This window comes from Nelumbo lutea, chromosome 1 (genome assembly GCF_056320005.1).
Source record: "Nelumbo lutea isolate HS-2025 chromosome 1, American lotus-T2T, whole genome shotgun sequence".
Classification (NCBI taxonomy): Eukaryota; Viridiplantae; Streptophyta; class Magnoliopsida; order Proteales; family Nelumbonaceae; genus Nelumbo; species Nelumbo lutea.
Window position 1 is genome coordinate 80,949,246 of NC_142684.1, and position 144,179 is coordinate 81,093,424.

Here is a 144,179-nt window from a genome sequence, read left to right on the forward strand (position 1 = left end):
GGCTTTATCAATGGGTCTGCTACATTTTCCACTAACGCTACCTTCTGAATCAGGACGTCCCCTCTACCAACAATCTCCCTCAGTACATGGTACTTTCTCTCGATGTGGTTCGACTTCGAGTGGGCTCGTGGCTCCTTAGCCTGAGAAATAGCTCCATTGTTGTCACACAACAATGGGATGGGTGATGTGCTGGATCAAACTACTCCCAACTCGTGAATGAACTTCTTCATCTACATGGCTTCCTTGGCAGCCTCACTTTCGGCAATGTACTCGGCCTCGGTCGTGGAGTTTGCAGTGGACCCCTGTTTGCTGCTTTTCCAGCAAACAGCACACGATCCTATCGTGAAAACATATCCAGACGTAGACTTTCTGTCATCTGGATCCGACTAGAAATCGTCATCTGTATACCCTTGGATCTGTAGTGAGCTACCATCGAATACTAGACAAAACTCTTTTGTCCTTCGAAGGTACTTAAGTATGTTTTTCACAGCAGTCCAACGCTCCTGCCCTAGATTGGCCTGAAATCTGCTTACTACACTCACTGCCTGAGCAATGTCAGGGCGAGTGCACGGCATGGCATACATGATGCTCCCTACGGCAGAGGCATAGGGAACGTCCTTCATGCCATCAATCTCCTCAGAAGTCTTGGGAAACATCTTCTTGGAGAGAGTGATTCCGTGCCTGAAAGGAACATTTCCTTTCTTGGAGTTTTCCATGCTATACCTTTTGACTATTTTGTCAATGTAGGCAGATTGGGATAATCCTATTATCCGCTTCGATTTATCTCTATAGAGTCGAAGACCCAGTATATATGAGGCCTCTCCAAGATCTTTCATGGAGAATTGATGTGAAAGCCATACTTTCACCGTAGTCAACATTCCTAAATCATTCCCAATGAGTAGATTGTCATCTACATACAGAACCAAGAAGGTAACCTTATCTCCACTGTACTTCCTGTAAACACAGGGTTCATCCGGATTCTGCTCGAAGTCAAACGATTTGACGGCAGAGTCAAAACAGATGTTCCAACTTCTAGAAGCTTGCTTAAGTCCATAAATAGATCTATTAAGTTTACATTCCATGTTTTCCTGACCTGCAGCTATGAAGCCTTGCGGTTGCTGCATATAGATATCTTCAGTAAGATCTCCATTCAGGAATGCAGTTTTGACATCCATTTGCCAAATCTCATAATCATGGTATGCTACTATAGCTAGCAGGATCCTAATAGATTTAAGCATGGCCACAGGTGAAAAGGTTTCCTCATAATCGATGCCCTCTTTCTGAGTGAACCCTTTCGCCACCAGACGAGCTTTGAAGGTCTCAACCTTACCATCGGGGCCCTTCTTCCTCTTGTAAATCCATTTGCAACCGATTGCTTTTACCCCGGAGGGCGGATCTACTAGAGTCCAGACTCCATTGGTCTCCAATGAGTCCATCTATGCTCTCATGGCCTCCACCCACTTCTCGAAATCTATGTCCAACATAACTTCCGCGTAAGTCACGGGATCCGTGAACTTGTGGGACATCTCTCATTGCTCCTGAGCTCTCCTCATCAAGAACAATTTCCTGACAATGGGTGTCCAGGATATAATCAGTCTCCAAGAAATGGGCGTTTCGACTACAGAACACTTTCTGCTCACTTGGGTCATAAAAAATGTAACCTACAGAGCCTTTTGGGTAGCCTACAAATAGGCAACGGCTGGTCTTGGATTCTAACTTGTATGCACTCGTTCTTTTAACGTGTGCTGTACAACCCCAAATCTTCAAGTGTCTGACACTTGGTTTCTTTCCGGTCCAAAGTTCATATGGAGTGTTCAGAACCGATTTTGTTGGAACCCGATTCAGCACGTAAATCGCAGTCTATAATGCATAACCCCAAAAGAATGTGGGTAACTCTGAGGGTATGAGAAGTGACCGGACCATATCCAATAAGGTCCTATTCCTCCTCTCTGAAACACCGTTAAGTTGTGGTGTAGCAGGAGGAGCTAATTGTGATACAATCTCATTATCCTTTAAGTAGTCCCTGAACTCGTCAGAGAGATACTCGCCACCTCGATCAGATCGAAGGGCTTTAATTTCTCTCCCCAACTGTTTCTCGACCTCTTGTCTAAACTCTTGTAACTTTTCAAAAGATTCAGACTTGTGTCTCATTGGGTACATGTAACCATATCGTGAGAAATCATCTGTGAAGGTGATGAAATACACGTGTTGATTCCGTGTCCTAACACTCAGGGGACCACATACATCAGTATGTATTAGGTCAAGTGTGCCTGTACATCATTCTGTCTTACCGTTAAATGGTTGTTTCGTCATCTTGCCTTGCAGGCAAGGCTCACAGGTGGGAAGATCTTCTACAGTTAGAAAATCCAAAGGACCATCCTTTACCAACCTTGTGATTCGGTCAACACCGATGTGGCCAAGTCGGTAATGCCACAGACACGTGGGATTAACTGCATCACGGGCTCTCTTCTTGGGGATTTCAGCTGACGTACTTTCGGTTATGTTAGTTTCTAGAGAATGATGTAGAATATAGAGACTATTCTCCAGTTCCCCGTATGCGATTAATCTGTTATTTCTTTTAATAGTAATCGTATTACTAAAGAAGGCAGAATAACCATCTGCACATAGTTTTGAAACAAAAATCAAATTTCTTCTTAAGTTTTGTACATAAAGACAATCTTTTAGTACAACTTTTCCTTCTCTAAAAAATAACTCCACGGTTCCTATTGTCGCAGTTGCAACAGTTGCAGTAGTACCCAAGTAGAGAGTGACTTCTCCTTCACTCAGCCTTTTGCTTACTTTGAACCCCTACAGTGAGTTACATGCATGAGTTGAAGCCCCGGAGTCAATACACCAGGACGCAGAAGCTACCAATAAGTTGGTTTTTATAACAAAAGTCTCGAAATTACCTTTCTTGGATTCCAGGTAGGCAGGACAATTCCGTTTCCAGTGGTCGGTCTTCTTGCAGAAGTGATAGGCATCCGATGCTTTGTCTTTCTTTTGCCTTTTTCCCTTTGTGGCTTTCTTTTGAGGCTTCTTTGCCTTCCTCTTTTTCTTGCCCGTTTTGCTAAATTCAACAAGCATAGCTACAGGCTCATCCTTTTTAATCAGTTCTTCAGCTCTTTGCAACATATTGTTGAGCTCTTGTAAGCTGACATTCAGCTTGTTCATGTTATAGTTCAGGATGAACGGATTAAAGGAAGGAGGCAAAGAATTAAGGATAGCCTCTATTGGGGTTGCAAGGTCCAGCCCGGATCCAAGAGCCTCCAGTTCGTTGATGTAACCCATTATCCGAAGACAATGGTCGTGAACTTGTTGGCCCTTGGACATTTGAGTGGTCATGAACGGCTTCAAGACCTTTTGCCGAGTAGAATGATTCTGCTCTTCATACATCATCCTCAGGCTGTCCAATATGTCCTTGGCAAGTTCGATCTGATCAAACTGCCTCTGTATTGGGTTGTCCAAGGAGGCGATGATGTAACACCGGGCTAGGGAGTTTTTCTCCACCCATTCCTTATAGTCTCTCCTTCGGGCCTCAGAAGCCCTGTCTCCTGGACGCTCCGGGGCAGGATTCTTTGCCACTTTGTCCAGCTTTTCTGAAGCTAGGACCAGCATAAGGTTTCTGTACCAATCAGCGTAGTTTGGGACCTTAAGCTTGTTGTCATCAAGAAGCTTTGCAAAAGATCCGTTTGCCATTTTCTGATAAAAGAGCAAACATCAGTCCACAACCTAATTTGATTCATGTTCATTTCATAGATATGGATTTTAATCTATGATCCATTTCCATTTATTCATCTCTGAGATTTCCCTCCTTTCTCAGTGATGGAGACTACGGGTTGTCTCTGGAAATGTGGAAAATCACATAGGGTGCATGGAGCCAACTGTTTCAGCTGCATAACCCCACCACCTTTCTGTGAAGGATCATATCCACTCATCATATGAGTTTTCCCTTTGGCCTCCGCCAGACAAGGTTCAGAGCCATTTTCAAGTAAACCTTTCTGTCTAGTGAGTGCTTTCCCATCATATTCGTGAACGCCAAAGTACCGTGAGAGAGTTCCCATTTTCTGGTGAAGCCCCATCCAATCGGTCTATGACGCCCCTATCATCTTATGAAACACTCAGACAAGCCCAACAGCAAATGGATAACCCATTTTCTGGTGCGTCTCCTCATTACTGAAGGACCCATCCTCATGCTAATGATGGAACACCTTTAGAGAGTTCCTTATATGAATCTCCCTATCACATGCACTCATATTAGCTGGAGGGAACAAATAATTACGCCCTAGTTTGATTTAGGTCAAACCAAAGTGTCTTCCACTGACTTTCATAAAGCCAGATTTCGGTGGGCCTTAAATCGGCTAGGGTTCCGCACGTCACCTCTTGATGAGGTGTGGGGCCCACCACTAAGGGAGGTCATCCAATGACCAAACGGAACACCATGGCAATGATGTGCATTCAGCCATGGTGTGCGCAAGAGCCACTGTCGAATAAGCATGGGCCAAGCACTTATGGCCCATGTACGTAGCACATCACACATCCATACATCTTATGCAGGGATAAATTGATCCAATCAATTAATTATCTGTAACGCCCATTGGAAGCCCGCTAAAATTTCCTAATATTAACCATTAATATTATCTAGGTATACGGGCTGAATTAGGGTTACCCAGTTCGGCCCATATAGCTTTATCCTTTAAAATGGGCTTTTGCAGTTTTAACTATTTAAAACTGGGCCTTCACAGGCTGGGCCGAATTAACCATTTAATTAAATATCAATCCTTAGGCCCATTAGTGGGAAAATTAGGGTTGACTTTCAGTCTTGATTAAACCCTATAATTGGTCCAAACAGTTTGAACCAATCTTGGTTCGAAAGGGTTTAGGGTTTGATTTTTAATTAAATCCTTAATTCAAGAAAATAATATGAAATTAAATAACTGATAAAAAAATTAGTTAACCAGGGCTATTCGCACACTCCATCCTACAAAACAAAGGTTAGATCACAGATTGCAGTTTCTCAAACTGCAAATCGCAAATAGCGAATCGCCCATCTGCGAAATCTCCTTCTCTGTGCCACCATCTTCGATCCAGAATTAAAAAAAAATAGAAGTCCTATTTCTATTAATTATTACATCAGATCGAATGCCTACACATTGAGTCTAAAAAAGAAAAAATTATTTACAGACCAAATGCAATAAATAAATTCAATAGACTGCAAATCTTGCAGTTCTCCCAGCACAAACCAAGATTTCGATCTCCTCTTGTACGAACAGCCCATAAATCAAGAAATTTATAAAGAACTATTCTAAATAATAATCAGATTTATTTAAAATTAATTTTAGATTATTTGCCCATCTGTTTTGGGAACAAATTTCCCAAAACCCATATCTGCGCAAATTGGGTAGAACACCTTCTCCCTATTTGGGCAAGTTCAGATCTAAAACAGAATGGTTCAAGATTTGAACCATGGCTCTGATACCACTAAAGGGATAGGAAATCCATCATATGGATGCCCAAGATTGCGGAATAAAGGGGGCGAATTTAAAAAAATTTTCTTTCCCTTCAACTGGGAATCAAATTCCCTATTTAAAAAATCTTATTTTCAATGATCATTCTTGAACCACAAACTTAACCAGATCTGAACCAAAAGGAGGAGAGAGAGATAATACCTGATACAGAAAAATAGTATCTCTCAATGCAGAAGGTGTTCACACCCAAGGTAGAAACCAAAATCTGCTCTCACTGAAGATGGCGCAGTGCAAGGTGGAGAAGAATCAACAGTGTCCTTCCTAAGAACTTGATTCTTCCCAAAAATCAACTGGACGGCTTGTGAATACAACTCCTACCAATCTTTTCTCCAAAAGATTGGAATCAAGATCCGATCTAGATTTCTCCCAAACAATGGAAATCGAACTACTATAGGCGGCGGCTGCAGGAAGGAGGCGGCAAGAAAGTATTTGCAGGATGCAGAATTCTCTCTTCTGTGATCTCAGCTCTGAAGACAAGACTTGAGTTTGTTGGATGTTGTGTCTAAAGGCTGCCGCCCCCTCTTCCTTTTATAAACTTAAAGGGATCAGCTCCTAATCCCATTAGGAGTTGCTAACCCAAATCATATCTGGATTAGAAGTCCCTTTAAGATAAGGGATAATCCTTATCTTATATGTAGATTAGATCAGCCAGCTCCTAATCTAATTAGGAAGTTTCCAAATCTAAATCTCATTTAGATCTTGGACTCTCTTAGTGGATAGGGTGTCGGCCCAATCCTATCAGCTGATCTTATCTCAGAATTCGCCCCTTAAAGACTAATCAAATTAGCTCAGCTTGAAATGGGTTTAAGTTCCATTTAGGGTTATGTATTCATCAAGCCTTCCAAACTACTGCCCAGTTGGGCTTCCTTGTATGGCGGTGGACCCAAACATTGATCTACACATCAGCCACATGGGTTCAGCCCAGCCTTTGTTACAAGGCCTGGCCGAATACACTGTTATGGATAGTGCACCCCGTGAAAACCCATCAGATGGGCTCTATGGGCCCAACACTTACCCTAAGTGGTCCCTGGGCCAAGCCACCTTATAACACCCAGGGACTGTGGGCAGGTAAAAGATTAGCCCATCAGGTATTATCCTCAATGGCCTTACACTTAACCTGTCAGCCCATCATGATACACTGCCCGACAAGAGAGGACCTCTCCCTCGGCTGCAAGGAACAGTGTTGCACTCTCCACTTATATATACTTTTATATCTCATATAAAATATACTTTGCAAAACAAATCTCAACGGTTGAAATCGGCTGCCGGCAGTCTTGGTTTCCAACAGTGAGAGTGCATCCCCGATCATTACCTTTGTCCGACAAAGGGGCTGATCCGGTCACTATGAGCACCCACTCAGATGAATTCTCAGACTGTCCCAACATACCCAGGTTTTGACCCCCGCTAAGGATCTCACTGATTGGTACATCAAAGACAGCCCAATCCGACACCTAGTGCAGTATCATAATCGAGTCTAAGGGTCGGGTGTAACTTTCCAATTTTGCCCATCAATCTCCAAGGTCCAGGGCAATACTGGAAATCTGGTCCAGTTCAAAGATTCAATAATCCCACACTGTGTGTGCCTAGGGTCACACCTTAGTAGCTGAGACAAGCCACCCCAACCGACTTGGTGGCACCACAGTGTCAGCCTTGTCAGGATAGGTCTCCCCAGAATGACCCACTGGCTGTGAACATTCTAAACTAACACAAGTCTCATTAAGTGTCCTGTTTAAGCGTATCACACAGAAACATACTAAGGGAACATGAATCAAATATGCACTTTTATTCATTTACAATAAACTCATAAAGTACATCATTTTGATTGAAGCTAAGGGCATACAAAATTGTCTAACACGTCTGTGTCCTCCGCCATCCACTTGTCTGCTAGTTCCTGGGCTCGCCTGGCCAATCTGGGTCTTGCCTATGCTAGTGTCCATTTATGGGGACGGAACCATTTCACCATGCTGGCCTGCCTGGACTTCAACCCTTGTGTTTAGGTTACTCAAACCACATGATGGCTATGCCGTTGAATTGTGTGAAAGAAGGGCCCTCGAAGAAATTGGATGTGTGTGCTTCGCGGAGGTCCGCCCCATGTATCATCTTTACCTCAAGGCTCGACCATCTTCTTGGTAGCTTTTCAATGGTGCTACCAAACATGATGTGATTGGTCTACTCCTGCTATTGGCAATGTGTGCTAGGTGTACCCTTTCACCATGCTGGCCTACAGACTTCACCTCACCGTGTGCGGGTTACTCAAACCTAGCCATGGATGCTCTTGTGACCCTTGAAATTACCCTTTGTGTGCTTGGAGGCTAGGAGTTGCCTGATGAGATTGCTCCACCAAGGTTAGTAGCACTGAATCATGACCTCAAGTCGCATGGTCGGGGCACTTAGCTGGCTCTGGCCGGTCCATGGGAGGCGCCTCTTTCGTGCTAAAAGGGGAAGGCCATGAAGTGAGGCGACTATGCGCCGAAGAAAGGTGACTGGGCACCGATGTGATGGGTCTCCTGTATGTTGATGATGATGGGCACCTGTGTGCCATGTTGATAGGCAACCACTGGGTCGAAACACACCCGTGTGCTTGGGGCAACGAGATAGGTCATTCAGCTTCGGCAAGGGGCTGGCGTGGTGAAGGGTCATGCTTGAACCAGGCCCGCATGCCAAGCCTCCCTTGAATGTCGGTAGCGCAGTGCTAGTCCATGTACTGTCCCCATGAGCTTGTGTGTGCCCTTGAGGAACCCTAGTAGCCATGCTAGTCATAACTAGGGCCACCCCGTAAGGGATGATGGTCTAGGAGTGCCAAGGTTAGGCACCCAAGGAGGTTGACCACCCCTCCTCAAAGAGTACGTTAAGCTTTTAGAGGTCTGCCTGAAGATGACATCAATTCTCCCAAAAATCTTACAAGCGAAAATGATGGTGATGTCCCTTAACATAAGCCTGCCAAGCGTAGGCAAGGCTAAGCCTATGTCAGACCGTAATGGGCTCCCCCACTCAATCCATTGTCGTTCTCGATAATGGCTCTTCTTGTGAATGGGTTTCTGTGTCTTGCACCATCCACTTGTCTGCCAGTTCCTGGGCTCGCCTGACCAACCCGAGTCTTGCCTATGCTAGTGTCCATTTATGGGGATGGAACCATTTCACCATGCTGGCCTGCTTGGACTTCACCCCCTGTGTTTAGGTTACTCAAACCGCGTGATGGCTATGCCGTTGAATTGTGTGAAAGAAGATCCCTCGAAGAAATTGGATGTGTGTGCTTCGCGGAGGTCCGACCCATGTATCATCTTTACCTTAAGGCTCGACCATCTTCTTGGTAGCTTTTTGATGGTGCTACCGAACACGATGTGATTGGTCTACTCCTACTATTGGCGATGTGTGCTGGGTGTACCCATTCACCATGCTGGCCTGCAGACTTCACCTCGCCGTGTGCAAGTTACTCAAACCTAGCCATGGCTTATGCTTTGTTGGCCCTTGAAACTACACTTCACCTCGCTGGTTCGGTGTACATCTTTGCTTCAAGGGGGCCCCAATGTGCTATAGCCTCAAGGTGATCTAACCGCAATGAACGCGAGTGTGGCAACTTTTACCCATGACGTTGCCGAACATGCACTCACCTTGTGATGATCTGTTGCTGCTGCAAGTGTTCCACCTTATTTTGATGTTGAGCATGTCCTCCTGATACATTGCTGATGCAAGGCTGCCATGCTCCAACAGCCAATGTACCCACATTCCTAACATTCCAATATTGTGGCTTCAACCGAGGACCTGTGATGCAGAACTGAGACCCTAGTGATATTCCTTAACCAATCGTCGACACCAACCAATTTCAAAATGTTGTCCCCGTCTTAGTAGTGCCTCAAACAAAACTACGAAACAATGGCTCATCTATCATGAAACCAAGATGTAGGCGCACTGCCCACACCTCACTAAAATGAACAGCAACTGATGTCCATGAGGAAGCATGGCACTCCCCCACTCAAACCACCACAATATGCCTTCCATAAAAGGCTCATGCGTCAGCCCCCGCATGAGCCTAGCAACCAATGTGTCTACCCCCGCAAGGGCGTTGTTTTGGGATCATTGGAATGGGGACACGTACAATGGCCTCTTGCCAAGCCTGATGTGAATGTTGCTTGCTTGAACCCAGGTGGAAGTGCCAAGGGAGCGCACCCCATTATGTGCTGCTTGTCGAGATGACCGCTTCAACTGGCTCAGGGCTAATCTGTTGTGATACCAACTGCGATAGCAATTGGCTAGTTTACTCTGATACCAACTGTCACGGGGGTAGTTCTACAACGGAAGAAACTCGTGCTGCGTACAGGCCAAGGTAGGCCAGGACAAGCCTTTGTGTGCTTGGAGGCTAGGAGTTGCTTGATGAGATGGCTCCACCAAGGTTAGTAGTACTTGATCATGACCTCAAGTCGCATGGTCGGGGCACTCAGCTGTCTTTGGTCGGTCCATGGGAGGTGCCTCTTACGGGCTAAAGGGGGAAGGCCATGAAGTGAGGCGACTGTGCACCGAAAAGCGGTGACTGGGCACCGATGTGATGGGTCTCATGTATGCCGATGATGATGGGCACTTGTGTGCCATGTTGATAAGCAACCGCTGGGCCGGAACACACCCGTGCGGTAGGGACAACGGGATAGGTCATTTAGCTTGGGCAAGGGGTTGGCGTGGTGAAAGGTCATGCTTGAGGCAGGCCCACATTCCAAGCCTCCCTAGAGTGTCGGTAGCGCAATGTCGGTCCATGCACTGTCCCCATGAGCATGTGTGCGCCCATGAGGAACACTGGTAGCCATGCTAGCCATTAACCAGGGCCGCCTCGTAAGGGATGATGGTCTAAGAGTGCTAAGGTTAGGCACCCAAGGAGGTCGACCACCCCCCCTCAAAGAGTACGTTAAGCTTTTAAAGGTATGCCTAAAGATGACATCAATTCTCCCAAAAATCTTACAGGCGAAAATGGCGGTGATGTCCCTTAACGTAAGCCTGCCAAGCGTAAACAAGGCTAAGCCTGTGTCGGACCATAACAACTTGCTTTTGTTTTGCCAAACAAAATCATATAATTGATGAACACCCCTAAAATTATCATTTCATAGGGAATATATAACATGAGAAGAATGTAGAAAGATGTGTCAAATTATCAAACTATAGATTTGTAGTTCAACTGCAAATGGTATATATCTATTTATCTGAATTCTAATTCAAATTCGACCCTATAGATGAGTATGATCTGAATTCGATCAGTTTATAATTGGATCAAACATAGATTTACCTCTTTCTGATCTAATATAATTAATCTGATTCTATTCGATTTAGGTGTATACAACAATTTATTTAAAACGATCAGACCCCTTTGTCTTCACCAGGTCCATGGATGCATATATCAGCTTCGAGTAGAAAATTCGCCAACTTTGAATTGAGTGATGAAAAAAGGAGAATGACCGATACCCCCGGAGTCAAAATTCGTAGGCTTAAAGTACATTTGAGGTAGGTAATAACTCGAAATTGATGCTAATTTACGGGCAAATATGAATGCATAGGATGTAGTTTTTGAACAGCATTGCAGTGAGAATGACCGGTACTTGTTTAATTGGGTTTGAGATCAGTGTTGGGTTAGAATAGCTGAAGTCTGTAGACGGGGACCAAACCCCATCATCAGGAATACGAGTTTCTAGGACAACAAAATATAAAGATTATTCAGATTATAATAAAGCCTTCTCATGTACAAGAGGTCGTCTTAACCTTGCATTCACCACACACCAGGCATGTAATCAAACAGGTTGAACGGGTAACTTTGCTATTGGAAATTTAGATTTATCATTTATGGGACATCGATCTTTGTCAGGACAGAACTAATATAATGGCAGTAAAACAGAGTTGGGCTTGGATCATGGCAAAGCCCACTCCAACAGTCTTTACAGTCTTGCATTGAAAATATCTTTATACATATGTGCTTTATTTCATGGGAAAATATTCTTAATGCAAGATTGTAAAAGGTGGTTGGAACGGTGTAGACACGGGTTTGCCCTGATGGAAGCCGATCTCACTAAAACAGGCAAGGAACGTGAATGATATGATTTCATATCTACACATAAATTCTCATTCTCATCGTTGATACAAACCACGCAGACCATTTTTTTCTTATCAAGTCAATGGTCGCAGTGCTGAATACAGAAAAGATAAGTAATTCATTTCCAACGACTTTCCTATCATTTCCTAGTTCAAGAAAATTATATGTACACACATGACATGGAGGTCCCCGGTGGGAGAAACCTTACATGAAAGCAGATATATGACCACATTAATTAATACTCCAGTTTGAGGGAGAACCACTTTGATCCACTTTAAAGCAGACAGAATAACCTTGGAAGCAGATATAAGACTCCATATAAGACTCCATTTGAATGAAGAAAATCTTCATTGGATCATCATGGTGGATCTTCTTCATCCTGTATGCCTCCATATCCTCAGCAGTAGCCTAAGATAATTAAACATCAATGAGAAACAAAACCACCACATTGTATTTCCGCTTTCTTTCATCTTTTTCTTCCTTCCTTCTTTCATCCTCCTGTCCAAGTCACGAATTTGAGCAGAAAATTATATCTCCAACGCGCTTCAATTCAACTAACAACGACTACCAGGTCAACTCTTGGCATAATGTCTTAGTCCCTACGAAAATATAAAATTACATCTGGAATTAATCTTTCCTAAAAATAGAATGATTAGCTAAACTCCGCCAACAATGCAAAACCCATACTACAAAAGAGCAAAAACCAATTAAGGTGGTTAGACCCCAGTGCAGCTCATGTCCATGAGTCCATCTACGTCTTTCCTTGCAAGTGAACCCACCAGTTAGTTTCCTCATCTATAGACTCATTTGAACAAGGAGTTCAAGTTAGGGGCCAAAGATCTTGCCTACCAAGTAAGACGTTTCAACTAACTTCCAAGTCCCTAGCTATATTAGGTTGTAGATTTAAACTTCTTACAATATAAAAAACAAGTCAAATTTTTCATGATATAAGCACAATAATAAAAGGAAAAATATGCTATAGGTGCCTCAGCAAGTTGTAGTTTCTGGTCAAGGTCCTCAAGGACCAAGTCATCTGCTACATCGGTTCCCCATGTAGCCATGTAGCAAGGTTTTTATCCTCCATTGGTGCTGCTTTCTCCGTGTATATGTTGGTAATGTAAATATTAGACTTGTTTGAGAAAGGGAAGAAAGGTGCATATGTAGCAGGGATTTTCAAACACGAAGCAGAAATATCGATCACAGTAAGGCTTGCACATACATCAAACTTCTAAATGCAGAAATCACAAATCTGCAAATATCAAGAGACCGATCAAAAATTTTCAATGAATTTGAATGGTTAGAGAATTATATATTTAATTTAAAAGGACAAGTAGTGCTTTTAAATGATTGCCAAGAAACTATATATAATAAAACATTTAGGCGTGAATTGCAGAAGAGTTACTATATACCCTACCCTAGTGCCAGCATGAGAAATTTAACCTCTGTTAAGGTCAATAATAATGCTTCAGAGAAGAGGTAAAATCAAGCCTACCTTCAGTGACCTCTTTACGAACAATATTAGCTTTCATGAGATCTGTTGCAGCTTCAGCGGCCTCAGTTCCAGCTGCACCTGTACTTACAGTAACTGTTCTTCATTTTTATGTTTGCAGCACTTGTAGCCCCATTGGTGATCCTTCCACCAGGAACCCCAAACACTTGTGTGATTACTAATGTACACATCTTCTTCATATTTGCTTCTTGGTAAAGACGTCTCCTGCAAAAAATACCATATATATTAGGATTTCTTTTTGATAGACAACCGTATATATTAAGATTGACTACCCTGAAAGCATTGATTGATTGGACAATATTGAACAAAGAAATTGTAGCTATATGACCATCCAATTGTTATGGTTGCAAATAAGAAAAAAATAACTTATACCCATTACCTAACTAGAATAAATAAATACCATGCAATATTCTACATATTACTGAATATTGATGAATTTGGGGGAAATTTCTAAAAAATCCATGGCAGTATTTTAGGCCTTCCATAATGTCAAAGAAGATGTTGAGGAATAGCACCTACCAGATTTAAGCAAGCAGAGAAACACAATTTTGAGGACTGTCCCCAGCTGTTGTGGATGGGCCTTGGGGAAGAGGAAAAACTACAGGATTTTTAACAACAAATCTTTCGTTTATCAATATTTTTAACAACAAATGTTCCTAGGAGGACTAAGTTATAAGTAGAGCAGTTGCACTAGGTTTAAAATGTCCCTAAATTTGCTAATATTTTCACAACATATTTCCATTTCCATAGGTTGTGATACAAAATTTATTAGAATCGACATATTCCCCAATGAATACTATCAGCACTGTGTGGAATAAGGGAGATAATTTCCACAACAGCGTATTTCCATTTCCAGTTCCATTGGCAGAGACATGAAACTTTACTAGTGATGTGGGGTGACCCCACCTAGCCCATTTGAGGCTCGGAGGCCCAACCCAGGAGCACTAGATTTAGGAACGAGATCCGCTACAGCAAGGGTTACTCTGTTCCCCCAATATGGAGCCAATCGTGGGGCACCCACGCGTCCCCGTAGAACTTTCTGACTGCCCTCGTACGGCACCCGTCTCAGGCATTCATCTCCACCTACCTCCAGGCAATTCAAATATAAATAGGGGTGCCCCTCTCCAGGTAAGAGAGGAATTGAATACAATCTACAGTCCGAATTTGGAATTGGGCTCACAAACCATATACCGGTTTCCCTCTTCATACCCCATACTAACTTGACCATCGGAGATTATGCCTCAGGTTCTCGAAGCCTCCTTCGCCTCGGTCTACATACCTCGGCCTCAGTAGAAACCTCTTTGAACCCTCGAAGCCTTCGATCAGCCTCAAGAGCCTAGGGACAAAATTACTTTGTTGTCCTCAGCAAATCCGAGCATCAACAATTGGCACCGTCTGTGGGAAGCGTTGCTAAGATGTTCCCTAAAAAGAACTTTGACAAGCTATCAGGCCCTTGAGCACCAACCAACCAACATGGTATGAAGAACAAGAAATACACAAAATCTTGTCACCAATGAACAGTTCTAGGTCGTGCTCGACCGCCTAGAGTACTTGACATAGCGAGTCAAGCAAAACTACCCCTACGCAGGAGGTCGCCCCCAGGGTGACCGCCACGTCGGGGAGTCCACACAGTCGGGCCGGCGTGGATCCACCAGCCAATTGGCCCCCAACCTCGGCCACACGCAACAGATCGAGCCCTCCAGGTCTGGTAGCAGTCGTCCAGCTGACCCGCTCTCCCGTACCTTCAGACCTCCCAGTCGAATGGAGGACAACTCCAGACCTCCTAACTGAAGGGAGGAAGAACCAGAATGATCGAAGGATAGCCACCAGCCCTCCGAGTAGCATCACCAATGCCGAAGGGCCAAGCCGAGGGACGAAGGTGGACATCACGATCACCCCAACACCCACTCCAAGGCCGAGGGCCGGCGTCGAGCCTCTTCCCCTCATATCTCAGACCTTTGAGACATCTTGAATGACTGCCGCATTAAGCACGAAGCATGAGGTCTCAACTCCAAGCATTCCAGAGTCCGCGTCGATCACCATCATGCCCATGAAGACCGGGATGGCGCACGGGCCATGCCCAACCCCATGTTCTCCGAACTTCGAGCCAAGCTTGGCACTGTCAAAGCCAAGCTCTGGCAAGTTATGGAGCGTCGAACTAACACCTTGGTCGGATAGAGCAATTCCCTTGAGAGAATGGATGCCTTCTGCCTTCTCCCCTGATACCATCGTCGAGCCTCTACCCCCAAATTTCAAGGCTTGAACCTTGGAGATGTACAATGGGAACACAGACCCAAACGACCACCTGGAGAGCTTCAGGGCACTCATGATCCTATATGGATACTCTGACTCCTTGACATGATGGACATTCTAGGCAACCTTCAAGGGAGCTGCTCGGCAGTGGTTTTCCAGCCTCCCACCTCGATCCATCACCACATGGGAGCAGTTTTCCAGTATGTTCCTCACTTCATCAATAGTTGGCACCCCTAGAAAAGTGTTGTCATGTTGATGACTATCAAGCAGAAGGGAGGAGAGAGTTTGCGGTCATACATCGACCACTTCAAAAGAGAACTCAAGGTCTGTGACCTCAACCCCGTGGTCTCTATGCACGTCGCTATTAGCGGGATCCTCTTCGGCTCGGCTTTCAAATGCTCCGTTGCCAAAAGCTAGCCGAAGATGAAGCTGGAGTTCCTAGAAAGGGCCTAGAAATACATTGCCGTCGAAGAGGCTTTGGCTGCGAACGCCTATGAGAGAGGCATAGAGCACCGGGACGGAGCCCCCGAGAAGAAGAGGAAGAACAGAGACCAGAGCCGCAGCAACAACAACCATAGTAGGAAGCCATCGGCCTAGGCCTTGGCTTACAATCAGTACACGCCACTCAACTCTACCCGCACACAGATTTTGATGCAAATCCGGTAGGAGAAATTTATGAAGTGGCCTAAAAAGTTGAAGAAGAACCCCCGCTGGGGGAACCCCAAAAAATACTACAAGTTCCATCGAGGTATCGGCCATGACACCGAGGACTATTATGATCTAAAAAATGAGATAGAGTCCCTCATTCGTCAGGGCCACCTCAAGCAGTACATCGGAGGCGAGGCCAGTGCCTCATCCTCTTAGCAGCACCACCACCACCACCACCAACAAGCAGTAGGCGCCATCGACGTCATAGTGGAAGGCACAACCTCGGGTGGAGCCTTGGCCTCGACTTGCAAAACCTACGCTAGGTAGCTGAACATCCATGGGCTAGCCCCCAAGAAGCAGAAGCAAGACCCCCTCTCTTTCACGGACGAGGACCTAAAGGGGGTAGTAGTCCCCCATGACGATGCATTGGTGGTCTCAGCCGTCATTACAAACTTCGCAATCAAAAGGATCCTTGTTGACAATGGCTCCTTAGCCGACATCGGTTTCTACGAAATTTTCAAAAAGATGAAGATAGCTCTAGAGCGCCTCCAATCAGTAGATGCCCCACTAGTCGTCTTCTCCGGCAGCATCTTCAAACCAGAGGGCAAGATCTCCCTACTAGTCATAGTAGGGATGGAGCCCCAATGGTGACAAGGATGACAGAGTTCCTGGTCGTGAAGATCAGCTCACCCTACAATGCCATCATGAGGAGACCAACTCTTCATGCACTTCGGGCAGCCATCTCCTCCTACCACCTCGCCTTGATGTTCCCCACCGAGCACGATGCCGAAGTTGTTCGTGGGGACCAGCATGCCACCCGTCAATGCTATGTGGCAGCGCTAAAGGGCAAGAATAAAGAAGCTCTATCACTAGAGGGTCTCAACCTTAGGGAGGAGCCAGCGAGCCGAGGCCAGCCGGCCGAGGACCTCGTCTCGGTCCCCCTAGACGAGGACGATCCTGACAAGACAGTCCACGTCAGGTCCAACCTTCCCCTCGAGAGACTATTCGAACTGGTAAGTTTCCTCAGACTCAATGCCGACATCTTTTCTTGGCCCGCTACTGACATGGCCATAATTGACCCCTCGATCATTACACACTAGCTAAGTGTGGACCCAAGCTCTAGGCCAGTTCGGCAGAAGAAGAGGAACTTTGCATTGGAGTGTTGGAAGGCCATAGAGGAGGAAGTTGAAAAGTTACTCGATGTCGGCTTCATCCGAGTGGTACACTACCCTAACTGGTTGTCAAATGTGGTTATGATAAAGAAAGCTAATGGGAAATGACAAATCTCTATTGATTTCATAGACCTCATCCGAGCTGCCCAATGATAGTTTTCCTTTGCCGATGATAGACCACCTCGTTGATGCCACTGCAAGGTACAAGCTGCTTAGCTTCATGGATGCCTTCTCCAAATACAATCAGATAAAGATGCACCCAAGTGATGAAGAGAATACCTCGTTCATCACTGAACATGGCACATACTGCTACCGCGTGATGCCCTTCAGCCTCATGAATGCTGGGGCCACCTACTAGTGCCTTATCAATAAGGTGTTCAAAGAGCAGATGGGGAGGAACGTCAAAGCCTATGTGGATGACTTGGTAGTGAAGAGCCTGAAGGTCGGAACCCACATCTCAGACCTAGCCAAGGCCTTCAACACCTTATGAAAGTACAAATGAAGCTCAACCCCAGCAAGTGTGCCTTTGGTGTCACATCAGGCAAGTTCTTAGGTTTCGTCGTCACTCAGAAAGGCATTGAGGCTAATCCTAAGAAGATATAGGCCATACTAGACATGACACCCCCGTGGATGGTGAAGGAGATCCAAAATCTCACCGACCAAATAGCAGCCCTGCTTCATGTCAAAGTTAGCCGATCGTTGCCTACCCTTCTTCCGCACCATCAAGAAGCTGAAAGAGTTTCAATGGACGAAGGAGTGCCAGTGTGCCTTTGACGAGCTCAAGGCGTACCTTACTTTGCCTCCCTTCTTCACCTGGCTGGCCAAAGGGGAAACCCTGTACCTATACCTCTCGGCCAGGGATGAAGCAGCTAGTTCAGTCCTCATCAAGGAAAATGACGTGCAGAAGCCAATGTACTATGCCAGCAAGGTCCTCTGCAACATTAAGACCAGGTACCCCGACATAGAAAAGTTGGCTTTCGCCCTCGTGATTTCGGCAAGGAAACTCTGACCATATTTTCAGGTCCACATTGTAGTGGTCCTAACGAACCAGTGCCTCAAGGTTGTCCTTGCCAAACCTGAGATCTTGGGACGCTTGACGAAGTGGGCCATCAAGTTGTCTGAGTTTGATATCCAGTACTAGCCGAGGCCCACGATCAAAGCATAAGCTCTAGCAGATTTCATAGTAGAATGCACCCTCAACCGAGCCCTTCGCCAGCCCCCAAAAAAAGCTAAGGGGGACCATGTGAACGACGAGGCTCAACCCTGATGGAAGCTTTTTGTTGATGGCTCCTCCAATGCTAAAGGAAGCGGAGCGAGCCTCATCCTCCTCAGCCCAGATGATGTTGTCCTAAAGTACGCGCTAAGATTCAACTTCTTAGCATCAAACAACAAAGCCTAGTACGAGGCCCTCCTTGCTGGTCTCCATCTTACTAGGGACCTTGGCTCCTCACACGTCGAAGCCTTTAGTAACTCTCAGCTAGTGGTGAATCAAGTGAATGGCGAGTACGAGACCATAGAACAAAGCATGTCCAAGTTGTTAGACAGTTTTGTAAGCCCTTAGCTTCAATCAAAATGATGTACTTTATGAGTTTATTGTAAATGAATAAAAGTGCATATTTGATTCATGTTCCCTTGGTATGTTTCTGTGTAATACCCTTAAACTGGACACTTATTGAGACTCGTGTTAGTTTAGAATGTTCACAACCAGTGGGTCGGTCTGGGGAGACCTATCCTGACAAAGCTGACACTGTGGTGCCACCAAGTCAGTTGGGGTGGCTTGTCTCAGCTACCGGGGTGAGATCCTAAGCACATACAGTGTGGGATTAATTGAATCTTTGAACTGGACCAGATTTCCAGTATTGTCCTGGACCTTGGAGATTGATGGGCAAAACTGGAAAGTTACACCCGACCCCTAGACTCGATTATGATACTGCACTAGGTATCGGATTGGGCTATCTTTGATATACCAATCAGTGAGATCCTTAGCGGGGGTCAAAACCTGGGCATGTTGGGACAATCCAAGAATTCATCTGAGTGGGTGATCATAGTGACAGGATCAGCCCCTTTGTCGGACAAAGGTAATGATCGGGGATGCACTCTCACTGATGGAAACCAAGACTGCCGACAGCCGATTTCAACCGTTGAGATTTGTTTTGCAAAGTATATTTTATATGAGATATAAAAGTATATATATTGTGGTTTCTAAAATGTTTGCAAAAAGGTTTTAATTCTCGGGATCCATATAAGTGGAGAGTGCAACACTGTTCCTTGCAGCCGAGGGAGAGGTCCTCTCTTGTCGGGCAGTGTATGATCATTAAGGGCTGAGAGGTTAAGTGTAAGACCATTGAGGATAATACCTGATGGGCTAATCTTGCATCTGCCCACAGTCCCTGGGTATTACAAGGTGGCTTGGCCCAGGGACCACTTAGGGTAAGTGTTGGGCCCATAGAGCCCATTTGATGGGTTTCAGGGGGTGCACTGTCTTTAATAGTGTATTCGACCAGGCCTTGTAACAAAGGCTGGGCCGAACCCATGTGGCTGATGTGTAGATCAATGCTTGGGTCCCACGCCATACAAGGAAGCCCAACTGGGCAGCAGTTAGGAAGGTTAAGTGAGCACATAAGCTTAATGGGCCTAAAGCCCATTTCGAACTAGGCTATTTATTTACTTAATTAAAGGGGCAAATTTTGAGATGGATTAGCAGATAGGATAGGATTTTAATCCTATCCACTCAGAGAGTCCAGATCTGAATGTGATTCAGATCTAAAAAACCCCTAATGGGATTAGGAGAAAGCTAATCTAATCTGTAGATAAGATAAGGGTTTATCCTTATCACTAGAAGAGAAGGCTGATCCAAATATGATTTGGATAAGCACCTCCTAATGGGATTAGGAGCTGATCTTTTAAGTTAACAAAAAGAAAGTGGGGGCGGCAGCCTTTAGGATACACACATCAGATCCTCTTTAGTGCTGAAATCAAGAAGAGAGTTTTCTGCACCCTGCGAATACTCTCTTGCCGCCTCCCTGTTCTTGCCACCCTGTTTGCCAGTTCGATCTCCAGTTGTGGGAGAAGTCAATATTGGATCTTGACATCAGTTCTTTGAGAAATGATTGAAAGGAAGTTGTGCTCACGTACCATTCTACTGATTCTTGCGAAGGACAGAGTTCTTGGGAAGAACACTATTGATTCTGCTCCATCCTGCACTGCGCCATCTTCAGTGGGAGCAGTCTTTGGATCCTTCCTTGGGCGTGAACACCTTCGTTGGGGGATGTTACTTCTCCGTATCATGTATAATTCTCTCCTATTCCTTTTGGTTCAGATCTGGTTCAGTTTAAGATTCAAGAATGATCCTTGAAAATATAATTTTCTAAATAGGTAATGTGATTCCCAGTTGAAGGGAGAGAAAAATTTTTGAAATTCGCCCCCTTATTCTGCAATCTTTGGGCGTCCATGGGATGGATCTCTCATCCCTTCACAAGTACCTCGCCAAAGTCCAAGATTTAGCCTGTCACTTCCAACGCTTCTCCTTACAACAGGACCCGTTAGTCGAGGTCACCAACAGGACAATACTAGATGGGCTGAAGACCATATTGGACCGAGCTAAAGGCCTACGGGCTAAAGAACTGAACAGTGTACTTTGGGCTTACCGAACTACGCCTTAGACATCCATGGGAGAAACTCCCTTTGGCTTAACCTACAGCACAGAAGCAGTAATCCCAGTAGATATCGACTAGCTGACACTTCGAGTTAGGCATATAATGAAGCTGAGAATGATGAAGCCCTCAGAACAAACTTAGATCTGCTATAAGAAGCCCGAGAGCAAGCACAGATAAGGGTAGCCGCTTACCAGCAATGAGTGGCCCTCTACTATAACTCTAGGGTAAAAAAAAAGGCATTATCAAAAAGGAGACCTTGTCCTCTGAAAAGTCATGGCCCCCGAACTGGAGTAGGCAAGCTGGGCCCTAATTGGGAAGGTCCCTACAGAATCAAGCAATTCGTCGACCCTAACACTTTTCACCTAGAACACCTAGATGGAAGACCTGCACCTTGGACATGGAACTCGGAGAATCTCTGAATGTACTACAAACGATTGTAATATCTTTTTGAAACTATTGGATGAATGAAGCAAAGTTCCTCTTCGGCTCAATGCTCAGTACGGATACCTACTAAGTTCCTCTTCGGCCTCGCGATTGACAGGGGCGCACAGCCTCCTTCAAGGACTATACCCCCTTGCTAGACCAACACCAAGGCTTAGCGAATAAGTAGTGAAAACCCTAGTTGTGACTTAATGCGTCAGAATACACCAGGACGGCTGAGGGCCTAATGTGCCTCAATGTCCCACCTCGACGGCAGTTAGCCTCCTGAACTTTCACACTCAACGCTACTAGCAAAGGAAGCTAGCCTCCTCGGAGCATTGCGCTCGACCTCATCGAAACAAGTACGTGGGGATATGGGAGTCAGGTGAGCTTCAGCTCTACCTAGGCCCCATGAAGCCAAACGAGCCTCAACTCTGTCTCGGACACCCCCCAATAGGGCTGGCCTCCTCGGCCTCACCGAAGCTAATGCGCAGGGATACGAGAGCTAGGCGATTCTCGACTCTACTTAGGCCCCACAGAGCCAGACGGGTCTCAGCTCTGTCTCGACCACCCCTCAATACGGCATGCCACTTCGGCCTCGCTGAAACCAATACTTAGAAGATTGGGAGATAGGCGAGCCTCAGCTTCGCTTCCCCCTCCCCCCATCACAGGCCTCTTCGGCCTTGCCTAAGTGAACGCTTAAGAAGGATGGTAGGCCAGGCAAGCCCTGGCCCAGCCATAGAGGCTTCGCCTTGGCTACCCCTCCGCCATGCTCCTGATGCACAAAGTAAAGTAAATTGAAGAGAACTATACTTGTCTCACGCTATGATTTTTCTCTTGGAGGGGCAAGGACCATTCGACAACAAGAGCATAAGTGCAAAAATAGTGCAAAAAATACAAGGAAAAACAACACAGCAAAGAACAAGTACAACATTTGAGACAGATAAAAAATGCCACCAATTTTCATTGTATACAAAATTTTTGGCTTTACAAAATTGTCTCATGGCCCCTCAGGCCAGACATATGTACAATGTAAAAAAAAAAAGAAGAGAGAGAAAGAAAAAAGAGAAAAGGCCTGTCCTATGCCTCACCACCAGCCAAAGGAGGAAGTGCAGAATCAATAGCCTCTTCAGGAGAGTCAGGGATCATCTTCAAAGATTCGGCATCAAAATTCGGAAGCACCGCCATAACTATCTTCTTGGTGTCCTCAATCTCGTCTTAGTAAGCCCTGGAAGTGAGATCGGCCAACTCATCGGCTCATTTCCCCACCTCCTATGCCCTCTTCTTAGCATCGGCTGCTTTTTGTTCGGCCTCGATAGCCCTCTTAACTGCCTCTTCGGCCCTCTTCTCTGCCTCAACCGCCTGCTTATTCGCCTTGGAAATGTCTACATCGACCTACTGGAGATGCCGTTCAGCCTCAGAAATGAGGCTCTTTACACGATCCCTCTCCATCTGCTCTTGGGAGAGGAGATCCTGTGTCTTCTTTAGCTTTTCTTTGGCCTCCATGTGAAGCTTTTGTTCGTTGCCGAAGTATCGCTGGAACTCACGGTGCTTCTCCACAACAGTGGTGGCGGCTTGCTAAAGCTTTGTCTTTCTCAGCCTCCAGCTTGTCTATGTTGGCTAGAGTCAATTTCAGCCTATCCTCTAGCCCAACAAAGTGAAGACAAACTTGCAATGAGAAAACAGTTAGCACCCAGTAGATAAACGAAGAAAAGAAGAAAAGGAAAGAGGAGCAAGCATTTACCTCGTCCAGGCTCTGCAGCCCCTGCTCGTACAACCTATTCGGGGCCATCCCCAACATCAAGAAGTAGTCCTGTGCCAAGAGAGCCCCACTCACCAACACCAATCCAACTCCCGCGTTGTGGATAGAGTCCCCCTTGTGGATCTCCCACTCAGGGCAGAAGATTTGGTCAGATTACTGGACGAGCTCCTCTAACAATCTGGGAGCAGAAAACGGTCAATTCGCTCCTTATAGGGCCTCCTCGGGGTGTCATCAGTAGAACTCCCAGTGCGGGCCACCTTCTGCTGCGGTTGACACCCTACAGCCCCCTCAGCCGACCTCTTCTTTCCTATCTCGACCTCGTCACCAAGTCCCCTTGGCACCTTGGTCGGCTGTTGTGGCGCTTGCTCCTCGCACCCTGGCTAGCCCTCCTCAACGGGCCCCTTCCTCTTTGAGGGGATCTATGGAGTGGCTCCCTTTGGGGGAGCAATTGAAGAAGTCCCTTTGGCAGGGACCTATGCACTCGTCCCCTTGGCAGTGACCTGACGAGAAGACCCCCCCTTCGTAGGGGCCGATGCCTTCTCCTTCTGGGTTGGCACTTAGCATGCCCCCGGTGGGCCTCTGAAGCATCTATCCGCCAGCCTTCGCCCGCTCCTTCTGTATCACGCAAGCACGGTTGAGTATGGCCTTCCGAGCATCCATCGGTACCTCCGTAAGCAAAATAGCAGTTAGTACCATTAAACAAAGACGAAGATGAGGAAAACGTGGAAAGGAGTTGCGTGGCCTATCCTACCGAGGAGGGCAGGGCTGAGCCTTGCGAGGTTGAGCTCGGACTCTCCCGAAGTTGAGCAGCCACGCAAGATCGTCACTTTCCTCACTCATAAGCAAGGGGACACTTTTCTTCGCAAATAAGCTGGCCTCTCCCCACCCCGGCTTGAAGGACCAGCCCTCGGGATAAGACAAAAAGAAATATTTACTCTTCCAGTTGTGCACAGAAGAAGAGTTATCTACAGGCTTAGACTTGTGGGGTTGGAAGTAGAAGACACCCGCTTCGGAAGAGTGCTTCCTCAACATGAAGACCGCTCGAAAGAGCTTCGACGTTAGCTCCACCCCTAGAGCCAAGTCGCCACCTGCATTGCCACAATAGTTCCTATCGCATTGGGTGCCAGTTGGCTAAGGGTAATCCCATATATATATATATATATATATATATATATATATATATATATATATATATATATTGCACGTGAGAATTTTTTCTTCATATTAATTACTTGAATTTTAGATACATTAAGATAGAAATTGAAAATTAACAAAAGTAACAATATGATTAAAACTAAACTTAAATGTTTGTTGTAAATGTGCATGTGCATTGCACTTGGCAATTTTGGGAGAAGTTTTTATGTTTTACCTTTATTTTTATGTCTACCAAAAATTAAAAAAAAAAACAAAGACATGTTCTTGAACTATATTTGGTTATGAAAAGAAAAACAAGTTGGTATTAGTAAAAAAATAATTCATATTTTTAAGACAAAATTTGGGTACAAATATTGTTTGATTAATGAAAGAGGTTGAATTCTGTGGGTGTATCATCCATAGTCCTTGATCTCATCTTCCAATAGGCATACCAATTTATTTCTCTGTATAGTCCACTGCTTAATCAAACACGGATAGGCTAAGACTAAAAAGTTTAAGATTTGAATGATTGAATCACTTTATTGGATCAATAATGTGACCAAGGGCATCAGATTGTTTCCAAATATTTTTGACAAAATTCTGCACTTTTTCATTTTTTGTGTTCTATCTTTTTTAAATATTTATTATGCAATTATGACATCATGAGTTTGTTGGAAAAGTTGGACCATTGACCCACCATCTAAATAAGAAAATAGCTTTACTCTTGGATTAGTTTTAAGTTATATATTCCATCTACATTATATAAATAATTTCTACTTATCATACTTATTTTTTTTTGGCATAATTAATATATAATTTTTTATATATTCTTTTGATTACTTATACTTTTTATTTTTAAAGATTTACTATTTAGCTATCATATCATCGATTAATCCATTTGACCCAAACCACTAACACACCACTCAAAAAGAAAAATTGTTTGATTTTCATGTTGACATTATATTTTATATTACATTTCCATCATTGATAAAATTATTTCTTATGTACCCAATATTTTATTTTTTATAAATATATAACATTAGATATGTGCCCAAATGTTTCTTTATTATTTTTTGATTCTTTATGTTTTTTATTTTTAAAAATTTTATTATTTGACTATGGCATCACTTCATTTATAAGTTTATTAATTTTAAATTTGGCATTCCTTTTTCAACATTAATAAGAATACTTATTGCATTTCATACTTATTTTTGTTTAGTATAATGAATATACAATATCAGAGATATGCCCAATTCTTTTTACTTTATTTGTATTATATATTTAATTTATTTTATTATTAAATTATGACATTATTTATTAATCCATTTGACCCTATATGGTAGAATTGCTTATCCACCACCAGGAGGGAAGAAATTGGTTTTGTTTCTAAATTCCTTTTTAAGATATTTATTTTTATACTATTAAAATTAATGTTATGGAATTGATAAGTAGAATTTAATGATGAGAAAAGTATATCTTAAATATAGGATTTAATTAGAGAATATACCTTAGATATGAGATTTAATTAGACATGTTCACGGGTTGGGCCGAGCTTTTCCTCTACATCAACAGAATATGTTCAGGCCCAAGCCCGAGCTCAGCCCGACCATTGGGACTAGGTCTTAAGCCTGAGCCCGACCCTCGCATAAAGCTCGAAGCACGAACCCGAACCCGAAACCGGTTAGTAATTTGGAAAAGAAAAGATTTTTTCCTTTATAATTCAATTAAAAGATTTTTTTATTTATACTAAAAGACCTCAAAACCTAAAAAAAATAATGAAAAGTCTTATTATTTCTTAAAAAAAGAGAAGTAAAATATTATATATATATATATATATATATATATATATATATATATATATATACTTTTTTATTATATGAAATGTATTTTTATTAATATAATACATCATCAAGTTGGGCTTGGGCTCGGGCCGGGATTTTTTGAGAAAGCCCGAGCCTAGCCTAAAAAAAACTTGGGCCCGATATGAGTTTATTGTAAATAGGAAAATAGGAAAATAGTCTTATTTTTAATTAGTTTTTAATTTTACATTCCATTTCCATCATTAATGAAATAATTTTTTATTTATCATTCTTATTCTTGTTTATATGCCGAATATATGATTTTAAAATGGTCCCATTTTTTCATTTCTATATTTTTTTGCATTTTATCTATTTTTAAATTTTATTATTTAATTTAGACAACATGGATTGTTCATTTGACCAAAATGATTTAATTTTTTACCACCACTTAGATGAAAATATTTTTTCAAGGTATATTTTAAAAGTATAAGTTTTTGTGTTATTGAAATTATTAATTTATTATATATGGATTTAATTAATAGAATTTAATGTTGAGAAGAAACAAAAATTCCCTAATTATATGATTTAATGAAGTTGAATGTAATTTAATACCTTAAATGTTGGATTTAATGAGAGGGAATTGAATGCATTGAATATCTTAAAATGACCTCTTTTCAAGTCATTTAATATCAATAACCAATTACCCTATTTGTCCTTGTTTATCAATAAATTTAAATATGGAGGGGTAAATTTTGTCCTAAAAAAATTCTAGAAATATTATTGAGGCAATTCGTACTTTTTAAAGTAGTGTGTGTGTGTGCGCGCGCGCGTGTTTGTATATATATATATATATATATAAGTAGTTTGCCTATAACCTTAATTTCTTAGCTTTGTTTAGTGATTTATAACAAGATAATAATTAAAAGGTGTGCCTATGCTTCTTTTATATCATTTCATAAAATACCATTCTGTGTTTTGCATATATTATAAATTTATAATGCTTCCACCATGCCTATAATTTTTAAAATATTCCATACAATGTTTCTGACATTTCTGACATGTTTCTTATATTTGCACAACTAACATTTCTGACATGTTTCTGCTATAGGAATATTTCATTCAATTCCTTTATGTCTTCTATCAAGCTGATAGACTACTGGAGGAATTTGTAACTTCATCCTCCCATTGTTGCTTCAAAACCCCATGTTCATTGTAACAATTTAACCAAATCTGGATCTGGTGTTGACCTGATTTCTTTTTTCTAAGATCAACAATAGTCCCATTTGTCCTGATACGGCTAGATGAATTTGAGAACAAGTGAAGAAAATGTATTATGGGCTCAATTATAGTCCATTGATTACCTTTTCAATGTTCTCACTATCCTTCGTCTCCCACTCATAGAAAAGACAGAACTCAAATCATCAACTAAAAAGATCTAAATTAGCATCTATATCTATCTGGATTCAGGGAGGCCCCATATAACTTTGTACAAAAGTTCATGAAAGTAACCAAAACAAATAAGTTTGAGAACTCAGTAAGCCTGATCTCTAAACATCTCTACATTGTCATTAGGTATGAAGGGAGCTAAAATCCCTCAATTGCAAAGGTTGTTCCCGGTAATGTTTACTTGGTTAAAACCAGATTCCAAAAAGCTGGTTTTCCAATTTACATGATATCCAACACAACAAAAAATAGTGTTGTGGACTTAAAAAGGAAAAAATTGAACATTAAAAAGGAAGGCAAAAATTTATACTTACCAACTGGTGCAAAAATAGAAAAGTTAATGAAGGATAACAAATTAAATGAGAACTCTTTTTACCACTGGGAAGCACTTTTTTGGCAAACATTGGAAAGCTTCATGTACATAGAAGTAGTAGTATTCCTTTTATGACATATATCTATTGCTTAACCAACAAGAACAGAATAATAAAATATATATGTACAAAAATAAAACAAAATAAACAATATACACACAGCATCGATACATATCTTACCTAACCTGACACAAGATGGAAACCATGGTTGATCTTGATATATATCGTGAAAGCTACACATTGATAAGAAAAGACCTAGAATCCACTAGGTTGAAACTCTAGTTATGCACAAAAAAATAAGAAAAACTCTTTGAAGAAATTGTATTTGAAATCTACTGCCTGTAAACAAAGGCTTAGGGTCCCTTTTATAGGCCTTGAATTACAGACTTATTCAAACTTGGAAACAAATTCCTAAGCAAACAAATAGGAAAGGAGACAACTCCTACCACGAACACAAGCGCACAATCTCCTTCCTATAATGGACTTAGGCACTCCATGCAGGCGCACAATCTCCTAGAAGAATAGTTCTACCACATGCATTACATCAATAGTCTTGCGGAAAAGAATGAAATGCACCATCTTTGAAAATCAATCAACTACCTGTTAGACAGTTATGCCCTTTAGCTCCAATCAGATTGATGTACCTTTTTGACATTTATTGTAAACGAATAAAGTACATAATTGATTCATGTCATTGTGGCGTGTTTCTATGTAATACCCTTAAATTGGGCACTTAATGAGACTCATGTTAGTTTAGAATCTTCACAGTCGTTGGATAGATCTAGGGATATTTATCCTCCCAAGGCTGACACTAATGTGCTGCCAAGTTGGTTGGGGTGGCTTGTCTCAGTTGCCAGGGTGAGGCCTGAGATACATACAGTGTGGGTTTTTTTGAAACCCTGAACTGGACCAAAATTCCAGTATTGCCCTGGACCTTTGAGATAAATGGGCAAAACTAGAATATTATACCTAACCCCTAGACTCGATTATGATATTGCACTAGGTGTCGGATTGGGTTGTCTTTGATATGCCAATCAATGAGATCCTTAGAGAGGGTCAAAACCTTGGTATGTTGGGACAGTCCGAGAATTCATCTGAGTGGGTGATCATAGTGACAGGATCAGCCCCTTTGTCGGACAAAGTGAATGATCGGGGATGCACTCTCTATGATGGAAACCTAAACTGTCGACAGTTGATTTCAACCGTTGAAATTTTTTTTGCAAAATATATTTATATAAAGACATACATACATACATACATACACACATACATATATATATTATGGTTTCAAAATGTTTGCAAAAGGTTTTAATTTCCGTGATCCGTGTGAGTAGAGAGTGTGGCACTGCACTTTGCAACCGAAGGAGAGGTCATCTCTTGTCGGGCAATGTTTGATCATTATGGGTTGAGAGTTTAAGTGTAAGACCATTGAGGGTAATACCTGATGGGCTAATTTTGCATCTTCCCACAGTCCTTGGGTTTTCATAAGGTGGCTGGACCCGATGACCATTTAGTGTAAATGTTGGGCCCGTTAAGAGCCCATGGTGATGGATTCAGGGGTTCACTATCTCCTACAGTGAATTCGACCAGGCCTTGTAACAAAAACTGCGCTGAGCCCATGTGGTTGATGTGTAGATCAATGTTTGGGTCCCACGCCATACAAGAATACCCAACTGGGCAGCAGGTTAATGGGCCTAAAGCCCATTCGAAGTGGCTTAATAAGATTAATTAAATAAGGGGTGGTTCTGGGATTTGGATCAACTAATAGGATAAGGGATTATCCCTATCCACTTAAAGAATCCAGATCCAAATAAAGATTTGGATCAGGAAACTCCTAATTTGATTAGAAAGGCTAATCTTTATCTATAGATAAGATAAAGGATTATCCTTATCTCTTAAAGAGAGTTCAGGTCCAAATATAAGATTTGGATTGGGAAACTCCTAATAAGATTAGGAGAACCTCTCTTTAAGGCTATAAATAGGAGAGCAGGGAGGACCTCCAAGCACACTCACAGTCTGCTAAATTAAGAGAGAAGACAACACACAGTTTGACTGCTTCTGTCTTCTGCTCTTTTCTTCCTATTCTTGCCGCCCCTACCCAGTTCAATCTCCACTAGTGGGAGTGATCAAGAATCATTTTTTATATTACTTCTTGCTAGAAGAGGCAATCTGAAGTTTTACTCACTAGCCCTTTACTACATTCTTGCTGAAGAATTTGGTTCTTGCTAAAGAACCGTTTTGCTAATTCTGCTTCACATCACATTGTGTCATCTTCAGTAGGAGCAGATTTTGGTTTTCTCCTTGGACGTGAACACCTTCATTGTGAGTTACTGTTACTCTGTATCAGGTATATCCCTCTCCTCCCTTTTGGTTTCAAATCTGGTCTGGTTTGTTTCAAGATTGATCCTTGAAAATGCAGTTTTCTAAAATAGAGAATGAGATTCCCATATGGGAGAGAGAAAAAATTTTGAAATTTTGCCCAACCTTCCTGTAAGGTTCAGCCATCTATATGATGGATCTCTCATCCCTTCACTACCACAAACACAGAATGTACTCCTCTTTGAGTTCTAGGGGAGTCCTAACACAATGTCCATAGATAAATTCCCCCAAGGTTCTGGCGGCACTAGCTGATGCATGTAAAGACCTGTGTTTTGAGATTGCCCCTTTGCGACTTGATAGATAGGGCACTTTCTCGCATAATTTCCTACATCCTTATTCAATTGAGACTGATAATACCTTTATTCCACACTATAGATTGTTTTGTCTCTGCCAAGATGGCCACCCAAACCTCCAGCTTGTAATTCATGAATCACCTTGTCCTATAAGGATGTTCTAGGGAGACACAACTTGTTTCCCTTGAACAAAAAACCATCTTGTACAAGAAAATCACCGATAGGCTGTCTGGTGGTATGCTTCTCCCATATGTTGCCAAAGTCTTCATTAGTTTCATAAAATTCCTTAAAGCACTTGAATCCAACAACTTCATTACTTACAGTGATGAGCAAAGTGGAATGTATGCTCAATGCATCAGCTATTGCCGATTTCTGAAATACTTCAGTGATTGGTGGTACGAATAAATCACAAACTCCTGCTAAATCAGATAATGCTCCCAAATCTTAAGAGCTCAAATAATTGCATAAAGCTCACGTTCATATGTTGACCACTTTTGTTGTGCCTTGTTTAATTTCTCACTAAAGTAGGCTAGTGGTTTACCTGCCTGAGATAGAACACCACCAATTCCAAGTTTGGTAAAGCTAGTACCAGTGTAAAAGATAACCTCTCCTTGATTTCAACAAAGCTTCTTTAGCCTCTTCTGTCCACTTGAACTTCCCTTTCTTCCAATAGTTGGTGATGGGGGCTATAGTGTTGTTGGAAATTAGGATGAATCTCTTGTAAAAAGTGGCCAAACCATGAAAGTTGTGTACCTTCGTTACAGTCTTTGGAGATAGCCAATCCCAAATAGCCTAGATCTTTTGATCATCCACATGTATTCCATTAGCACCAAATATATAACCAAGGAACATCAATCTATTGATCATGAAGTAGCACTTTTTTAGATTGACATAGAGCTCATTCTCCTGTAGTACCGTCAGTACTTCCCATAGATGTTGTATATGCTCTCTCTCATATTTGCTATGGATTAGAATATCATCAAAATAAACAACTACAAACTTTCCAATAAAGGGTCTGAGTACCTTATTCATCAGTCACATGAATATGCTAGGAGCATTAGACAATCCGAAGGGCATCACCAACCACTTGTATAAGCCCTCCATAGTTTTGAACGCCATTTTCCATTCATCGCCTGGCTTAATGCGGAACAGATGGTATCCACTCTTCAGGTCAATTTTGGAGAACATTTTGGATCCTCCCAACTAGTCCAACATATCATCTAGCCAAGGGATGGAAAATCTATATCGGATGGTGATCTTGTTGATGGCACAATTGTCAACACACATCCTCCAGCTTTCATCCTTCTTTGGTGTCAGCAATGCAGATGCTGCACATGGGCTGATGCTCTCTCGAATATGCCCTTTTTGTAGCAGCTCCTCCACTTTCTTTCTTAGGATTTTTCTTTCCTTTGGTATCATCCGGTAATACAAAAAAATTTGGTAGGGTGGTACCATGAATTAAATCAATCTAATGTTGAATGTCACACATAGAGGGTAGATGGTTTGGTTTCATACTTAGGGCCTTGAACTCATCCAACAGGGGTTGCAACTGCTCTAGAACTTCATGGTCGGGCTATACCTCACCCTTGATAACCAAAGAAAGTGTCTCCTTGCCCTCCTTGGTATCTACAAAAAACTCAAGTTTCGACGAAGATATTGAAAGGAAAGGCTACCCCTCCACTTTAGAAGCTTTTGGTGAGTCTCCCTTTGGCACGAGCAATCCCCTTGTTCTCCTATCTAAAAACACGCATATTCTATCTACCCCTATGTGTAGAATCAACATCATATTGCCATGGATGCCCCAAAAACACATGATATGCATCCATATCTACTACATCACACATGACAGTATCATAAAATTTACCCAAGGAGAGAGGAACCTTATAGATTTATGTCACCTAAATGGCAGGACACTTCTTGATCCAACCAATTTGATAAGGGGGCGGAAGTGGTTCTGTTGTTAGCTGCATGTGATCAAACAACTCATTGGACACATAATTCTTGTAGTTACAGTTGTCTATAATCAAGTCACAAACCATTTGGTTAACCGAGCACTTGGATTAGAAGATCTTCCATCACTATGAGATCTCCTCCTTGTGTAGAGGATTCACTACACCACATAAGTAACTGGTTTACCATCCTCTCCATCGACCATATCATCGACGTCACCTTCATCCAGGTCTATGTCATGATCATGGTTGTCTTCATCACGATCATGCTCATTTACCATGTGAGCAACACCCTTATGTAAAGGGCAATTGATAACTTTGCATTTTGATGCCTAAAGGACATCAATTCAAGGGTATTGGCGGCCTTAGAATAGTCAAAGTATGCATTTTTCCCAGTTAAATTCAATGTTGTGACATATGAGGGTCTTTGTGCAAATTATGGGGAAAACTGAAGAGTTTTCATGGCTAAAATGTAAATTTTGGGAAGCTTGTGCGAAGTTCAGCTGAGAGAGGGGGTGTTTTTGTGAAAAACTAAAAGCAGGAGGGCGCCTCCTAACTGCTAAACCCAGTTTGGCGCCCCTCCTACTTTATTAGTATGCTCTCCATGCCTTAGCAAACCCTAGGGCGCCTTTTAACCCATTCTTTTCACTCTTAACAAACCCTAGCCACCCTTAACTTCTAAATCCTCACCTTCCATCCCTTCTAATCTCCACCATCCATTCTAGGGCACTCTCTTTTTAGCATTCTAACCCTGGGAGCCACCTAACTTCTAATCTTCACCATTCAGACTTTAGTCATTAAATTTCAGCCTTACATAATATTGGGTGCCCTCTCCTTCTCTTCTCAGCTTTAGAATCAATCCAAAACCATCTGAACCCTTCATTAGAAACCCTAGGGCACCCATATCTTTGCTAAAACCCAGTTTCCGCTCCCCTCTTTCTCTCTAATCCCAATTGTATCCACCCTTCTCTATAAAAATGACCTAAAGGCTCCTGAGAAAGGGTTGGGTTCTGCCCCCAGGTAAGACAGAAGGTTGATCTTGAGAAGTTCAAGGGTAGAGGAAGAGGAGGACACCCAGGCAAGAGGAGAGGTTCCTACTTGCAGTTCTCCAACACCACTACTGCCATCTTTGGAATTGGGTCCCAACCACTTTTACTTTATTTTAGTTTCAATTTCTGTTCTTTCAATTCTAGTTTCGTTATTTCCTTTCTGCAATTTATTTTCATGCCATTTGATCTTTGCTTTCTTTTCTACAGATCTGGCCGAGAAGTTCGAGGGTCAAAGGAGAGATCTGGAGACTGCTACCTATGTCCGATTACAGATTTTTATTTCATTTCTTTCATTTATTTATTTCTGTATTTATTTATGTTTCTGCACTTTCAACTTTCAGTACTATTCAAATTCTATATTATTCCAATTTAATTAATTAATTTTTATATTTTTGCAAATCCCTCTTGTGTTCTTTTATCTGGATTTGAGTACATATTAATTTTTCCCTCGCTTCCCTGTGGATATGACCCGTTCTCATTACTTTATTGCATTAGTAGTTGTTTGAGAAACGATAAAAATTATAAATGTTTAAACTGGTGTTCCGGAGTGTTTAACAACGTGCTTCTAGACACACCAGCAATCACTGGATCTGCAGCCATACTCACTGCACTTGTAGCAAGGACCATTAGGCACTAGCTTGGCATAAGGGCTATTGTGGGTCTTGCTAGTAGAATCTCCAACCTAGGGTTTCAAGCCATCCCCTACTTGAGTCTTTCTAGGTTCTGCTCCAGATGGTCGGGTCTGATTAACAACCTAGGGCTGCTTATCCTTTGACGGTAGAAGACTTCTGGGGCTCTGCTTGTGTGCAGTCATAATTCTCTATTATGCTTGTTGATTGACGCGCTAGCAATCTCTCCACTCTGAGTGCCAAATTGTGGGCTTCATCAATAGACCATAGAGTTTGCATCCCTAATTTATCTTGTATGGTGTACCTCAGGTTGTTGATGTATCTGATAGTCTATTGATCTTCAATCTCTCTAAGATTGCAACGGGTCTACATCCTCATAAACTGGTTTGTGTATTCTACCACCATTCACTTGCCCTATACACAGTTCTAAAATTGTTGGAATAGAATCTATTCTTGATCTGCATGCAAAAAATTTTCTCTCAACAGTTGCTTCATTACATGCCACTCTCGTACGGGACGCTTCCCTTGTAGCGCCATGTTCTCTTGATGATGCTACCATCAAGCTCTTGCCCCTCCTATTAATCTATAAGCAACAAGAGGAACTTTTCAATCACCTTCTATGGCCATGATGTCAAAGAATTTCTCTACCTCATACAACCAATCAAGGAAACCTTCAATGTCTAGACTTGTGTTGAAAGTAGGAATCTTGGCTTTGATTTTGTATTCCTCAACTCTTTGTGGCCTAACCACTTCATAGGTCTCTTCAAACTTTCCTTCATCATTAGAATCAACCACCCGGACTCATTGTTGCCTACGAACAGGAGCACTCTCTCTGCAGGTTGATTTCTCTTACGAGCATTACCTCTGCCTTTGCGTCCTCTGTTGTCAGGGCTGAGATCTGTAAGTGTAGTACGTATCTCTTCTAGCAATTCGATTGTGTGATCCAACCTTTCGTTCATTCGACGTTCTTGAGCCTCCAATGCATCCCATAGAGCTTTTACTCCATGTTCATCGTTAGAGTGAGCGTCTTCTCTTCGATCAGCCATTAGGATACTAAAGAGCTCTAATGAAATAGGCAGGATAACCTGCTCTAATACCAACTAATGCAAGATGGAAATTATGGTTGAGCTTGATATCATGCACGCTACACACTGAAAAGAAAATACCTAGAATCCACTAGGTTGAAACTCTGGTAATGCACCAAAAAATAAGAAAAACCCTCTCTAAAGAAATTGTATTTGAAATTCACTACCTGTAACAAAGGCTTAGGGTCCCTTTTATAGGCCTTGAATTACAAACTTACTCAAACTAGGAAACCAATTCCTAAGGAAACAAATAGGAATGGAGACAACTCCTACACCTTTCCTAACTAATCTAAAAGAAAACAAACAAATAAGAATTCTACTAAGACATGGAAACTCAAAAAAGAAACATATAAGAAAATTGAATGTTTCCATAGGACTATGCGATTTCATCCTTTCGTTCCTTTTTGAACAGTTTCTTCCTATCCAATTGCTCTATATATTTATTTGCAAGCTGCTTCACATCATGGCCCTTAATGATCCTACATGCACGGTCATACTCAACATGTCTCTCAGTTTGCCCCATGGAAAGCTCTTTGTCCGAAGTTGCGTTGCCATACTTCTCCATAATTGTTTCCTTCATTCCAGACTTCAACTTCTCCTTAATAATCTTATAATTTCTGAATAGAAGTTCAGCTTGAGAGGGGGCAGCCTGCATATGGATGTCCTGGCCTTTCTCAAAGGCGTCCCACGCATGAATATTAATCTGCTTGAACTCCAATGCATGCCCACTCACTCTATATTGATTATCACTCTATGGTTTCTCAAAATTTTCACTCCATGGAACTTCTCATTCGGGTCCATATCTGGAAGAGGATCATCACGCATAAATCGGGTTTTAGGATCATAATGTGCAGAATTCACATCAAGATTCAAAATATACTTTGCTGTGTCCTCCCGAATACGCAAATTCCTAGAATTAAATGCTTTAGTAATAGTTATATACAGCACCAAATGAACAGATACAAAAGAAATTCCTTCACCGAATTCAATGAAGTGCAAGGACAACCAAAAACAGATTGCACCTTGGGAAGGCCATATGAATAAACAGTTAAACTCAGACTGAAAAGACTCATTCATCTGACTGTTCCTGTGCTCCTACCACCTGTCGTGCGCACACGCTTCTCAATCTTAGCAAAGTCCATCTGTTTGCTCTCATCCACCTTAGCTTCATCTACCTTCAGGGCATCTTCATCATCATCCTCATCACTAATTTCACCCTCACTATTCTGGTTATTGTTCTTCTCTTCTAATTTTTCAGCTGCTGTTCTTTTAGATATTTTCTTCTCGCCTCATCTCTTGCTTCATATCTCTCAATAACACGGGCATATGTTGCTGGATCGGTCGCGTTTGCCATCATAGTCCAACTCAAAAGTCGCTATCTTCTCATCAGGTGCAATGTGTTTGTTTGTCCATTTTGCTCCCATCTTTTTAGGCCTTTCCATGCATGCCTTCTTATCATGTGTCATTGCTCCACAGCTGTAACAAGCAAATAAAGAAATTATTTCAAGCTACAAAACAAGATTATATTATTGTTATTGTATTTTTCCGCTTTTGTTTTTCTTGTTTTTTGCTCAAAAACAAAGAATTTTATTATTATAAAAAGGAAAAAAAAAAACAGTAGCAGTGCAACAAAGTTTAATTCATCCGTACCAAAATGAGAAAGAAATAGCTATTTACCACAAGAAAACAGAAAAACCACCTACACCAAAGAAACAATACGATTACACATCAAAATAGAAAGACTAATAAAGAACCCGTAGCTAGAAGCAACCCAAGTAATGTAGAACAAACCCAACAGATTCAATCAAAATTTATTGAGGAATGTTGGTATAAGTGGTTCCATGCCCTCATTTCAGACACATTGCTTACATAGGAAGCCAGTCAGCTACCAGTACTATTTTGAAGATCAAAATTGTCCAGAATAGACCGTATGGCTAAAGACATCTAGGTTTTGAAGGTCATCTTTTAGTGTAACTTTCTCTTTTTAAGTCCACTTACCGAATCATGTTGGAGATGAAGCATACCCTCTTTTTTTGTTTTTGATAAATCTTGGAGTTGAAGAATATTAACTTTTACAGGGATTCATTAGAGCCCTTATTGAAATGTATAAGTTATTATTGTGTTACACAACCAGAGGTATTTTGGTCAACTTGTACTGCCATATCCATATAAATAGTGTTAGAGGGCATTATTAATACTTGAATCACCTATTTTGTAGAGGATTTTTCAGATTATATTCAAGAAATTTTTGGGGCCTAGGAAGGTCTCCTACTCTCCTACAGTGTTCATCTCAAAAATCAATGATTAAGTTTCCCAATTGGTTAGAGATATTAGGGATTCAATCAAGAAAGTTATAGGTTCTAGTGCCCCAATGCACAAGGTGAGGCACTTGCCCTAACAAAGAAAAGCACAAACAGAAAAAATGGAACAGGTTGTATCATGAACAGGTTAGTGAGTACAACTCGGGGGGGGGGGGGGGGGGGGGGGGGGGGGGGGGGGGGATCTTCTGCAGTACAACTCTGCAAACATGTTTGTGAGCCAGGTGTCTAATTGTTCTAAACTGATAGATGGCTTTGGTTTCATCTATCTTTTCACATGCACCCCTTTTCTATATTTACCGGCCTGATAAATTTTTGCACCCCCTATCATACCAGGCTTTGGTGTAATTTGGGTTTGACATCCATTTCCTTTGATGATTTAAACTCTGAGTACACAAAGCCATAAACTGCAGTTTGTAGACAACAGGAAAGCAAACAGACTATTTACCGGTCTCTCTAAATTGAGATACCAAGGTGCAGATGACATGTACTGAGGAATATAAGGGTTAATTTCTTTTCCATCTTCATCGACTTCAGCTGGTGCAAGCCCAGCTTTACGTGCTTCTTCTAATTCTAGTTGCTTTCTGTTATCCTCCCTGGATTTAAATGCCACTGCATATCCCACCAAATTTGTAAGATTCGTTCATTGCAATTTGCAAACCAACAATAATAATAAAAAAACAGGAAAAGTGAAGAATCCAACAATTTTTTTTCCTAGCTTCTTAAGATGGATTGCATTTTCTATTGAGTGAAGAAGCTAATTTCAACAAAGTAGCAATAAGGCCTGATCAGACCAAGTGAAACAAATGAAACCAGCAATAAACTACGTAGTCACAATTGTTAACCTTCTCCAACAAATATCTTTGAAGTAACTTTAACAAAGAGTTTCCAATTTTGTAGTAAAGGACATATAGAGTCACTGTATGGAGCTAGAGTCACAATTGTTAACCTTCAACAAATGTCTTTGAAGTAATTCTAACAAAGAGTTTCCAATTTTGTAGTAAAGAACATATAGAGTCCCTGTATGGAACATTGGAACTTAAAGAAGTAATCAATCTAAGAAGCAACTTAGCATAATAACAGACACAAACATTGACGGTTAAAAACTCATTCAGATTTATAATTGAATTGATGCTATACATTTTATAGCCACCTGGATAAATCAACTATGAAACACACACAAAAAAAAAAAAAACAAGTTATATGCTTCAGGTCTCAATTTGCATCTTATTACTAGAAGGTGTATGTTAGAGGTTCTGACACCTTTGAGCCATACGCCTCAAGTGCTAGAGGCATACACCTCATATGCTTTTTTTCATGAGGCGTGCTAGAGGCGTACATCTCAAGCACACCTCATGTAAAAAGAAAGAAAAAGGAAAAAAAAAAAAAGATAAAAGGAAAGAAAAGAAAAGGAAAGGGAAGGGAAGGGAAGGGAAGAAAAGACCCCCCCCTTCAACTAGTGTCATGCATCTTCATTTTCTTCTTAACATACAAATTTTTTATTAAAAATAAAGAAAAAATGAGATCTCCCTTCCTCTTATTCCTCCTCATCCCCCTCCTCTTAAGAAGGCTTACACATCCTTATGCTTGGGAGGCTTATGCCTCTTATGTTCTGAACTACGCCTCACGCCTCTATATAGCAGAACGCCTCACATCACACCTCCATGTTTTAAAACGTTGGCCACAGATGTGCTGGCATGTCAAATAAGGATTTGGATACGTATTGACATGGGTTTGATTTGCATGTCAGACCTTGAGAAGGCTTATGATAGAGTTGACTGGAACTGTTTGTGAAATATCATGAGACCGAAAGGGATTGGAGAAACATGGATCAGGTGGACGAAAAGATGCTCTCAATCAGCTTTGTTTTCCATTCTTATTAACTTATTCCCCCCCACCCCCCGTCTTCTTTAAAGCCTCGAGAGGATTCCACCATGGTTGTACTCATTCCTCTTGAAAAATAAGGTAAATCTTTGTTCTTGTTTTTTCTAAAAAAATAAGGTAAATTTTATTAACCACAATAAAGATGAGAAATTATACAAAAAAGAAAAAAAAAACATTTGGGGCAATTCCAAAACAGGAGCAGTTATCTCCAAAGCCAAGACAACTCAGACAGGCCACAAGTTCATAGGGGTGGCCACGAGCCAAGCTTCTCACGAGCATTCAAGCTCGACTCATGAAAAACTCGTCTCAGCTCAGTTTAAACCAAGCTTCAAGCCGAGCTCAAGCCTGATACATAGGCTCGTTTGCTAATCAAGTCAAACTCGAGCCTAGTGAAGCTCGGCTTGTGAGGCTCACAAGCCTAGTATAATAAATAAATATTTTTTTATTATATACATATACATATAACAGTTAAGCTATCTCTTATGTTGTAAAGGAAATGCTCTAAATGGGTGATTTGCATGTTAGACCTTGAGAAGGCTTATGATAGAGTTGACTGGAACTGTTTGTGAAATATCATGAGGCTGAAAGGGATTGGAGAAACATGGATCAGGTGGACGAAAAGATGCTCTCAATCAGCTTTGTTTTCCATTCTTATTAACTTATCACCCCCCCCCCCGTCTTCTTTAAAGCCTCTAGAGCATGGTTGTACTCATTCCTCTTGAAAAATAAGGTAAATCTTTGTTCTTGCTTTTTCTAAAAAAATAAGGTAAATTTTATTAACCACAATAAAGATGGGAAATTATACAAAAAAGAAAATAAAAACATTTGGGACAACTCCAAAACAGGAGCAATTATCTCCAAAGCCAAGACAACTCAGACAGGCCACAAGTTCTTAGGGGTGGCCACGAGCCAAGCTTCTCATGAGCATTCAAGCTCGGCTCATGAAAAGCCTGGCTCTGCTCAATTTAAACCAAGCTTCAAGCCAAGCTCAAGCCTGATGCATAGGCTAGTTTGATAATCAAGTCAAGCTCGAGCCTAGTGAAGCTCGGCCTAGTATAATAAATAAATAATTTTTTATTATATACATACATACATACATACATATACATATACATATAAATAAATATATATATATATAATAAATAATTTTTATTATATATAATAATATTTTTATTTTTATGTATAATAGTAAATAATTTTTATAATTCTTATTTTTTGTATGTAAAATAAAAATAAATTTTATAATAATAATAATAATAAATAATTTTTTATAATTCTTATTTTGTTGTATGTAAAATAAAAATATATATATTTTTATATGTATAATTTTTATTTTTTAGATAAAATTTTGGCTTGTAGTCAATTCGAGCCAAGCTAAGCTCAAACTTGCAAGCTTTGAACTGAGCCAAGCTCGAGCTCAAGTCTCTAGCTTGAACCTAAGACTATTTCAGCAAGCCAAGCTCGAATAGCCAAGTATTTAGCTTAACTCTGCTCGAATCCACCCCTAGCCTATTAGTGATAGCTGTGGAGAGATACTAAGGGACATTTACCAGATCCCTGATGAACGTGTCCATGTGATTCTCAATAGGGATGGCAATTTTCCCTATCCCTGACGGGGACCCGACTTCGCTGACCCCATCGAGTCAGGGATGGGGATTGTTTTGGTGGGGTAGGGACAGGGATGGGGATTAATAGGAATCCCCAATCGGGGTCAGGGTTTATATATATATATATAATGTTATTTATATTAAATATATATATAATGTTATTTATATTAAATATATATATTATATTATTTCTATATATCAAAACATATTTAAAACATTATTTATAACTTAATTGTTTATTTATACTATGTAAATTTGTTTTTCAAAAAAAATACTATTATCTAAAAAAATTCGGGGACTTGGGTCCCTGCGGGAAACCCATCCCCACCGGGGATCGGGGATGGAGGACAAATTTTAACCCTGACGAGGATCAGGGTTAATTTCAGAGTCAGAGTCGGAGACGAGGAAGATGATTCCCGCCCATTGCCATTCCTAATTCTCAATGGTGTGGATGAAGAGGAATTTGGCTTGGATGTGAGTTTAGGGAATGAATTCAGGACTAAGGTTGGTGTGCCCCAGAACACCAGTTTGGTACTTGGGGTCACCAAAAGAATGGTGAAAGACAAGGTCATCCTTTGCTTTATGAAGCCTTTTCTAAACTAATAGAGAAGGCCATGGTCTCACTTTGGTGTAACCTGTCGTAGAACCAAACTTGCTTTGAAATAAACCCCAAAATACTTTTGGGAATGTGAAGATTTGAACCCAATCATTCATGGTCACAAAGGCCATGGTCTTACTTAACCATTGACTTAATTAATTTATATGATCATTTGTTTTCATTTTAATATTGGAATGTGTACAATAAGTAATGTAAAAGGTAATATTTTAAAATTTACACTTAAATTATAAGTTTTAAACCATATAATGATAAACAATATACTAAGTTACTTATTAATCGATAAAAAATAATATAAATTTTAAATTATATATTATATTTATTGAAAATCAAACTTTTAAAGGACATGCTTCTTTTTCTTTTTATTTTGAAGGCAGAGTAAAGAAAGAAAAGGTTCCATAGGTAAACCCTGGAACCAACTCCAAAACCACCAAGCTCATAACCGACCCTGGAACTAACCTTCACAGGGTAGGTTCCAATTCCAAAAACATAGATCGACCCTTATAGGGTAGGTTCAAGGTTCTGCCATAGAATCGAACCGAACTGACCCATGCTCACCCCAGCTAAACAATGGCCCCAAAAGAATTGAGAAAAATCTATAATATATCTAAATATGTAAAATATTGGCCAAATAGGCATTCACAATTAATATAAGCTCATGTTTGAGGTCAAACACTTGGTTATTTTATATGCAAATATACTCTAAGGCCCCATTCACTTTTTAGTAAATGCACTTATCCAGGTAAGTATTTTCCAAGAAACACTTACTTGGGTAAGTACATTTACCCATGTTCTTTAATTTCCTAGATAAATAAGACAATAACCATTTTAGCTATAAAAACATTATTCAAAAGGGTAAATTTGTCCCATCAAATGTTGGCAACTTCCCCCAAAATGGAAAAGTTATTCAATGGGAAGAAAATTGGTTTCTTGGTTAATGGGAACCAAAGTCACATTGACCAACTTTCCCCGTATCAAAATCCAAAAAAATAAACAGACCCTAAGTATTTAATATACACTAGTATAAGGGTATGTGCTATGCATATGTGCAAGAAAAAGATATATATGTGCATACATATATACATACATACTTACATACATACTTACACACACACACACACACACACACACACACACACACATATGTATATATATACTTGACTTCTCCGATAGAGCATATGAACTCTTCATTCTCCAACAAATTCTGTGGGTTCTAATTCTGAAGATTTTTCAAATTGTTTCGACCAGAATTTCTCATCTTCTAGTTAATCAACCCTATTTTTTAGGGTTTTTATTTCCCTTTTGAGCTCATTGACCTCGTGCCTGAGATCATTCAGGGTAGGAGGTTGAGAAGTTCCTACTTGAGCTTTTTTCATAATCTCACTATATGAAATTATATTCTTGACTTGAAATGGCATTTTAGCCTTTTCCTTACTTTCTTTTCTTTATTTTGGAGGGCCAACGGTAGATGCTTTTTTCTTAATTCATCATCAGGAATTTCCTCCAGAATTTCTAAGAGGTGTTCTTCATCTAGGGTCAATACAATAATTTCCCCTGAATCCTCTTCTTCTATTGTCTCATTTTTGCAAGTGCATATTCCATTCGCGCAACACTCTTTTGAAGAGGTTGAGGACTCTCTTTCCAATTGTTCTTCCTCCTCTGATCCTCCTAATTCATTCACCTTTTTTGTATTTTTGAAACACTTATTAGTGTAATGTCCCTTTTTTCTGCACTTAAAACAAGTGAGCCTTTTGTTTTCTTTGCTTTTAGAAAAGCTTGATTTCCTATTTCTTTTCTCTTCTTTCTTTTTTGTAAAATTTCAATTTCTTTTTTCTGTGAACTGGTTTTGAACGAGACGGCTTAGGATCCATTTCAAACTGGTAATAGAAATCTCCTAACTCTCTTTTAGAGTCAGCCTTTTCTTTCTTAATTTGCTTCTTTAGACGTAGATCATTACATAGTTCTAATCCAACTTGTTTAATTATTTGGACTAAGTACCCGAATGTATAATGTGGGTATAGCATTCTACCACCTCCTATATTTCTAAGGTGATTTCTTACCTTTTCCGCAAATACTAGAAGAAGACCAGAGATAAACTATTCTTTCCAATAATTCTACTTGGAGTCGAGGAGTTTGTGTACTTTAGACAGAAAAATGTCTTTATACCATCTAAAATCAGGTAGTGTTTTACATCTTAGATTTATTAATTGTTCACTTAACCTTTCATTCATATTTTATGATTCACCTATAAAATGACTAAGAATGTTGAGAATCAGTATTGTGACGGCATCCTGAATAGGTTGGCCTTAGCTTAAGACCCTTTTGCCATCAGTGTCTCTTTTGAAAGAATTTAGGATGAATTCTTTTTCTATTTCGGTCAAGTAGTTATACCACCAACCCTTTAATTGTCCTGTAAAGGACTCAGTGATTACTGTGGCGATAACCTATTCATCATTCCTTGCTAATTTACTGGCGCTAGCATACATCGTCATGTGATATTCAGATTTTTCATCTAAATTTCGTTCAAGGGTATTCCAATTATAGCCAACTTGGGGCTTAACTGGTTCTTCAAATAATAAACCAATCGGTGTATGCCTAGGGTAATAAGGCTTCTTGCTTTGATAAGAGATCTTATTTATCTCTGCTAAATATTCTTCTAAATCTTTAATTGATTCTACATTTTCACAGCCCTCTTCCTCACTTAGTAAATTTACCGAGTGAGAGTCTGAGGCCTTTTCTACCTTCTTTATTTTGAGAAAGTTGGCATTTTCTCCCTTTTCCCATTTTAAGGGAGAAATTAATCTGATTGTTAACCAAGATTTTGTTCCCTTCTCAACTTTAGAAGGTCTAGATATCTCTCCTTTTTCCCATTTTGAAGAGGAGATTAACTTTGTAGATATCTCCTTGTAGCTTACCTTTGATAAATCTAAAGGAGTTTGTATCTTCATATTAGTTGGGAAACTTGGCATTACTGCCATAGGTTTTTCCCTTTTGCTCATGGTTCTAGAAACCTCTAAAGAACTTAATAGGTTTTCTATTCTATTAGTTTGTTTGCATAGAACATTAAGGCATATATTTGTATAATTATTTTTTTCTATAATTTGAGAGCAGTGTTCAGGAATGACCTTTTCGAATTCTTTTATTGTTGTTGAATTTTTTTATTGGGTTTGCAATTAGTTCATCTTTCCCTACCTTGATTGCTTCTAAAGGTGGACGAATAGATTCTATTATTTTCTCAGAATCAGTCTTCCATGCTCTAGAAAGTTTTTCTATTACACATAATTCTAATTCTTCCATAGGGGGTCTCATGGTTCTAAATTAATTATGTGTTGAGAACCATTCCCAAAAAGGAATATTTTCCTTTACTATCTTCATATCCTCGTACCACTCTTCTCTAATACAATCTCTCTTTTCTTTAGAGAATTTTTTAAAAACCCATTTTCTCTTTATTGGTTGAGAATTAAAATATAATCTTATTAGATCTTTGTCTATCTGAAATTCTAGGGTATTGATTTTGAAATCTGCCTATGTGGGCTCATAAGATTTCACTAACAAATTACATTTTGAAGTTGTATGATAATCCGAAGGTGGAGTGTCTGCTATCGGTGTTTCATATGTGGCATATATTACACCAGGAAGAGGACATAATGGTTCTGACAGATCAACAGATCTTCTGGGATAAGAAGACCTTACCTCCATAGGTTCAGAATATGAGATCCTTGATGAAGTCGAGGTTCTTCTAAACCTTAGCTCTATAGATTCATCATGTTAGCTGAATACATAAGCTAATTCAGTTGACTCCATGGGTCTGGGAGGTTCAATTCTATCTATTGACCAACTATCTGGCAATTTCACATCCTTCCATGTGATTTGCCTAGGAATGGTAACATTATTCCTAGTGTTGGTCTGAAATAAGGTAGTCATTTTCCTTGTTTCTATGATCCTTGTATTATGGCAAATAGTATCCATGGTCTTAAAGTAGACCCTGTAGACTAACGCTACGTTTTTTATTCTGTTTTCATGTTGAAACCTTGGGTCTACAACCTAAGGGTTAAGGCTTCATATATCCCTAGGTCCATTAGTAACACCGAAAAATTAGGGAAGGCATTGAAATAGATAGGACCTTGGTGAAGACTTCCTTCTATGACTCCTAATAAGGAATCGTTGAAATTATTGCGTCTTGAGTCTATCAAACAAACTAAAGTTGTTGTTTGGAGACATGATCTTGTTAATGGTTTTATGGCTACTTGGATTAAGCCAAAGCACATAAAATGACAATCAAGCTTCTTTATATAGTTTTATTACTCATCTATTTATAAGGGGAATGGTTTCTGATTCGTTTCTTATAGCTACAGTTCTTTTCAAGGATGCAACCTTGGGTATGGTCCAATTATGTAAGGATTTTTCTATATTACTATAGTTTATTTCTTTTGTGTTTTTTATCGGCATCGACTTTGTCAGGGACAAACTAGTACTACTCTCATCAGGGTTTTCTTTTACACTAGAGGTTGTCCTAAATAGTTTCTTCATCTTATCCTTTCACTTCACCAATTCGAATTGTTTTACATGGTCAAATTCTAAGTAACTTTTCCCTTTCCCAAAAGCTCTATATTTGTCAATTAACTCTTGGTGGGAAAAGATGTTGTCTGAGGCTCCCCATGTGGTCCATCACACATGCCCAATCAGAATAGGGACCCTGGAATTCTTCTAAAAATCTGATGAACCATGAATGTCTGAAACGGAGTTTTGTAACAAGAAAACCTTGTACCAAACATCTTGATAATCCCAATAATTGAACATCCTAGGTCTTCTGTCAATGGGCTTGGTGATGAATCTGGATTTACTGGAATCTCCCCAGGCTGCCTTTGTCATAAATTTTACTAGTACAAGCTTGGAATATGCTAATTCTGTCTTGTTTGGGTCTCCGTAATAGTGCTAGATTCTCGTAGAGCTCGTGTGTAGATAGATTTCTTCATAATATTGTTTATCTTTGTTTAGACCACATATTGTAAAATCAGTGGAGTAGGTGAGAGCCAAATGCTAGAGTGCCCCTTCTGGATTAGCATGAGAAGAAATAGAAGAGGCTTCCTCTCAAGAAACAGTTACCACAAAATCGGTGGAGTAGGTGATGTATTGGCTTGAATTAGCCCCGTCGAATGCTAGAGAATGATCCCTTATCAAGGGAGAAATAGAGGGGGACAGATTAGTCCTAGAACTTGATCTAATCTGATAAGATCTTGGATTGGACTCATTGGTCCGTCTGGATTTCCTCGAATTAGGACTTATTAGAAGACTTGGTCTTCTGCTGGCCATCTTTGATTAGATTGCCTTGAAGGAATTCCCTAGTTAGAAAATCATGCATAGCATTACCAAAACCTTTAATATATTTAATATCAAAATCAAAAACTGATAAAATCGCTTGCCGTCGGGTGAAAGTTTGTTTTGAAACCAGGTTTTTAACATGTTTTTCCAAAATTTCTTTTGTCAATTTACAATCAATTTTCAAAGTAAAATGTTGGTTTATCAAATCACTTTGAAATTTAGTGATGCATAGGACAATACCAAGCATTTTTTTCTTTATGGTGGAATATTTCTACTAGGTGTCATTCTAGGTTCCAAAGGTAAATCGAATAATTTCATCCTTCCCGTCTTTATTTTGCTTCAAAATCCCTCTATACCCTAGTTCGATGGCATCTGTTTCTACTATCTTTGAGACTTTAGGGTGAGGAATATTAAGGCAAGGAAGGGTTTTTACCCTTTGTTTTATTCTTTTCACTATTTGAGTGAATTGTTCATTCCATTCTAGAGGACTTTTTCTAAGTCTTTTTTGTAGTAATTGGCGATCTCTGGCCAAATCTTTATAGTAGTCTGCCACATAATTTAGACTACCTAAGAATCTCTAGGGTTGAGTTTTTTCCTTGATTTCATCAGGAAATTTATCAGCAAACTCTATATTATCCTTTGAATAGGTGTTATCTTTCCCTTTGAGATTTGATATCCTAAAAATCTAATTTTAGTTTGAAAAAGTTTCATTTTTCTGGTGGGTGTTGCCAATCCATTTTCTTTCATTACCTTTAAAAAGATATTCAAGTGTTTCCGATGAGATTTTAGTGATGGGGAATAAATCAACACATCATCTATGTACACTATTATAAATTGAGTGTACAGGGTAAAAATTTCATTCATAATTCTTTGGAATTTTGAATGGGCATTTTTTATGCCAAAGGGCATAACATTCCATTCATAATGCCCAAAAGGAACTGTAAAGGCAATTTTATATCTATCCTTTTCATTTACTAAAATTTGCCAATATCTTGACTTTAGGTCAAATTTAGAGAATATTTCTGCATCATATAATCTATTTATTAAATTCTGCTTATTGGGAATTAGGTATCTAATTCATCTTAAGGCTTTGTTTAATGGTTTATAATTTATCACAAGCCTAGGGACTGCTCTCTCGATTTTTGTGACATTTTCGACATTCTAACTCATGTAGACTTACTTGGCCTAATTAGACCTTTATCTAATAATTCTTAAATTTCTTTCTTATAGATTTCCAATAATCTGCTTTTCATTTGAATTGGTTTGGCCTCCGTTGGGATTTTAGCTTCATTAAATCCTCCTTCATATGGAAGATCTACCATATGTTCTTTTTCTATGCCAGAATGCACTAGGGGTTTCAATGCATATTTCTTTTCCTATTTTTGTCTATAAATTTTTAATTATCAATTGGGTTTCTGGGTCATTTAGCACCTTAATTAGCTGCTTTTCTTTCATCTCTGTTTGTAGTTCAAAGATAAACTTGACTTTACCCTTCAGGTTTTCTTTTAAGATGTTTATTGTAGTGATTTTTGGTTTTTGACAAAATTTATCGGTGACTATTATTTCTCCTATGGTAGTAGTGATCCCTGTAGAATCTATTTGGTAGGGAATGATCGATAGCAAGAAAGGTGTTCCCAAAATTACTTCTTGCTTTAAGTCTTTAATCATAAGGAAGGTAGATTTTAAGCAGGTACCCTGATTACGGATATGGGCTGTAGGGATTTTATATTTTATTCATAGTTTTCTTCCATTAGCGGCATTCACCTGTTGAGATGTTTTCTCAAAATATTTGGAGGAGACAATCCCTTCTCTAATGCAATTTATATCTAAGCCCAAATCTATTAATGCGATAACCGAGAAATTAAAATCTTTTATCCGAATGGTGACTTTTGAATACCATTTTTTATACTTGACCTAAAGCAAGAACATTGGTTTCTTGGTTAATGGGAACCAAAGTCCCATTGACCAACTTTCCTCTATCAAAATCCAAAAAAAATAAACAGACCCTAAGTGTTTAATATACACTAGTATAAGGGTATGTGCTATGCATATGTGCAAGAAAAAAGTATGTACATACATACATACATACATACATACATACGTACATACATACATATATAATACATATATATACATATATGTATACATATACATATACATATATATATTGTACATATAATATATTAACATTATATAGGAACAAGATTAAGGGGCTAAAAGCTATCAAAAGTCAATAAACATGGATGGGGGCCAAAATACAAGTGGAATATAAATAAGGATTATAGGGATTTTTAAGGAGAGGGCATAGTTCCCCTTCGCCTCTGACTATAGAATCAAATATACATACATGCATACATATAATTATATTTCCAAATTTAAAAATATATAAAACTATAACTTCTCAAATTTGTATTCCATATTTTAAAAACTTTATTTATTTTCATGTATACTAGAAATCTTGGTATGCTTCTTTATAAATAACTTTCATATTACACCAATACAAACAAGCCCAACCCTGGGCAAATTATGCCTGCCACCCTTGCGTAGGATTGCAAGTTGCAACTAGGACTATGGATCTAGTAACACTTAAACTACATACATTTAATAATGATTAATGCGATCATTTATCTGGGTTTTAATTCAAACTTGATCCTATTTAGGATGATCTGAATTTCTATTAAGGATGAGAAGAATGCAAAAGATATTACATGTTTAGGCCATGTTTGGCTTAATTCTCATTCTTTCTCATTCTTACTTAAGATGAAATTCTAAAATGGACAAGAATGGGTAAAAATAGGCTGAATGAGAAAATATTACTATGAACCAAACACTTTTTTTCCTAAAAATTAATTCTTTTAAGATTGGCATGTGTCTTATGTTGCTCATTTTCATCCTTCAAAAAAAATCGTTTTGGTATTACAAACTACCAGCCTAGGTCTCCAACAGTCAATGAAAGTGCTTTTATATGCTTTTATAAAAGTACTTTCATAAAAGTATTTTTATAAGAGTACTTTCACAAAAGTGCTTTTGTAAAAGTACTTCCATAAAAGTACTTTCTTGAAGTATTTTCATAAAAATGCTTTTATAAAAGTACTTTCGTAAAAGTGTTTTTATAAAAGTGTTTTCATAAAAGTACCTTCGTAAAAATGCTTTAGTGAAGTACTTTTGTAAAAGTGCTTTCATGTAAAAGTACATTTATAAGTGTTCCTATAAAAGTACTTTTGTAGAAGTACTTTCACAAAAGCAAATATCTATGGCAACAATTTTATAGGCAGAGTTTCCTCATAATGAAAATGAGCAAGGTTGGGCATGATTATTTTTCATAGTGCATGCTGCTTAATTTTTATGCTATGAGGCTGATTTTTCATTCTAAAAAGAATGTGACCATGACAAGAATTTTATAATCAAACACTAATGTAATTCATTCTTGCCTAGAATGAACAAGAATTGAAACTCTATCCCATTAAGATGAACCGAACTTGGCCTTATTGTCAAATTACCAAACTATAGATTTGTAATTCAGCTAGAAATGGTATCCATGTTTATCTGAGTTCTAATTCAAACTCTATCCCATTAAGGATGATCTGAATTCTGGGTCAAACCAAAGTTCAAAATATCGACACGTATCAGCACGTATCAATCAATACATATCGTTCTAAGACCCCTCCGTTACGCCCCTATAGTGGGTTTATCGGGAGTCTGACCAGTTCAGGGGGTGGAGGAGCCCTAAACCGGCCCCCCTGAACCAGTTCCAGAAAAAAAAATAAGTAAAAAAAAACAATATCGATTCGCAATGTATCAGTATTTTCAACCTTGAATCAAACGTGCATTTACCTCTTTCCAATCTAATAAAATCTAACTCGATTCGATTTAGATGTATATGCTTATAAATACTTAAAAAATCATATAACAAGACCCATTTTGTCTTCAGCAGATCCATGGATACATATATCAGCTTCGAGTAAAAAATTCGCCAACTTTGAATTAAGTGATGGATTGGAAGTTGGGTTGGAATTAAATATAGACGGGGACCAAACCCCATCATCAGGAATACGAGCTACTGGGACAACAAAATAAAAAGATACAGATATAATAAAGCCTACTCATGTACAAGCGGTCGTCTTAAAACCTTGCATTCACCACACCCGTCATGTAATCAATCAGGTTGAACGGGAGAAATTTAGATTTCACATCTACACATCAATTCTCATTATAACAGTTGATACTTAATACAAACCACAAAGACCATTTTTTCTTATAAAGGTCGCACTATTGAATACAGAAAAGAGGAATTCATTTCCAACGGTACTCCTGACATTCCTAGTTTCAAGAAAAATATACACATAAAATGGAAGTCCCCCGTGGGAGAAACCTTACACAAGCAGATATACGACTTCATTACTTCGAGCAAGGTTTGGCTGAACGCGATGGCTATTCGGCTGGCTGTGGAACCAATGATAAAGTTCTACATGGGGTCCACACCAATCATAGTGGGGCCTGGCGTGGAACCTTGCGTTCATCTCATTCGAATTCCATTACTTCTCTAGGTTGAGGGAGAACCACTTCGATCCACTTTAAAGCAAACAATAACCTTGAAAACAGATATATGACTCCATTTAAATATGCTTGAGATGGAAGAAAGTACATAGTCCAAATTCAGTGAAAGAAGTCCTTCATTGGATCATCATGGTGGATCTTCTTCATCCTGTATGCCTCCATATCCTCAGCAGTAACCTAAGAAAATTAAACATCAGTGAGAAACAAAACCACCACAAACTAAGCACATGCATCTCACATTAAAACATTAGGTTGCGTTTGTTTTAGGTGTAAATTCAGTTTTACACCGATGAAAAATGTGACCCCGGTTTAGTGATCGATGCAAATGGAACCAGGGTGTTTTGGAATTTTTCTCTCATGTTATTTGATTGTTACGGTGCAAAAGTGAAAGGTTTTCTGCTCGTTCAGCCTCTCCTTGGTCCGTCTGGGCTCTGACGCCTGAACCCACTATAGCATGGGCAGTGGAAGGCAGATGAAATCGGAAAGCATAGCTGGAGGGCTAGGAGTGCAGCAGTGGTTGGTCTAGAAAACGGGAAATCTGCAGATGGTCTACATTGAGGAAGGGGTAGTGAGGGTGGTGCCAGGAGGGAGAGAGGTTCATGCAGGTCGTCAATGCAGACCTGGTTCGGTACCCTAAATGGTTCAAGGCTGATCACCGGCCAAGCCGACAGAATGTCTGCTTCGGCTTTGGCTACAATGTCCTCAAGGGTCAGCATTGGGATGCCTTCCGTGAGAGCCTGAAGGGCGCAAATGGGGTCTATCTCAGTAATGATTACACAGGCACCGACTTGCTTAATGGTGATGGCACAATCCTTGTCGACATCTCTGTACCCACAGATAACTGCTACCTTGCCGACAATCATCACGGAACAGAGCAGTTAGATAGGGGAAGAACCAAAGTTAACTGGAACAATTAACCACCAATTTGGATTATCACAAGCAATCTTTTATAGTTATTATGATTTGATATTAAAACTAGAAACTCAGATCTGGCAGATTTTGGAATGGCCAAATCTTGTACTCAGGTCACCTAGTTAAACAGACAGATCTTGAAGATCTATAAGATTCTTTAATCGAAACGAAGCTTTATCTTATAGAGAGGATCGCTGCAAGACAGAGAGGAGATGTTGCAGGACAGAAAGAAGACGTTGCAGGATAGAGAGGAGTGAAGCTTGTTCTATTGGCTGTTGGACGGAGAAGACGTTGCAGGACAGAGATTTAAGAAGCTTGCTCTTCTGGCTGTTGGACGGAAGAGACATTGCAGGACAGAGAGGAGAGAAGCTTGTTCTTGCAAAGAGGAGACCAATGGACGAAGAAGGGAAAGTTTACATCGATTTTAGCGGCATAAACTTTCCACTGATTTTCGATGGAAATACTGATAAGAATGAAATTTTACATCAATTTACAAGGTTTATATTAATACCTTTACCAAACACATGCAAAATTGGACCAGGGGTATAAAGTTTACCCCGGTTCTCATTTACACCTCAAACAAACACAGCGTTAAAGAAAAGCATACCTCATCATTCCATCTCACATTGTATTTCCGCTTCTTTTCATCTTTTTCTTCCTTCTTTCTTTCATCCTCCTGTCCAAGTCACAGAATTTGAGAAGAAAATTATATCTCCAATACCCAAGCACACCCTTTTGGGGCTTAAAAACTACAATCTGTAAACCCCCCCCCCACCGCCCTTTCTTCACAGTATTCAAGGAAAACAGGCCAATGCTTCAATTCAACTAACAAGGACTAACAGGTCAACAGAAAATGATAAAAACAGCATATGAAAACATAAAACATCTGGAATCTCGCCTAAAAATAGAATGATAGCTAAAACTCCCCCAACAATGCAAAACCCACCGTACAAAAGAGAAAAATCTTTAACCAAGGTGGTTAGAACCTAGTGTAGCTTATGCCCATCTACATCTTTCCTTGCAATTGAATCCACCAGTTAGTTATAGACTCATTTGAACAAGCAATTCAAGTTAGGGGCCAAGGATCTCTGGCCTACAAAATAAGACGTTTTAACTTCCAAGTCCCCATATTAGGTTGTAACCTCGATTTCTTCTATGCTCAATCAAATTTAAAGTAGCTCCCTCCACTAATAGTAGGTTTAAAGTTCTTTAAAAATAAAAAACAAGTCAATTTTTTTATGATAAGCACAATAAAAGGAAAAATATGCTATAGGTGCCATACCCTCTTAAGTGCCTCAACAAGTCGTTTCTTGTCAAGGACCAAGTCATCCGGTACATCAGTTCCCCATGTAGCAAGATTTTTGTCCTCCGTTGATGCTGGTTTCTCTGTGTATATGTTGGTAATGTAAAAGTTAGACTTGTTTGAGAAAGGGAAGATAGGTGCATATGTAGCAGGGATTTTCAAACATAAAGCAGAAATATCACAAATAAGGCTTGCACATACATCAAACTTCTAAATGCAGAAATCACAAATTTAAAAATATCAAGAGATCAAAATTTTTCAATGAAGCTGAATAGTTAAAGAGCTATATATTTTAAACTAAAAAGGCAAGCAGTAGTTTTAAATGACAAGAAACTATAAAACATTTAGGCGTGAATTGCAGGAAAGTTACTGCCCTTGTGCCAGCATGAGAAATTTAACCTCTGTTGAGGTCAGTAATAATGCTTCATAGAAAAGGTAAAATCAAGCCTGCACACTAACCTTCAGTGTCCTCTTTACGAGCAATATTAGCTTTCATGAGATCAGTTGCAGCTTCAGCAGCTTCAATTCCAGCTGCACCTGTACAGTAACTGTTCTTTATCATTTGTTTGCAGCACTTGTAGCCCCATTGGTGATCCTTCCACCAGGAACCCCAAACACTTGTGTGGTTATTAATGTACACATCTTCTTCATATTTGCTTCTTGGTAAGGACGTCTCCTGTAAAAGAAACCATATATATTAAGATTTCTTTTTTATAGACAACCATATTTATTAAGATTAGCTACCCTGAAAGCATTGATTGATTAGACAATACTGAACAAAGTAATTGTAGCTATATGACCATCCAATTGTTATGTTTCCAAATAACAAATAGAACTTTTATATATATTTGATAAAATAACAAATAGAACTTATACCCAACCAGAATAAATAAATACTATGCAATATTCCACATATTACTGAATATTGATGAATTTGGGGAATTTTCTAAAATCCATGGTAGTATTTAGGTCTTCCATAAATCTGTCAAAGAAGATATTGAGGAATGGCACCCACCGGATTTAAGCAAGCAGAGCAATGCAATTTTGAGGACTGCCCCCAGTTGTTGCGATTTGGGCCTTGGGGAAGAGGAAAAACTCCAGGATTTTTAACAACAAATCTTCCTAGGAGGACTAAGTTATAAGTAGAGCAGTTACACTAGTCTACTCCTGGTTGTCAAGTTGTTATTGATATAGGCATGGTTTAAAATGCCCCTAAATATTCTCATGACATATTTCCATTCCCATGGGTAGTGACACAAAATTTTACCAAAATCAACATATTCCCCAATGTCAGCACTACGTGGAACACAGGAGATAGTTTCCACAACATATTTCCATTTCCCCTTCCAAGGGTAGCGACAAGAAATTTTACTGGAACCAACATAGTCCCCAAAAAACACTACTAGCAATATGTGGAGTACAAGAGATAGTATTATAATATAAGCTGGTGACAATATTGTAGATACGTGGAGTAACAACATTATTGCCCGCCTAACTTACATGATTACACTTTGAGCTAGTTCAATATTCATTTCAAAAATGAAGTAAAATAATAGTTTTTGTTTGTGTAATAGATTATTTGGCTTTATTTATTACAACCAATTACATTTTCTGAGTTTAAATTTTGCTTTAATTCATTGTATCATGAAGCTCTGAATCTTAAGGTCTACAAGGCAGAATGTAGTCTTTTGTCTATAACCTTATTTTCTTAGCTTTGTTTAGTGATTTGGAATCCTTAGATGGATTCCAAGGGAATTGAACTTAATTGCAGATCTTTTGGCTAAATCTAGAGGGGATACGAATTTTTTGTTTAGTGCAAACACTTTGCCCCTTTAAGTGGGGAGATATTTTAGTTGTGAGGATTTGATGATTTTTTTCATACATCCTCTCATGTACATCCCCCCTGCCCCTTTTGAATATAATAGTTACCTTCTCTCAAAAAAATAATTTAAAAAGGTGTGCCTATGCTTCTTTTATATCATTTCATAAAATACCATTCTATATTTTGCATAATTTATAATGTTTCCACCATGTCTATAACTTTTGCCAGTGTTTTAAAAGGGCAAGGCGAGGTGCACGCCTTTTTAGCAAGGCACAAAATTAGAAAAAAATCTAAAAAATAAAAAAAAAGCTAAAAAATAAAAAAAAGTCAGAAAATTCAAAAAAAATGCAAAAAAAAAAATCAAAAGAAATATTAAACATAACGTTAATAAAAAATATAAACTTTTATTTTAAAATAAATGTTTTAAAAAACCATTATCTAAAATTAAAATACATAAGCATAACATGTAAAGCGTATTCAAATGAAAATTTAAAAATAAAAGCAAACATATAAAGCATTTCCAAGTATGATAGACCACTGGAGGAACTTGTAACTTCATTCCTCCATTGTTACTTCCACACCCCATGTTCATATGTAACAATTTAACTAGATCTAGATCTGGTGTTGACCTGGTTTCTATTTTCTAAGATCAGCAGTAGTCTCATTTGTCCTGATACGGCTAGATAAATTTGAGAACAAGTGAAGAAAATGTATTATGGACCCAATTATAGTCTATTGATTGCCTTTTAAGTGTTCTCACTATCCTTGGCTTCTCATTCATCGAAAAGACAGAATTCACACTACCAGCTAAAAAGATCTAAATTTTTTGGAAAAAAGTAAAGTAATTTTATTCAATGAGAAAGCCAAACTCAACAAGACTCAGGCCAACTAGGCCTTCCTGAGCCCAAAACATATTACAAGAACAACCATGATTTAGTACAAAGAAGGAGAGAAGCATTCTGACTTTTAAACTCCTCATTCACCGACACCCAGGAGCAAATCTTCCCCACCACTTTCTGCACAATCTCATCTGGACTTTTAGATTGATTACAGAAAACTCTATTGTTTCTTTCCATCCAAATGGACCAAAGAACAGCCTACGGAATAGTATTCCAAACAAGCCTGCCTTTCATGCTAAGACCCTCCAATCTCCAACTCATAAACAGCTCCTTCACAGACTTAGGCATAGCCCAACACACCTCTAGTTTCTTGAAGAAATGTCCCCAGATTGAAGAGATCAGACAGTGAATGCACAAATGATCTATAGATTCAGCACCCATGCCGCATAAGACACAGGAGGGATCAGGAATCTGCATACCCCTTCTCTCCAAGTTGACCCTAGTTAGACATTTATTCAAAACCATTGTCCAAACCAGGAATTTAACCTTGGAGGGTCAGGTGGGGTTCCAAATCTGCCCATCCGGGAAGTTCTCCTGACCTGAGCTGCACATCTTAAGGGATTTAACTGTGAATCTACCATCTGCATTCCACTTCCAAGTTCATTCATCTTTCATACTCATCAATTCTCTGATTTTGAATCTGCCCCAACAGACCTACATACTCCTCCACTTCCCAGTCTAGCAAATTCCTCCTACATAGGGGAGTCCAAGAGAATGAGCCCCCAGCGGTACTAATGTTATCAGCAACTGAAGAATCTTGATTCACTGCAACTTGGAACAGCCGGGGAAAAACATCAGCCAAGGGGCCTTCCTCACACCAGGAATCCTTCCAAAACTTGATTCTATCCCCTTTTCCAACTTTAAACTTGACCCCGTTCATGAAGAGTACTGATCTTAGAAATACCAGCCAAGAGAGAACTACCCCCAAATGAAAGGGGATCGAGAGTTTTCCACTTTCCCCAATCCACACCATACTTAGCCGCAATGAAGCACCTCCACCAAGCATTTCTCTCATAAGCAAATCTCCATATGCATTTGCTAAGAAGAGCAGCATTGAAATCTTACTTTCCTAACTCCCAAGCCACCCTTCTCCTTAGGCTTACACACTTTCTCCCACTTAACAATGTGAATTTTCTTCTCATCCTCCCATCCCCTCCATAAGAAGTTCCTTTGAAGCTGTTCCAACCTCTTTGCAATTTTATTTGGAATTGGAAAGAGAGAAAGAAAGTGTGTTGGGAGATTGGAAAGGGAGCTCTTAATCAATGTAACCCTACCACCAAAAGATAAATATTTAGCCTTCCAAAGAGCCAACCTCTTCTACATTCTCTCAATGATTGGACTCCAGATTGAAGAAGAGGAACATTTTGTCCCAAGAGGCAACCCCAAATACTTAACCGGAAGGAGCTCCATATGGCAGGCCATTACCTGTGCACAATCTTCCAAATTTACAACTTGACCCCCTAGGATTATCTTACTTTTGTTCAGATTGACTTCGAGACCCGTAACCACTTCAAACCAACTCAGAATTCCAAGAACTGTTTCCAACTGAGGCAGAGATGTGTCCACAAAGCAGAGGGTATCATCAGCAAACTGAAGAATATTAACTTTCTCTTTACCTGGAGAGATAGGCCTTCTCAATGTCAAGCTTACAAACAACCCCGGAATACCCTGTCTTCTCCTTGAGTCAATTAACTCATTAGCAACTAAAATTGAGTCTACCATTTGTTTGCCTGGAATAAATGCACTCTGATTATTTGAAATAACATTACCTATCACCCCTTACATTCTTTCTGCCAAGACTTTCACCAATATTTTATAGAAACTGTGAAGTAAGCTAACACGCCTAAACTCCTTAACATTCACAGCCCCCTCAATTTTTGGAATAAGGGAGATAAAAGTGGCACTTAGAGAAACTTTGTAGGGACGCATTTGCATGAACTCCTAGAACACCTTCATCACATCTTCTTTCCCAAAGTTCCAGCACTTTAGATAGAATAGATTGGTAAAACCATCCGGCCCAGGTGATTTATCACCTTCAAGCTTCTTAATTGCTGCACTGACTTCCTCTTCTATAAAAGGCCTTTCAAGCCAACTTTTCTAGGTCTCACGCAGTTGCCTAAATTGAAGGGAAATGGTCTCAGCTTCCACTTTTCCTTGTAAAGTTCTTTATAGAAAGAGGTTGCAACTGCTTTAATCTCTGAATCAGATTCACCACATCTCTCATTCCATGTCAACTTCTTAATAGCTGAAACTCTAGCTCTAGCATTAGCCACTTTGTGAAAGAAATGTGTATTTTTGTCACCTACCTTTAGCCACTTAACTTTAGCCCGTTGTCTCCATTTCAATTCCTCTTTCACCACCAATTTTTCCATGCTGTTTTTTGCTTGAAGTCTTTTCAGCCTTAACTCTTCAGAAATGGGACCCATTTCTTCTGCTTTATCAATCTCTTCAATAATACCCAATAAGGCTTTTCTTTCAGTCCCCAACCTTAACTTATTCTCCAAGTTCCAGATTTTAATTCTTTTTTTTTATAGCCGTCATTTATTTTGCCAGAACAAAGGAACTAGATCCCTCCACTTGAAGTTCTTCCCACACTTTCTTCATCAATGGTCTAAGGGTTTCCTCCTCATACCAAGAGTTTTCAAATTTAAAAGGAATTTTGACCTTCTCCCTCTCCCCACAAATAAGCTGAATAGGACCGTGGTCTGAGATAGGTCTGGGTAGAGATATCTGCCTAAAGTCCAGAAAGATGTCCTCCCAATTTGAGGAAACAAGAAATCTATCCAATCTAACCAAGGTAGGGGTATCCTGGTTATTTGTCCAAGTGAACCTGTTACCTTGAATGGGAATGTCCATTAGATCCATATTATTAATCAAATCTGCAAACTGCCTCATCGATACAGTTCTGCCACTTCTTGTATTCTTCTCTTCCACCGACAAGGTGACATTAAAATCTCCCCCAATAACCCAAGGATGAGTCAAAGTCCCCCTCATATCAGACAGTTCCTCCTATAAACTCCTAAGATTAGAAACTATTGGACCATACACATTTGTGACTTGAACTATATTACCATCCTAACAAGAGAGATTGAGAAATTCCAACTTCTACAAGAAATCAAACTACAAACTAGGGGGTCCCAAAGACATAGCAAGCCTCCCACACTCCCATTGGCTGCCTTTTCCATCCATCTTACCTGACCATCTTACCTGACCATCTATTTTCTCCAATTTGGTTTCTTGAATCAATACAATTCCCGAATTTGAAGCCTTTAAGGAATCACAAACCACCATTCTTCTTCTCCCAGACCCCAGCCCTCAAACATTCCAAGAAAGAATTTTAATATTCAATGATATAACAAAAGAGCCAACACCTCCCACTCCTAGAACTCACTCCCCCCACCCTCTCAGTTTTTCTTCGACCCCCTTACCGCCCCAACACTGCTCCCAACCTTCTCATTCAAACCCCAAGAGAGACGCATCATTTCTCTACTCACCTTGGAGTTTGTCCCCCCCCCCCATTTTAGCCCCCATCTTACCCCTTTCCAACAGAATTATTTGTTCTATCTCTTCCAAGAACTTCACTGTCTCCACTTCCATTCCCTCCATCGAGACCCCCAAAAAGCTCCCCAACCCTAGAAGTTTAGAAGTGACCCAGGAAGAGGACTTAGAAGTGCTGCTACTAGACTTACCTGCTTCAACAGTCCCAAGATTTGAATTCCCCACACTCACTATTTGGCCACTTTCTTCTCTCCTCTCTGCCACAACGTGACTTAGCTCATTTTCCTCCGCCACTCTATGTTGATTCTGAGTATCGCTCCTAATTGCAAACTGATCTTCAACTTCCACTACTGCCAGCGGCGTCACCTCCATCAACTGCTCGTTCAAAGGAACCATGGAAAGGGGAGGTTGGTTCAGTCTTCTGCATTCAGCTTTCGCCTTCTTCACCATTTCAGAAGGACAAGATTGGGGGGCCAAGTGCTCCGGGCTATCATCACCAGGCTCTACTTTAGGGGAAGGAGAGGTCTGAATCTTCAAAGTGGCAAGCCCAGTCCTCCCTTCCTGTACACAAGGTCGGGTGATCCATGTCGGTTCAAACCGGTCCAGAGAAAAGGCTGGATCCAGGCTAGTCGAGCTGAACTGTCTTGGTCTACTTCCGGCCCATCTTGGTTCACTTGCAGCTCTAAGGTTCTTTTTTCTACTAGGCTTCTGATTAGGTCGAGTAAATGGATTTAGCTGACCCGAATCTGAATCCTAGACCCTCTTTGAAATTCCCACATCTACACCATCCCCAACTTTAGAGAGAAGTCTTGCCTCATTAATTGCCGCCAGCGAGCATTCTTCCATATGCACCACTTTTAGGTCTCTTAGGCACTCTTTTATTAAATTTTTAATATTATCGACCAACTCACCATCTCCAAGAAGACCCATTTTCAAAACAGAGGCACTTCCCTCAAGGCCCACCCTGACTTTTGAATCTTAGCCCTCCGTTAGTATTGGGATTGAACGGTTACTATCAGAACCATAGGATCGATCTTCTTCTTCTTCCTTCTCCGGCGATCTTACCCGCTCCAGTCCTCCCCCTAAATTAACTGGATGAGCATGCAGTGGGGAGCATTCACTGACATCCTCTAAGACTATTGTCTTCGAGCCCATCGAGTCCTCCCTGACCTTTTGAGTTCCCTCTTCTGTGAACCTCTCCGTCTTCCACCTCCGAACAGACGAAAGGACTTCTGGCCAGATGGAAACTGAGAAGAGAACTTCCCCAGCAACAATCTCCACCTTCTCCGAAATCAAGCCACCCTTCTTCACCTTCATTCGAATCCATTCGCAAGTAGCCAGCTCAAAGGGAGAATCATCTGTTTCAAGAAAACCACCGCACGCATCCCCGATTAATCTGATGACACTCGGACACCATAGAAGCAGAGGTAGGCCGAACACCCTAATCCAGATATCCTCCGACCGGTCAAAGTCCTTTTCCGACTCCGAATAAAAACAACTCGTGCTAGCTCCTAACCATTAAAGAGGAAGAGGGTTCCTCCCCATTGACCATGGACCTTTTTCAAAGATCCATCGCGCCTCTGCTCTAGAAGGAAGATGAACAAGAAGAGCTCATCCGCCAACTTCTTCACCTTCACTCCCCCCACCTCCTTCCAAATTTGATTAGCCCAGATCTCCTCTTCCTTTAACCCCACCTTCCACCCAAATCTACCAACTAAACAATCCCTTAAAAACTTCTTGCTTCCACCCCATTCATCTCTGTAAATATCATAAGCTTACCTTCAACAGTTTTTAGATCAAAACGTCCCAAGTCCGGTCAAACTCCTGCTTTCACCGCTTTTCTGTAGGAGAAATTTGGTCTTGAGCATGCCCCCATGCCTTCTCTCTTGTACCAGTTCTGAGCTTCCCATCTCTTTCCTCCCCTTTGGACACTCCTAGGAAAACTTTTTTGGAACATTTTCATCGACCACCTTCTGCAACTTTCAGCCACGACTCCCAATCCTGGTTTCTTTTCTTGCTTCCATATCTTAGTCTGATTCGATCTGGCTATTGTGTATCCTCTAGCCTGGGAATGAAACAGAATAGAAGATTAAGGAGGTGAGCTAGAGGAGCTGAGTCAAAATGGGGAGGGATATCTTGATGCTAAAGCTGGTTCCGCTCGAACAGGGAGAGAAGAGAACCGAATAGCTCTGGTTCGCCGCTGCTGGTTCCATTCAAACAAGGAGAGAAGAGAATGAACAGTCTGGGTTCGCCGCCGCTGGTTTCGTTCGAACAGGGAGAGAAGAGAATGAACAGTTTCGCCGCCGCTGGTTCCACTCAAACAAGGAGAGAAGAGGAACAGTCTTCGTCACCACTCTTTCCTCATCCTGTCTTCTTCCTGTTCGAGCAGAACAGGATACATGTAGCTGACCCCATATAGTTGGCACAAGGCTAAAAAGATCTAAATTAGCGTCTACATCCATCTGGATTCAGGGAGGCTGCATAATAATGATCGCGCACATCATATAACTATGTGCAAAAAAGTTCATTAAGTTGAAAACTCAGTAAGCCTGATCTCTGAACATTTTTGCATTGTCATCTAGGTATGAAGGGAGCTAAAATCCCTCAATTGCAAAAGGCTGTTCCTGGTTATGAATACTTAGTTAAAACCAGATTCCAAAAAACAGGTTTCCTAGTTTACATGATATCCAATACAACTGAAAATAGTGTTTTGGACTTAAAAAGGGAAAATTTTTTTAATCAGTAAAAAGGAAAGAAAAAATTTATACTTAGCAACTGATACAGAAATGAAAACCTTAATGAAGGATAACAAGAGTCATTGGTTAAACAATTAAATCTGAATTCTATTTTCCACTGGGAAGCTTCATGTACATAGAAGTAGCAGATTTCCCTTTATGAAATATAATCTATTGCTTAACCAACAACAACAGAATAATAAAATAGATATATACAAAAACAAAACAAAATATACAACAAACATGAAGCATCAATACATTCTTACCTGACCCTTAATTATCCTACCAGCACGATCATACTCAACCTGTCTCTCAGTTTGCCCCATGAGAAGCTCTCTTGGAAGCTCTTCTTCAGAAGCTGCATTGCCATACTTCTCCATAATGGTTTCCTTAATTCCAGACTTCAACTTCTCCTTAATAATCTTATAATTTTTGAAAAGAAGTTCAGCTTGAGAGGGAGCAGCCTGCATATGGATGTCCTGGCCTTTATCAAAGGCTTCCCATGCATGAATATTAAGCTGCTTGAACTCCAATGCCTGCCCACTAACTCTATATTGATTGTCTCCCTGAAGAATGGAACAATCATAAAGTCAGATACACAAACACTATATCATGAGTTTTACCAATGAAGCACACAAATCAATCTAATAGAATGCATGGTTTCTCAAAATACTCACTTCATAGAACTTCTCATTCGGGTCCATATCTGGAAGAGGATCCTCACGCATAGATCGGGTTTTAGGATCATAATGTGCAGAATTCACATCAAGATTCAAAAGATACTTTGCCGTGTCCTCCCGAATACGCAAATTCCTATAATTAAATGCTTCAGCAGAAGTAATATACAGCACCAAATGAACAGATACAAAGAAAATCCTTCACCAAATTTGATGAAGTACAAGGACACAACCAAAAATAGGTTGCATCTTGGGAAGGCCATATGAATTAACAGTTAAACTCGCAGACTGAAAAGACTCATTTACCTGACTGTTCCTGTGCTCCCACCACCCGTTGTGCGCACACGCTTCTCAACCTTAGCAAAGTCCATCTGTTTGCTCTCATCCACCTTAGCTTCATCTACCTTCAGGGCATCTTCATCATCATCCTCATCACTAACTTCACCCTCACCATTCTGGTTATTGTTCTTCTCTTCTAATTTTTTCAGCTGCTGTTCTTTCAGATATTTTCTTCTCGCCTCATCTCTAGCTTCATATCTCTCAATAACACGAGCATATGTTGCTGGATCATACCCATTCCATCGGTCACGTTTGCCATCATAGTCCAACTCAAAGGTCTCTATCTTCTCATCAGGTGCAATATGCTTGTTTGTCCATTTTGATCCCACCTTTCGAGGCCTTTCCATGCATGACTTCTTATCATGTGTCATTGCTCCACAGCTGTAACAAGCAAATAAAGAAATATTTTGAAGTTATAAAACAAGATTATATTATTGTTATTGTATTTTTTGCAATTGTTTTTCTTGTTGTTTGCTCAGAAACAAAGAATTGTATTATTAGAAAAAGAGAAAAAACAGAAGTAGCACTGCAGCAAAGTTTAGTTCATTCACACCAAAATGAGAAAGTAAACACAAGAAAACAGAAAACCAGCCAACCAAAGAAACAATAGGATTACATCAAAATAAAAAGACCAATTAAGTACCTGTAGCAAGTAGCAAACCAAGCAATGTAGAATAAACCCAACAGATTCAATCATATTTTATTGAGGAATGTTGGTACAAGTATGGCATACCTTATCTTTAAGAAATAGGAGTAATATGCGGTACCATGCCCTCATTTCAGACACAGTGCATGCATAGGAAGCCAATCAGCTACCAGTACTATTTTGGAGGTCATCTTTTAGTGTAACTTTCTCTTTATTGAATCATGTTGGAGATAAAGCATACTCTCTCTCTGTCGTTAATTAATCTTAGAGATGAAGAATATTCACTTTTACAGGGATTCAGTAGGGCCCTATTGAAATGTATGTTATTATTGTGTTACACAGCCAGAGGTATTTTGGTAAACTTGTATTGTCACAACTATATAAATAGTGGAAGAGCCAAAGAGGGCACTATTAATACTTGAATCGCCTATTTTAGAGGTTTTTTCTAGATTCTTTAAGAAATTTCTGGGGCCTAGGAAGGTATCCTACTCTCCTACAGTGTTAAAATCAAGATTAAGTTTCAAAATTGGTTAGAGATATTAGGGATTCAATTAAGAGAGCTATAGGTTCTAGTGCCCCAACGCAAAAGGTGAGGCACTTGCCCAAACAAAGAAAGCACAAATTTTTAAAAAGATTAAAAAATATGGGGAAAAGAGCACATAATATGTCAATTAAATATCAAACACAGAAAAATGAAACAGGTTGTATCATGAACAGGTAATCCTAAAAGAACAGAAAAAGGGGGATAAGATCTGCAGGTACAACTCTGCAAAACACATTAGTGAGTCAGGTGCCTTACATTAACCTAGTTCTCTATGTCCATCTCAACTGTCTTATTCAATACAATGTTACACTCAATGCCATTAGTATATATTCAGTTGTTCTCAACTGATAGATGGCTTTGGTTCCCAATCAATATTGAGCAACAAAATAAAGAAAAAACAGAAGAGGAGAAGAAGAAAAGATGATCCACTTACTTTTCACATGCACCCTTTCTATATTTATCAGCCTGATAAATTTTTGCACCCCTATCATACCAGGCTTTGGTGTAATTTGGATCTGACTTCCATTTCCTTTGATGCTTTAAACTCTGAGTACCAAAAGCAGTGAAGGTGAATTAGAATCACATAAAACCATAAACTGCAGTCTGTAAGCTACAGGAAAGCAAACAGACTATTTACCGGTCTCTCTGCATTGAGATACCAAGGTGCAGATGACATGTACTGAGGAATATGAGGGTTAATTTCTTTCCCATCTTCATCGACTTCAGCTGGTGCAAGCCCAGCTTTCCGTGCTTCTTCTAATTCTAATTGTTTTCTGTGATCCTCCCTGGATTTAAATGCCACTGCATATCCCACCAAATTTGTAAGATACATTCATTGCAAACCAACAACAACAACAACAATGGACTGCATTTTCTATTGGGTGGCAGAAGCTATTTTTGAATTTCAACAATTAAGGAGAGAAGATACCAATAAGGCCTGATCAGACCAAGTGAAACAAATGAAACCAATAAACTACACAATCACCATTGTTAGCTTTCTCCAACAAATGTCTTTGAAGTAACTCTAACAAAGAGTATTCAATTTTGTAATAAAGGAGACATAGTCCCTGTATTTTATAATTGAATTGATGCTACATTTTATAGCCACTTGGATAAATCAACTAAGAACAAAAGATTGAATCCTATGCTTCAGGACTCAATCAATGTTTTAAAACACGAAGGCGTGACACGAGGCATTCCACTACCTAGAGGCGTGAGGTGTAGTTCAGAACGTAAGAGGCGTAAGCCTCCTTAAGAGGAGGGGGATGAGGAGGAAGGGGAAGAGGAAGAAGAGGAATGAGTGCCTCTCATTCCAATAAAGCATCCACCATTCCACCCTTTAACTTTTGTGATTATGAGTGCCTCCAAACCTGCTTTTCATACTCATATATCATCATTCATCTATTATAACACACCTAAATGCTTTTCCACCATCCATTTATATTAATCATTCTTTTAATTCAAAACGTAAGCATAATCCAGTATGAGAATAACTAGTTAAGCTATCTCCCATGCTGTAAAGGAGAGGCCTTGACAGGGTGGTTTGCAAGTTAAACCTTGAGAAGGCTTATGATAGAGTTCACTGGAACCATTTGTGAAATATCATGAGACTGAAAGGGTTTGGAGAAACACGGATCAGATGGACGAAAGGATGCTCTCAATCAGATTGGTTTTCCATTCTTATTAAGAGATCCCCCCATGGCTTCTTTAAAGTCTCTAGAGGATTGCGCCACGGATGTCCTCATTCCTCCAGAAAAGCTGAATAGAATATTGTTTTTTGCTATCTCTCCCAACTTTGCCTATTCCTGAAGCTCCTTTGTTACCAAGGCTACCCATTGCAGGAGCTCTCCCTTCCACTTGTCTTTACTAATTTATTACTTGAAGAATGACCACTGTTTTCCATCCTCTCAAGTCTCAACAGATCATCTTTGTTTTTGTTTTCTTTCTGAAAAATAAGGTAAATTTTATTAATAACAAGAAAGATAGCAAATGATACAACAAAACATTCAGGGCAGCTCCAAAACAGGAGAATCCATTAAAAGAACCAATACAACTCAGACAGGCCAAAAGTTCAAAGAAATACACCACTGTAAGTTCAATTGCTAACAGAATTCATTAGTGACAGAAGCCCAAGAAGCAATGCTGTCAATAGACATGTCGATTAATTCTTTCACAGACTTTAGATTTGCCCTGAAAAAATTCTCCTATTCCTTTCGGACCAGATGATCCAGGACAGTGCCACAGGGATCAATTTCCAACGATATCTCTTTTTACATTTAAACTATGCAGATACCATGCTAGCAGCAGCTCACAGATAGAGGGAGGCATCACCCTGCTGAGACTAATGGCCTTAAAAAGCCAATACCCAATAAGCCATTGTACACTACCACAAAATTTTTTGCCTCTTTATATGGCTAGATATTAAATTTGTGGAAAAGAGATCTATGACAAGTCAAAAGGTTGTTTATGCTTTCTCCACTCATTAGATATAGAATACACAAGGGGATAAGTACCAGGTTTTTTGTTTCCTCTAGAGTCTCTCACTTATGCTCCCAATACAAAATGCTAACTTTTAGAGGAGATGCACAAATCCAAATGGTGAAGCAAGTTGGTCTGGTAAAGTGTCCCAAAGAAAAAAGCACATGAAAATTACCATTGGTATATAGAATTCTCACATAACTCAGACATCTTTCCCCACATTGTCAACAAGAAAAAATGGAAATTCAACTTTCCCTCTTTAACCAATAAAAGGTTTTTTTTTTCTACCAGTGGCAATGTTCAAAAGCACTTTATTGAAATAATAAGATAGGAGGACCCTACAGTCCAACCCAAACTCTCTCATCCCTCCTCTAACAAGAAAAAAATTCAAATTCAGTTTTTTACACGTTAGCCAATAAAAAGGCCTTTTTTTACCAGTAGCAATGTTCAAATTAACTAGATAAGAGGAGCCATAGAGCCCACTTACTAGTATTCTGATATACCCTATATCAAACAAAGACAAAGCTTATAGCTGTTTTACAGTAAAAGAAGAATACATAACAATCTTATAAAAAGATATTACAGTGCGCTAATATTGGGCTATATGGAACTAACACAATGCTTGCAGATGATTTACACTAAACCAGAATATATAGCAGTCATACAAAAGAGCATCTGGACATGATGCCCCCACTCAAGTCGATTCCTATCCACCCCTCCCATAGCTACAGAATCAACGAAATCATTTACTAACTTTGTTATTCAACTCCTCTATTGAGTATTGAGGAGAAAATATTTGAAAGATGATAATTAGAAGCTATATTGCCCGGATAAGGCAAGAATACATCTGGGAAGATGTTAGATATAGAATTTATACTAAAATTTGAAGTATCCAACACAATACAACACCCTTGTACAAAAATCCGGGCATTACAGATTGGAAATCAAATTTATATTATATGATTAGAAAAAGGAGAAAATTAAGGAAAATTTGCACCTGAAGCTGTTGCCATGGTTGGCCTGTTGATCTAAAACCCGAACTCTTTGGTCACAGAGAACCCTAGAGACAGAGAGAGAGAGACCGGAGGTGGAGAAGGAGAAGAAGAAAAAGAAGAAGGGATAAGAAAGAGAGAGAGAGAGAGAGAGACCGGAGGTGGAGATTGGATTAGTTCTCCGCCGCCTCTGGTTCCGTTCTTCACGAGGAAGAGGATGGTGAACAGTAGACTTCGGTGGATTAGAATGGACTGGTTTCAACAGGGAGGGATAATGGAGAAGAGAGAGGATGAGAGGGAGAGATGGGGGAGAAGGAACCGGAGGTGAGATGGAGGAGAGAAGGTCGTCGCCGCTTCTGGTTTGGGATCGAGAGAAGGAGAGAACGAACAGTGCGAAGATAGGCTGGGTTTTATAGGTAAGGTTAAGGGTATTTTTGTAAATTATGGGAAATTCAGGGGCATTTTGTTAAATTTGGAGAAATATAGACGCATTTTAGTAAAAATTGGGGAATTCAGAGGCATTTTAGTAATTTTCGAAGAACTGGGTCAAACCGGGTATGAGGGATTCAAACCGGGATTCTGGTTTAATAGTGGCGATTTTGGGTCAAAACATGGAGGGTTGAGATTTGTCTACCGTAAAGAGTGAAACGGAATATTTCCAAATAAATGGACAAACGAGGAGAGTTTTAGCTGAAATTTAGAAGGGTTGAATGGTGGTGTCAAATTGGACCAATTGGGCCCAGATAGAGCAAATCTAGAAAAGGGCTTGATTTGATCGATCTAGAGCCTCGAAATGATATCTTTGTGCGATGGAGGGGCAAACAATGGTAGTTTTGGTTGAAATTTCACGGGATAGGGTTTTTTAGCATTTTGAGTTGATTGGTAGGGTAGGATTGGCCCAACGACCTAAATCGGGCAGATTTGGAAGGGTAGTGATTCAATTAATCTAGGGATTCAAAATGGAATCTTGGTGCGATGAAGGGGCAAAAAGATCTTTGGGGCTGAATTTTTATAAGTGTGTATTTTAAGGTATTTGAGATCTGGCGGTAATGTTTGATTGATTCAAGGGGTCAAGACCATAGGAATTTGGGTCAATGAGAGAATCTAGAATGGAATCTTAGTTTGATGGAAAGGTAAATAGGAGAATGTCAAGTTAAAACTTTATGGGAAGGTGTTTTGATGTGTCTGGAGTTTAATGGTTGTCTGATTGATTCAGATGTTTTTGGATCAAAGGAATCTTGGTTACAAGGATTTTAGGTTAATGAGAGGGATTGAAATAAAATCTTCGCTTGATAAGAGGGTAAACGAAAGAATTTTAAATTGAGATTTGTTGGGTAGGTATTCTTAGGGGTGTTCACGGTCCGGTTTAGAGAAGATCTCAACCAAACTAGCAAATTACAATTTGAGAAATTTCTAAACCGAACCAAACCATTTTGGTAAGGAAACCAAACCAAACCAAATTGTTTTATTACGGTTTGGTGTGGTTTCTAATACGATTTGAGGAATTTAGACCATTCTATGATTCTTTTGGGCTTAACCTAATTAGAAAGCCTAAATAACTCCCCTAAAAATTAAAACTTATAACTTTTATTTATTATTTTATTATAAAATAAAGAGTTCATTATATATTTATAATTTTATGCATTCTAATTAGATGTATTATAATAATATTTATATATCATATATTCATATTATATATGTATATAAAATTTTAGTTTACAGTTTACGGTTTGGTTCTTATGGTGCACGATCTAGTCGCTCCTTGCTAGATGGTAATCCAGACATCGATCTGCTTAGGTGGTTGATCGAACTGCAAGAGAGCAAGATTAGAGGACCCAGGGTGGCTAACCCAATGTGGGCACTACGATGCTTAAGTTAGTAACTATTGTTTGCAAGCTGAAGAGCTTTGTAAGCAAGAAGTCTAGTGAGTTATAATCACGCATACCTTTTGATGTTGAGGTTGAAGTCCTTATATAGGTGAGTTGTCATAGGTCTTACAAAACACCTTTGAGATCCTTGCCCCGCATTATCAGGAGTCTGTTCTACACCTGAAGATGGAGTTCGAGTGAGCTGATAAGCCTTATCAAGTTCGTCCAACATGAGCGGGATGAGGATGAGGCTTTGCAGACGTGTGTCATGATCCCGAAAAGGCCAGAGACGACTGGCTAGCTTCTAGAAGTGTGTTACGTATCACCTCGATAGGTCGGGCCATCACAAGCTGCTCAGACCTCGATCTTAGTCGAGGTGCCCGAGATACATGAGTTGACCTTACCAGCTGAGGTGGTAGGAAATGTCGAGTCATCGCCTAGTCAGCAAGTCATTTCACATGTTTGCATGCTAATAGGTAGGGCAAAATTACTCCTCATCAATTGCCCCCCACTCTCGTGCTAGAGGTGGTCAACTAGGTGCGGGAGTTTACAATGAGTCTGAGTGGATTTGGCCCGGTTTCTAGCTTGGCCAACATCCGATCTACAAGTCAAACATGACCGACTCAATTGGCTCAACCCTAGAATTAGATCACGTCCCGGGAACATGCGGATGTCACGCGAACTATAAAGTCTGCGGACTTCAAACACGTGCTCAACCGAACTCAACCTCGAAAGTCAAACAACTGCCCTCTTAGGAGCCGTTGGATCAGATCAATCTAGATCGTCCGTAACTGGCCATACCGACTATAAATAGGGGCCTTGGGGCCCCACTCCATTTGTCTTGTTTTGAGGTTGGTCTTCTTTCTTTAGATAAATCGTCTTCCCTTGTTCCAATTTTTTTCTTTGCCTTTGTTCCAATTATGTTGAGTACTAGTAATCCTTCTAGTGAGGAGAGGTGGAGTCTCGTTAGGCTGAGGAGGGTACCTAGGTTCAAGACTAGCGAGGTTCCCATAAAAGGGTTGCGTCTTCCCATCGGAATCCTCGAGCAGCTCATCCAAGAGAACTAGACCACTTCGGTTCCTCTCACATGACCGGGGAGCAGATTAGTGCCTTAGCTACTTGATACAAATTCCTTGACCACTTCTACTACAATCTTCCTGTGGGCAGCTTCCCTTGGGAGCACAACTATGAGGAAATAACTGTCTTCGCGGAACACCTAAAAGCTGGGCTCCGCTTCCTAATTCACCCATTCATCGTTAAGACCCTAAAAAGTTTTTGACGTCACCATTGATCAGCTTCATCCGAACTCGGTTCATACCCTAGTTGGTACCATTTCTCTTTTCCATGACTTCGGCCTCCCCTTAGACATAAATGCCTTAAGCTATTATATGTCCTATCGGCCTAAATATAAACTCCTTCATAAATACCCCTCGAAAGCCCTGACCTGGAAGAATAGGTACTTCTTTATCATTCAAGATGGGGTGGTCATTCCCAACACACTGAAGGAAAGGCATTAAGGACACTAGGGACTAGATGAGTGAGAAAATGCAGGAAAAAATGTGCAACGGCGCCAGCGCGATTTGGTCACTCCTAATTGGATAGAAGCTCGGACGTCGGTCTACTTAGGTGGCTAGTCGAACTACAAGAGAGCAAGATCAGAGGACCCAGGGTGGCTTACTTAGTGTGGGCACTCCGATGCTTAAGTTAGTAACTATTGTTTGCGAGCTGAAGAGCTTTGTGAGCAAGAAGGCTAGTGAGCTATAATCGTGCGTACTTTTTGATGTTGAGGTTGAAGTCCTCATATAGGCGAGTTGTCGTAGGTCTTACGAAACACCTCTGAGATCTCCAACCTACACTACCAGGAGTCTGTTCCGCGCCCGAAGATGGACTTCGTGTGAGATGATAAGCCTTATCGAGTCCGTTTGACCTGGGCGGGATGAGGATGAGGCTTTGTAGATGTGTGTCGTGATCTCGAAAAGGTCAAAGACAACTAGCTAGCTTCTAGAAGTGGACTATGTGTCACCTCAGCGGGTTAGGCCATCACAAGATGCTCGGACCTCGATCTTGGTTGAGGTGCCCGAGATACCCAAGCTAACCTGGTTGGCTGAGGTGGTAAGAAATGTCGAGTCATCATCTAGTCAATAAGTTATTCCACGAGTCCACGTGCTAACAGGTCGGGCCAAAATACCCCTCATTAGGTTTAGTTTATAAAATTCAATAAATCAAACCACAAACCGCAAACTGCAATTTAGAAAATTCTCAAACCGAACCAAACCGTATATAGGTATAAAATGAACTAAATTATAAATTCGGTTTGGTTCTTTTGGTTTTGGAGTTTGAACCGTATAATGAACACCGTTAGGTATTTTGGTAGGTCTTGAGTTTGATGGCAGTGTCTAATTTGAGGGTCAAAGTGTAGATGGAGGTTAATCGTGGTTATTAAATTGGTATTGTGCTAATTTAACGGTGGATTTGAGGACATTGGGGCTGAAAGTTGAGTTTTCTTGGGTTTTTGGGTGTTTTAGAGAGATCAGGAGGGTCTAATTGGGAGTTCAGGGTGAATTGGGGGTTAGGCAATGAACCAAGCAAAAATTAGGTGTTGATAGCAGTCATTCTTTGTTGTGGGGTAAGAAACTACGAAACAACAAACACCAAAAGAAGTATACAGAGACTTATGTGAAGGGTAGGATCGGAAGAAGGGCAATGTCGAGGGTTAAGACGGATAAAAAAAATTCCCGTGTATCATCGTTCCATCATGTACAAGCCATTTTATTTTTGGAAAAATGACCCCCTTGGCATCCAGAACCTTCGAAATTAGGGTACATTTGTCGTAAAGAGAAAAACATAGAAAAGAAAATAAAAAACAATGATAAAGGCAACTCAATATATGAAATCTGATTAATTTTTGACAATAATGGACTTTCAACAAGTATGGATGATCTTGTGGAGTGAGGTTAACTATTCACTATAAGGTGAGAATATGAAATTTAAATCAATAATGTGCCATTAGGTGATGAAAATAATAATAATATATCAATTAAAATTGTGGTATGCTAACATGGTGAAAAAATTATTGTGTTGTGGAGCGGAGAACAAGAGTGATTTGTGATGTGCTAAGTGGTGAAAACTAATGTGTTGTTCAGTGACGAGAAAATTGAATGATTTATGATGTTCCAAAGTAATGGAAAGAAAAAAAAAACTATGTGCTATAGAGTGGAAAATATCATGTGTAATAGAGCAGATAAACTCATGTGCTATAAAGCGGAAAACAATCAGTGATCTGCAGTTTGCTGTTGGTGAAAAAATTCATACGCAATAGAGCAGAGAAAACTCAATAATCTGTGATGTACTATAATGGCGGAAAAACTCATATGATATAGGGCGGATAGAAATTCAATGATTTGTAATGTGTTGTGATAATGGAAAAAACTCATATGCTAACAAGCGAAAAACTCATGTGCTACAGAGCAGAAAAACATATGCTATAAACTAGAACAACTCATGTGTGTTAGACAGTTTTGTATGCCCTTAGCTTCAATCAAAATTGATGTACTTTATGAGTTTATTGTAAATGAATAAAAGTGCATATTTGATTCATGTTCCCTTAGTATGTTTCTGTGTAATACCCTTAAACTGGACACTTATTGAGACTCGTGTTAGTTTAGAATGTTCACAGCCAGTGGGTCGGTCTAGGGAGACCTATCCTGACAAGGCTGACACTGTGGTGCCACCAAGTCGGTTGGAGTGGCATGTCTCAGCTACCGGGGTGAGACCCTAGGCACATACAGTGTGGGATTAATTGAATCTTTGAACTGGACCAGATTTCCAGTATTGCCCTGGACCTTGGAGATTGATGGGCAAAACTAGAAAGTTACACCCGACCCCTAGACTCGATTATGATATTGCACTAGGTGTCGGATCGGTCTGTCTTTGATGTACCAATCAGTGAGATCCTTAGCGGGGGTCAAAACCTGGGTATGTTGGGACAATCCGAGAATTCATCTGAGTGGGTGATCATAGTGACAGGATCAGGCCCTTTGTCGGACAAAGGTAATGATCGGGGATGCACTCTCACTGTTGGAAACCAAGACTGCCGGCAGCCGATTGCAACCGTTGAGATTTGTTTTGCAAAGTATATTTTATATGAGATATAAAAGTATATATATTATGGTTTCTAAAATGTTTGCAAAAGGTTTTAATTCCCGTGATCCATATAAGTAGAGTGTGCAACACTGTTCCTTGCAGCCGAGGGAGAGGTCCTCTCTTGTCGGGTAGTGTATGATCATTAAGGGCTGAGAGGTTAAGTGTAAGACCATTGAGGATAATACCTGATGAGCTAATCTTGCATCTGCCCACAGTCCCTGGGTGTTACAAGGTGGCTTGGCCCAGGGACCACTTAGGGTAAGTGTTGGGCCCATAGAGCCCATTTGATGGGTTTCAGAGGGTGCACTGTCTTAACAGTGTATTCGACCAGGCCTTGTAACAAAGGCTGGGCTGAACCCATGTTGCTAATGTGTAGATCAATGCTTGGGTCCCACGCCATACAAGGAAGCCCAACTGGGCAGCAGTTAGGAATGTTGAGTGAGCACATAAGCTTAATGGGCCTAAAGCCCATTTCGAACTGGCTATTTATTTAGTTAATTAAAGGGGCGAATTCTGAGATGGATTAGTAGATAGGATAGGGTCTTAATCCTATCCACTCAGAGAGTCCAGATCTGAATGTGATTCAGATCTAGAAACCTCCTAATGGGATTAGGATAAAGCTAATCTAATCTGCAGATAAAATAAGGGTTTATCCTTATCACTAGAAGAGAAGGCTGATCCAAATATGATTTGGATAAGCACCTCCTAATGGGATTAGGAGCTGATCTTTTAAGTAAACAAAAAGGAGGGAGCGGCAACCTTGAGAGAGAGAACAAGAAACACATCAGATCTTCTTTAGTGCTGAAATCAAGAAGAGAGAATTCTGCACCCTACGAATACTCTCTTGCCGCCCTGTTTGCCAGTTCGATCTCCAATTGTGGGAGAAGTCAAGATTGGATATTGACATCAGTTCTTTGAGAAAGGATTGAAAAGGAAGTTGTGCTTACGTTCCCTCTTACTGTTTCTTGCGAAGGACAGAGTTCTTGGGGAAGAACACTACTGATTCTGCTCCATCCTGCACTGCGCCATCTTCAGTGGGAGCAGTATTTGGATCCTTCCTTGGGCGTGAACACCTTTGTTGGGAGATATTACCTCTCCATATCAGGTATAATTCTCTCATATTCCTTTTGGTTCAGATCTGGTTCAGTTTAAGGTTCAAGAATGATCCTTGAAAATATGATTTTCTAAATAGGGAATGTGATTCTCAATTGAAGGGAGAGAAAAATTTTTGAAATTCGCCCCTTATTCCGCAATCTTTGGGTGTCCATGGGATGAATCTCTCATCCTTTCAATGTGCTATAGGGCAGAAAAACTCGCGTGCTATAAAACGGAAAAACATGTGCTATAGAGTAAAACAACTTTATGTGCTAAAAAGTAGAAAAAATCATATGCTATAATAATGGAAAAACTCATGTACAATAGAGCGAAAAAAAAAAGTAAAATAAAGCGGAAAATTCTGACTTGTTATGTGCCAAAGGTGAAAAACCCACATGCTATAAAGTAGAAAATTCTCATTAATGATGTGATAGGGGCGGGAAACTCATGTGCTATGCAGTAGAAAATTTTGATTCAATATATGCCTATGGGGCGAAAAACTCATGTGCTACAAAGTAGAAAATACTGATTTGTGGTGTGTTATATAGCAAAGAATACTGATTTTTATGTGCTATAGAAGAAAGAATACTCATGTGCTATAAAGCGGAAAACCCAAGTGCTTGTGAAAGATGACGATAAAAAATAATACAACTCATGACACTTTTGTAAACCATTTATTATTCCAATAAGCTCATGTGCTATAATGTGATAAAAAACCATTAAGACTAATGACGTGCGAAAAAAATGGTGACTTGATAAATTAATAAAATCAATGATATGATTGAAAATTATGATTCATGAAGAAAATAATATAATTATTATGATGAAAACCAAAATTTGCAACATCTTGCACAATAAAGAAGACAAGAAATTATAACAAAGACACGCAAATGATGGAAGGTGATGACAAAACTAAAAATTCAAAAATGATAATAATATGATGGATGAATGCAAAATGCAATAAAAAAAGTTAAGAACTACCATCTCAACAAATTTGGTTTAGCTAATTATCATTTCTCACTAAATCATTCTCTATTTTGAGATTCATTTCTTTATACATTCTTACCACACTTTGCACTTTTCTTTTTATTACCTATCTTTTTTTTATTGTTATTCTTCTCATTTTTTTGTGCACAATGAACAATTAAATTTCTTTTTGAAAGACTTTTGTAGTGTTGCGTCTTGAGCTTCTTCTTTGGGACACATCTATACTCAATTCGGATGCCAAACTCTTCGGAATGACTTCATTTTATCTCTCTCTTCTTTTGTTTTCTTTTTATTTCCTCTTTCTTTTTTTATTCTTGTAACTTTCAAAGCAAAAAGACAATGTAAAAAATTTAAATGGAAAAGGAATTAGAGTTTTCTTCTTTTATTGTACACTTTTTAGAGGCTACAGGATCAAAACAAGATATGCCACTAGTATTGACTCAGGATAGAACAATTGTGTCCAATGGGACCCACGACATGCCTTAACAAAAGATAAAAGTATTTTCCCATCTTCAAAAGAAGTAATAGAAACCCTAGCAATTATAAAAGCATGTGCATCGATAGTGTGAAGAAGACAACCATAGATTCACTTTGTGAAACACCCGGATTTTATGAAAAACCGTCTCAATCTTTGGTTAACAAAAGGATATGTGATGGAAGATGCTTAATTAAAGAAGGTTCAAAAGAAAATCATTAATGGCCAACCAACTAGGTCTATCCTGTGCTAAATTACCAATTTTTAAATGATCGATGAAACATAGTAAAAGGGTGGAATGTGCTTTAGGATATGGGATCTAAAATGAAGGCTAAAAGGCTCTAAAACATATTTACAATGGAAAACCGGATGCTTAACCTTTATGCAAGGTTGCTATTTTCTCTTCATCATCATTTTTGTTTATCATATCTTTTTCCTTTTTCTTTCTTTTTCTCTTTTTTCCTCACCTTTTTACATACTCTTTACATCTTCTGGTATAAACCATGTTTCTTCATAGATCATGAAGGACTTTACATGTTAGAGAATTAATAAATAAATACTCAAACCAACTGATTCTAGAGTTATTGAAACATTAATCTACCCTAGTTTCTTCTTTTCTTTTACACCATTTTTTCTTTTCAACTCTTTGCAAATATTTCTCCATCATTATTTCTTTCACTTTTTATCTGCCCTAGATTCACATTTTGATTTTCTTTGATTGCCATTTCCTTAAAGCTTTCTATTTTTTTTTTCAATATTCTGTGACCATTCCGCCATACTAATTTGCCCCAGTTTATTCTTCATTGCTCTCCTTCTTTTCTTTTCTTTTTCTCTTTTTTTTTTCCTCTTTCTTTTTTTTTGTTTTTATTTCTTCTTTTTTTTTTCTTGCAAAAGGCACACTAAGAATTTAACTAGTTCACCAAGAAAAATGTATTTATGTATTGGCTCAATCGAGCTAACTAGCAGATTTTGAGAGATAGTATGGTCAATTAAAAATTAAGACAGTCGAAAGTGGCCTTTAGTCATTTCCTTTATTAATTGGTGAAGCACTAGGTCATGATGATACCCTTATTTGATACTGGCTCTGGGAAATTGCTAGAAGATACATACTTAAATAGACAAAACTGCCTTAGTTTAGTATATTTGGGTGCTCATAAAAAAATATTAAGATTTATGCTTAAGGTGGTTTAAAATGTTCCATGAGGTGGGTATGGGCGGGTATCAATGCTTTTATTTATTAGTCCATTCCCTTTTGTTAAGTATTTCTAGATGTGAGTCAATGATTGTCATTTAACCTTTTACAAAGGCATGCCTTTGTGATTCATTGCAAATTCACAATTATCTTAGGTTTTAATTATGAAACTTTCTTAAAAAAGGAGAATCTTCTTCATTTCTTCTAAGGGTAATAGGACCCAACTGGATTTATTGTTCAATCATGGATAAACGATTCAAGAAAAAGCAAATGATAGAAAAGTGATTGGAGAAAATAATATTTTATTAATGAAAGAAGTCAGACCCGTGAGATGAGTTGCTCTATGTACCCCTTTGAAAGGGATTTGGTTGGACGTAGTTCATGTATGTTTTTGAATGATACAAAAATTGGAACGGGATAGCAACTATGTACAATGATGAAAAGATGCTTTCGATGAATGTGGAAGTAGGGTAAAGAGCACTGTTCCCTACTCCGAAAGCTACAATTAAACTGATGAAGGTGCCCCAATATCAGAGGTGGCATTTAGAACATTTGGGCAACCGGACAAATGATTCTCAACTCTAGACAAAACATCTGAATCAATCACAGAGATGTACTCCTTAGGTATGCTTTACATTCTGTAGTCTACGTGAAGGTATGATCCTCAATCATTGATAATGGTTCAAAATTGGAATTGGTGACTATGTTCAATCAAGGCTACAATGACATCGACATTTTCACCTTATAATGACTACCTCCTCAAAGAGTTGATAAAGAATTAATGGTATGCTTTGGTCAAGGTTGAGAGGTCAAATTGGCCGATGACTTGATTCACCACAAGAAAAATTAGCTTTAGCAACAAACAAAACCGTTGCAAAAAGATATCAAAAATCGTTGCTAAAGGCTATAACAAGGGTTTAGCCACAGTTTTTTGTTGGTGGGGAATATTGGTGTGGCTAAAACCTATAACCACGAATATTGTATACCATGGATATAAATATACGTATATCCATAGTTTTAACCATTGCTAATTAAAATTTTATTACTATGAATTTATTTTATACCGTTGCTACAAATTGCTATAGCAATGGTTTTAATCGTGACTATAGAATATGGGGTATTGATGAATAAGTAAAAAATAACAATGGTTTTAGGTAAAATTGTCGCTAAAAGTATTAACTGCTTTTCTATATTACCATGGTTTTTTACATTAATGGTTGCTATAAAATTCGTATAACAACGATTAGGGTCAAAAAATAGATTTATCAAACCATTGCTAAAAGTTTATTTCTCATTTAAATTTTCGATAAATGCCATTTCAAAAAAATTAATTTCATTTGTTCCTGTATGATAAAGGGGGGTTTTTACAAAATAAACTTGTACACATTTACATAAAGTATCCATGGTAGTCTTTGTTCAATATATACATTTAATAAATTTTTATCACAAAAAAAGAGAATTAACAAAATTATCCTCATCGCATCTGAACAGATGCTTATATGTACATGCATCATACTCAAGACCATCACTTTGGATCATAAACTTTAGTCTATCAAGTTAAAAAAATGAATACATAAGAATTGATGTAAAAAAATTAGCTATATAAATTAAATAATTAGCTATTTAACCTAGGTGATGTGAGATCCAAGTGCATCTCCAAGAGAGGAAGTAGTTACATATATTCTACACTACCAAACTTATTATTTTCTAACTAGAAGTCATCCACTCCTAAGAACATTTTGCATCACCTGGAACTATAGAAATGACCGAACTCATAACGCATAATAGAGTAGAAAAATAATAAAAGAAAAAAATTAAGTCCAAGGAATACAAGAATCTAGGATGTATCCAACATTTTTTTTATAAATTGTATTCAAAACATTATTCATCTATGAAAGAATCCCTAGAACACTAGTTCAACACAAAGACTAAGTGGCTAGAAAGAATAAGGCAAGACTTTGAAGTTCTAGACATCTCTTTGCAGTTTTTTGCATACTTTTTCAAGGCCAAGATTAAAATATGAAAAGATATTATAACTTTATGACCATTCTAGCATCAATTTAAGCCAACATTTTAGCTCAAAAATAGGGAATATTATATCTATATGAAAGCTTTGGACAACATGCACACAAAAGATAGCCCAATCATTGCAAAGAAGCCATTGAAATTAATATCAAAACTAACATAAAAATAAGCAAATTGCATGTGTAGAGGTGTTTAAATTAATAACTTCTTAATTTAATTGTTTAGAGTTTCATTTTATTAGAATGGAGATTGTAGCCTTTATTTTATGAGTCCTTCATAAACTTTTTTTATAAGTAACTGAAAACTTGATTAACTATAATAAATTATATGCAAGTGTGTATTTATATAAAAGATAAACTCATAACTCTAGATTGTATATAATATTCCTCCCCATACACCTTGTCCCCTCTAAGCTGGCATTACTAAGTTCAAGTACTACCCTACCTTAGCTGATGCCTTAGTTAAACAAGGAGTTTATAGAATTTGCATGATTACTGATTGATTGCAGACCTGACAAAGCATTTAGTGTGAATCATCATTTGAACATGAAAGGCCCAAACTAAGTAGATTGCAAAAGACATTGAGCTCATCCCTATTGCCAACATTGAAATAAATAGTGAGATCGTAAAGGGTGAAGATTATTGCCATGCTACTTTTTCAAAGAGTGTAATGAACCTTTCATTTTTAAGAATAGTCAAAATGGCAATCAGATGGGGATTTTTAGTTAATAGGGGAGTTGTATCAAGATGATTGCTAATTCACTTCTCATGATTAAGAAGGTAACACTAGACATGTTTAAACACAAATGATGGTCATGGATTATGAATAGATAAAAATAGCACCTTTTGGGTACTAGGGAATTCAAAAAATTGATTATTGATGCAATCCTAAAAGGATGGATGATAGTTGTGAGTTACTCCATTAGAAGAGAGCCAGTTGCACAATAATGGACACCTCCAAAAGAAGGCAAATTGAAATTAAATTTTGATTAGTACAACCTAGATACCCAGGACCATTAGAAATTGGTAGTACTTTCAAATATCATACATAAAGGATTCTATGAAGCCATAGTGAACCAATTGGTGTGAGAAATTCATTGAAGGTGACTAAGATTGTGATAAGAGTAGTTTGCAATTGCATAAAGGGGGTTGGGCCTTGACCATTCAAATGGTGAGAGAGTACTTTGTTCTTATGAATAGTCCTGCTCATTCAGATGGATTCTTAGGATAATAAATGATAAGGCTGATGCTTTAGCTACAAGTGGTGTGCACACAGGAAATCTAGTTTGGGGAGAGAATGATTCAGGTACGACTCGTAAAAAGAATGATATTAACTTTCTTGGTGTGATGGCTTTAAAATTCTTACAATCCTATTTGTTTTCCCCCAATCAGTAACTAAAACTTTATTGATTTGACATGAAAAAATAAATGAATTACAAAATCATATTTGGACCAATTGGTTCATTTTTGGTAGGCTAGCTTAAGCTATCTTTTTTCCCCCTTATCTTTTCATTTTTTTAGGGTAAATGTCTTAAACTACCCTTAAGATTCAACTAATTGACTAAGTATACCCTTATTGTTTGAAAATTGACTAATGCTATCTTTACTGTTTTTGACAATTGACTAATACTTCCCTTACCATTAACGTCCATTAATATAAAGACAAAAAAGACTATTTTATCCTTTATTTTTCTTCAAAATTTTAAAATAAAATAAAAAAATGGAAAGGAAATGTTGGTTCATTGAACTCTGTTGGAACTCTTCTTCGAGAGGCCCTCGGTGATTGGAACCATTCAAAGCATGATGACCCACCTTATTTGCATCACTCTGGGAGCACATAGGTCTTTGCGAGGTCGTAGTTACGAGGGTTGACCATGGGCATTTTTGTTGATACCATGTGTGTAGGGGTGGTGCAATCGTGGGCGGTGATAGTGATGGGTATAATGTCTAGCAGCGTTCCATGGTCTAAAATTGGCAGTGGTGTGGCAGGGCTGTTACACGGAGTACTAAGGAGCTATTGGCGGAGCCGATCCTTTGTCAGCTCATCTTACAAGTGATGAACTCGAGGGGTGCATTCTACGATTGGGTACAATCACCGGAGTGGTTAACCCTACCTTCGCATCAAAATTTTGCTTAAAAAAAAGGTAGAAAAAAAACCAGTCAAGAGCTCTTTAAAATTTCAGTTTCCATTTGTTTGCATCCTGGAAATTTTTTGCATCCCCTGTAGTAAAAAACAACGGAGATGTGAAGGTGGAGTCTCATCTTTGCTTAAAATTTTTTCTTAAAAAAATTTAGAAAACAAACCAATGAAGGTGGAGTTAAAAATATCCTTTACAAAAAAAACAACGAAAACCCATCGAGTTCTTCACCGGTAAGATGATCCGGAAAATCTTCCAATAGCCCCTCTGTACTCCACCTAACAACCCCTCAATACGTGTGGAATACCTATTTTTTTCAATGAATTAAATGCTAGTTTTTTTCCAGGATGCAAAAAAATTTTGAAGCAAAATTTTGCCTTCGAGTTCTTTACAGTTAAGAGCTCTTTAAAATTTTGGTTTCCATTTTATTACATCCTGGAATTTTTTTGCATCCCTTGCAGAAAAAAATGGCAAAGATGTGAAGGTGGAGTTAACAATATCTCTCATCCTCGCTTCAAAACAACGGCATGAAAAAATCCGTGAAGGCAGAGTTAACAATAGAGAGAGGTAAGAGAAAAGAGATCAGAGGTTTAAGGAAGAAGGAATTGTCGATCAGAGGAAGTTAACGAGGGAGGGGGTAATATTGGGTTTTAAAAGGATTTCAAAAGTCACATGGTCTCACGTGTACATGGGTTTTAACGGAATCCTAACAGATGTTAACGATAAGGGTAGAGTTAGTCAATTGTCAATAACAGTAAGGGTAGCCTCAGTCAATTTTCAAACAGTAAGGGTACACTTAGTCAATTAGCTAAACCATAAGGGTAGTTTAAGAAGTTTACCCTTTTTTTATTAGTAACTAAAATCATCTATAAAGAAATATATGTACATAATACATACAAGGCTGCAAGAGTATATTATACAACCCACTGTTAAGCTAGCTCTTCAAGCCTAACCCCTTACAACAATCCTCTTTTACAATTGAGCCCAAAACAACTGCTCCTTAGCCTCAGCTATCTATGTCCCATCCAACCATTTTTAAAACGCATTCAGTCTCAATGGGAGACATGTCCCCAATTCAATTGATGTCTATGAACTCCTATGAATTCCTGGTTTAGCTAAGGCATCAACTAGACCGTTGTTCAATCTCTTTACCCAATCCCACCACAACTTCATGGTATTTGAACACTCTCTCAATACTAGATTAGACTATTGTCGCAAATTACCCAATGGGTAACTATCATTGGACCATCAAAGTTTAGTTTCACTTGCAGGTTATTGGGAATATTCACAAATTTTGATATCTTATTTTTTATGTTGGCTTTATTTTGCTTATTAACATTGCCAAAATTACTTTAATGAATTCTAACGTACCGAATAAAAGAATAAATTCCACATTTAAAAGGAAAAAAGATAATGAAAAAATGCAAAAAGGAGACAAGGCAATAAATAGTGAGAGCATTAACGCACCAAGGATAGATATCAGTAGGAGGACACTCATGCCCCAACTCTTCTAGTCTTTTGAAGTTCTCATAGAATTGGAGACACCAAAAAAAGATTATTTTAAGTTGTCACAACAACATCTCTGCTTGGATTGTTCAATTGTTTGGATGCTAAGACACATTATGGAGTGATTGCCTCTGTTCAGTGTTTTATTAGTGTTGGCATTGATGCTGAAAAGGAAAACACATTATGGAGTGTTTTATTAGTCACAACAATCTCATTTGGTGAACTTTCTAATATTAGAAAATCTCTTACTTGTTAGTCATTTTGTTGAATCTAAACCATCTGATCAAATCAATAAAGCATGAATTTTGATAAAGGAAGACACTAGAAGCCTCTTTGTTGCTGCAACACTATCATTGTTAGTTGCCATGTTTGCTTCTATTTCACTTATATAACAAACTATATGTGGCATCAAATGACCAAAATACCTCTTGTCATGATTTTCTAGATAAGAATATAAAACATCAAATAATAAAAATGCAATAATGGATATAATAGTAATAATAAAACAATCTTCACTACTTCTCATCCACTAATATCTTTTGCTGCCAATCTAATTTTCATTAACATTGTGGGCCCATGGACAATAAGGCAATTACACCCTCTTTATTGAAACTTTGATATGGTTTATGAAATTATAGTTGGATTTCCAATGGACATTTTTGTTTTGCTAATATTGTTTAATGATCTTTCATGAAGAGGGTCAACAATATGGAAAATCTGTTGCTTTGAATTAATACTATATATTTTTCCAGTGCCTTAAAGGTCTTGGTTTCCTAAGGGAGTGCCTATCAAAAATTAAGTTTTATGGTTACTTAAGTAACAGGACACAAATGTTGTAATATAGTGCCTTTATGTATAGAACAAGGACTTCCTGCAATCCTCTAATGGTCAAGTCAATGAAGAAATCACACTGGATTTGATGGTGGTTGGTTCATGATGAACCTCATAGCTTTGAATTCCCCAAGGAGATGAGATATGATTATTATGATGTAACTGAGCTATGTGAAAGCTATATTTTCATAAGATCATGCCATAGATAGATCCAAAATGCTCCTTATTGCCTTCAAAATGAATATCTAAATTCTTCACAACTAACTCCCACACTACCGACTTGTTCACCAACTACATTTGCATTAGGGGTCCAAGAATCAAGTTTTTTAGTAGTTTTACACCAATGTTCAAGCTAAGAAATAGGCAAGGGGATGGTTACACCAATTAAAATCCCCAAAGTAATTCAAACCAATAATTCTGAACTGCTCATCGATATGCAACATGCATTTCTTGAGAATAAAATAAATAAAAGCAAAGAGAAAAGCTTAGTTGTTTTCGCTGAAATGTCTTAAGCAATCCACTCTCAGATGTAACGGTATTCTAGTTCACCATCATTGACATTCTCACAGCATCAGGTCCAAAATAAATCTTGATTGTTTGCAGTCTTGGATGCAATAGGATGATACCTCAAGAAAAAACGATAGCAAATACTTAATTTGAATGAGAAGAGATGGCAATCTTTAATGATTTGAGTAACTCAAATCAAATTAGGAAAACGATTAGAGTGAATCACATAATAGAAGAAAACATAAATAGAATTAGGGTAAAATGATTTTCTAATACCTGATTTGTCCCATTATTTTGATTCACTGCTTCAATCTCTAGCCTTTTATTAGATCCCTTCTCTGATGGAGTTTGGTGTAGGGCAGCCGTAGAAGCTCAATAGTGCAATAAAACAAAACAACTACTATAGGCAGTCCTTTCCAAGATGAACACATTTTGCTTTGAACAATCACACTAGGTTGGAGATGTTTGAGTTCCAGTTCACTAGAAGCCAATGCACAATAGTTTTTTGATCATGAAGCCAACACCAATGTGTTATGGTTTCTTTTCCAAGAAAGGGCATGCAACATTAGGTTTCTGAATTATTCCCTCTTCTAGCAACCAAGAAAGCAATCGATAGTAGAGAGAAACTTTGAAGAAATTTACTACGTCTCCTATCCCTCAGAACCCCAAATAGTGGGTGGTGATTGGCTATGGTGCACTCATACCATGCATATTGTTGCCCTATGCACAATGACATTTGATTGAAGCCAGCATTGTTAGAGCAAGTTCCAAAACAAAGAAGGAGGAGAAAGTCGTTCTATCATGCAGCTAGACTAGATTTTGGGAGGAAACTCTCGAACTAGAGTTGTCATTCTTGGATGAGGAAGAAGATGTAGTCGTCGGAGCCTTCTTGATTACTCGATGAAGAAGGATGCTTGAACAGAGTTTTGAATGATAGATCCAATGGATGATTGGATGAGAGAGAGAGGTTTCGGTGGAGATGAGATATAGTAAATTTCTTTGAGAGTTTCTCTCTACTATCGATTGCTTTCTTGGTTGCTAGAAGAGGGAACAATTCAGATATGGCTACTCTATCATCAAATATGGATTAGGGAAAAGCTTAGGGATGATCTTAAGCCTTAGGTTTTATTGTTTCCTTTTTACAGAGAGATGAATCAGTGGAAGCCCGGGGGCTTATGTCAATTTGTTCTTGTCGTTACAGATTTTCAACTATCTTCTATAGATTTACCATTCCTCCAATCGATTATAGAGATCGTAGCCCCAACCAATGCTCATCAAAATTATTTTATCAAAAATAAATTTCAGCAGAAGAATTCTTACCTGTATAAGAATTCATGAGCGAGAAGAGGAGATCATGAATAACCCTTCCTATAAATCCTTGCACACTGAGCAAACACAAATAACAGAGTAGAGAACCAACAAGCAAGAAAGAGAACAGTGAAGAGAGAACGAGAGATAATGGAAGATGGAGAGAGGGAAGAGAACAAGAGAAAGATGGGAGTTGTAAGGAATGTGTGGGTCGCTTTTCTTAAGTGGCCAAAATTTTGAAAATAGTCGTGCAATCAAATAGCGTGGTTCATATTTCTTGGATAAAAATGAAGGATTTGTTGCAATGGTTAATTTTATAACCGTCTCATCAAATTCCATTTAAGCCATCGACTATAAAACCGTGGCTAGGCTGCATATGAAAATCGATCATATTGCACGAATAATATATTACGTTGCTATATATGGTATTTTAGCCACCGTTTCTTGTCCATTTCTAGAAAAACCGTGGCTAAAAACCAATTTTCTTGTAGTGATTCTAGGAGAATGGACTACAAGCAGAATTCCAACTAGAGTTATAGGAATGTTAGGATCATAAAGAGTATTTCCTTCACCTAGGAAGTTGACGGAAGTATCAAAATTTTCCCCTAAATCAAGCAGCATGTTCTGGTTGACTTCTATAAAATGTTGCATTTGCACAAGGTCCTGGTAAGTAAGAACACTCCCACCAAACAAATATTGAATCGTAAGCTTCAACTACTAACAATGGTTGGTGGTGTGACCGATCCCTTGATGATAATCACAATGAGCATTTTCATCATAATCTCTAGGCTTGGGCTCTCGAGGAGGTATCTATGTAAGCAACTACAAAAATTCTCCTTAAACTAAAGAAGGGAGTAGCTAAGAATGAGAACATGGCAAAGGGGAACTATTTCTCCTTTCCTTTTGGGGAGGATGATAAGTGATCGAAGTTATGGAGTGGAGGTAATATGTTTGTGCTTGTGCCGGTGAAGGATAATATGTTTGCTTGGGGGGCGGTCAAACTGGTCTAAGATTCTGGATAAGGTGCTGCTTTAAAACTTTTCAGTTAATGGGCTTGAGGTAACTAAGACTCAAAAGCAAATATAGCTTGCACTTCATTCTCTTCTTTATACTTTGGAGATGATTTCTCAATTAATGGTGAATATTTAGGGATCATCACTAGGTTGATTTGACCATGCCTAAGTGTTTCTTCAATTCTAATAGCTCCCTTCGCAACATCACTACAATCCTTCAAAGGTTGTGCAATCAATAAGTATGATATGGATCTTTTAATGCCTTAATGAATAACCTCACCATCTTTTCTTTTGGCATCGGGTGCCATAATTTAGCCACCTTTTCATGCCACCAGTATGTGTAATCTAAAAGACTCTCTCTCAACTTTTGAGTCAGAGACCCGAGATCTGATCAATTAGGTGCTAACCCCCCAAATCCACTTTAGTTTTTGGCTCATTCCCTACGAGGACAAGGATAGGGTTAGGATTTCTAGCCTCGCTAGGGTTTTGGACAGGGACGGGGTGGGCATTTGAGTTTGGGGTCGGGGATATAATAAGCAAAACCCAGCCCTGCCCCACCCTACCCCTCTCCATTGCCGTTCCTACCTATATATTAGGGTTAGGATAGGTCAAATACCCAAAGTTTCCTACAAATTGTCATCCCTATGGGTAAGTTTGAATGCCTAATCCTGCCTAGGCCCACACCCAAAAGGTCCCATAAGTTCAAGTCCAATAAATAAATAAATAAATAACTCATAACATGGGCAAATCCGGATGTCAAACACTGCCATTATTTCAAGTCAAAAAAATAATTAATTAATAAGGGTAAGTTTCGATGCCCTACCTTACCTGAGTCTAGAGTTGTAATCGAAACGGACTTAGATCGGATGCAATAAAATTTACATCCAATCCAATTATTAAGAGATTACATTCGAATTCGATTTGAAATCTGATTGGATTTAAAGGCTCGGATTCAAATTCAAATCCTAATTGACATGGATCTAATTCGAATTTAATTTGACTCTGCTATAAATTTTTTAAAATATAAAAAAATAAATTTATTTGTTTTCAACATTTATATATAATAAATTATTATAAATATTACATAATAAATTTATTATATATATTCATATATTATACAATATATAAAATATATTTTTACACTTCTAAATATATTTATATACAATTTATATATTAAAATTAATAAAATATTATAATATAATTGAATTTAGATTTTAATCGGACCAAATGGGGTGATGAAATTTGAATCGGATCCAATCTAATTGCATAAACACATCATTTGAATCCAAAATAATTGTATCGGATGTTAAATCAGGCTTCGGATTTTCGGGCATCAGGCCTACCTGAGCCGAAACTTGAAAACAAATCCTGCAATCCCATTAGTTCCAGACAAAAAATAATTAATTTATTACTTTCAAGTATGGGATAAGTTTGGATGCCTAACCCTATCGGACCCACACCCAGAACCTCACTCTATGCCCAGCCTTGCCCCGACCCACACCTAAGACAGCATCCTAATTTATTTCAAGTAAAATAAAAAATAATAATAATTAAAACAACATTCACCCGCACGCACAAAGAAGGAAAAGAAAGGGAGCATTTGAGAGTGAGGTTTACGGAGGATGTGCGGTTGCCGAGAGAACGAAGGAGAGGAAAATAAGAAAAGAAAAGCAAGAGAAGAGAGGAGAGTATGGAGAGGAGGTGCCGGCTGTTGAGTATAGAGAGAAGGTGTCAGCTATTGAGTATAGAGAGAGAGGAGGTGCCGCTATTGAGAGAGAGGAGGTGCCGCTGCTGAGACAGAGGAGGTGTCGTTGTCGAGATAGAGGAGGTGTCGCTGCTAGAGAGAGGAGGTGCCACCGAGTATATAGAGAGACGAGCTGTCATTGTTGAGATAGAGGAGGTGCTACGGCTATGTTCTAAGTTCAAACACAAAACCCTAGAAGAAAAGGAGAAATCAGAGATAGAAATACAGAGAGAACAAAGAGAAAGGCAAATAGTAAGAGAAGAGGTGTCGTTGCATATTCAAGTAAAAAAAATTAAAACCTAAAATCATATTGGCTGAATCAATGTGTAGCTATGTGTTCTTTCTTTTTTTCTCCTTTATTATTTTTTTTCCCACGAGATGAAGCTTTCTGTCTTTAACCTGATTGTAATGTTGTGATTGCTTATTTCTCCTAAGATCGAAGTTGTTCTTTTGTTGTATTCATTGGATTATTAATCCCTTTAATGGCGTTTCTATGCTATTCCTTAAACCTCCCATGCATTTATTTTGGATATGTTAGCATTAAACCTTAGTATTAGATCATTTCTTGGTTGTTTCTTATTCTTTTACTTCTTGTTAGTAAACATCAATGTTACTTCTTTCATTTGTATAATATTCATTTTTATAAGCATTTGTATAATAGTCAATGTTTTCAATATATTTATCTGTAAAATTGTAAACAATTATTATTATTCAAAAAAAAAAAAAACGACCTGAACTCAGAGTTGTGCACTGACAACCTCACTCACAAAAATCCCTAAAATCCCAAAATACATGCAGTGTCTGTCTCTTCTCTCACAAGACAAAAGACCAGTGTACAAACCACTATGAAATTTTGCCTTGGGGTTTTTTCTCAAATTATTTCGGGGCAGATTCATGAAGTGGGTCGCCACAAATAACTCAAGGCACAAACATAACAAAGTTTTATTTTTTCACCTTGTTTTGGTCTTTAGGTTGTATATGGTTTGATAGAAAATAAAAGAGAAATAGAAGGTCGAGAAAATAAGAACTTTCCCTTGATTTTCATGTCTCTCTTACCATCTATCAAACTAAACATGACCTTGAGGCTCTCACTATTTCTCACATGGTTTTAAAAAGCTATTGAGGCAAGGCTGACCAAAAAAGTCTGGTCTCAATACCCTTTGTCTCCATTGCCAAGGCCTAGGCCTTGAGTTGTTAGAGGCCTACGCCTTTAAGCCTTTAGCCTTGTGATGTGCAAGGCCCAAAGCTTAAATAAGGACATTTTTTTGGAAATGTTGTTAAATTATATATATATATATATATATATATATATATATATATATATATATATATAGGCTGCATTTGGCATTCCTTATTTTAAGGACTTATCTCCTTTTTGCACTTAAAACGCCTCTATGAGCACTGAGTTGTTAACTACAAAAGGAGATAAGTCCTTAAAATATGGAATACCAAATGTAGCCATAGTAATCTACCAAACTTTAGTTTATGCCATTAAGGAGTCCACAACCTCCTTAAGAACTTATTCACTAAAAGACAAAGCAATATGCTTTAATAATTCAGCATATTCAGCTATTATCAAGTGACCCCTAAGTTACCTTATCCAATTTATGAATTGCATCATTAATTGTAGGATAGTTGAAAGGACTAAAATCACAAAACCAAATGATAAACCACATAAGAACAGCTTTATGACTCTCACCTTATCAATATGTTTGGCCTTATAACCACTCATGAAGGCAATCTTGTCAATTCTTCATAAGAATAGCTTTATGACTCTCACTATGTAATAAGGTGCCAACAAGCTGGTTGGTAAGGTATGTATTTTGGGCCAATTGGAGCTGGTGACTCAGTTAGAACTGAACTGTTGTGGCACTGTGGCAAGAACTAAGATTAGCAAAACAGCTTGGTCTCCAAGATTTGGAAGTGGAAGGGGATTGAAAACTGGTCATATATTAAACAATAAAAAACAATTTAGCTCCTTGGATTTACATACACACATTAGGGACATAGCTTACCTTTCAAGGTAACTCAGCACCACTTTTAATTGGATTAGAAGATGTGCAAATGGAATGATTGATGTACTGGCAAAGCAGGGGGGTCAATAGACATCTGTTTTTTTTTTTTTTTCGATAAAAGTATAGATTTTTGTATTTGGATATTTTTGGAGTGTTCCAACATGTTGTAACAAGCGTTAAATTATTTTAATGCTTAGTTAATTTCTTTGCTAATAAAAAAACTATATTATCACAATGTCTACAGAAGTGGTTGAACTTGAACTCATGAAAACTCTTCAATATTCCTAACTCAACAAGCCAGTTGTCTTTCACCACATTTATAGGAAAGCTTTGCTAGAAAAAATTACCCGTTCGGTAGGACCCAGATTGTAGCCCATCATGGTGGCCATGATCCAGACTGAATTGGTCCAAATCCAATCACCCTAATTGGAGCTCATTATGAGGGTGTTGGACTTAAATAATTTCCTAATAAAACAACCCCATTAATTAAGGGATTTGTGAGATTCAAATTTGAATTTAAATATCCTATTTATTTTGGAAACCATGGGGCTGATTACAAAGCAGGACTAGTGGCCAAATGGTATAATATGAAAAAAGGAGTTGACTACAATGAGATTTTTTCCCTTGTCTCTAAGAGAGATTCATTTAGAATAATCATGGTGTTAGTAGCTCATTATGACATGGAGCTACATCAAATGGATGTGAAAACAACCTTTCTGAATGGTGATTTGAAAGATGAAATGTACATGGAACAACTTGAAGGGTTTAAAGTGGAGGGCAGGGAACATATGGTTTGTAGACTAAAGAAGGCAATCTATGGGTTGAAACAGGCCTCCTGCCAATGGTACTACAAGTTCCACAGTGTAATTACATCTTTTGGATACAAAGAAAATGCAATGGATCAATGTACATACCTCAAGGTCGGTGGGAGTAGTTTCATCCTACTAGTGTTATATGTTGATGACATCTTGTTAGCTAGTAGGGACATAAGCCTGTTACGCCAAACAAAAGAATTTCTAAAACCAAAATTCGACATGAAGGACATGGGAGAAGCTTCTTATGTCCTAGGGATTGGGGTCCTAACAGATAGAGCCCGTAAAGTTTTGGGGTTATCCCAAAGGACCTACATTCAAAGGGTCTTAGAACGCTTTGGAATGGAAAACTGTGCACCAAGTGTAGTTCCCATTCACAAAGGAGATAAGCTTAGCAGTGAAAGCTGTCCTCAAACTGAATATGAAAAAGAGGACATGAATAAAGTTCCTTATGCATCAGCTGTGGCAGCCTGATGTATGCATAGATTTGCACAAGACCTGATATTGCATTTGCAGTGGGAGTACTAGGTAGATTTCAAAGTAACCCAGGTAGGGAACATTGGAAAGCTGCAAAGAAAGTGCTTAGGCATCTGTAGGGAACCAAACAATATATTCTCACATACAAGAAACAGGGCAAACTAAAACTGTGTGGATTCACTGATTCGGATTATGGTGGTTGCCCAAACACTAGAAAGTCCACATGGGGGTATATATTTCTGTTTGCTGGAGGAGCAATTTCTTGGAGGAGCATCAAGAAGAAGTTGAGAGTTTCCTCCATAATGGAGTAGAATTCATTGGGTGCCATGATGCTACGACACATGCAATATGGCTAAAAAACTTTATTATCGGCTTGGGCACCCTAGTATTGGATTATGTAGATAAATCGATACAACTTTACTGTGATAATGTGACAACTGTGTTTTTTCTCCAAAAATAACAAGAGCAGTAGCTAAAGCAAGTACATAGATTTGAAGTACTTGGTAGTAAGGGACAGAATACAAGAAGGCAAGGTAGACATCCAACATATCAAAACTGACAAAATGTTAGCAGACCCCATGACCAAGGGGTTGTCCCCAGTGATTTATCAAAACCATGTGAAAAACATGGGTGTTGTCAGTTCGTTGGATGAATGCAGTTTAATTTAGTGACACGTGTTGGCGCCTCCTGTATTTGCAGATGTCCCGTGGCCTTTCATATTGTGCATATATATGAGATGATAGGCTATGGATTGGAAACACAACAGGGTCCATACACTAAGGGTTGTGATGCGTAATTGTATAGTTCATGAAAGAAAACTTGTACAATCCAAGGGTACCACCATGATTTACATTATGCTAGCAACTACCTAAGTGGTTTGGTTGAATGTGTATACTTACACATTCATTGTTCTTAATCAAGCCCCTGTTCGTGTATATATATATATATATATATATATATATATATATTTATACATACATATATGTATCTTTCTCTATGGCCACCTTTCGGGCCAAGTGGGAGATTGTTAGAAAAAATATTACCCGTTGGGTAGGACCCAAATTGTGGCCCATCATGGTGGCCACGATCCAGGCTGAATTGGTCCAAATCCAATCACCCTAATTGGAGCTCATTATGAGGGTGTTGGACTTAAACAATTTCCTAATAAAACAGCCCCATTAATTAAGGGATTTGTGAGATTCAAATTTGAATTTAAATATCCCATTTATTTTGGAAACCATGGGGCTGATTGATTGACAAAATTTATGGGAATTAAATTCCCTCTAATTAGGCAAGACCTTTGATAGGAAGATTGTCTAATAGAATGACAAGAGAGAGAGGACCCCTCTCCCCTAGGCGTGTGACGTGTGATCCCTCTTGGTTTTCTCCTTCAAGCTTCACCCTCATCCTGTTCTCCCAAGAGAGTGCTCCCTATCAGCACTAAACTAAAGAGTTAACACACAAGAGAGATCTACTAAAGGTCTAAGGGGATATTACAGTTCTTGCAAGTCACTGACTACAATCAGTGTGTAGTTGTTGAGTAGCTCGACTACATTAATCCGAATCAAGGAATCAAAGTCCAGTGGGGTTCGATCCAAGGAAGCAAAAAGCGGTTTTGATCAAAACACTTATTGGTATGAGAGTTTCTTGCACAGAGGTTATGGCAACTGGAGGTAAAATTTTATTCCAACCTGTTCATTTATTTAAGTTGAACAGATTTTGGTCGACTGACAAGCTTTTCTATAAAAAAATGCAATGTCCCTCTCTTTTCACATGCTTCAGCCAACTGATAAGGGAAATCTGTTCCTCAAGATACATTCTCTAGGGTCGTGATCCCTCAATGAATGGGATGACACAGGGCTGAAGTCCTTGGGGGTAATCCACTGCTTTTGGAACATGGCGTTAAAATGGGCCCAAATCTCATTTAAGAAAATGAAATTAATCAATAAATGAGAGGATAGACATGGACATTACCCACTGCTTTTGTCTCGTCTGGAATTCATCTTTTCACATTGTAGAGGATAGACATGGACATAGACTTTGTATTATTTGATTGACCTTTTAATGGTTTAAGGATTCTGGTGAAGACAGGGTTAAAGCTATCATTTTAATCACTCCTAATACTATTTGTTTCTATAACATAGCCACTTAATATTATGAATTTTAATTTTCTTTAGGGTTAATTAATTACTTATATATACCCCGTTTAGTGCTGTTAACCAGCATTGACAAGGACTCCCACCTATAGTTTTCTGTCCTTTTTTTTTCTGATGTAAAATTACAAACTTATTTAATAAAAGCTGTATAAGTTGTATATGACTATTTTCCTATTATTTAATAACATGCCAATCTAGTTGTATTGGTATATTATTATTTTCCTTTTTTTTTATTGATGCATATCACTATTTTCTCAAAAGATACTTCAATATTATTAATGGTCAAGGAAAGAAGTGATGGCCATACTTACTAATGGTGGTGTTGGCTTGACTGACCAATAGCAACCAACATAAATGACTAACACGCTGTTAAAATGATATTTAGATTTGGATCTACTTTCATAACCAGTGGTGCCAAAGTTAAACCTGTAACCAAAAAATAAAATAAAAGCAGGTCTCTTTGAGCCATACTATAAGAGATAAGACCCTCTTTTAGGCTGTGTTTGGTTTGAAAGAAAAGGTAGGGAAAGGACTCTTCCCTTTTTTTAAGCCTCCTAACTTCTTTTACTTGATGATCAAATGAGCAGATAATGAGCATCCTACCACTATTTGGGCTGTAAATGGGTAAGATAAATTCTTGTTTTTTTTTCTGGGTAATTAGAAATTCGATCAGCCGAATTGAGATTAGATATACCCAGATACAAAGTCGATCCTATTAGTATTTGAATACAGTTTAAAATTGAAAAGGGAACAGAACAAAAGAAGAAAAGGGGACAGAAAATACAGAATAGTTGATCTGCATGCGTATGATGCTAATTTTTTTGGAAAGTATGGATGTCATGTGTACTATGTTTTGTACGTACCCCGTTGTTGGATCAATGCAGGGGTATTCTATTTATTGACTTTCATCAGTATGAATTGAGTTTAGTTTTGTTTGGGGACTGAGTTCTCTCCCTTGACTGAAACTCTAAAGTACATTAGCCAAGCTTTTCAGTACCATTCAATAATCAATTTCCAATTTTCCATTAGGACATCTACTTCCTCTTTCAAAGATCTATCCTCTGGCAGCCCACCACTCCTCTAGACCTGTCAAGTTTTTTTGTTTCTTTTCTCCCTCCATTACTAATCATGCTGGTTAGCACATCTCATGATATCATATAAATTCTGCAAAGATGCATTTAGAGCTATCAGATGCATTCTTATAAATTCCCAGAAGAAACTGGAAGTAAAACCATGAAAGAAATGCTAGAAGTAAAAATATGTAATCTACAAATAATAATAAAGAATTCCTATTTTCTTCTCCAATATTTCCTTCTGGCCCAGGTCAGGAATGATCAATGCCTAGTATCTAGAACCATGCACTGCAATGCTTGACCTGGAGGACCTGACAGAAGAGGACATGCTTAATGATCCAAGATTTCAGGTTTCTAAGAAGGGAGCATATCCATGTCTCGTGGAACAAATGGGAGTGGCAACATGGGATCATCTTGAAGGCAGTAATAGGGGGAGGTGGAGGTCTCAAAGTAGGTCTTATCCCAACTGATGGGGTTTAGGAAGTAATTGGTAGTGAGGAGAGCTCGTTTTTCAAGAAGATCCCCTTAGAGGCGCGAGGAGCAGCCTCTCCAAACAGCAAATACACAAACTACAACAGAGAAAACATGAATGTTGAAGTTAAAACAATAGTTACATTTGTGCCCAGAACAATGTTTCCCTATTTATCCCTTGTCTTGCCAAGACATCAGCAAAAGCATTAGCTGATCTCCCAACCCATTGTACTGTTATAGACATATTTCTTGTCAGCCATTTGAATTTCTTTAACTCATTTTTGTAGCCCCAAGTGACATCCTCTGGATTATTTAACCAGTCCACCACTGTCTTAGAGTCTCCTTCAATCAGAAGCTGCTCCACGCCCACTTCTTTTGCAAGAAGTATTCCTTGTATTGCAGCAAGCAGTTCTGCCCGGATAGAGTTCCCAACTCCTAAAGGGCCAGAGTAGATTAAGACAACATCTCCAGCCTCATTCCTCAGTACACCTCCCATCCCAGAGGGACCCGGGTTACCCTGGCTACTCCCATCAAAATTCAGTTTCAAAGAACCAAGATGAGGGGGGACCCAGCTAGTCACTGCCCTTCCCTTGTAGGAGGAACAACTTGCTACCAACTTCCAATCCTTCCAACAATCAGAAAAAGTAAAATGGTTAAATAATTATGGAGTCTTTATCCAATGTAAAGACCTGGACAAAATGCAGTCCTTTAAGGTTTGACTGCTTCTTCCTTTCTCTTGGAAGATTCTGGCATTCCTTTCTTTCCATACTGTCCATAACAATGCTGCTCGTGAGCATCTCCACATTTTCCTTCCTCTTTTATGGGGCCAAGAGAAGAAAGAAGGGTTAAAGATTGTGCTTACTTCTGTTGACATATCCCAACTAGACCCAAACAAAGATAGAAGCCAAGCCCAGAGCTCTGTAGTGACACTACAAGATAAAAATAGATGATTACAATCCTCACCATGAGATCTTCAAAGAATGCACCAGTTTGGTGAAATACAAAGGATGAGTCTTCTCTTTTGTAGGTTGCCCATTGTGTTTACTTTACCATGCCACACTTCCCAACACAAAGCCATCTACAAAGAATGCACCACACTTCTTTGAAAGGGAAACTCTGATGAGAGGGAGATTGACAGAGGAACTTGAAAAGGAACCACAAGAAGAAGACCCTTTGGGGTGAATGGCCCAAATCCTTTTATCAGGTTTCGAGGGATCCAACCAAACCTTATCGAGGAGACATAGAAGAGTAGACAAACACTCAATTTCCTCATCCCTTAATCCTCTATGGAAACCAAAATCCCAAGACAAAGCTGGTAAGGATAAATTCGACGGAAGGAATTTTGAGATCACCCCATTTTTATACGAGGAAACTGAGTACAATGAAGGAAAAATGTCTTTCAAAGAGAGATCTCCAACCCAAATGTCCTCCCAAAACCAAATAGAATTACCTGAACAAGCATCATACCTGACACAGATAAGGAACTGCGGAAGAACTTTGTGAATTGCTTTCCAAGGTGTGGCTAGGTTAGCCCTCCTTGACGCACCAGCATCCCAACCACTCTCTGAACATCCATGAATACTCTTCACTACTTCGTGCTAGAGTCTATCCTGCTCCAAAGGCCATCTCCACAACCACTTCCCTAACAAAGCTCTTCCATTTAAACTGAAATTGTATGGGGTTTTTATTCTCCCTATATTTGGTTTTAGTCACTCTTGAAACCAGAATGAAATCTCAAAATTGTTAATTTTTTTTTATCTTCTAGTTAATTATTAAAACAACCTGGTTTTTGGATTATATTGCAGGCAAGGTATGTGCCTGTTGTTAAATAGTTTGATTTGGTAAGTTGGTTCTTCAGGAGTATGGAGTTTTGTTTTTTATTTTTTATTTTTCATAAAAGGCACTTCCATATTGCTGTGCTTCCAAATTTGAGTAGTAATTGCTTTACACTTGAGTATCAGTATTTAGAAATGCTCATCTGTTTAATTAGGCCAATCAGTCCCCCCCACCCAAGATCCCTCCTATTTCTTCAACATTGGAGGAAATATGTGGTTAATCTGAACTGTCCATTAGATAGAACTCTGGATTGGATAGTACTTATTCTCTCTCTTAGGTGTGGTTAGATGCAACACTTAGACCTGCAAATAATTGTTCTGCTTTTATTTGTAGAAAGGTTGCCTAATCAAATCGATCAGTTGACATTTAGAGAGTGATAGATCAATACATGCACTAAGGTTGGTTGTATCATGTAGTTATTTCAAAAGTTGCACTAAGAGGGTTATGGGGTGATAGATCAATCCCTCATATTTACCTCCACCATATGAGGGAAGGTAGATTTTTGACATCCAGTATAGCTACTCCATTTAATTGGATCCCTATGGTTGTGAACTCCTTTGCTGATTACCTTGCTAGGGAGAAAGCTAATGGAACTGATTTGTACTAGGCCCTAATGTGAGAAGCAGACAGGTGTGATTAGGGATTCTCTTAGCTTTTTATGATTGTACCTTAGGGTCTAATCTATGCAAGATTTTTTCCTCTATTATTTGAAATAAAATTCTTACTAATTTATTACTGATAAAAAATAAAATTATAGTCTCAATTTATAGAGGATTTAATCTCCCTTTTCATACTCAAAAATTGACTAGAAACAACTTTAATTACTTCACAACTAATACAAAACATAGATAATCCATAGGACCACTCAAATAAGAATTTAACCTCCTAAAGTAATTCCAAATACTCATTATTAGTTCTACTAAAACTAGACAAATGAAAAACAACTTCAGCATAGGACAGGAAAATGGAAAGGCTCAAAACCCATAAGGACTAATATACATATCAGTAAAATGACCATAACCTTCTCAAAACGTGTAGGTTTGCAAAATCATGGTCTTGTTGGATAGACAACTCATTAACTTTTTCTAATGTCGCCAAATCAAGTCAAAAAGAAAGAAAGAAACAGGTTTTAAGTTTTAACACCTAAAAAATAGGTAAAAGAAAAGTGATGTAATTTCAAAGTTCATTCATTTAAGTTTCATTTGATCTTTCATAGAGAAGTAATCCCTACTGTATGCTTAAAACATTACCGAAAGAGACTGCAAAAGTAATACCACACAAGTTATTCCATCAATTCCCCAATTGTTTTATCAATCTTTTCAACTACCAACATATGGGCCTTAAATAAATAGCACACAAGCACATTTAAAGAAGAGGTTTTATCAAAGTTATTTTCCCTCCCAAAAGAGACATAATTTTTTATACAAGCTAGAAGTTTCTTCATGAACCTATTAATTACTAGATTCTAAAATCCAACCATCTCTGGATTTCCACCCAAGGCCAAACCCAGGCAGTTCATGGGTAGAGGAGACATATCACAACCAAAGCATTGAACAATAGCAACCAATGCTGCATGGAACATTTTATTTATGTTAGATGGACACTTCAAAATGGTGTTGGACCCATGTCAAAGACTCAAAAACATGTTAACACTGACCTAGCATAACAATTGAAGGGAGTCTTCTGTGTATCTTCTGTTTGTTTCAGACATGCCCTTATTCTATCTATAGCCCCTGATGGCTAGAGAAGTTTGGGACCCACAACCAATCAAACCCTTGGTGGGTTTGGAAAACTTAAAACCTGAAAGGTTTTCTCTTCTCTTGAGTCTTAAACTCGTAAAAAAGGTTTTCTAGATTATTGTCCATTAAATGCTTATCCATTAGATTGATTGACATGACCAATGCCCCTTGATGGGTTTATACTATTTTCCTGGAAGCTTCCTACTTCAAACTTTAGGGTAAGAAAAAACAATCTAGGAAGAAAAAGGCAGCATTCAAGCTGTAGACTATAGTGGGTGGTTGGCTCCAAATTTGGAATGTTAAGGGTAGTGGCCAGTCTGCAAGCTAAAAGTAGCTTTTATTTAGCAATCTTGATCTTGTACCTAAAAAAACATGAGATACATGATAGATATTGTAATTACTGTTAAGAAGAGACTAGAAATTATTCCTTAGTTTAAGAAAGAAAGAAAGAATGTTTGTTTCTGCTAGAGGTAAGAAAAAGAACATAATAGTAAAGAGAAAATAAGATTTTGAAAACAAAATAGATATTTCATGAAGAAGTGCTGGTATGTGCATTATCAAACAATTAACATGATTCTTCTCAACTTCTACACTTCTATTCGAGACCAAAACCGTGGCGGCCTTGGACTTCCACTCTAGCATTTCAATATAGAATGCATGCAACGATGTAACACTATACTGGTTTTCTTTAGAAATATCCCTAAAACCTAACCTTGATACCTGATTCAAAAACTCCTACTACATCCCCTATAACTTAGAAAGCAACAACAATTGCTCTTGTTCCATATTTGACACCCACGATAGAAGAAACCAACAGAAATCTATCTTTTCAATACAGGTAAAGAAACGTAGAAAAACATGGCACAAATGGCTGCAACCTTCTCTTAGAAAAAAGAAGAAGAAAAATGGGGGAGATAGAACTTCTTTCTACACCGAGAGAGCAAGAAACCGAAGAAGGGGAAAATGAACAGAAAGAAGAGATAAAGACCAGAGACAATAGAATGAGAGGAGAAAAACGAGGGGAATAAGAGAGCGATGAGATAGGTTTTATATGAATGGGTAAGAGTTTGATTGTAGAGTTGGGTGGAATTCATTTGAATTATGATAGGTAGTCTTTTCGTTTTGCTCTTATAGGTTCCCTAAGAATAAACAATTTCATGATGGTTTTAACTTTTTTATTCTTTGTTTAGTGTATGAAAAATATTTTACTCATATTTTTCTACTGCTTCTAGGTGCAGAGCCACGGGTCAGCAAATACTCCAGTTCAGGGTGGGAATAATTTCCATCCCATTCCTGAAGTAACACCACCAAACCTAGTAAGTTATTATAAGTTCGGTTTTATTTCTCATTTACTTACATCTTTTACCATGAAAATAATAATGCATTTTCATAACTGTCCTTTATGTGTAGAGATGTGAGTTAGCAACACCTCCAATTCATAGTGGAGATAATTCTCATCCCACTCCAGAAGTACCATCACCAAATCTGGTAATCTATTATAAGTTTGGTTTATATTTCATTTGCTCACATCTTTTAGTGTGAAAATAATATTGTATTTCTTTGTGCTTTGTAACAGATGCAAAAGCCTAGAGCAATGTCATCTCAAGTGCCTACAAGAGGGGGGAGAAGGGGAAGGAGAAATGAAAGGGAAAGGGAAAGGCACTCTGATGAGTGTTTTATTTTCCTTTATTTGTAATCTTTTTGGCAAGGAAAATACACTCTTTTGATGAGTGTTTTATTTTCCTTTTTTGTAATATTTTAATTTCATATGAACTAAAATGCGAACATTTGTAAATATATATTACCTTTTATTAAATACTATATTTCAGTTTTTTAATGATATTATCTTTTAATTTGAATGTTTCTTGTGATTTAATGAATGGATTTAAGATTTTTGTCATATATAATTGATCTAGAAACAGGTTAATATGAGCTCTATATTGGGCTATGGCAAACATACAGGTGGAGGTGTTTCATGCCACCAAAGTTTTTGATGATGCTTATTATTAAATGTCACAAAGGGAAATTTATTTTTTTTGCACTATTTGTGACATTTAAACACGTCACTAAAAGATGCCTTTTTTCATCGTTTCTTAAAACGTCACAGAAATAAACAAATAAATTTCACCAAAATTAGGCATAGGTGCCTCCTGAAAACTTTTGGTGACGTTTGCTAAACGTCATGAAAAGATTATTTTTTGTGACGTTTGCGAAAATGTGACAAAAATAAACAAATAAATGTCACCAAAATTGAGTGCAGGTCACTCTGGAAAACTTTTAGTGACGTTTAGCAAACATTACAAAAAATGGTCGTGATGATGTTATCGGAAAAGTTACAAAAATAAACAAATAAATGTTACCAAAACTAGGCATAGGTGATTCTTGAAAACATTTAGTGATGTTTGCTAAACATCACCATAACCAAAGCAAGCGTCATGAAAACCTTTGCCAACATTACATTTGGTGACAAGGGAGCAAACATCACGAAAATGTTTTCATGACATTTGTGCCATATTTGGTAACATTTGTCTAACAAATGTGCATTTTTTTTTAGTGAAAACTTATCTAAGAATACTTTTGAAACACTTTTCTAAATCCTTTTCTTTTCATCTACCAAATTTGCAAACCAGGTTCTAGCATTCATTGTAAGGTTCTTTTGGAACATCTGATTGAGTAGTTTCTCATTTAAGCCATACCGAAACATGCCACCACAAAAGATTTTCAAGTGTGTTTGTGGGCATCTTTCCCTGTCAAAATTTTCAAGGTTTGACATTTTAAACTCAGTAGGCAATTCCATGTTAGGGTATAAGTAAAACCCTCTAAAATTTGCATGTAACTCCTAGGTTTTGAACCCCTTTTAACCATTTCAACTCATCATTCATCTGCTCTACTTCAATCTTGAGGGAATCTTGGAATAGTGACTAGGTAGTGGTGATATTCATATTCTTTTTTCCTGAGGATGTAACTATGGGTTGATGTATAACCAGATTTTCAAAGTTATAGGTGGAAAATGTCCTTGACTGATGAGCATGTTTGGCTCCAGCAGTAAAGACAAAGGGAGGCAACCAATATGTTGTTCCTAGCATAAGCGTAGGGTTTTGGGATGAAAAGAGTCCAAGGGAAAATAATGCAGGAGGAAATAATGGTTGGGTTTCCATGACGAGAGCAAATTGAGCTATTTGGGATTTCTCAGCTTACAAATTGGCCAATTTAATAGATATCTCATTCAAACTTTCTTGGAGATAGAGGTAGTCACTATAAGAGGGACATGAGTTGGCACTATTGCCTCTTTGTTTGCTAGGACAACCATTTGAGAGGATGCAATTGGTCTTGGGAGGAGTTTCAGACAAGGTAAAAAATCTGGGTTGAACTACAATGCTTTTTGAATTTTGGATCTTCAAGAATAATACTTCTATAAAAGGACATCAATTAGATCATCGTGCACCATTTTCTCATATTTTGCTTATTTTGACATTCTTCTATGACCTACCTTGGGCATCTTTTTTTTCTATTTTTTTTCTTCTATCTATTTTTTTACTTTTCTATTTTTCCCTTTTTATATTTTCTTGGCTTTACTTTCCTTTTTTTGCATACATCTTACTCTCTTTTTTTTTGACTAATTTTTGTGAACATCTTATTATATAGCATATTATTGTGTTTTGTTTTTTTTTTCTTTTTTTTTACTTTTAATATGTTTTCATTTTTATTTTATTTTCATTCTGTTTTTTTTTGTTTTGGACTTTTAATTTTATTATTATTTTTTTTACATTTGCATACTTATTTTCTTTTTTTTTTTCATATTGTCACCCTATATGGGTCCTACATCTTACCACTTAAGCTATTACTTATCCATCACTACAATAAAATACATCTCTAGCGTTAATTTTCGAGAACTAGACATTTGGCAACTACTGTTAGAAATATTGATCTATAGCGGCAATCAATTAAAACTACCGTTAGAAACCAAACGCCAGCTGCAAAATGCGCGGGCTAGGTATTGTTTTCCACTTTTCCTCCCCCATGCCTCTTCAGGTTTCATCTTCTTCCCACCTCTCTCTTTCTCTCTCCCTCTCTCCCTCTCACTCTCTCTTAGTAGCACATTGGTAAATCTCTCAATCGCTCTCACTCACTCTCTATCTATATCTCTCTCACACATAGTCACACATGGCATTTGACAAGTAAATCTCTCTCTCTCTCTCTCTCTCACTCGCTCGCTCGCTCATAGCCACACATCGGTGACATTTGATTCACTGGTAATTACTCAACCGACACGCAATTTTAGAGCCTTTCCTTCTTTTTCTGATAAGTCATAGTGTTTTATTAATTAGAATCAGTTCAACTGAAGTGTATGTGAAAAAATCTTTGTGGAGAATTCTATGTGTCCATTATGCAAGATACACTCGTATATATACAATTTAGGAGATTTAGTTGCAGTAGGAAACTACCATTAGCCAAAGACCCTAGGGAACTACAACTAGCTAAAGATACATGGATGAAGATAAGATATGCATGAGGATTTCCCAATACTCCCCCTCAAATTGGCGCATGAAGATTTCAAATGCCCAATTTGTTAAAGAAACAGACGATTTATTCTTTTCCAAGAGCCTTCGTCAAGATGTCAGCCAATTGCTCTGTGGTTCGAACATGACAAGTAACAATGTTCCCATGCCGCAACTCATCGCAAACAAAATGATAGTTGACTTCGATATGCTTTGTTCTCTCGTGAAACACTGGATTTGCAGCTATATGTGAGCCGCCTGATTATCGCAATACAATCGCGCAGGTTCATCATGCACCACTCCCAAGGACAAAAGGAGTTTCTTTATCCACTTCAACTTACAGCTTGTCGCAGCCATTGAACGATATTCTGCTTTTGTTGAGGAGTGTGACACAGTATGTTGTTTTTTCATTTTCCAAGAAACCAATGACTGCCCCAACATAACAAAATAGCCGGTCAACGAACGTCATGTCAACGGGCAACTTGCCCAATCAGAGTCGCAATAAGCATACAGACGCAGATTGCTATCAGAACGTAACAATATACCTTGTCCAGGATATCCTTTCATATATCGCACTACTCGCAGAGCTGCCTCCCAATGTTCTTGCCGTGGACTCTGCATGAAATGAGCTAGGATATGAACACAATAACACAGTTCAGGTCGTGTGATGGTTAAGCATATCAACCGCCCCACTAATCGCCGATACTGATTGGGATTCTCCATTAGAGCGCCCTTTGCCAGCGCAAGATGATGATTCTATTCAATGGGCACGAGTGTTGGTTTGGCTCCCAATAGTCCACATTCCGAGATGATGTCCAGGGCATACTTCCATTGAGACAAAAGTATTCCCTTAGGGCCACGAACTACTTCAATACCTAGGAAGTACTTGAGTGGACCTAGATCTTTTATATGGAAGCATCGGTTGAGATACTCTTTAAATTTCGCAATGGCTACCGTATCATATCCCCCAACAATCAAGTCATCAACATATATCAGCACGTGCATACAAACATTGTGTTTGAAATAAGTGAACAAAGAGTAGTCAGGATACGATTGAACAAACCCGAACTGTATCAAGGCTGCTGTCAATTTCGAGAACCAACATTTGGGAGCTTGACGTAATCATAGAGATATTTCTTTAGTTTGCACTCTTTTGTTCGATCCTTAGATGTGAAACCTGGCGACAACTGCATGTATACCTCCTCATTGAAATCCCCATGTAAGAATGCATTATGTACATCCATTTGATGCACCTCTCAGTTCCTAGCGGCTGCCACAACTAAGAAGGTTCGGACTGTTGTCATTTTGTCCACAGGAGCGAACGTCTCATTGTAATCTAACCCCTTAACTTGTCTATTCCCGAGAATAACTAGGCACGTCTTATGCCTTTCAACCATCCCATCTGAATTATATTTGATCTTATAAACCCATTTACTCCCCATTGCCTTTTTCCCGAGAGGTAGAGTTTCCAATGTCCAAGTACCATTATCCTCCAGAGCCTGGATTTCCTTTCTCATAGCTTCCCTCCATTTCTCACTTTTCATTGCCTCAGAAAAGCTAGTGGGCTCGACTTCTGCAGTGACTGCAGCCAAGAAAGCTTGATGTCTAGCAGAGAAGTTAGTACATGTCACATAATTTGCTATGGGACAGGGGTCGTACCTGAGGACTTTGATTCAGAGTGGGCTTGAGTGTGAATGGGGTCTTTCAAACACCGAGCAGTGTATGTTACGTAGGGTTTTAACAGAATAGACAGCGTGCGATGTCGATGTCCCCTACCAAGTTGCTATTCTGGTGCTGTTCTTAGTGTTGGATCCACACTAATTCCGTCCTCACCACCATTGATTTCTACTTCCTGCACACTCTCTCCATCTCCTTGCTCCTCCTTTCTACCATCATCATTATTTTCAAGGCTTCCCTACCACAAATATCGGCTATATCACTCCCCCTGTCTTTATTTCCTCTATGGCTGTGAAAAACATCATCATCAACCATGGTATCAGTTGGTGCAATGGCTGGGCCAGGGTTGTCTTCCAGAGTTGCTTTTAGATTAGCGACATATGGAAATGCATTCTCATGGAAGACTACATCATGGGAGACAAAATATTCACCGCTTTCAACATCATATGCACACCAACCATTCTTTTCGTAGGGATAACCTACAAAAACACACTTCCTACTCCTTTCTCCCAACTTATCCTTGTCTCGAGGACTCCAATGAACATAGCAGAGATAGCCAAATACTCTCATTTGCTCGTATCTAGGTAGCATCCCAAACAGTATCTCATACAGAGTCTTCCCGCCAAGTACAAAAGAAGGTGTCCTGTTTATCAAGTATCCGACGGTTAAGACACACTCCCCCTAAAAACCAATGGGCAAGTTTGCTTGAAATCTCAATGCTCTCGCAACATTCAAGATATGTCTATGTTTTCTCTCCACCCGACCGTTTTGTTGCGGTGTCCCAACACACAAAGTTTGATGCAGAATGCCAGGAGTCTCAAAGTATGATTTCAAGCTTTTAAATTCTGTTCCATTATCACTTCGAATAGTCCTAACTTGCTTGCCAAATTGACGTTCTGCCATGGCACAAAATTTCTCAATAATATGTGCTACTTCACTTTTTTCCAGTAACAATTAAACCCACACAGCACGAGAATAATCATCAATAATGGTTAGAAAGTAAACTGCACCACAAGAAGCAGGTACTTTATAGGCGCCCCGTGTATCACAATGAATTAGAGAGAAACAATCATCAGTTTTATATTTACTTTCAGGAAAAATTTCCCGTGTTTGTTTTGCTTTATAACAAGCATCACATGGTTTATCTCCTTCAGTTCTACTATTTAATTTATCTACTTTAGGAAGAAAATATAATATCTGTTCAGACGGATGTCCTAACCTGCGATGCCATAACTCCCAATCATCCATACCTCTTGTTCTATTCGCCCGAACCGGTGTTGCTCCTCTAAAATGATAGACCCCATCACACTGCTCACCTGCTTCGATCAGAATCCTCAAGGTTTGGTCCTGTATCACACACAACTTGCTAGTAAAAGTGACAATACAATTTATCTCTTGCAATAATTTTGCTATAGGAATAAGGGTGCAGTTCATTCTTGGTACAAAAAGCACATGAGGTAAATAAATATTTCCACCCAAATGTAAAGTTCCTTCTTTCATTGCAGTGGTTTTCTTCCAATTGGGAAATCTAACCGGACACGGTATAATATTCCGTACATCCAACAATAAATCAATTTCTCCAGTCATATGGTGCGACACCCCGGAATCAATTATCCAATAATTATCCAATAAGTAGAAATTTTCTTACCATAAAGTCTTTTCATTCCAGTAGATTTGTGAGAATTTAGAATATTACAAAGTGTTGTCCATTGTTCTCCACTCAGCCCAGGGAATCTGCTACGATCATGATCATTCGTGGTTCCGGCCTTTTGTCCTTCACTCACCGCAGCTTGGGCAGCATTTGCTCTTGCTTTGTTCCCTTGTCCACGTCCACCGGCACTCATGCTCGAAACACCTCACCCAGGACCTGCTCCCTTCCCGGACAACGTACCGCAAGGTCTGTCTCCCCACCATTTGGACTTACATGAGCTCTGACCGTTCCAGTCGTAATTGGCAGCCATGATACCGATAAGCAAGAAATAGTAAGAAACACAACAGTCTTTGATTATCCTCTGAATCGTCGATTGGCAGGAACGAACGTGGAGCTTCGACTACTGTTGCGCATTGTTCCAATCCTTTGGAAAAGAAAAGGGAATAACCGAAGAACTCTACGTTTCTGCCTGAGTGCAGGGTGCCTGCCTGACTACGACAGATGAAGAACTCTGTGTTTCTCGATCTCTCGCGCCCTTCCTCCTAATGGTCGTGATCTCGTTGCCCAGAATCCATCCCCACCGGTGGCTCAGTCTGGGCTCTAGAGGGTTAAAAAATAAATACTGGAGTTTGTTCTTCAACACGCTGCTTTGGAACTTGAATTTCTGGGATAACGCAAGCACCTTAGCCGGAGAAGTCGATCGACCCCAGCAGACGTTCCCAAAGGCCCTCTTCTCGGCTGGCTTCCTCACTGTTCGCCGAAAAGTGGTTGAAGTTATGGGTCAAAATTGGCGTTGTCCTATCTGCGATAGGACTCTTCGAAGTCCAATTGAGCAGCTCCTCTTTCCAGTTTCTGGGAATGGGTGACCTCGATTTCTTGCCCCAATTCTGCGTAGCCTGATCAACCTAGTTCAATACGCCCTGGATCGGTATCTTGGTCTCGAGCGCGATCACGGTTGGAATATCATTTATGGACTTCACCAATATAATAGCATCGACGAATTTCCTGTACAGTTTGGAGATGCTACTGGAGATAGCATCCTTTATCTGGCTGAGACGAAAGTATCCAACATTGAAGAGGCCGTACAAGGTTTCGGGAGGGATGCTGGTGATGGGTCTGCCGCTGGTTCCGTTCAAGCAGGGAGAGAAGAGGAACAGTAGCTTCGCCGTTGGTTCCGTTCAAGCAGGGAGAGAAGAGGAACAGTAGCTTCGCCACTGGTTCCGCTGGTCCGTGCTCTGTTTCTGCATAAAACCACTGCAGAGTTGCAGACCAGATAGCAGACAACAAGCAGACTGCAAGGAAATCAATAGGAGAGAAGGTTCCACGAAAGCGGTTGGCAACTAAAGCGGCTTGGAAGTTGGCACGGGTGACCGGAGGAGTGAAGAAGCCTCACAGGTTCAGGCCTGGAACTGTTTCTCTGATACCATGAAAAAAATCTTTGTGGAGAATTCTCTGTGTCCATTATGCAAGATACACTCGTATATATATACAATTTAGGAGATTTAGTTGCAGTAAGAAACTATCAGGACAACTAGCTAAAGATACATGGATGAAGATAAGATATGCATGAGGATTTTCCAATAGTATGCTCAAGTTGATTTCATAAAATATCTAGCTATAGAGTTTAGGTTTTTTAATCAATTTTGTTCATTATATAATAAACATGCTCAAATCTACTAGTGTCTTGATAACAGAGTGACAGATGTACTAGTGATTACATGTTCGAATCAGTTCTAGGCTGAAATGTGGGGATAGGGTTTGGATGGATATGATATTTAAGGATTAAATCAATGTTCTATCTGTTATTAAGGATTCTAAGTCATATATTAGTTTTCTTTCTTTTGCATTTATTAAATGCTTAATAATTTAATTACATTGTATACTAACTCATTAACCTCACAATCATTATTTAATTTGGAATTAGGGAAAAAAGACTATATCCATCACAACATCAGTTCAATTCAATTCTACATTCATTTCTTTTGGCTCCTTTGCTCCATGATTGTAATTCAAGAAGCTAATAGAAATTTAGGCTACGTTTGTTTGTTATACAAACACCGAATTGGAGTATTTATGTACTCCCGTTCGCGTTTGCAAGCGTTTGTTTGCGATACGTAGATGCATCAATTATGAGCGTAAAAATGTTTTTCCTAACAGGTTTGTATCGTTTGAAGAGTGCATTACTGCATCAATTTTTTGGATGCAATCTTGCTCTCTCCGATTAATGATGTAATCAGGGTATGTATTTGTGTTGTTCGACTGAAGAAAATATAGCCGTTCGGTTGACGAGTAAGAGGAGATATGCTGCGCTCCCTCCCCTTCCAATGGTAACTTTCTCACCCCCATCTCTGACCATGGCATGGTCGTCAGTGGTCGGTGATCAGTAGATGTTAATCTCCTCTTGTGTTTAAACTGATTTTGTTTTGCTATTTTCACGTTTAGATCTCGTTTGGGTTGCGGGGTTCCTGCCAATCTTCATTTGGATTGAAGATCTTCATTTAGGTTGAAGATCTTCATTTGGGTCGTCGGTGGTCGGGGTTCCTGCTGATTTTCATGTCCGATCTTCACTTCAAGATTTAAACAAGGTAATAGTAGATCTGACTTGAGCTTCACAGATCTGATGTATAAACCCATCTTCGCCCATACACACGCACAGATCTGATTTGTTGCTTCAACTAATAATTTTTTTTTCCCCTTTATTGTTGCTTCTTTATCAGATCTAGACAAGTTTACACATCTTCCACTTTGTCTTCAACAATCGAGTATGTGCACAGTGAAAGTTATTCTTCTTGTTTGTTACTCTTCTTCTTGGTTAATCGTTTTTTATTGTTATCCTTCTTGTTTGTTACTATTGTTTGATCAAGACCTCTTTTTGTTAATCTTCTTGTCTGTAATGTTCTTCTTAGTTAAAATGAATTTTAGTTTCTTTAAACAGTAGAGTAAATATATTTCTCTAGTCTTGAGTTCCCATTAACCAACTTTTCCCAAAAAAAAAAAAATGGATCCATAATATTTCAGGAAACACTTTGCAAAAGAAAATGAAAAGGAGAACAATTTTGCAAAAGGTTCGATCTATATAAAAGAGAAATGAACCTGCTAATTTTGCAAATGGCAGTGTTCTTAGAACCCCAAAAAAGGATACAATAATACATACATTTCTCTTGCCAACTGAAGCAAATTTTAGCCCAAAATCATTTTCCACATGTTGATGATCAGCCCTTCTATTTGGAAAATTTCATATTCAAGTTGAGAAATGCCAACACAAGTTGGAGTTTAGGGCTTATAAGGATTAGTGGGTCAAATACACCATTAATTGAGAATCCCCAATATGTAATTAAGAATTGCCTATCAAAACACATACATGTGCAACCTGGACGGGCTGGGGTTGTGGGTCAACCCGAGTTACACAACCCACCCTAGTCACAAGTAACTAACCAAATTCATGTGGTGGTTAGCTATAGGGGTTTAGTTTACCATAAAGACAGTTTTTTTTGTGGTGTCACAAGTAACTTAACCATCCAGATCCTTAATTCTAGTTTTTTAGCCAAGTTGTTAGAATTTAATACACAATAATTGCCAAAAAAGTACAAAACAACACATGGAGCAGTAATTTTAGAAGACCACATGCTCCATCCCAATTTTTACATTTCCTTCCAAACCAAAAAAGAAAAAGAAAGCAAAAAAAAGTAATTGAAACCCAGCAAGATCTGATAAAAGACTCAGAAAACATGTTTTTAAATTTGCAAATACGCAATCTTTTTTTTTTTTTTTTCTTTCGATTTCCTCCCTTGAGTAACAATACAGAATATACTGTTGGAACTCTTAGAAATCATGCTGCAAGAACAAGTTCTGTTCAGGAGAAGTAAGCCCAATCTCTTCCTCCAAACACCTCAACCCATCACCAACACCCCCATTACCCAAGTTTTTTTCTTCCAAATTCTTCCCATCAATGTCTACATCTGAAACTAAAGACTTCCTCCTTTGGGATGAGGCAACACTTGGAAATGTGATCCAGGAAGGAGCTCTAAACTCAAACCTTTGGTCCTGATCAGCTTGGATTGCATTTGCATCTGAGCCAGATCAGTTTGAAGACCTCTGTGGTGACTTCTTATGCAGCCGCCTACTACCCAAGACCACCTCCTCCACTTTTTTCTTACATTTTCATTTGGGTTGTGACAAGTACATGTTAAAAAATAAAATAAATAAAACCTATACATATGAGGAATACACATGTGATAGAACATCTGTCACTGAGTTCTTACCGACCCCATTAGAAATTGAATAAAGAATCTTGGTCTGCAATTCAGTCCTGATTAGTAGGGCCAGTATTGATTTTACCTGGCTTTATTAAACCCAATGCAAATACATAGCAGATGATAAAGATACCTCCCATTGTTCTATTGTTTCTTCTCATGGTTTACCTATAGTAATTTTATCCAAGATGTCTATATTTGTCGTTTTATAAAACATACATGAGAAGAGAACAAAAATTTAGCAGGTTTATTGTCAAGTTATTAGTAGAGAAACTCTGTAGCATTTGGTAAATAGAAAGTGAAATGAAGTGATCTCTGATCTATACAAAAGAGAAGGAAATAGGAGGAAGGTCATTTGTTTGGAAGTATGTGGTAGAGGCAGGAAGATTATTTCCTCTCTACTTTATAAGAGGGAGGCTAGCTACTAATACAAGTGAATGGACTAGATCTGGGAGATGAGGATTCAAAGAATCACACAATCCACTAAGGAGCCCTACTAATAACATAAGTGGGAGCTTATCCCTAAAACAGTGACCAGTTTCCTTTCAGTATAGAAGGATCACAGATTTCCTTTTCCTGCATTATCTTGTTACTTGGATACCCCAAGGAATGGCACATAATCATTAAATGAAATCAATTCAAATTAAACACCCATAATAAATGTCAAAATGAAACATATATATATATATATACACACACATATTAGTTGATACATTCCCATCTAGGTACTCCATATATGGATTCTTTTACATGTGGAATCCTAACAGAAAGATGAACTTGGGTCATTGGGTCTAATCCAAGCCACTTTGATGTTATTTCCAAGTCCCATATAATTTCCAACTAATTTGTACTTTTTACATTATGTCCATATAACACAAATTTTTAAACTAGGATAAAATGAAGTACCACATTTGACACCTAATTTGTTTTTATACTGTCTTACAATGGCATGTTGTCTCATGACATTATTTTGTCTTGTTAGTCAAGCATGAGGGTAACACATGTCACAGTGGCCAAGCACAGACGGATTAGTGCAGCCATTAGTTCCATTATGACAAATCTTGCGGTGGTTGTCATCGTCAAATAGTATACTGAATCTATGAGTCAAAGGGTGCGAGAGGTCAGAAACTTAGGGAATGGAGTGTTTCTTAATACCGTATTTAGTAGTGAGGCATCTTGTTTATCTCAAATTAGGATGATAAAGCCATGTTTTGATTCCCTTTGTCGTTTACTTGTGACACATAATGGACTTCGGCCAACCATTAATCTATTTGTCGAAGAGCGAGTTGTAATATTTTTGCACACTATAGGGCATAATGAAAGGAATAGTGTTATACATGTTACCTTCGGACATTCACAAGAGGCCATAAGCTGGTATTTCCACAAAGTCTTGCATGTTGTACTTAGATTGTACCTTTTGTTGGCTAAACAACCAACTGGAGAACAAGAACCCCCAGAGATTAGGAATGACTCCCGGTTTATGCCATATTTTAAGGTATGTAATAGATTTTTACACTTTTTTCCTTAAAACCTCCCTAAACCATGAAATTAACATAATTTAGTTAAATATAGGACTATATAGGTGCAATTGATGGGACCCATATCCCATGCAAAGTGTTTGTTGAGGAGCAAGACATGTTTCGTGGTAGGAAGGGGAAAACAACACAAAATGTAATGGCTACAGTGACGTTTGATTTAAAATTCACTTATGTATTGGCTGGGTGGGAGGGTTCGACCACTGATGCCACAGTCCTCTATGATTCCCTGCGAAGGGAATGCAAACTCCGAGTCCCAGAAGGTAACTCAAATTGATACTTCATCCTTTCTAATACTCGAGTAGTGGACTCCATTGTCTTAACTAACTGCTTATTGCCAATGATCACTCAACGCAATATAGGAAAGTACTACTTAGTAGATGCCATATACATAAACATGCTAGGCTTCCTAGCACCTTATCGAGGCACCAGATACCACCTCAATGAGATATGAGGGCGGTTGCCAGAATCCCCTAGGGAGATTTTCAACCACAGACATTCATCATTGAGAAATGTAATGGAACATGCTTTCGGTGTTTTGAAGAAGCGTTGGGCAATCCTTGATGTAATACAACATTTTGACTTTGACACGCAGGTCAAGATTGTTATATCTTGCTGTGTGCTTCATAACCATATCATGGAAGTTGATTCACATGACCAATACACTTGAGAAGGGATCCGTGAGGTAGATAGGCAAAATACATCCGATGGGGATGAATTTGTGGATGAAAGTGCCAATGCAAATTCTCTTGCAACGAGGCTACAAAGGAATGAACTAGTAAGGTGGTCCACATTTAGGGACCAAATTGGGTCAAACATGTTTTGAGATTGGAGGAGATTGCGAAGATGATTAGGAGTTATAGTATTTGGATTAATTACTCATCTCATTTAGAACCAATTTGTATTAATTGCTGTTCTGAATGTTTAAAACCTCCAAGCTATTTGTTTTATTAGATATTCATGACTTGGTATAGACATTTTGATATATCAACAATATTTTTTAAACACTTTATTTCTGTATTGTACATGTTTACTTTTATGTTGTTGATTACTAGAGTTACTTTCAATGTTTCTTTATGATGATGTATGTACATGTCTATATGTTATTTATTGCATGAAATGGAATACTTTGGTAGGGATGGTCTCTAGTAAAGATATAGTAGGAACATCTATCAGTAATAGGAAAGATGGAAATAAGGGAAATGATGTATTGTCTCTCTCGAACTATGTCCAACAAGGGTGATTGAAGTCAACAAGTAAGATGGAATGATGCCATGGATAAGGCATTGATTGAGCTACTTACTGATCAGCATTGGTCAACAAAATTGATACGGGTTTTTGGACATCTGCATGCACATCAATATGCAAGAAGATGATGACTGCTTGTTTCAATATTGATATGAGAACACCTTATATTAAGAGTAGAATGAGAACATTAAAACCCATATACATGGAAGCCAAGAAACTACTCGGGACTAGTGGCCTTGGTTGGAATGAATCCAAGAATCACTCATAGCTGACCCAATTGTTTGGGAGGATTACATTAAGGTAAATGTGGCTTATTTGGTTTTTTTAATTAATATTTAAAAATTAGCAACTAGTCATGATGCCATCTATAATGCAGGCCAATCCACTTGCATTGTGTGTTAAAGGTAGGGTGATGGAGGTGTTTGAGGAGATGCAAATAGTTCTGGAAAATGATCAATCGACAGGTGACAAGGCTGTGGCAGGGTTTGAGTCCAAGACTGAGTGTAATGTTGATGTTGATGGTGTTGAAGAGGATGACTCGAAGATCAATGATGATGCAACAACCCCACTGACTATTGATGAATTCATTTTTGAAGATGGTACTCAATCAGTCTCTAACAACAACCGTAGGGCAGCTTCTTTAAGCTCAAAAAAAAAAAAAAAAGAGCACATGGATCAAAATCGAAGTCCAACCAAAATTATATTGATGCAATTGATAGAATGAATATTACAATAAAAATTGCACTTGCACTTATAGTGGAGACTAAGATGGATTTCTTAAACTGTTTATGGAGGGAAGTTATGGACTTGGAAGGGTATGACATTCGAATCCGAAACACTGTCTTTGGGTACCTAAGTGAACATGAGAAGGAAGCAAAGATTTTCCTTGTGAGAGACAAGCCATTTAGGGCTCAGATGATTATATCCATCATATCTAAGATGACTGGTTTTGGTAGAATGCAGTAGTACCTCTTGGCTTGTTATGAAGTTTAGACAATGGAACTTAACACTTATACCCTTTTTTCTTATAACCAAATTAGGTTAATGCGTTTGCTGATAAAACCTATTAACTAGTTGGTGGCAGCTATAGTAGCTATTACAACTCCTTAGAACTTATTTCTATAATGATACTTTTGACTTACTAATATAATGTAACTTTCTTGTTATAACTCTTTGTTTGTAGTATATCATCATTTGTCTGTTGCTTGAAATATATGTATAGTTAATTACATTGTTGATGAATTATACTCACATCAGTTTGTCCTAGTGGTGAGGTGTATAGGATAAAAAATTTTATGTTGCGTTCAAGGGGAGAAAGCCAGGTGTGTATGACTCATGGCCCGATTGTCAAAAGCAAGTTGTTGGGTTCAGGGGAAATTCTTATTGTTCATATAATAGTCGAGAAGAAGCTAAAGATGTATATTATAAGTATTGTGAAGTAGAGCTGGATACAACATATTCCTCTGAGAAGTTGGATACAGGGCCATCCACATCGGCAATTAGGCCATATCTGATAAGAGGCATCATTGGATTCTTTACTAGAATTGTGGCACAGGGGTTGTTTAATTAGCCAAATCATTTGGAAGGTTATATATATATATACGAGAGAGAGAGAGAGAGAGAGAGAGAGAGAGAGAGAGAGAGAGAGAGAGAGAGAGAGATGGTTCAGATGCAACTCAACTAAACACTAGGTGTGTATTTATTCTCCTTTGTTATAAATATGGATTTGTTTTCATCTATTCCTTATCCTTTGTTATCATTATAAGATCACTTATATTTGTTTTGATAGAGCAGGAACCACATTTTGGATTTACAAAAGGTCAATTCTTTATTCAGCCATTAAATATCTCATTCCACCAAACAGAAGAAACATGGATTTGAAAATAGGGTGTGAGTCAAAAGATATCTTCTGCCATATAGACATATTTTACACAACTGAAAGTTTGAAATTCAAATTTATTTTCTGTGAGCTGGTAATTATATTGTATTTTTATAATTGTTTATCTAAAAAATATATAGCATTTCTTGACAATGATTGGATTTATTTACACATCATGTTGGTTAGAAAAGCAGTATAATATGTAGGAGTAAGACACAAGACTAAATATTTGAAGCAATAAACTAGAAAAGCCAAAAATAACTTTTTTTTTTATTGGTAAGAGAAACTTTAATTATTATGAAATATATAGATGTGGGAAGATTAGGTGTCCCTGTTCTTGGTAAGGTCAGGCCGGATGTTCCAAATTACCGCGTCCCCTTATATTTTTTCCATGATAAACTGATACAAAAACAGTTGTGAACAGTAGTCACAAGATTTGATCTCATTCTTTGAAGGCCCGACAGTACCTTTTGGGCATGTTAGAATCTCTCCTGTATGAATGAAATGTGAAGGGATTAAACAGGAAGGGAAAGGTGATTTAGGCTATAGTTCCTTATGCCAATATATGGTCTATATGATTGGAGAGGAACTCTCATTCTCATATTTTTGAACAGATGAGCAGATATATATGAAGGAATTATCAACAAAATATGTGTTTCCCCATATAATCTGCATCATCTTCATCTGAGATATGGGTTTCCCCATATACTCGTCTGAGTCATAGCTATCCCACTCTTTATCCTGTCATCATTAAAAAAAAAAAGACCTGGCACATGGTTACTGTGCCAGTATTCAAACTGCGGTTTACGATTGGAATTCAGAAGCATGAAAGCACAGAGCATCACAGCTAGCTTGAACCAAAATGGCTGAGGAGGATCTGAACCCACAACCACACACGGTGGCATGGCAGCAAAGCCTGAACCAAAATGAATTCTGGGGTGGAGCCCCAGCTTTATCTATGTCATTGATTAGAACTCTGGGTTTATCTGTTTATAGAAATTCGACCGTAATAATTGGCTAGAATTGCATATTAATTGGCATCTTACATGAAGTTAGAATTGCATATGGATTCATAAGAATGGACGGTCCAGATTTCATCGAACCTGGACTGGTGGTTATTTGATCGAAAGTTAGAGCATTTATGTTTGTTCTTGTAGATTGTATGGATGTCAAACAAATGCCAGTAGATTTGTACCCTGATTTACATAAATTCCAAACAAACCAGAAGAGTATAAAAACCGGACTAAGATGCAAATCAACTTTGCATTCATGAATCGAGATGAGGGCAAATATGCAGAGTACATATTTGCATTTGCATTGGAAACAAACGGAGCCTTATAAGCATTTTGAACAATAAAAAATGGATGTTAATAATTAGTTTTGATTTTGTAATTGAATGACCCATACACCAATCCAAGGTTTTGAAAGTTTTTATGCTGGATCATTTATTTGAATTTTTTGCTACTAGGCTCCGATTAGGATATTAAAGTTAGATTGAGGAAACGACACAACAATATGAGAACGGGAACAGGATCTATTCGCTTAATTTGCATAAATTTTATTTTTGAATTAAATATTACTTAAACTTATTGCATCTAGAATGCTGGCCACATGTTGGAAGAGATCAAGAAAGTTGACATTGGGTTTATTCATACTTTGTGTTAATGGACCGGCAAGGACTGAACACTAGATCACTTGATCAAACAGACTCTAATATTATCTCAAATAATCATTAATTAGGGAACAATGGCCAAAACCTTGCCACAGAGACTGGAATCTCATGCCTGGTGACACCCCTGTTGGTGATTCAATTCCATGAATTTTAATTCAGATTTTGATTTGCAACTTTCTAAGCTAATATCCTTGGGATGTCTTATCTGCCAATCAGGAGCTGGTTCTGCCAATCCCCATGTCTTCTCTCTCTCTCCCTCTCTCTCTCTCTCTCCCTCTCTCTCTCTCCCCTGTCTTCCCACCACCACTGCCGCTGCTGCAACAAGCAGTAGTGGTGGTTCGGTACTTCAGTGAATAATAATAATGTTTTTATTAATTATTAATTATAAAATGTTTTTATTAATTATTAATTATAAATAATTAATAATTAAATTATTTTTAATTAAATTTATTTGTGTTATTTAATAATTATTAATTATTTTAATTATTTCATTAATTTTTATAAATTATTTTTTTTTGTGTAAATTATCAATTATTTTAATATTTTTATAATTTTAATTGTTTCATTTATTAATTAGTAATATTAATTTATTATTTTCTATTTATATTGTTTCAATATTATTTTGATGTTGAAAATTATTTTTTATGAGATAATGTAAATTGAATTCAACATTTTCAAATTGTATAATTTAGGGGTAAAATAGTAAAATCAATAAATTACATAAGGTAAAAGGTGATCCAACACAAACAAATTCATGGATTCAGATTTTCTAAAAAGTAGAAAAGCAACTATACATCTTTTCAGATTTTAGACACATTTAATATCTTTTTAACTTTTCATATCTGAATTTTCAGATTTATCAAACGCCACCTAAGATACTATCAAAACAATTTAGATATTTAAAGATAAAGGGCCCCGAAAGCACATTACATGTTTTGGACATCTATGCTGTAAAAAAGGTCTTCCTAAAAAAGATTTGCAAAGCAGCACCTAAGTTGCTTAATAAATTAATTAAAAATTACATGAAAAGAATGTTACTAATATTCATTCATTTACTTGTAACATAATCATCAAAGAGTAATAAGTGTTTGAAGGAAGATTTTTTATTTTATTTTGAAATGATGCAAATTCTTCTCCTTTGTAGGGGAAATGGTATGCATGGTCATTGTTATAAAATGAAGTGGATGTATAACATATACCATAATTTTTTTAAACATTTTCAAGCTCATAAGCTACTCAAAGTGTGTGTTATGGTGAGGTCAAGGACTTTTACTCAAGATGTTGTCTTTATATTTTATAAACCAAACTTTGAATTTAGTATCATAAATGGTTAAAGTTAGTTTTAGTAGAATTTTTTTGTCGTATCTCTCTACATCTTGATTGATCTTGCACAGACTTCTATTTCTCTTTTCGAGTCTAATAAATTTGGGATTCTCTTTTGTCATGGAATTTTGTAATTCATCATTTTCAAAGAAAATTCGTTTCTTAATTTTTTTAATGGTATTTCAGATTTTATTGAGTTTGAAATAAATAAAATCATACTCAAGAAAAGTTTTAAATGGTCTTTCAGAATTAATTGTTCATTTCTGCCAGAAAAGAACTTGCAATAGGATTTAAATGTGAAAAATTTTAAAAACCATGTCTTGCTTGACACTTGGGTTTCGTTTTCATTTGTTACTCAACAAGTTGATGCATAATGTTCATTGTTCAATAACATCACCTCATAGAATCGACCATTTTCTGTTTGATCTTTAATTTGAAAAATTATATAAAATTAAATTAAAACCCTGTAATTATTTTGCCACGTGGCAAGGACTGGCTGTTTTGCGATGAATAATCCATCGTGGTGAACTGAATATGTGGCTCCCATTTCTCACCGTGAAAGCTGAACCACGAAGTCAATGAGCTCAAGCCAGTAGCGAAGATTTTAGGATGGATGAACAATTTATCATCTCACTTACATTATTGTTAGGATGGACTTTCAGTCCAACACGCAATGTTGGACTTTGAAGAATTTCCCGCTACAAATATAAATAAGTCAGCACAGCTTTTCAAATTTGTATTTTTGCACATCACCATGAGCAGTTCCGACATGACATGACATGCTATTGATTAATCATTTTAATTTTAATTTGCCAAATTAAACCTAATTAATCATGTCGCTAAGGTCTGTCATTGTTATTTCCACGGGTACAGTAGATGAAGAGTTGGGTACCATTTTTTAGTGGAAAATTGAGTAATATCTCATGAAAAAGAAATCATCTAGTAGTGCTGTTTTTTTGTAGGCGAAGTTTCATTCAACACAAAAACTGAGAGAATCACCCTTACATTGGCAATTAGAATATGGGAGGCTCTGTAACTAGTTTTTCCATACAGGAATATGAGCTCCTTCTACCACTGGTCGTTTTACATGTTTTACAAACAGATTACTAAATGATAAGATGGATGATTTTCTTGCTTCTTGGATGATGCTTCTGTGGCTTCAGCCTGTTGATGTTTGGTTGTATTTCAAAAAAGTGGCAACTTATGATGAGTCTATGAATAATATAGCCGTTTGGATATCCATTCTTTGAAGTTGTTTCAGGTCTCTAAGGGCAGCCCAGCACTCGGCATCAGTTGGGGAAGTTGATATGCAAGGTTCTCCTGCTGCAGATAAACATTCATCTTGACTCTTGAGTAGTTAAAATAATGATAGCTATTGCTCCTATGCCAGTAGAGGGATCCCACGATCCATCTACGTAAAGTTTTGCTCCAAAAATCGTGAGGTCCGTTGTTTGGTCTGCTCTTTGATCGGTATTCATGGGGATGTTGGGAGTGTTATAGCTGATGAGGATAACTTTTGGGTTTTATTATCAATCCCTGGTTTTTTAGCAAAAGTTGCCCTTATCAACTGTAATTCCTTTCTTGATTCACTGTTGTCGGTTTTTTGATCCTGTAGGTGTTTAAACGTTGTTGGATTTTCCATGCGCTTGCTTTCTCGCCGGCGAAAAACTGTTTGTTCCTTACATCCCACACTGCTTGTAAGGTGGCTGTTAGGATTAATAAACAATGATTTTGTCAAGAGATATCACATTTGTTATGCTCCATCCACCATTTGAGAGTTTGTGACGGGTCTTTTTGTACTAGGAGTTACGGGTTTACGCCAAACTGCTTTTGTTATTCGACACTCCAGAAAGAGGTGTTGCTGCGTTTCTGGTGCTTCTCCGCATAGGGTACAGTTTGTGTCTTTCTGTTTTCTCAAGTGCCAAAGATTGTTTTGCACTTTACCTTATTTCTCATGTATTGACAACGAAATGGGCTTTCTATTTTCAAGATATTCGACCATTTTAATTGACCTAAGCCTCTCACCTCTTCTTTCTGAATCAATGACACTAATCTGACTGAAAGTTCAGTGTGCTTCCATGTGAGTGCATCTTCTCTATTATGGATGATAGGGATTTCTTTTATTGCTTCTATATCTTGGTCTTTGAAAAACAGAGCCAGTTTCTCTAAATCCCATTTATGATCTTGACTTACGAAAATTTTGACTTTTCTTTCTGCTTGAGGGAGAGTTGTATTTGGTTTGGGAACGGGATCTGCTCCTCACATTTTGGTGCCTCACATGCACATCCACCGTGCATTGAGAATTTTCCCGTGAATAATAACGTATAAGTACGAGAGATGTTCCCAATGAATGGTAGGATGTGTGTGTGAAGCGCTCTATGTGAGGAGCAGATCCGGTCTCTTTGGTTTGACGGTGGGTTTGTGATTCTCGAGCCATGGTATCCAAGGGTCTTTTAATATGTCAATTTGTTTCCCATTCCCTACTGACCAACATACCCACTTTTCCAGAAATGCCTTTAATTTTATTGTTGTTTTCCACCAAGCCGAGTGAATAGCTTTGGCTTTGCTTTAAAGAAACTTTCATTATTCTTCATGTATTTGTTCCTCATTTGTTTCACCCACAAGCTGTTCTTGTTCAACCACAATCTCCAGATTTGTTTGGCAAGGAGAACTGTGTTGATTTCTCTCACTCTCCAAAAACCTAGCCCACCTAGGTGCTTTGGCTTGAAGATACATTCCCAACTTATATTTTTTTGGCTTTTCTCTTTATTTTTCCACTAGAAATTTCTTTGTTTCTTCTCTATTTCATTGTGGAATTTTTTGGGGAGGTGGTCCACCATCATTGTCTACTTTAGGATTGCCTGTGCCACTAATTTGATTAAAGTGGATCTGCTTGCCCAAGAGAGTGTTTTTGCTTGCCATGCTTCCATTCTCCATTCGATTTTCTCCATGAGATCCCTATAAGCCTCCGTTTTTTTCTTCCCTATCTAGAACTTTGTCCCTAAGTATTTGTCCTTCAAGCTTACGGTTTTGATGTGTAGTATTTTGTGAAAGAATTTTTGGTGCATTCTAGGGACATTCCTGCTAGAAGACTCTCGACTTGTTGTAATTTATTTTCTGGCCCGATATTTCCTCAAATGAAATCAAGAGTTCTTTCAAATTTTGGAGGTGGTTGACATCAGCCTTGCAAAATAGAATACAATCATTTGCAAAAAGGAGATGAGTTAGTGGTTCCCCATTTTGAGATAATTTGATCCCTTGAATTTGCCTCTTCTCATTGGTTCTTTGCAACCTTATTGAGAGTACATTCATGCCTATTATGAAGAGGTATAGTGAGAGTGGGTCACCTTGCCTTAATGATATGTACAAGATAATAATAGAAAGATAGATAGAGTACAAGATGGATTATCTTGATCTTAATTTACAGTCCTTATCCTTAACTTTCTCAGAGTATAGATTGGATTTGGATTGGTTAAATGTTCTAGATCTGATAGGATAACCTCCAGGAGGATTTCTCCTAAGCTCGTTTAGTTATGAGGGTTATCTCCAATATGCCCCCTCAAGTTGAATGTTCGGATGTGAAGCTTGGATTGGAGAAGACTAAACTATGGTGTGGCTAGAGGTTTTGTGAAAATGTCAGCTACTTGATCTTCAAAGCAGGGATACCAAAGGGATAATTTGTTAGCCATGCAAAGATCCCGGAGGAAATAAAAATCAACTTCCATATGCTTGGTTCTAGAATGGAAAACTAGATGAGCAGCAAGCTAAGTAGCACCAAGATTGTCACACCTTACCGCGGGCTTGGAAACTGGAAACCCAAGATCAGTCAAAAGAGACTCAATCCATAAAACCTTAGTGATAGTATTGGCAAGAGCCTGAAATTCAGACTCTGTGCTTGAATGAACTACAGTATGTTGTTTCTTGGTACTCCAACTTATGAGGTGATGGCCCAAATAAATAGCAAAGCCACCCGTGGAAATAGGAGGAAGGTCCAGTCAGCATCTGTGAAGGCATTTAGCATAAGCGAAGTAGATGATGCAGCAAAGTGCAAACTATGATCTAGGGTTCCCTTAAGGTAACGCAAGATACATTTAACCACAAACCAATGTTCATCAATCGGAGTTTGGAGGAACTGACAAACCTTGTTGACTGAGAAGGAGGTATCCGGTCTAGTGAGAGTGATATATTGTAGTGCACCAACAATACTCCTGTATTTAGATGGATCGAAGAGAGGGGTGCCTAGTGTCTTGCTTAGCCAAGTAGATGTTACCATCAGAGAACTGCAGGGTTTTGCACCATCAAGTTTGGAGCACTGCAATAAGTCTAAAATGTCCATTTCTATGATAGATCAAGACCAACAAAGGTCTACTGTGCCTCGATCCCAAGAAAATAATGTAATGTGTCAAGATCCTTAAAGGGAAAGACGGTAGAAATCTGCTGAAGGAGAGATGAAATAACAAATGAAGAATTGCTGGTAACAATAATATCATTGACATACACCAAGAAGTAAACAATAGTAAACTTATTCTTGTAAATAAATAAAGAGAGATCAGCAATAGAGTTACGAAAACCCAAATGTAGAAGAGTGGAAGCCAAATGAGAATACCAGGCACAAGGGGCTTGCTTGAGTCCATATAGGGCCTTCTTCAGTTTGTAGACATAATTTGGGTAGTCAGAATGTTCAAACCCCTTGTGTTGGCGAACATAGATGTCCTATGCTATAAGTCCATGAAGAAAAGCATTGCTGATGTCCAGTTGCCGTATAGACTACCAATGAGTAGTGGAAAGAACTAAAATGGTACGAACAGTTACTGTTTGACTACCGGACTGAAGGTATCAGTGAAATCAATGCCAAGTACTTGATGAAAACCTTGAGCAACAAGTCTGGCCTTGTACCGCTCCAAAGAACCGTATGATTTCTTCTTAATTTTACACACCCATTTTGTACCAACTAAGTTCATGGAAGAATGATACGGCATGAGATCCCACATTTGATTTTTCAAAAAGGCATCGAACTCCAACTACATAACCGACCTTCATTGGGGAGACTTGGCTCCTTCTGAATAGGAGCGAGGCTCCATTTCAGAGGAGAGAGAACTAAGTAAGGTGGCTAGAATGGGATATCGAGTGGTGAGATGTGATCGAGTAGGGAGAGTGCCATCCATAGAATGAGTGGTCATAGAATGTTGTCGAGTGGGTAGTGGTACAGTTGGTGTGTGAGCCAACAAGTCCTCCATCATACGAAAATGTTGCTGCCTGCGGACAAGAGCTTATACGGGAGAAGAACTCTCAGCCGAACTGGAAGTGGTGCGATTAGGAGGAGGTGCTACATCTAGTAGCCGAACTGAAGGTGGAGATACCTGAGATGCTGGGAGATGTGAAGGTACACGTAGATAGAATCCTAGTTGAGCTACTGCATTGTTGGGCAATGTAGCCGAAGGAATTTCAGGAAAGAGTCCATCAAATACCACATGGCAGACAATAAATTCACGACCTGTTGACAAGTGAAGGCACCTGTACCCTTTATGAGAATGATTGTAACCAAGGAAAATACATTATAAAGAGTGGTACTGGAACCTATAAGCATTGTATGGTCGCAGAAGGAGATAGCAAGCACATCCAAAACACTGCAACATAGTGTAGTCTACGTCTTCTGAAACAACTTCTGAAAAGGAGATGAACCTTGCAAGGTGGGAGACGGGAGCCGATTAATCAAATATACGGCTGTCTCTGTTGCATCGACCCAAAAGGAGAAGGGGAGGTCGGAAGTAGCCAGTAGAGCGAGAGTTGATTCAAGAATGTGACGATGTTACTTCTCAACTGTTCCGTTCTACTCATGTGTGTGTGGACAGGACACCTGATAGGAGATACCTTGTGAGTCAAGATAATAAGAGAGCTTGCGTTACTCCCCTCCCCAATCAAATTGAAAAGCACGAATTTTGGAATTAAATACCAATTCAACATGGCATTTAAATTTTAAAAAGACCTCAAAGACATTAGATTTTCGTGCTAAGGGATAAATCCAAGAAAATTTTGAATAATCATCAAGAAATAACACATAGTAAGAATACCCTTTATTAGACTTAAGGGGGGAAGGACCCCACACATGAAAAAAAAAGTAGTTCCAAAGGACTCTGAGACCTAGATGAAGACAAAGGTAAAGACAATCGATGACTCTTACCCATTTGAAAAGATTCACAAACTAATAAACTAGAATTTTGACTAGAATACGGTAAACCATACTGAGAGACGACTTGCTGGACTGTATGAAATGCTACATGACTAAGACGCTGATGCCAACCCTAAAGATTTGTCGGTTCACCAACAAGAGCAGAAGGTGCAATTGTCGAGCGGTATGAAACGACTGCTATTGATGGGAAGCACTACAACCCTCCTCTACTTACTCCTTGAAGCAGGATTTTCCCCATATAGTCCTTCACAAAGCAATAGTCACAGTGAAACTCAAAAAATATATCGTTGTTCTTTGTAAACTTGCTAATGGACAATAAATTTTTGCAAATTGCAGGAACATGACATATATCGGCCAATGTGAAAGCATACTAATTAAAGAGAAGAGATGAAGAGCCAATATGTTTTATTTGCAAACATTGGCCATTACCCACTCTACTTGATCTAAACTCTGATATTTGGATTGATTTTGGATGTTATCAGCACCGAATGTCATGTGATGTGTTGTGCCAGAGTCTGGATACCATGTTAGATCAAATGAAGAGTTACCATTGTTGTAGGAATGTGCAGTGTGACTATTGTAGGCGGCAAGTTCATAATTTTGATCACTGTTGTTTGCAAAAATGCATTTCGCCTTCTTGCAAGTGAGCGCACCATGTCCAGGTTTGTTGTAGATCTAACAGATAATTGGAGGTGCCTTACCTCATCCACCATTAAAGAACTAATTTTGGTTGAAATTTTGTTGTTGACCTCGCCCTCAACCTTTACTGCTGTTGTACATATTTTGAGATTTTTTTTGCTGATTCTAGAAGCCTATATTATTTTTTTGGTTTCACCCCAGCTACATTAGCAACTGGTGAAATACCCGAATCTGACGAGGTAAGTCCTTGCTCTTTGAGCCAACTCTCATGGTTCAGAAGAGAGCCAATAATGTCATGCACACCAAGGGTATGCACACCTAGTCTTTGGTTATGGCAGTCACAACAGATTCATATTCATTGCCTAACCCAGCTAGAATATATAAAACCAAATCAGATTTACAAATAGGTTCAGCAATAATAAACAAACTGTGCGCTATAGATTTTGTTTTTTGAAGGCAAGCAGAAATAGATATAGACCCCTTCTTTAAACTGTGCAATTGCTTCCTAAGTTGCAGGGTGCGAGATCTAGCATTAGTTGAGTAAGAAGTAGCAAGAGAGCATCATACCTCTGCTGAAGTCGAAAATTCCACAACTTGGGCCATGACGGCCTCAGTAAGAGAAGAAATTAACTAATTTAGAACAAGTTGATCAGTGTCATACCATTTGATATATTATGGATTCAAGATACACCCTTCGACTGCTGGATCAGCTATCATCTCTGGTGGAGGTTATTTTTTCCCTTCAACAAGATCCATCAGATGGTGATGTTGGAGTATAGGAAGGAACTGCGCACGCCATAGTAGGTAGTTGTCACTACCTAGTTTGATGGGAAGGTAGCGCGTCATGTTCTGAAGAGAAGGAATCGAAGATGTTGATCTTGAAATATTCAAACCAACATCCACATTGGTTCAGCTGCCATTGCTTCTTTGAGAAAAATCCATCAGCTCTGATACCAAGTTAAACTAAAGAAATAATAGAAATAGAGAGAGAGATATGAGAAAAATCCAAAAGCTTTCGGTATGCCATGAAGTTGCACCCAAACATTTTGCTCTTGCAATTTTATTTTTTCACCACTTCTGGCATTGAGCCAGGGAGAAACTAGCATCCAACAACCATGGTCCTTTCTCTAGAGCTTTCTTTAGGTCCTTCTAGGCTTCGAACGTGAACTCCCAGCTTCCATGCTCTACTGGTTCAACTGTTACATTTTTTTTTGGATTCCAAACATGTTCAATGAACGCTTCAATGTTTTCCATGCTTACTTTGATGCGAGGAAAAATTCTACCACACGGTGTTAGGTTGGTGGCTTCTACTGCCTCCTTGACTGTTTTCAATGTGACCTCATAGTGCATCCATATTATCTTCATGTTTTTCTCAAGCCTTTCTCCTAACTTTGATACATTCCTGTTTGGTGTAGTGTCATTGCTGATCTTTACTTTGCTCAGACAAGATTCATTCTGTCCTTCACTTGCCATACGAGGAACGTAAGCGACTGTTTGGCATCATTGCTGTTTCCTGGAGCAACGATGCCACATCAGTGCCACGTAGGAAAAATGGTGCTCTAGGAAACAACCATCAGTTTGGAACCATTCTTCCATAGAAAATGGTGCTCTAAGCCATGCCTTAGAAATCGGGAAGGCATGGCTTGGAGCAATGCCAAATTTGTCATTTCCTGGAGCTGCAGCTCGTTGCTGCCAACAAGGTAGTGATATGGTAGTGATGTGGCACTGGATAATGGGTAGAAGTGCAGAAAACGTTTCCTAGAGCATTGATACCAAACCAAAAAAGTTGATGTTGCTCCAGAAAATGTCCTACCTGGCAGCAACAATTCCAAACAAAAAAATACATCATTTTTTGAAAAAGCGGTGATTCCAACCCATACATCAACAACACCGTTTGGGTGATTGGGGTGAGTGAAAATGGGATGGTTGGGTGAGTTAGAGTTGCTCTAGAGTGATTTAATGAGGTATGGAAAGAGGTGGAGTGTCGGATCCAAGTGGTGAAAGATCTGCACTGTTTGCCTTCTCAGCAATGATTTAGTTGGTATACATGGGTAAGGAACACTCAGTGTTACACACTCACGGTGGAAGATCTTTGCCCGAGTTTGAATTTAATCATCTAGTAGTGTTGTGTTTTAAAATTGTTTGATTGAAAATATACAAGTGATGGTGGGAAACTTCTTTTATTGTTAATTAGTAACTTTTCCTCGACTTTTTGTTTATTTTTATTTTCTATCAAACCAAACACTACCTACACAACATTGGACCAAAGCTTGACCCATTCACAAACTTTAAGGGGGTGTTCTGTAGTGTGGATAAGAAATTGGTGGGTGTGGACTAGTCCACACCACACCCTATGGGAGAGACCAATCCACACCACACCAGAGTCTAGTTGTTTTGAATTGTGGACAAACTATGTGGACTGGACCATTCCACATCCACAGTGGCATTCAATAGGCATAGTGTGAACCACTCCACACCACTTTTTTATTTAATGTATCTCATATACATTTTATGAATGACCTACATAGTTGATCATAAATGTCTAATTTTTGCATTTTATATGATAAACATATTGAAAAGGCATTGATAAATTAATATTAATTTCAATAAAAATTATAATTAAATAATTAAAAAAATAACTTAAACATTTAAAAAATATTATTTTATTTATAAAAATATTAAAATATTAAAATTTAAATAAATTAAAAAAGAGTAGAGAAGGATAACCATCTAGTTTGCGCTAGTATTAACATTAAAATCATTATTTTATTTATACAATATTAAAAATGAAAATTTAAAAATTATTATTTTAAATTTTAAAATTGAAAAGAGAGAAAAGTATGTGGAAGAAATGTATTGTATCAAAACATGGTGTGAAAATGCTGTGGACCGACCACATCCATGGGATATAAGTGTTGTCGAGATTTTGGGCTATGGACGGAGATGGTCCACGATATTTTGTGGACCAGTCTCATCCACGACCAACCGAATGGTGAATTCACCACATGGCATCGACCGAAATGGTCCATCCACAAGATGAATACATTACTAAACACCACCTAAATGGTTCAGGCCAAAGTCAGATCTTTCGTTTAAAGCTAAAACATTTTTTGTTGGGCTAGCCAGCCTAGTTCGGATTCAGTGGACCCTTCAGTTCACGGGGCATGTGAACCCTCTAATAGGAGGTGTGCACGTCGCCCTCTTCGGGGCTTGCTATTCCGTTAACATAATGATTCTGTCAACGTTTGTCAGCGCGGTTCAACTGGTTAGGTAAAAACAAAACCCGAGCCCTATCTTTCTTTCCCCTCATTCATTTGAATTCTCTTTTCCCCATTTCATTTTCACCTGAGCCCTAGATCAAGAGCAAGAGCCCACCCTCACCGACGGCGATTTTAGCGAGTCTGACAACGTGGAGTCAATAAACAACAAGAAACAACCGGTGGTAAGCGTCCATTTCCAAACCTGTTATTCTTCTTCAATCTGATACTCTTCCTTTCTACAGACCACCAGTGGCGATTTCTTTGTTTCACCGAGCTCCGACACCATGGTATCAATAGGCGACAAGTGTAAACTGGCAGTTAAGTTGGGGATCTTTATCCTAACATTGAAAAATCTAACAATTTTTGTCTCAACTGTATTTCCTTAACACCAAGATAAAAGGTTTGATAAAAAAACAAAGAGAACAAGCTATTATTGGATGGGAATACTTGTTTTGCTAGACAGACTGAACATTTGAAGCTTTTGATCAATCTACGACAATGTGAAGATCCATAAACCAGACCTTGTTCTTCCCAAGATGTGGATCTTTTGATTCTAGAATCTTAACAATCTGTATGTTGGAACTTTGAACTAGAATTGCAAGAACATCTTAACACAGTTGGAAACGTTGACATGGTCATAGACTTCAAAAGAGAGAGAGACCCATCTAAATTACTCCATGGGTAATGAAAGTAAACTATTTATTTATTCACAATAGAAAATCTCATACTAGTCGGGGGACCCAAATAAAATATGAATACAAAAATAAGAATATTAATTAATGTATCAGGGTCACATTATATCCGAATACTGCATCAAATCCTGCCATGGAGTGTGTCTTTGCCATTTAATACCCACGTGCAAGTCAGAAAAATCTCGTGCCTCCGACGATTGGCATCTCTCTTACTTCATTCATGATCGGGTTCCGACCCACCACACTCAAGGACCTAGGACCTATTATTGTATGGTCAACTAACAAACGCATAGGTGATATTGGGCCAAATTCCTAGGAGATCCTCTTCCCTAAATTTCACAGAAAATATACAGATTTTCTAGGAAGCTTTGTTTTGAGAAGTGTTGTTTTTAACAACTTTGTTTTTTAGGAAGATATTCTGTAAATATTCTTTTGGATAGTTAGCACTTTTAGAAAGCCTTTTTGATCATAGAAAGTTGCTTTTAGGAAGTTTTTGATTTAGAAAGTTTTGTATGAAATTAGGAGCAAGAGACTCCATCGGATTTGTATATATACCACAAGATAACACTGGAAAGAGTGAACTTTTTGGCTCCTAAAATTCTTTCATGGTATCAGAGCCGAACCTGGGGAGATCTATCCAACCTTAGACAAATCTTGTTGATCGGTCACCATGGCTGCCAACAATGACAAGAACAGTGAGAGTTCGATTAAGTTTATTGGACCGTCCTCTCCTTTCTATTTGCATCCCTCAGATAATCCTAGAATTATTATCAGCCCAATGGTCTTAAGAGGAGATAAATACGACGAATGGGTAAAGACAATGAGAACTGCTTTTTGTACTAAAAATAAGACCGGTTTCATCGAAGGCAAGGTCACAAAGTCGGAGAACGACACTCCGGAGATGGATCTTTGGTGGATTGTGAACTCGATGTTGGTGGCTTGGGTTTTCAATACCGTCGATCCACCACTACGTTCAACTATCACATATATGGAGACAGTAAAAGAACTTTGGGATGATTTGAATGAACGATTCTCAATCGGCAATGGACCACAGATTTATCAGATTAAATCCGATAGACTGTGGTTGCATATTACGGAAAATTGAAGGTAATGTGGGACGAATTAGGAAGCTACTCTAAGGTGTCTGTGTGTACATGCAGGTGCAAGTGTGAAGCGGCAGCTAAGTTAGTTAAAGACAGAGAAGAAGAGAAAATCCATCAATTTTTTATGGGTTTAGACGACGATATATTTGGAACTGTGCATTCCAACATATTTAGTATGGAGCCAATTCCAAATATGAACAAAGTTTACTCAATGATCATACAAGAAGATCAACATTGATCGTTGGCACGAGGTAAGGAGGAACGGGCAGATGCTGTTGGTTTTGCAGCACAAGCCTCGTAGATATCTCAAGATAGTAGAGCCGCTTCAAAAGACAAATCAATTGTGTAACAATTGTGGTCGATCTGGCCATGAAGCAAAGAATTGCTTCCAATTGATTGGATACCCTAAATGGTGGGGAGACAGACCCCGTAGTACATCAGCCGAGCGTGGAGCGGGACGAGGAAGAGGGGGAGGATCCTCTGGTGGATGTGGCCGAGGTACGGTAAAAGCTCATGCTGCTCAGTCATCAATGGGGCGTGAGATGGCTGCTAATGCTACTGTGACTGATGGAGATCAGACTGGACTGAGCAGGCTTAATGACGAGCAATGGCAGACTCTTGTAAGCATGCTTAATGCTTACAAAATCGGGACTAATGAAACTCTCTGGTAAGAAATAATCCACTGAATGGATTTTTTACTCCGGGGCGTCACATCACATGACGAGGAATTTAAATATGCTCGTTGACACCTATGATGTTGCACCTTGTCCTGTTGGGTTACCCAACGGTGCGCACACTGAGGCTGTCAAAGAAGGCACTATTGTGCTTGGAAATAATTTTAAATTGCTGCAAATATTATATGTCCCAAAACTCATTTGTAATTTATTATCAATGGGTCGGTTACTTCATGACACAGATTCTATTGTGACATTTACTAATAAGTTGTGTGCGATACATGACCGCATCTCGAGGACTCTGATTGGTGCGGGTGAATAGCTTGATGGGGTCTATGTCTTCAAGGGTGTGGCGCCAATTCGTGCTTACAAGACAGATGGAGTTGGGTCATGCGATTTATGGCATCGGAGATTGGGACACCCTTCTTATCAAATGGTTAGCTTGCTTCTTAATATCAGTAATAGTAATAAGAATAAAGCCTGTGATATTTGTTTGAAGGAAAAGCAAACTAGAGATGTTTTTATTCAAAGTGGCAATAAAGAGACTTATTGTTTTGTGTTGATTCATTGTGACTTATGGAGTGCTTATAGAGTACTTGCATCTTGTGGTGCTGTATATTTTCTGACAATTATTGATGATTTTTCTCGAGCGGTTTGGATATATTTGCTGGCTAAAAAGAGTGAAGTTGGTCGAACAGTCAAAATATTTTGTGCAATGATTGAACGATAATTTAATAAGAAAGTTAAGGTGGTGAGGAGTGATAATGGAACATAGTTTTAATCATTGAAATCATATTTTGATGAGCAAGGAATTTTATTTCAAACTTCTTGTGTTGGAACACCACAACAAAATGGTCGTGTGGAGAGAAAACATCGTCATATCTTGAATGTGGCCAGAGCACTCAGGTTTCAAGCACATCTTCCTATCAATTTCTGGGGTGAGTGTGTTTTGACCGCAAGGTACTTGATTAACCAGACACCTTTGACCCTTCTTGGTGGTAAAACACCTTACGAGATGCTGTTTGGACAAAGTCCGTCTTATAAACATCTTAGAGTTTTTGGTTGTTTGTGTTTCTCGCATACTTGGGACCGTGACAAATTCGTCGCTAGGAGTAGAAAATGTATCTTTGTTGGGTACCCTTTTGGGAAAAATGGATAGAAATTATATGATATTGAGTCTGGTGAATACTTCGTCTCACGAGATGTGGTGTTTAGTGAGGCCGAATTTCCTTTTGCCACTCCAGAACATCAACCCTCAGTAACCAATTCTCCCATAGCCACGGAAAATGTTGCATTGCCTTTAACTGTCCAACCACCGAACTCTATGACCACTCCTCCTAACATGGTATCTGATTCACCCCATATAGAAGTGAGGGGGAGTGACACAATGGATGAAGAAAGACGTTAGAACATGGGTAACGATGTTGAGGTAGGTCCTTTTGATGAGACAATGAGCCATACAGATTACAGGAATAATGAAACTCAAATTACTCCTCAGCTTACCACGGAGTTATTAGGCCGTGGACATCGAGAAAAGCGCACCCCTAGCTATTTATAGGACATTGTCACACACTCTGCTCATCGTTTAGACCCCTCAACTATTTCTCCTGTGTCATCTCAGTCCTCAGGTACTCCTTATCCCATAGCTCATTATGTAACGTATGATAATTTTTCTATGAAACATAGACATTTCTTGGCAGTTGTTACTGCAGGCTGAGAACCTACTCGTTTCTCTGAGGCAATAACTGATGCTCGGTGGCGCGAGGCTATGCGCCAAGAGATACAGGCTTTGGAAGACAATGGGGCATGGACATTGGAAGACCTCCCACCTGGGAAAAAGGCAATCGGGTGTAAATGGGTCTACAAAATCAAGTATAACTCTGATGGCTCCATTGAAAGATTTAAAGCACAGTTGGTAGTCTTGGGCAACACTCAAGTTGAAGGTCTTGATTACAATGAGACCTTTGCCCCTGTGGCCAAAATGGTTGCAATTTGAACCTTCTTAGTAGTTGCTACGACCCAAAATTGGGAATTGCATCAGATGGATGTCCACGATGCTTTTCTACACGGTGATCTCCATGAGGAGGTCTATATAAAACTTCCTCCAGGATTTTCGGCCTATGGGACTGGAAAGGTATGCAAACTCCGGAAACCTTTGTATGGTCTACGACAAGCTCCCCGGAATTGGTTTTCTAAATCAATTGCTGCCTTGAAAATATTTGGGTTTGCTCAGTCCTATTTTGATTATTCCTTATTTACATATTGCAAGAATGGGTTTATCTTGCACATCTTGGTTTATGTTGATGACTTGATTGTTGGTGGGAATAACCCGGAGTTCATACTCAAATTTAAACAGTATATACACCGTTGTTTTCACATGAAGGACTTGGGTGTTCTTAAATATTTTTTGGGCATTGAAGTGGCTCGCGGACCATCTGGGATATTTCTTTGTCAAAAGAAATATGCACTTGATATTATTACAAAAACTAGCTTATTGAGGTCCAAACCTGCTCACTTTCCTATTGCTCAGAATCATATACTTGCCCTTTCTAACGGCGCGCTTCTGGATGATCCTGAACGATATCGTCGTCTTGTGGGCCGTTTGATTTATTTAACCATTACACGGCAGACCTTAGTTATTGCGTCCATGTCCTGGCTCAATTCATGCAATGTCCTCGTGTGGATCATTGGGATGCGGCATTGCGTGTGGTTCGCTATCTTAAAGGACATCCTGGTCAAGCGATATTTGTGCACTCTGATAGTGATCTACAATTGTATGCCTATTGTGATTCCGATTGGGCGAGTTGTCCTTTAACTCGTCGCTATCTTACTAGGTATTTTGTCATGTTAGGACATTCTCCCATCTCTTGGAAGACTAAGAAACAACATATTGTCTCCCATTCCTCTACCGAGGCTGAATACCGATCAATGGCTACTGCCAGTTGTGAGTTGAAGTGGCTCAAAGGTCTGCTATTGTCTTTGGGTATATTTCACCCTCAACCTATACGCTTGTTTTGTGATAATCAAACTGCTCTGCACATTGCTGCAAACCTTGTCTTCCATGAGCGAGCCAAACATATTGAAGTTGATTGCCATTTCATTCGTAATGAGCTCCAAGCTGGCACCATTGTGCCTTCTTATGTACGTACCGGTGAACAACTTGTCGACATTTTCATGAAGGCTCTCGGACAAAAGCAGTTTGATCTTTTCCTTCCCAAGTTGGGCACTCGTAATCCTCATGCACCAACTTGAGGGGGAGTATTGGGCGAGATTCCTAGGAGATCCTCTTCACCTATTTTAGTTAAGAAATTTCATAGAAAATCTGTATATTTTCTAGGAAGCTTTGTTTTTAGAAGTGTTGTTTTTAACAGCTTTGTTTTTTAGGAAGATATTCTGTATATTTTCTGTACATGTTCTTTTTGGATAGTTAGAAGTTTTAGGAAGTCTTTTTGGTTGTAGAAAGTTGTTTTTAAGAAATTTTTGATTTAGAAAGTTTTGTATGAAATTAGGAGCAAGAGACTCCATCGAACTTGTATATATACCATAAGATAACACTGAAAAGAGTGAACTTTGGGCTCCTAAAATTCTTTCAGGTGAGAATCATTAGAAGGCTGAACTCGTTCTGCTACAAAGACATGGCATAGAGCCCTTGAGCACACCCCATGAGGGTTGAATTTATATCGGGTATGGCTATGAGTCGATTGTCCATCACATAGACTGATCTGAACAATATGGATGCAAGTGGATCCGAGCTCGTGATGTTGGATAGCCAGTGGTAAACCGACGTGGAGGCCCCAAACCAACTGTCGGTTCAGACTTGTCACTAGTTGATCCCACGCTGTTGGAGCTTAGTGAAACAGAAAAATTTTCGTTGGTGGTCTGTACAAAGGAAGAACATCAAATTGGAGAGGAATAACAGGTTTGGAAGGAAAATGAGGAGAATAGATGTTTACCACTGGTTGATTCCACATCATCAGACCCACTGGAATAGATGCTGGTGAGGGTGGCTTCTTGTTCTTGAGCTCGGACTCGGGTGAAAATGAAACTGGGAAAGGGAGTTCAGATGAATGAGGGGGAAAGATATAATTGTATTGCTCCAAATCAAGTGGCTTTTGTACCAGGAAGGCAAATGTCTAACAATTCAATTACTACCTAGGAAATGTTCCATTACTTGAAACACAAAAAACGAGAAACAAGCTATATTGGCTTAAAGCTAGATATATCTCTAAAGCCTATGGCGGACTAGAATGGACTTTTCTCCTTCAAACCTTGTGTTTTCTTGGACTTCACCTGACTTTTGTCTCCTGATCAAAGAATGTATATCCACTATGTCCTTTTCAATCCTTATTAATGGTACTTCTAAGGGACTTTTTTTTTTCCTTCTAGTGGTTTAAGACAAGGAGATCCCTTATCTCCTTATTTATTCATCCTAGCAATAGAGGGTCTTTCTAGACTTGTCTACCAAGTAGAATAGGAAAAAAAACTTCAAGGTATTTCCGTCTCTCCTTCATCTCCTAAAATCTCCCACTTTTTCTTTACGGATGATGTCAAGATTTTCTTGAGAGCTAATAGGGAAGAGATAGATAAACTTATCCAGATCTTACATAAGTTTCAAAATGCTTCAGCTTAGATGATAGATATGGACAAATCTGGAGTTTTTTATAGTAAAAATATCCATCCCAGGCTCTAAAGATTAATTAGAAGGCAACTCAAAGTAATACCTTTGAACAATAATTCTAAATATCTAGGTCTTCCTCTCTGTCGGTCTAGAAATAAACATGCTAAGTTGACTTTTATTCTAGACAACATGAAAACTAAACTGAATACTTGGAGAGCTTTAGCCATCATCCAAGCAAGGAAAAAAGTTTTAATTCAATTAGTTTTGCAAGTTATCCCTCTCCATGCCATGACCTTGATCAAATTCCCTCAGAAGACTATTGACCAGATAGATAAGCTAATAAAAAATTTCTGGCGGGGAGTTTCAAAAACTAGATCTCATCCTTATCATTGGTGTGCTTGCAACATTCTTTTGTTACCTAAAGCTTTTGGAAGCTTGGGATTTAAAAACCTTCAATTAACTAATAAAGCTCTACTCAAGAAAATAGCCTGGAGATTCATTAATGAACAAAGCAACTTAAGGGTCCAAAGTTAGAAGTCTAAATACCTTAGACACCACAATTTATTTCTCTACAACTATCACGTCTTCATTTCAAATTTCTCAAGGACTTTGGATTCAATCACACAATCAGTTTTTTCGGATATCTCTTCCTTTAGCACCTCACCTTAAAAATTCAAATATCTCCCATCTGATCCACAATGGTCAATGGAACTGTGATGCCATCAATTCTTTATTTCCTCCTGATGAAGCGTCGCAGATATTGAATACTCCCATCTTTCCTTCCACGCATCCGACTTCTTGAATTTGGTTTCAGCACAGTTCTAGGAAATTTAAAGTAAAGGAAGAATATAAGAAAAATCAATAAGCTTCTTTCCCAATAATATCTTGATTTATGGGCTGTTCGTACTAGAGGAGATTGAGTTCTTGGTATGCGCAGGAAAAACTGCAAGATTTGTAGTTTCTTAATATATTTATTACATTTGTCTGTAAATATTTTTTTAGACTAAATGTATAAGTATTCGATCTGATGTAATCATTAACAGAAATAGGATTTCTATTTTTTTAATTTTGGATCGAAGATGGCGGCGCAGAAAAGGAGTTTTCGCAGAGAAGAAGATTTCGCAGATGGGAGAACTACAATCTACGATTTGCAGTTTATGAAACTGCAAACTGTGATCTAACCTCTGTTTTGCATGATGGATTGTGCGAATAACCCTGATTAACTAATTCTTGATTTTTTTTATCAGTTCTTTAATTTCAGATTATTTTCTTGAATTAAAGATCAAACCTTAGACCCATTCGAACCAAGATTGGTTCAAACCGTTTGGACCAAATCTAGGGTTTAATCAAGGCTGAAAGTCAGCCCTAATTTTCCCCCTAATGGGCTTGATGATTGATATTTAATTAAATGGTTAATTCGGCCCAACCTGTAAAGGCCTAGTTTTAAATAGTTAAAACTGCTAAAAGCCCACTTCAAAAGATAAAGCTATATGGGCCGAACTGGGTAACCCTAATTTAGCCCATATACCTAGATAATATTAATGGTTAATATTATGGATTTAAAACAGGCTCCCAATGGGCCTTACAGATGATTAATTGATTGGATCAATTTATTCCTGCATGAGATGTATGGATGTGTGATGTGCTGCGTACATGGGCCATAAGTGCTTGGCCCATGCTCAATCGACAGTGGCTCTTGCGCACACCATGGCTGAATGCACATCATTGCCATGGTGTCCCTTTTGGTCATTGGATGACCTCCCTCAGTGGTGGGCCCCACACCTTATCAATAGGTTACGTGCGGAACCCTACCCGATTAAGGCCCACCGAAATCTAACTTTATGAAAGTCAGTGGGAGCCACTTTGCTTTGACGTAAATCAAACTAGGACGTAATAATTGTTCCCTCCAGCTAATATGAGTGCAAGTGATAGGGAGATTCATACGATGAACTCTCTAAAGGCCTTCCATCATTAGCATGAGGATGAGTCCTTCAGTGATGAGGAAACACACCATAAAATGGGCTATCCATTTGCTGTTGGGCTTGTCTAAGTGTTTCATAAGATGATAGGGGCGTCATAGACCAATGTGGGAGGGGCTTCACCAAAAAATGGGAACTCTCTCACGGTACCTTGGCGTTCATGAATATGATGGGCAAGCACTCACTAGACAGAAAGGTTTACCTGAAAACGGCTCTGAACCTTGTCTGACAGAGGCCAAAGGGAAAACTCATATGATGAGTGGATATGATCCTTCATAGAAAGGTGGTGGGGTTATGCAGCTGAAACAGTTGGCTCCATGCACCCTATGTGATTTTCCACATTTCCAGAGACAACCCAGAGTCTCAATCACTAAGAAAAGAGGGAAATTTCAGAGATGAATAAATGGAAATGGAACGTAAATTAAAATCCATATCTATGTAATGAACATGAATCAAATTAGGTTGTGGATTGATGTTTGCTCTTTTATTAGAAAATGACAAACGGATCATTTGCAAAGCTTCTTGACGACAACAAGCTTAAGGGCCCAAACTATGCCGACTGGTACAGGAACCTTATGTTGGTCTTAACCTCTGAAAAGTTGATTTAAGGTAGGCAAGAATCCTGCTCCGAATCGTCCGGGAGATAGGGCTTCTGAGGCCCATAGAAGAAAATACCAAGAATGGGATGAGAAAAACTTCATTGCCCACTGCTATATCATTGCCTCCTTGGACAATCCAATTTAGAGGCAGTTCGATCAGATCGAACTTGCCCTGGACTTTGGAGATTGATGGGCAAAAATGGAAAGTTAACCCGACCCCTAGACTCGATTATGATACCGGACTAGGTGTCGGATTGGGCTGTCTTTGATATACCAATCAGTGAGATCCTTGGTGGGGGTCAAAACCTGGGTATGTTGGGATAGTTTGAGAATTCATCTGAGTGGGTGATCATAGTGACAGGATCAACCCCTTTGTCGGACAAAGGTAATGATCGGGGATGCACTCTCACTAATGGAAACCAAGACTACCGGCAACTGATTTCAATAATTGAGATTTGTTTTGCAAAATATGTTTTATATGAGATATAAAAGTATATATATTTAATGGTTTCTAAAAGGTTTGCAAAAGGTTTTAATTCCCGGGATCCATATAAGCAGAGAGTGCAACACTGTTCCTTGCAGCCAAGGGAGAGGTCATATCTTGTCTGGCAGTGTATAATCATTATGGGCTGAAAGGTTAAGTGTACGACCATTGAGGACGATACCTGATGGGCTAATCTTGCATCTGCCCACAGTCCCTGGGTGTTACAAGGTGGCTTGGCCTAGGGACCACTTAGGGTAAGTGTTGGGCCCATAGAGCCCATAAGATGGGTTTCAGGGGGTGCACTGTCTATAACAATGTATTCGGCCAGGCCTTGTAACAAAGGCTGGGCTGAACCCATGTGGCTAATGTGTAGATCAATGTTTGGGTCATACGCCATACAAGGAAGCCCAAGTGGACAGTAGTTTGGAAGGCTATGTGAATACATAACCTTAAATGGGCCTTAAACCTATTTTGAACTGGGCTGATTTGATTAGTCATTTAAATGGGCGAATTCTGAGATGGATCAGCTAATAGGATTGGGCCAAGATCCTATCCACTTAGAGAGTCCGAGATCTAAATAAGATTTATATATGAAAACCTCCTAATTAGATTAGGAGATGGTTGATCTAATCTACAAATAAGATAGGGGTTATCCCTTATCACTTAAAGGGACTTCTAATCCAAATTTGATTTGGATCATCAACTCCTAATGGGATTAGGAGTTAATCCCTTTAAGTCTATAAAAGGAGGAGGGGGCGACAACATTTAGACATGCAATTCACATTCTTGTCTTCAGAGCTGAAATCACAAGAAGAGAGAATCTGCACCCTGCGAATACTCTCTTGCCGCCTCTTTCTTGCAGCCACCGCTTCCAACAGTTCGATCTCCTCCTCTCTACAGGAGTAATCAAAATTTGGTCTTGATATCAATCTTTTGGAGAAAAGATTGATTGGAGTTGTATTCACAAGCCATCCAGTTGATTCTTGCGAATGGTCAAGTTCTTTTGAAAGAATACTATTGATTCTGCTCCACCCTACATTGCGGCATCTTCAGTGGGAGCAGATTTTGGATCATTCCTTGTGCGTGAACACCTGCATTGGGAGATACTATTTCTCCGTATCAGGTATAATCCCTCCCTACTCCTTTTGGTTCAGATCTGGTTCAGTTTATGATTCAAGAATGATCATTGAAAATATGATTTTCTAAATAGGAAATGCGATTCCTAATTAAAGAGAGAGAGAAAAAAAATTTTGAAATTTGTCCACTTTTTCTGTAATCTTTGGACGACCATACGATGGATATCCTATACTTTCAAAATTGGTTTTGTAAATAAAAAAATCAACAAGTGCGTCGTAAGACGGTAAAAAAGAAAAGACACAATATTAAGGAAAATGCAGAGAAGTTTCAATGTTACTTCCCTCTTCTCCTTCATCCGCGCTTTTAACGAGTTGGAAATCTCGTTTCACACGAAGAATGACACCCGCAGAGAACAAAATAACGATCGATGGAATTGAAGAAAAATCCATGAAAAAACAAAATAGCACTTTTGGGTTTTACCAACTCAAAAGGTTTTGAAGAACATAATACTGCTCTGTTTTTCATTTGGGCGGTCGAGGATAACAGCGAAATCAAGGTCGGCGGTGTTTACGACGGGAGAGAAGAGTCATTCATCAATTAATTTCACCGCTGAGTGCTGTCTATGGTCGGCTGATTGTCAAGGACGCGCCGTATCCTTTATACCACGAGTTTGCTTGACACGCTTCACACATCACGTTGCTAGTCTTAATCTTCTTCACATGTGAGAGAGAGAGACACACACAGTGAGAAAGAGAGCCTTGAAATTTTGGTTTCAACATTCAACTGTTGGCACTCTTGACGTATAAATGACGTACCGCTGATATTCAAGGGAACACGCATCTCCTTACGTTGATTTGGATTAGCCGAACCTGAACGTGATGGGAAGGTGCCCCACACCAATTGTAAGGCTCCCTTTGTTTTTTTATGATATTCATCTGAGTAAGTGAGTTTATTTGGTAAAGTGTTCTTCAGATTAAAATTGTTCAGATAATTTCAGTTTCAGTATTTTTTATTCGATATAACTTTTATTTTAATAAAGAAAGAGATAGAAGTGAGACGATTATTAAATATATAGATAAGCAATTTAATTATCCATCCTTTAAGAGGGTGATGCTCTCTAAAAACTTCAATTATATATCGTATAGCCGCTTGTAAATACAGAGATTGTGGTTATTTAATCGATTAACAATTTAATTACCCCCATTAATTAAATACCAGTAAACGGGACTTAAATGCTAAATGAGAGAGAGACTGAATATGGTTGTGATGAACCATACACATTTTAAGACAAGCTGGGGACAATATTAATTACCATGGATGTCATAAGCTTCCAAGTTCCAAATAGCTATGGCGTTCAGCTAATACGAATGTATTTGTCTCAGCGGGTTAAGTAATACTTCATATATAGTTCATACGTGATTACTTTGATCTTAACAATGTTCCTGAAAAAGGTGATTATCTTTCCTCTATTTTTAAACCGGTTCGGATCCCAGTGGTTATGTTAGAGCTGGAGAAGCGATACTGTTTTTTCCAAGGTAGTAGTAACCAGTACATTGCAACGAGAGTTTAAATCGCCTACAGTTGTACAAGTAATAGTAGGCTAATAATCACGATACCGGCATGATACAGCAACCTGATCAGTGGACATACATAGACAGATCCCACACGTCGGACTGATGGGGCATATGGCGGGGGGTGATTGGCCAAGTATCACCCAGTTGCCGTAGAGGACTAGAAATGCTGGAATTAATCACCCATCGATCTAATAGGGTTTTTTTTTTCAGCATAAATTAAAGCAAAATATATTTTCTTTTTTGCTGCCAATTAATATGAAGAATTATTGACAAGACAATGCCGTTAATAATAATCACATTTTATATGCACTTCAATGAACGTTTTCATCCATCTCATTCTCTTCTTCATCAATATGCAATAATAATAATGAGTTCAAGAAGAGAATATTCGTACCTATCTAACAAGTGTGCTTGTCTGCCTCCCTGACATGCTTGGTAGGATGCTTGAGTAGCCATTAATGGTGGAAAGAACCTATGATATTATATAAAATCAAATTCCATCAATTACTATATTCATCACTCATCTATATGAAACTGTTAAATGGAAATGGAAGCTGTTAATCATCCTACTCAATGAGAGGTGTAAATCGGAACGGGCTGCCCGTGGCTCGGCACAGCCCGGCCTCACTTTGGATCGGTCCGGTACGGTGTGGCATGATGATACGCAGATCGTGTCAGACTCGGTATGACCATGTGGGCCGTGTTAGGCCTAGGGTTCAGAGTTCATGGGACTGGACGACACAAAACGATTGTGCATGCTATGCCGCCTGTGGCCCAGTAGTCGGTACAGCCCGTGGGCCTATAGCATGGCCTACCCAAAAACCAGCCGTTGGGAACCCCACCCCACCAATGGCTAGTTTCAGCTTTTTTTTTTTTTTGGGAGGTGGGGTGGGGGGGTTATAGAAATACCCCCAAAAGCTATAAACAATTATATAGAGGGGGGGTATTTATGTATTTTGGTTAGGGGAGAAAATGACATAAATGCCCCCCTAACAGTTATATAACAACTAGTTTAAAGGGGCATTTTGGATAAAGTGATAAATAACTTTACAACTACCAAAACACCCATCCTAACAACTAAAAAATGGTTAGTTTTTAGGGTATTTGGGGCAATTGAATTATTTTCAATTCTTATAAATAACCTTATCCTCCACCATTCTCATCACACCATTTCAACAATTCTCTTAATCTCTTCTCTCATGCATTCTTTGAAATCTAAAGTGATCTAAACTCCAATAGAGTGTTCTCAACTTTATTGAAGTTTCAACAAGAAGAATGATTGTTTTGCTCAACCAGCTCAAGTATCTCAAGTTAATTAGCATTTAGCAATTTGGTAGGCTTGGATTCTTGGAGTTGAAAGGCTTCAACCGTTGAAATCAAGTTGCGATTCTGAACTAGCAATCCGAGTAAGTCCAATTAAATTAATTTTTTATTTTTTTTTAAATTAAAAAAAATGGTAGGTTCTTCCCAAAACCAATTCCCCAACATGTTCAGTGTTGACGATATTCAAGCCTATCATGATAATATTAGCACCGATATGGATGCTATTGATATTGATGGAACTTCCATCCCTAGTACTGATACTAGGGGAAAGAAAAAAAAATGCCACTAAGTTGGTTAGCCCAATTTGGAAACTATTTAAAGTAGAAGAGGTTAAGGGGAAGGTAAAAAGAGTTGTTTACCAAAAATGTAGGAAATATTTTACCTATTGTAGCAAGAGTGGCACTGGCCATTTGAGCGGATATTTGCCCAATCATGATAAAGAAGAAGAAGGGAGAAAAACAACACAAACACAAATTGGGCAGGAGGTTTTTGGTACATTTAAATATTCTAAAGAAATAATGAGGCAA

General features: G+C 38.6%; 1 protein-coding gene, 2 long non-coding RNA genes and 1 pseudogene across 11 annotated transcripts; 2 read left to right on the forward strand and 2 right to left on the reverse strand.

The window, feature by feature from the left end:
• Positions 1-11,823: 11,823 nt before the first annotated feature.
• On the reverse strand, positions 11,824-38,105 carry LOC148875676 (pre-mRNA-splicing factor SLU7-like; annotated as a pseudogene).
• A 12,892-nt stretch (positions 38,106-50,997) lies between these two features.
• Positions 50,998-68,679, reverse strand: LOC148875677 (pre-mRNA-splicing factor SLU7). The gene is made up of 10 exons (XM_088965046.1): positions 68,299-68,679; positions 65,461-65,624; positions 65,257-65,369; positions 63,601-64,014; positions 63,295-63,430; positions 62,884-63,183; positions 54,123-54,339; positions 53,643-53,746; positions 52,968-53,036; positions 50,998-51,625 (listed from the first exon to the last, which is right to left on the reverse strand). The coding sequence occupies exons 1-10, from the start codon at positions 68,312-68,314 to the stop codon at positions 51,548-51,550; spliced, it is 1,611 nt and encodes a 536-aa protein (XP_088821172.1). The 5' UTR covers positions 68,315-68,679; the 3' UTR covers positions 50,998-51,547.
• Positions 68,680-88,937: 20,258 nt separating this feature from the next.
• On the forward strand, positions 88,938-101,562 carry LOC148875678 (uncharacterized). Its single transcript, XR_016105118.1, has 4 exons — positions 88,938-89,406; positions 100,936-101,019; positions 101,114-101,191; positions 101,280-101,562. It is a non-coding gene; the product is annotated as an uncharacterized LOC148875678 (long non-coding RNA).
• A 5,942-nt stretch (positions 101,563-107,504) lies between these two features.
• LOC148875679 (uncharacterized) lies at positions 107,505-116,299 on the forward strand. 9 transcript variants are annotated; one of them, XR_016105126.1, is made up of 5 exons: positions 107,505-109,857; positions 109,973-110,115; positions 110,248-110,292; positions 114,455-114,866; positions 114,943-116,299. It is a non-coding gene; the product is annotated as an uncharacterized LOC148875679 (long non-coding RNA). The 9 variants fall into 9 exon arrangements; XR_016105120.1 differs by having other exon boundaries at positions 110,248-114,866; XR_016105122.1 differs by having other exon boundaries at positions 114,455-116,299.
• Positions 116,300-144,179: the final 27,880 nt, after the last annotated feature.

What these genes read in the sequence shown, in the direction of transcription:
- LOC148875677 (XM_088965046.1), bottom strand. An exon ending in CGAATGAGAAGTTCTATGAA is followed by an intron (nt 63,184 to 63,294) that starts GTGAGTATTTTG and finishes TCCATTCTTCAG; the next exon opens with GGAGACAATCAATATAGAGT. An exon ending in ATGTGAGATGGAATGATGAG is followed by an intron (nt 51,626 to 52,967) that starts GTATGCTTTTCT and finishes TAATTTTCTTAG; the next exon opens with GTTACTGCTGAGGATATGGA.